The 119,447-nt window shown below is 39.7% G+C and overlaps 4 protein-coding genes across 7 annotated transcripts; 3 read left to right on the top strand and 1 right to left on the bottom strand.

Annotated features, from left to right (window-relative positions):
- Positions 1 to 10,253: 10,253 nt before the first annotated feature.
- LOC120733949 (ring-infected erythrocyte surface antigen-like) lies at positions 10,254 to 26,830 on the bottom strand. 3 transcript variants are annotated; one of them, XM_040032482.1, is made up of 6 exons: positions 26,686 to 26,830; positions 25,843 to 25,964; positions 21,155 to 21,203; positions 17,865 to 17,941; positions 12,500 to 12,591; positions 10,254 to 12,442 (listed from the first exon to the last, which is right to left on the bottom strand). In XM_040032482.1, exons 1-6 carry the CDS (start codon positions 26,694 to 26,696, stop codon positions 11,936 to 11,938), a joined length of 858 nt encoding a protein of 285 aa, XP_039888416.1. In that variant the 5' UTR covers positions 26,697 to 26,830; the 3' UTR covers positions 10,254 to 11,935. The 3 variants fall into 3 exon arrangements, with proteins under 3 accessions (XP_039888416.1, XP_039888415.1, XP_039888417.1); XM_040032481.1 differs by having other exon boundaries at positions 10,254 to 12,591; positions 26,686 to 26,828; XM_040032483.1 differs by lacking the exons at positions 17,865 to 17,941; positions 21,155 to 21,203 and having other exon boundaries at positions 10,254 to 12,591.
- A 760-nt stretch (positions 26,831 to 27,590) lies between these two features.
- rabep1 (rabaptin, RAB GTPase binding effector protein 1) lies at positions 27,591 to 69,521 on the top strand. Of its 2 annotated transcripts, XM_040032478.1 has the most exons (19): positions 27,591 to 27,743; positions 34,707 to 34,835; positions 35,108 to 35,311; positions 39,062 to 39,222; positions 40,676 to 40,795; positions 42,330 to 42,465; positions 44,794 to 44,972; positions 46,125 to 46,235; positions 47,751 to 48,212; positions 49,055 to 49,159; positions 49,270 to 49,386; positions 53,373 to 53,471; positions 56,085 to 56,225; positions 58,834 to 59,023; positions 59,151 to 59,162; positions 61,952 to 62,007; positions 65,430 to 65,528; positions 65,895 to 66,011; positions 68,218 to 69,521. In XM_040032478.1, exons 1-19 carry the CDS (start codon positions 27,698 to 27,700, stop codon positions 68,317 to 68,319), a joined length of 2,586 nt encoding a protein of 861 aa, XP_039888412.1. In that variant the 5' UTR covers positions 27,591 to 27,697; the 3' UTR covers positions 68,320 to 69,521. The 2 variants fall into 2 exon arrangements, with proteins under 2 accessions (XP_039888412.1, XP_039888413.1); XM_040032479.1 differs by lacking the exon at positions 59,151 to 59,162.
- Positions 69,522 to 76,672: 7,151 nt separating this feature from the next.
- Positions 76,673 to 102,235, top strand: mpzl1l (myelin protein zero-like 1 like). Its single transcript, XM_040032484.1, has 6 exons — positions 76,673 to 76,806; positions 84,015 to 84,196; positions 87,081 to 87,291; positions 90,170 to 90,299; positions 94,530 to 94,635; positions 97,101 to 102,235. The coding sequence occupies exons 1-6, from the start codon at positions 76,734 to 76,736 to the stop codon at positions 97,194 to 97,196; spliced, it is 798 nt and encodes a 265-aa protein (XP_039888418.1). The 5' UTR covers positions 76,673 to 76,733; the 3' UTR covers positions 97,197 to 102,235.
- A 210-nt stretch (positions 102,236 to 102,445) lies between these two features.
- lrrc32 (leucine rich repeat containing 32) lies at positions 102,446 to 117,742 on the top strand. The gene is made up of 3 exons (XM_040032480.1): positions 102,446 to 108,137; positions 109,736 to 109,829; positions 113,524 to 117,742. Exons 1-3 carry the CDS (start codon positions 108,094 to 108,096, stop codon positions 115,354 to 115,356), a joined length of 1,971 nt encoding a protein of 656 aa, XP_039888414.1. The 5' UTR covers positions 102,446 to 108,093; the 3' UTR covers positions 115,357 to 117,742.
- The last annotated feature ends 1,705 nt before the right edge of the window (positions 117,743 to 119,447 follow it).

Raw genomic sequence — 119,447 nt, forward strand, 5'->3', positions numbered from 1 at the left:
TTTACTCCATTCATGTTTCAGATCTATTATCAGCTCAGGTGTGGTTGCTCGGGTAAAATCCTTAATAGTATTTCAGCTCATTTTTGTTCGAGTGGTCTGAAAGAGAACTAGACTCCTGCACCTCTTGTGAGCTTTTAGGCTTTAGAGGATTTATCCATGACAGGAGACTCTGTGGAGCAGAATCCAGCAGCATAAAGAATATTAGAGGAAAAAGCTCAGATAAGACGGATTTATAGCAGTGGTGTTTCACCTGGGAGAGTGGGATGGATGTGGTTTGAATAGATTTCTGCCTGTTGCACCTTAAACTAGAGTTTGTTTACCAGAGTGTGCAGTCTCCCAAAGCCAAACACAGCACACCTGGCATGCACAGATACCGTAAAAAGCACACATTCAGAATACAATAAAATCAATACAACAACAATCAATTAACCCTTTAAATAATTGAAAGTAGAATCGTAATAAAATAATGAGGGCATTAAAGCTACACTTTGGCACACAGCCTGAATATCAGGCAGCTGAAGGCCACCTTATCACTTTGTTCCAAAAGACACAAGCACTGCATGTAGAAACATGGCCTCCTCCTCATTCATTTTAATGAACCCTCTGCATTGGAGCAGAGACAGAGCGCTGCAGACGCAAAGGGCTCTGTTAGAAAATAAAATGAAAAGCAGAGTGTTGCTGCAAAGAAAGCTGGCTCAAGTTTTGCAACATGAGAACATCCAGAAACACTTTATCTATCTAGTCCGCTCAGCACTTTGCCAAAAAACATTTTCACATTTAGAAGCATAAACCATTTCATTGGTTATTGATTAAACATTTTAATAATTTTCACTTGGTTGTGTTTCCCAGGAGCTGGTATACAGACTATATTAATATATACTTTTTAAATGTAAAACAACCTTTAACCTCAATTTGATATGATTTTCTTCCAAAATTGTGTCTTATTTATCTGTGTGAAACTTGCGTGTTTAGCTCTGATTTAACTTCCGTTTCAGACCTTTCAACATAAAAGCTGCTCGTTTATGGACGACAATGACAAACTTCATATAAAATACAAACACGTCTATGACCAGATCATTAAACTTGGGTTTCATATATTTAATCAGATCTATTTATGATTTATAAATCTATGTCAAAGCTTTTAGTAAAGGATTTATATCACACTACAGATTAGATGTGAGCAGATGAATTTTTAACGTCACAGCTATAACATCTGCTTTGAAAGGACAAGTGAAAAATAAATAATATCAACTTAAAACAGGGTGATAAAGATATCAAATGTATCTGTAGATTAGAAATTAAAATTATTTACAAATACTACACATTAATAAACACTAATACCTATATGGGAGTTTATAGCATGCAAAAGCAGTGTTAGTCCAGGTGTTTTAAATAATTGTAGTTGTAAGATTCTAAAACAAAATATGATTTTACAGGAAAGACTTGCATCTTGCATTTGGCCTTTATACAGAAGCTTTTTTTCTGCATTTGTTTTACTCCCTTCATAAACTGTTTGTGCCACCACATCCTTTAAGATCCTGTAAACATCTGAGACAACAAGTGAGCAGTGACTGATGTCTGAGATATCAGCGTCTGTGTGTTGTTTGTGGTTTCATTGCAGATAAACTTGTTTCGTGGTTTCAGCTGCATAAAAACTTGAAGGTTAAACAAGGTTAAAATTACTTACTCTTTAAAAAAAAACATGAAGCCCAAAAAGTAAGTCCGCGTTTTTTGGTAATTACTGTAATCACTGTCTTATAGACATTTTAATTTGTTGCTTTAATAACTGTGTGTAAACCGTTTAGTAGTGCGTTATAGATCATTTGTGAGTCACTTTTAAAGCGAGGCTTTAAATCATCAGGAAGAGCTGACTGTTTGATCTAAAAATGCTTTTCAACCTTTAAGGGACCAAACCCTTTACTTACTAAAATCACAAACCAGGGTCGTTTGAGGTTAAAGTAAGTACTTCACCCAGGAAGTACAAAGCCCTACGATAGGCTGTTACACGCATGTTAAGCTTCAGGGTACTGTATATTGAAATAAACAGCCTATCAGAGGGCTATGTGCTTCCTGAAAGGCTAGAAAAATGCTATGCTCACCACTGCCCCTAGAGGCTGAAGAAAAATGGTGCATGTGATTAGTGCAGCACAGGCATGGTGAGTGAGGCTATCAAGAAGCTCTTTGTACCTCTGCAAGCTCGTGGAAAATAAAGGTCTTTCAATACTTTTACAAACCTATCCTTAGTGCCTGGATTGTGATGTTTTAAGATACTTGTTTTACAGTACTCTGCAAAGTCTGGAGCTATCTCTCATTTCCCTAATTTCTTCATATTTTGCTAGGAGAGTTCAGTGATTCATTGAAACATCTGCAAACATACATAGAATAAATTTCTTAATGCAAAAATAGAGTTTTTACAATTCTAATGTGCTTTAAAGTCAATATTTGATATGTCCACCTTTATTCTGCAGCACAGTCTGAACTCTCATAGTCACGTAGTGTTCAGGAATAGTTCTCCAGGCTTCTTGAAAGACATTAAAAGCTCTTCTTTGTATATTGGCTGCCTTTGTTCTGTTCTCTGTCAAAATGATCCCACACTGCTTCAATAATGTTGAGGTCTGGGCTCCGGGGATGCCAGTCAATGCTGAAAAATAGAGTCGATGCCACTCAGAAGCTTTCCAGATCCACAGTAGATCAAAATCGGATGGTACTTTTCCGTATTCATATTTCCATCAATACTGACGAGCTGTCCAACGGCACTGTCTGAAATCCAGCCCTAAACCTTGACAGAGCCTCTTCCTTGTTTTCCAGATGTTTTCCAGTAGTTTAGGTCTGTTAGCCATGACAAAACAGGAGAAATTACAACAAAATTGAAGAGTCACAGCTGAACCCAGCACTCCTGACAGCTACGGTAGCTGGCTGCCACTCTTTGCATGGTGAGTTTCACTATCTTCCTTTTGGATAAAGTTTTGTGGTCCCAAAGTAGAGAACAACAAACTTTAAATAGAGTTTTGTTCCAGCAGCGATCAGTCAAATAAAGAAATCATAGTTGTGCGGCATAATGCTATGTGGCCTCTCTGTTATTTTATTTAATTATGTGTTTTCAGTCTATTGTATCATGTTTATCTTATTGAAAATGTGCATGTGTGGATGGATGACCCTCTGCTGCAGACCAAATCTACCTGGCTGGCTCATCATCGTCAAGCTCTCCTGAATAGATGCACTGATTATGATCCTTCTGAGAGAAACAATAACTGCTTTCTGTCTGTGGCGGCCTTGTCTTCGACACATTTTCTTAAAACCACAAAAAAAAAAAAAGAGCATGAGCTTTGTCCACTGAAACCAAAGTTTATGCGTAAAACCGCTGTTTGGCAACAAATGGCGCAACAGTCAGCAAAAGTGGTGACGCTAAGCTTGCTGCAGCCAACTGTAATGTCAGAAAGCAAAGTGAAACCAAACCAAACTCATTTCCTGACTCATCAAAATCAAAGTGCTGTCAGAGTGGTCAAACTGAGGGCTTTTCTGGGGGGGTTACATCAAAATTGCATAAAATGCAAAGAATAAGACAGTGAATAAGAACTCAGCGTAAAGAAAACTGCATTTAAACCTGTTGTTTGAGGTACTGTGTCAAAATAAAAGCACTCATGACTGCTGCTGGCATTTTACGACTTGTGATATTTAATCAAAATAAAAATGCTCACTGATCAGGGTTCATGTAGCATGTTGCAGAGGTATCTGGGTGACATTAAACCACTTAACATGAGTACATGATTCATAGTGTACTCAAACTATGAATCATGCCCCTCCAATGAGTCACAAGAGGAATCTGAGGGGTCCTAATATGCAAGAAAGAAGAAAATATATGAAAAATACATAGATTCAGTTAATTGTGTGATCATTTATAAAGGTTCTCATATAAATCGTACTTGTTATTAATCTCTGTCTCTCTTCCACAGCATGTCTTTTATCCTGTCTTCCTTCTCTCACCCCAACCGATCACAGCAGATGGCCCCGCCCCTCCCTGAGCCTGGTTCTGCCGGAGGTTTCTTCCTGTTAAAAGGGAGTTTTTCCTTCCCACTGTCGCCGAAGTGCTTGGTCATAGGGGGTCATATGATTGTTGGGTTTTTTCTCTGTATGTATTATTGTAGGGTCTACCTTACAATATAAAGCACCTTGAGGCAACTGTTGTTGTGATTTGGCGCTGTATAAATAAAATTGAATTGAATTGAACTGAATAAAAAAATAAAAAAGGCTAATTACCTTCAGCTGACCAAGTCCTTTATAATTCCAACCAAGTAACTTTGTCATTGGAGTCTCATCATTGAGCTTTAGAAGTGTGTTTATTGTGTGTTTAATTAGCTCACAGCTGTGTTGCAAAGGCCTGTTAGAGGCCTGCTAAATTCTATGATTCTGCTTTACTTTTCATCTACATAGAGACAGAACATAAAAGGAGAGGGGTTGGAGAAGAGCAAGCAAACTAATTGGACCTCCTATTAAATCCTGAGAATATGTTACAGTTCCTTGAGTCCAGCTAAAGTTCCTTCACCTGCTGACAAACACCTGTGGGTTCAAAAAACACTTCGGGGACAGTTTTTGCTTTGTGTTTGGTGTGAACTGAACATAATACATCATCGAAAGAACAGACTGGAAAACTGTCTGCATGAGGAAACTCGTCGCAAAAGGTGCTGAATCCTTATTATGAACTTATTTTCTGTAAAGTATAATAAATTGCATTTACATTAATATATGAATCGGTATGGTGCAAGAGTCATATAAACATATTCATTCCTTGCATTGGAAAAATTAAACAAAAGCTAAGGGTCACAATAATTAAAGAATTTAATTCAGTGATGAAACGATACTGTACTGTCCAAAAGTGTTGAGCCATCCCTCATTTCTTTATGTTTTGCTATGGAAAGTAGATGCAATGCTTACTTTAAATATGCAAATGCATATAAATGTTGAGGTCTGGGCTTTTGGGGAGGCCAATCCAGAACTGGTAGTGTTTCATTGTAGGTTTTTCTTTCCAGGTATGTTTTTACTGCTTTGACAGTGTGTTTGGAACTGCTGCCATGCAGTAATATAAAGTCTTTTGCGATTCGATGGTTGCTCAAAATTTGTTGCTCATTTTTGACAAGATCGCCATCACCAGTGGTTGAACGGAATGACAGAGCCTCCACCGTGCTTTACAGAAGGCTGTAGACATTCACTGTTGTAGCTCTCTCCTCCTCTGTACTTACTGATGATGCTTATATTGAAATATTTCAAATTTGGGTTCAAGACTTCTGCATAGAACTGTGTGTTTTATTTTGCCTGACTCACTGCACCATCTTGTGGAACAAACTGGTATTACTGGAAAGTACAGCTTGGCTTTAGCTCACCTTCAGTGAATGTCTCTCAACACAGTGCAAAGATATTTTGGACGCGCAGCCACAGATGTCATTTGTTCACAGTCTGTTGAGAGCTTTAGTTAAATTTGCAAAGTTTCAAACTGCTTTAAGCTCAGACCGTGGACGGAGAGATGAACTACGCCTTCGGTGAGATGACCTGACTCTCACTGTGTCCCCTGTTCCTGTGCTTTGTACAGAAAATAGCCAAATTGTGTAATAGTGGCTTGTTTTGCTCATAATAACACCCCAAATCACACAAACACTGAAGTAATCATGGCACACATCACTGATTTTAACTTAAGTGCTAAAAATCTGAGCTTGAACAAAAGTTGTGTGCAAATTATTCATTTAAATAAACAGGAAAGCAAAATAGGGCAAAAAGCTACAAAACAAAGTAAACTTCCACCTTGTGCTACATTCCTTTAAAACGATGTAAAGCTATGCTGTTTCCAGGTCCTGACGTCTGGCTTTCACACTTCCCTCCTGCTGATCCTGATTTTCATGTCATTAGCTGAGGTCTGAGTCCTGCAGCCAGTGGATGCTCTCCAAGGACTCTATAAGCTGACTGAAGCTACACTTCAGGGCCTTTGGCCATTTTTTTTATGGTTGTCAGAGTATCAGTGTTTAACCTTAGCTTTGCTTGCCTGCTTTTCGTTCAGCTTATGTTTCTGGCTAGCTTGATTTTCATTGTTAACCTGATTGATTTGTGCTTTTTTGCCTTCTGTTACTGTAACCTGGGGAAGTTTATAGGGAATTGAGGTGTAGGCTTGTAATCTTTCTGTTAATCAGTTCTTATGTGAAATGAGGTGAAATGGAGGACCCAATGTGCAGACTCCAGGAGGCAAACGTGAACTCAAACTCAGCTTTATTCCTGGATGAGAGGCCGAACAGAAAACTAAACAAACTGAAAATAGCAATAACAAACTGGCATGCAGCTGGCACGAACACACAGTGTGGGGTGATGGTGATCCCAACACAGACAAAGGAAAACACAGGGCTTAAATATACAGAGGGAGCAATCAGGGAATGAGAGACAGGAGGGAAACACAGCTGGGATAAATCAGGGCTGAGGAGACCAAGGAAGCAAAACCAGAGACTTTAACATAAGACGCAGACCTTCAAAGTAAAACAGGAAACATGACACAGACGCCGACTTGACACAGGGAGACAGCAGACAGGGGAGACAGCAACTATGGATCACAGACAGAAAACCAGAAGACTAAAAGTCTAACAAAACCCACACAGACAACCTACACTTAGAATAATACAATAACCCATAAGACAAAGAAAGCTAGAATATAATGAAATAAACATAATCAAAGAACCAAAAACACAGAACACTGGGTTGACGACCCAGGCACCCTAACACAAATCAAATCAAAATGTATTTCTATAGCACATTTTAAAAACAACAGTGTTGACCAAAGTGCTTCACAATCAGCCAAAAAGAGAATGAAAAGATAAAACAAACCATTAACAAACAAAACAGACCAACAAACAACACAGGTAACAAACATTAAAAAAAACCAAGCCGGATGATAGTCAAACCAGTTTTATTCAAAAGTCAAAGTTAAAAAGTGAGTTTTAAGACGTGATTGAAAAGACTGAATAGACTCGGAAGTACAAATATCAACAGGAAGGTTATTCCAGAGTCTGCATTTGCAAAGGCACGATCACCTCTGGACTTCAGCCGAGACCACGACTAGAAGATCTTAGTGCTTTTTTGGGGTTATACAAATAGAGGAGTTCAGTTAGATAGCTAGGTGCCAAGTTTAAAATTTTAAAAGCAAGAAAGAGGATTTTAAAATCAATGTGATATTTGACAGGGAGCTGATGCAAGTTAGCTAAAACTGGAGTGATGTGATCATACATTCTAGTACCAGTTAAAAGGTGTGCAGCAGCGTATTGCTGCAAACAACAGAGAGAAGAGTGGTTGAGGCCCAAGTAGAGAGAGTTGCAGTAGTCCAGTCTAGTGGTGATAAATGCATGAATAAGTTTTTCAAGGTCATTCCTCTGAATGACTTTGAAAAACTTAAAAATCTTGGCAATAAAGCTTTTTAAACAGACCCAAACAGCCTCCTCGTGTTCCCACATCTAGTTTTATGTTACTTCCCTCAGCCCTATATCTTTTTGGGTTGTAAGGAAATTATATTTACAGTCAATTAGGTGCTAAGACAAACCTCCCCACAGGGGGCAGTGTGGCTACAGGAGGAGAGGCATACACTAGAATGTCTACAGACTTTCTTCAGTAATCAGCAGGCATTAGTTATCCAAAAGTCTGGGTTAAAGGGAACCAGCATGCACAGTATGACACCATCTGTAAAAGTAACTCTAATTAAACTAACAGTTTCACTTTGACGTTGATCATTTGTCTGTTACTTTTATTTTGTTGATGCCAGTTAAAATGCCACCACTGCTGCTGTTTCCCTGTGCTGTATAACTCTAAACCAACAATAGCTCAGTATTGTCATCTTTTTTTCATCAAAACTTCTTTGCAGGGTTTTTTTTTGGTCTTCAAATGTATTTATTTCATGTTCAAGTGAGTATTTAAAGCAGCAAACCACAGCATGTGTGTAACAGTGTGGCTTACCATTTTGGTTATTTTAAATAGTTTTTTGATAAAACTGAAGCTTCGTAGCACAAAATAATGATAAAAATCAGGCTATAAATAGACAATTACAAACTTTTAGGGAAACATATTCAGCCACTATTAGATTGCCATATATTTGTTGGTTATAAGAAATATACAGAGCATAATAAAACAAATGGTAATATTATCATAGAACGATAAATCGTGAAGTATTTTAGTATGTTACATGACTCTAAAGTGACAAAATGATCAAATTATAACAGAGAAAGGCTTTTCCGTTATATAGACAATTACCCACAATACTACTCACCGAAAAAGGCTCAGTCATTACAGATCATATCGGATATAACATTGAGTCCATTTTGTACAATTTAGTCATTCTAAGTTTTAGAAAGGAGGATTACTCAGGGCATTGGCTGACAGGTTTGTTAGTCAGTGAGGGTTCAGTTTAAAAGTTAGAGCCACAGCTTGCTCGGTCGTCACATCCAGTTTCAAAACAGCAAGATTACAAAGTCAAAAACACCTGAGATTTCATAATGGGCCTTGACAGACCAGACCCCACGCAGAAGGTGGTTGAGACCACAAAGTTTTTAAAGGAGTGTTTATGAAGCAGTTCTCGAGGCAGGAATGTGTGCAAAGAAGTGACATTTATTAACAAAAATCTTATTAACAAATGACAATGAATTAAAGACAAAAGGCAACCTCAGAACAATCTACCACTTCCTCTCATTGTTTCTCATGTCTCTCCAGCCTCACCTGCACCTCTTGCCACCTGCACAGGTAAAGAAGCTGGTAACTTCCTAATCTGTGATGAGTCACCCAAAATATGTGACATCGGGGGTTAGGTGTGGACATGATGTGGACATCGGGTCAGCTGGAGGCGCAGTCGAAAGATTGTAGCGGTCCCAGATCAGATGTACACACTGGAACTCTTTCCCATGTTGCTTGTCTGTGTTTATTGTGTTATGGTGTGTTGATACCTGTGCATTCCTGTATTATCCTTTTGTGTTGCACATTTCAATATTTTTTTTTCCTCGCTACCTGTCCTGACCTGTCTCCCCAATGTGATGTTTGTATTGTATGTATGGTCGGCAAGGTCTGTCATCTCGGTTGTGGGCAAAAGACCTGCAACTGACAAATAAAGGCTATCTCATCTCATCATCATCTCATATAAATACACATAAGGTTATAACCCTGGTTCCTGCTGACATACAGCTTAAATATGGGTAGGTATTACACAGTCATGTGGGACTCTAAGCAGTCCTGTGAGATACTGAGTAAATCTTTACTGCTTCCACATGAATCAAATGGTAAATGGAGTTATACAGCACGTTTCTACTGTAACTGGGCACTCAAAGTGCTTTTTTTGCTACCTCATTCACCCAATCACACACATGCTTTTTCTGTACCCAAACACCTTGTCTAACATTCACACACTCACATCCCATTGGATGTATCAGGGGAAACTCCAGTTAATAGACAGCCAAGAGAGTGAGCACCTCTACAAAAGCAGACGATTTGGCAGTTTGTTGATCTGGAGCATTTAGATACGTGTTAACATAACGCCATGATATTCCCAGAAGTAAACGTCCCAGGAAATTCAGCCAGGGTCACATGGTGCAATGCTCAATGAAACCGCAAAAACCCAGTGCCAGATCTCGGGCGACAGATAGCATGTTAAATGTTGAAGTTCATGACAGTACATTACTGTAACAGCATATTTACAGGTCTACCTAAAAAATCAGTCAGACAACTACAGCTCATTCAGAACTCTGCTGCTCGAGTCCTCACTAAGACCAAAAAAGTGGACCACATCAGTCCAGCTCTGAGGTCTTTACACTGGCTGCCTGTCCATCAGAGGATAGACTTTAAAGTTCTGATGCTGGTCTATAAAGCTCTGAATTGTTTAGGACCAAAATACATCAGTGACCTCCTGACCCAGTATGAACCTTCCAGATCCCTCAGGTCATCTGGATCCTGTTTTTTATCAGTTCCCAGAGTCAGAACCAGACACGGAGAAGCTGCATTCAGCTTTTATGCTCCATATATCTGGAACAAACTCCCAGAAAGCCTCAGATCAGCTGAAACACTCAGTTTATTTAAATCCAGGTTGAAGACTCACCTGTTCTCAGCTGCATTTGAATAAAGCACCAAATCCGCACTGTTTTACTTTTAAACTTAAATTTCAAAACTTACATTTTAACTACTGATTTTATCTACTGTTCCTTTTTTTTCTCATTTTAAATCATGCTTTTTATTTGTTTTTGTTTTTTAATGTCTCTGTAAAGCACTTTGAACTGCCTTGCTGTTGAATTGTGCTATATAAATAAACTTGCCTTGCCTTGCCTACAGTTTGAAAAAGACTGAACAAGTATGGTTTGTTCAAAAAGTTGCCAGAAGAAAGTCTCTTCTGTCTAAAAATAAACATGGTGGCATGGATTAGGGTTACAAAGTTTCAAGAACAATGTCCTTGCAAATGTAAGGACATTGTGCAAAAGTACATCTGGCAAAAGCCAACACACTATAGTAACTGTGAAGCACGGTGGTGGAGGGATGATGATTTGGGCTTGTTTCACAGTCACAGGACACCTTTCAGTCTCCCATGAACTCCTCTGTGTGCCAAAGAATTTTCCAAAGTATTCTAGAGTCAAATGTGAGGCCATCTGTCCAGCAGTTAAAGCGTGGCCCAAATTCGCTGACTCAGCAGAACAATGATCCCAAACACAGCAGTAAATCTACAACATCATGGTGAATAAAAGAAAAGAATTAAAGTGCAGACCTGACCCCGACTGAAATGCTGTGGCGCATCCTCAAGAGAGCTGTACGTAAACAAAAGACGTGAAGCAACGTTTTTTCACAACCATGACAAAGTCATACACAAAACAGTTACTCTGAGTTATTGCTGCTGAAGGTGAATCTATAAGCTACTGAATCACAAATCAATCCTTAGTTTTTCACAGGACTGTATAGATACTGTGCATACATATAACCAACCACTGTAATCACTGCCCCTGTGCCCCACTCACTCACTGCTCGGGATCTGATCATGCAAACATGTCATCACTGCCCACTTATTAACCACTCAAACGGACCAACTGATATACAAAAGTAAACAAACCCACCATATGATCGATAGTCAGACGCCTCACTGATAATGTTTGGGATCTGGACAGGGGGAGACCCCCTTTACACTGATATTTAGTTTAGAAAAGAAGCAAAAAAAACCCAAAAAATTACATATTAATCTTATATCAATGTTCATGTGTATAAATAAATCAACAAACACATAAAGAAAGAAAAACATCTCAGGCTGTTGCAGTTACAGACTTTCAGATTTCATGTCTTATGTTTAGTTTGAATCAAATTTGAAGCTCCAATAGTTTTTTGTGTTTCATACAGCAAAAACCTTACTTACACTGTTGATCTAGTTGATTCAGCTCATTAAAAAAGTACCAAATCTCGCCAAACTGAGCATAACGAAAGCCTCCAGCAACATAGTCTGTTCCTTCTCAAAAAGCATGGGAATGATCTACACATGATATATGCAAAAGCTTCATGTTTAAAACTAAAGAGTTTCTTCTGACATTTAAGTCAGAAGAAGACAAAGAAATATAGTTTGATTGCTTTCATGTGTAGTTTGCAAATCCAGATATCATCCTAATCTGGGACCCTGTGCAAGTCACTGCTTGTTAATGTATTCAGTAAAAAAAAAAAAACGATTCCAACATTCAGATGAAAAACTGAATTTTTTCGATATATTAAAAAGAATCACCGTCTTAAAGATCAAACCAGTTGTCTCGACACCACTCGGCAGATTTCAGTGTCTTCAGTACTTCAATTATTTTCTTTTTTTCAATGAATGTTATTAAAAAAATACAAAAAGACAAGAGAAATCTTCAGTAAGGATAATCTCTGCTCAGCAGAATTCAAAACTGTCTCCATCTCGTTGTGTCGGGTTTTATCCCACATCATCATAGTCCTCCTCATCCTCTTCTTCACCCCCGATGTCATCATAGTCTTCCGTGGAGGTGTTGTCTCCTGCTTGATCTTCGTCGTCCATCTTCACATAGTCCGGCTGGTTGTCCATGCTCTCCACATAGTCGTTCTCCTCAGCCAGGTTCTCATAGCTTTGGGCCTCCAAAACACTACCGCTCATGCTGTTGACGACTGGAGGAGGAGGAAACATTATGTCTCCCTCCATCTTGATGTAGTCAGCCTGGAGTTCTGTGCTCTCCTCATAGTCGTGGATGCTTTCCTCGTGGTTGCTTACATTCTGCTCACAGTTGCCATCCTCGTAGTCGTGGATGCTCTGGCTCTCCTCAGCCAGGTTCTCGTAGCTTTGGGCCTCCAAAACACTACCGCTCATGCTGTTGACGACTGGAGGAGGAGGAAACACGATGTCTCCCTCCATCTTGATGTAGTCAGCCTGGAGTTCTGTGCTCTCCTCGTAGTCGTGGATGCTTTCCTCGTGGTTGCTTACATTCTCCTCACAGTTGCCATCCTCGTAGTCGTGGATGCTTTCCTCGTGGTTGCTTACATTCTGCTCACAGTTGCCATCCTCGTAGTCGTGGATGCTCTGGCTCTCCTCAGCCAGGTTCTCGTAGCTTTGGGCTTCTGAAAACACAAATTCCATATTTAAGGTTAATTTTATTGTTGCAGTGCATATAGGTAGCTGGTCAGTAGAAGATTGTTACAGATAGATTTGGCACTTGGCAACAGTGGGGAGGAAGAACGTCCCTTTAACAGGAAGAGACCCTCAACAGAAAAATACTCAGGGAGGGGCTGTGGGAAGCAATGGGGGTGAGGGGAAAGAGAAGACAGAAAAGAAGAGCACAGAGAGACCAAAAACAAGGAAAGAAAAAGAATAAAAGTTACCCTGCAGTGATGGCAGAAGAAACACAACGGGGTGGAGAAGAGATGGTCAGTGCATTGTTGCACATCTCCCAGCAGCCTGAGGCTATACCTAAGGCCCCAGTCACACTGGGAAAAATATGCTATTCCTCAGTGATTGCTGGGTGGTTGCTGGAGGTTGCTGACAGTCGCTGTAAAATTGTTAGCTTCAGCCCTAGTCATGCAGGCCTAGACTGGACTGGTCAGTGACTCATTGGAAACTAGAGGTCACAAGGGGGAAAAGTATGTTACCAAACCAGCTGATGAGTAGTTTCTGGAAGATACTAAGTGGAATTATTTGCAAAGAGTTATACAGTGGTGCATTGGAAACCTCCCACCAGCAAGCTACCACAGTTGCATGGAAGACCTGCATGCAAATACGCATAAACTCCTCACCAAACAGTAGTAAAATGTTGAAAAGCACAATAAATACTGAAAACAAAGACTATTAGCCTTCAAGGTAAAATTATTTATTGCTGCAGTAAATATAGCTACAACTTTCAGCAACCAACCTCCAATCAGGAAATACGTATTTTCCCCTAGCAACCAGAGGATACCAACTGGTCTCCAGGCCTGTGTGAGTGACGACTAAGGGATGGTTTAGGGACACCTGATTCAGCTCTAACTGTAAACTTTATCAAAAAGGAAAGTTTTAAGCCAAGCAGGGAGCTGCATCCACAGGAGAGGGAGCCTGATAGCTCAGGACTTTGACTCCCATTCTATTTTTAAAGACTTGAGTAACCAAAAGTATCACTGCAGTCTGAGAGTGAAATGCTCTGTTTGGATAATATGATATTTAAGATATGTTTATTTTGTACTATGCATATGGGAAGAAGAATTTAAATTCAGTTCTGGATTAAACAGGGAACCAGTGAGTCAGTCTTTGTCTGATCGATCGTGTTAGAAGTTAGTTACTAGATGAGTTTAACATGGCAGTGCAGCAGTAAGAACTCGCCTGAAGATGGCATGATTAAACCTTCATGCCTCAGATTGAATATTTAGAAAACTTACAGTGTTGCTATGAAGGCAAATATTTATGTTGAATGTAAAACAAACAAACAAACAAAATGACCATGTAGTTGAATATTCAGGGGTTATCTCGGATCACAGTCTTAGATTTCAAAAGCACATCAAGAATATGAGCAAATAAACTAAAATACAAGACTACTTTTGGACATATTAAAAACTCACTGAGGAAGCTACGTGGGTTTAATGTAATGAGGCTTTCTTATCTCTCATGCTGGCAAGTGAGACACTTTTGAAAGCATTTCGATAATTTGATAAAGAAGGTTTAAAGCAGGAAACTCCAAAGGTCCTTGGACGCTGGGACTTGCAAACATGGACAGTATAACTGAGGCTTACGAGTAAGAAGAAGGGATTATTCAAGATGTGCTCAGTGGCTAACAATCACACATGTACCGTTCCAGAATCAGATCAGATATCCAGGCGCTGTTGTCCCTGCATAATCATTATTAATATTAGTCTAGGATCAACAATCCAATCGACCAATCATGATGTCAAAGCTTTGTAAAGTAGGGTTAATGTTGTTGTTGTTTTAATAATAAAAAATAAATAAATTGTTGTCTACATAGATCTTTCTTCTGGAGCAAACAGTAAGGATTTATTCATTTATACATTATAATGAATATATTACAAAGTTTAGCTTGCTGTTAGCTTGCTTGTGATACCTTTCAATTGCATTAGCTAACTTCTTGGTTAATGCAAACTGAGTTTTCCAAACAGTTGACCAGTCTATGGCAGTGTTGGACCAACATTTATTATAATAATGCAGGAAAACCACTAACACAAAGATATCAGATCATACATAAAATCCAATTTCAACACTCCTTTATCAACCAATAACTGCCAGAGTGACTACATCCATTTTATCTACTACCTATGGTTTTATTTAGTGAAGCCCTTCTGGTTGAATATGAACAAAGCTGGGCAAAGTTACTGACAGCCTCAGCAAAATGTTTGACTAGTTTGTTTGGTTTTGTGGCTAAAAACCAAAACTATGAGTTTCCATCGACTCCTTATGGAAGCTTGTTTCCACCACTGGAAAAAACAAAACAGAACATAACATAGATTTTTGGGTTTTAATCTTGAAATTTAGGCTCACTAAACAAAATAACCTCAACTTCTGACTTGCTAATGCCAAAAAAGGACTTTTTCAGTGGTGGAAACAAGCTTGCATAAAACATTAACTAAGCTAGTAAAGTCTGTCGCGATGAATGCTTTATCATCAAGGTAAGGAAGCTCCACTAAGTTGATTCTGTTCATCTGAATGCAGCATCTTCAATCCCAGTACTATGGGCAGGAACATGGGTGCACCATGGATTCCTTAGTTTCGCTCAGTGTAGCTAACTTGTAAATGGAAAAAGTAGAAAATAGGGCTCTGTTATTCTCTCCTGGAACACCACTGAGCCATTAGTTCAGGTATGTGGACAACACCTGGCTGGAAACCAAACCTCAGCACATATCAGGATTCACTGATTTCATTAACTTGGTGGACAAACATATCAAGTTCTCCAGGGCAGAGTAAAAATATGACAGGCTAGTTTTCTTAGATGGTGATCTTTCCATCAGCAATGGGGGACATTTGAAAGTCTGTGTGTACCATAAACCAACAATACTGATCAGTATTTAAAGTTTGAGTCTCATCATCTACTGGAGGACAAACTGCGTGTCATCAGGATGTTACAACATCATCTTCACAGACTTAGCAACCAGAAAAACAGAAGGGTTCATCTTTCACCATCCTACACTGCTGTGATTGCAGTCTTTCCCTAACTCTCTGTGAATGGTACTGATGACCAATGATGAGCAACGGTAATGACGACTGGCATACCAACAGTAGCGGTTTTTGATACGGGCGACACGGGCGGTTTCCCGGGGCGGCATCGTGGTGGAGGGCGGCATCACGGGCATCGGCAAAAAAACCCAAAATTGCCTATCCCAGCTGTCATAGGGCGAGAGGCGGGGTACACCCTGGACAGGTCGCCAGTCTGTCGCAGGGCCAACACACACAAGGGACAGACAACCATTCGCACACACATTCACATCTAGTGGTAATTTATCCAATTAACCTATCCCCAAGCTGCATGTCTTTGGACGGTGGGAGGAAGCCGGAGTACCCGGAGGAAACCCACGCAAACACAGGGAGAACATGCAAACTCCACACAGAAAGACCCTGGCCTGATGGTGGAATTGAACTCAGGACCTTCTTGCTGTGCGGCAACAGTGCTAACCACCGTGCCACCGTGAGCATCTAATAACCAACTCGCAAAATAAAATAAAATAAAAACATACAACAAACACGAAAACACCAGACATTATGATACAGACTTATAATTTGCACCGATGTATTTTCGAAATTCTATATACGAAAAGTGAGCGCGAGAGCCCTCGGTGCGCCTGCTCGCTGCTGAAGTCAAAGTAAACTTTATTGTCATCTCCACTACATACAGTCCAGCATATAGAGAGACGAGACGACGAGGCTCCAGTTACAGCAGTGCAAGAAAACAAACAATAAATATAAGAAGAGTAAGAAAATAAATATACACTTTAGGACTCGGGGTAAAGGGATCAATAACAAGGGGAGTGTTCGCCCGGGGCACCAAACAGGCTAGGACCGCCACTGCATACCAATCATAATGAAACCGACCTCACAGCCCATCGTTAGTCAAAGGTGCTAGTTTTGTTCGTTATGAAAATTTTTATAAGGTTGGGGAAACCTGCAGTTAGCCAAGACTGAAGAAGTCACTCTTCTGCTGAAAACGCTGCATTCAGATCAACAGAATCAACTTTCTCAGCTTGTTTAAAGAGAAAACTCTCTGTTGACCCCTCAGTTTTTTTCTTAAGTGCAATTCTTGTTAATACTTTAATACTAGTAATACTTAAATATTACTACTTGTAAACTGCTGATGTCACATAAATGACCCGATGACTTATGGGACTGTATACGTGATGTTTATGTGTTCTAGGCTATAGTGCTATACGGCAGTTACAGTTATCCGGTGTTGATTAGCCATTTTTGTGTTAGTGTATAACATTACTGCAGCTGTATGTGTTCTGTGTTTTATGTGGTTAGCGGAGCACTGTGATCAAGACGGCTGTTTCTGTGCACCACCTCTTGCTGCTGTTGTGGGTGAAGGGGCATTCTTAATAAACAGCTGTGCTTCCTGTAGCTTAGCATTACAGCTAAGGCAGGCATAGCAAGTCATAATATAGAAGTTTTTCTCTCTTCCTTGCCTGAGCTTGCCATATTATTGATGTTTGTCAGCTGCTGGCTGGGCTAAACATCTTGAGGTTACTACTTGTTTTGTGAAGTTCACCAGTTTGACTTTACATTTTTAAAACTCATAAATGTTTTCTGTTATTCAATTCAGCTCAGTTCAATTTCACAGCAACAGCCGCCTGAAAGGGTTATCAAGAAGGTAAAGATGGTCCCTGATCGAACCCTTTATCAAAAAACAACGCTTTAACCCTTATCTTAAAGGTAGCGTCTCTCAAATCCAAACTGGGAGCTGAGGTCTTAAAGGTGAAGGCTCTGACTCCTATTCTACTTTTAATAAGTCTGAATTTAAAAATGAGAAGGAGCAGACTGCTGTGTATCCTTCCACAGTTTGTGGTACAGTTACAATTACATCAAGCCAAAAATATTCTTCGTTTTGGTCTGACTTGTAAAATAAGGAGCACTTTCCTTGTTTGGCCCAAATCCTTGACAAAACAGACATAAACACTTCTTAGTAAGTTTGAAACCTTAGCTTGGATCAGAATATGTGGTGCTGTCTTGGATCTGAATCTTGTGCATAAAACTGTCACTGCCATGTAAACTGGTGAACACGCGCTGCCCTTTAGTTTGTGGTTTATGGTCAAATGGCAGACTGGATGAGGCTTTAATTTCAAAGATCTGAAAGTGAGAGAAGGAAGTGTGGTTTCATAAGAGGAGGGGCAATCTGTAGGAGCCACTGAAAGGTATAATAAAGTCTTGCCTGCTATGAGAAACTGTGTCCGCGGAGGTAGAGGTGGAGTGCCCGTTTCAATGTTTCTCTGCTGGTATTTGTTGCTCCTGCAAATTTGCAGACAAGAGAAAATATCAAGCGAAAAAATCTACGTTAAAGAATGTAAAGTCTGCAATGATGTCTGAATCTGGATGTGAGCACACAGTAGTGTAAGGTCTGCAGAGCTTACTTTGGTACAACAGACATGTTTAAGCTACATGGTCCCTTAAATATATATATGGAGTATATGGAAAATATGGGGAAACATAAATGTTTAAATGCATCATTTGTTTAAATGAATATTGATTATGATAATAATAATATTAATATTAATAATGTATATGGGATGACTTGTATGGACTGAAATGTGGCAACAGAGAGAAAGCTGAGTAAATAACATAAAGAACTAGAAATTATAAATGAAACTCAAAACACAAAATGCCCAACACAGTCTGATGGTAGTTCATGAAGTCACAACTTTTAATTCCTGCTTTTGGACATGAACTTTCCACTGAACATGATTTTCCATCTGTCTGTGGAAAAGCCAGCTGCTGCTGCTTTAAAAGATCCTTCACGATTTGTGGTACAGTTGCTGTTAAAGAGCCAATAGAATTCTTTGTTTTGGACTTATTTGTGAATTAACAGCACTTTTCTGGTTTGGCCCAAATCTGATTTGTATCCATGTGAATAAAATTATACTTTTTTTTCACTTGCACAAATTTTGTAGGTTGGAGGGATAAGTAGCGGAGCAAGCCAATTGGCTGTGCACACTAGAGACCTAACTTTGAATACTGCATGTCACAGACTTTCACACTCATTTAATTTTTAAATCTATTATTAAGTGAAAAAACTATCCATTTTTAAATTTTAGCCATTAAAACTGCTGAGATTTAGCGCATAACTGTTTTTAACTTACTTATATAACCAACTTTCTTACCTTTGCCTATTAAACCTATTTGGTTAGGTTTAGAAAAGAATCAATGTTTGGGTTAAAATATAATGTTTAACACAATAGTACTTTTAAAGCTCTGGTTCCTTGTTTTTTTCACATTTTCTTGGTTTGGATACATGATGCAGACATGAATTATACTTTCTACTGAAATATATCAGTTACAAAGTCTTGCTGTCATTTTAAGTTTTGTGGTAAGAGTGAGCTGCTAGTTCAGTGTTACATTTGGTCACAAGTTTGTAACATTATCAACTGGTTACACTGCTGTGGTCGTAAAATATACAGACACACAGAGACTTTTTGGAAGCCTTGCAGAAAAAAGTTTCCAAATAGTACAACATAAATGTCATATACTGCATGTTATGCTAACACTCCTATGCTGATCAATATGTGGACTTCCAACTAATGCACAGTACACAGTGTAATAGTTACACATCCTCTAGGGTGAAAATAACAAAGTTTTACTGTTTAGAGTAAAATGTCAATCATATATATTAAATCGCTGTAATTTTCTGGATATTTATAATTGTGTTATTTGTATATATTACCGTTATTTCTTATATTTTGTAATTTAGTTCAATCTGCTACTGTTCTTATTGTCTTGGAGCAACTATAACCCCATAATTTCCTTGGGGTTTAATAAAGTATTCTGATTCTGACCTCTGGTTTTCTCCCTATATCTCCTGCCTCATGGCTCTATTGGGTGTCACCAGTGAGTCCTTTCCTGTGGACATGGACAGTGTAGCACAGTATGCCCACTGTCACCAATTTGGGTTTTAAAATGGATAGGGATTTTAGATTTGACAGTCAAGTCAGAGCAGCAGTGAAATCCAGCTTATTTCATCTGAGGCAACTGGTCAAAACCCATCCTGTCAAAAGATAAATTCAGAACAGTAATGTATGCTTTTATTACAACTGAGCTGGATTACTGTAACTCGTTGTACCTTGGTATTAGAGAGTCATCCTTGACATGAAAAATTACAGGTAACCATGGAAATCTGCTAGCAACCAAAACAATCACTGGGAGGTTTTTGGTTTCAGTGACATGTTTGCAATCAATTTCACCCAGTGACAGCCAGAAACCTCAAAGAACCACTGCTAACCGGTTGGAGAAGGCACACACTTCCCTAGCAACCGCTGACTGTATCATGTCTAGTATGACGGACAACTCTCAAGGAATGTTTGCATGTAAGCGCAATTGAAATCTATCAGTTACAAGCTCAATAAAAAAAAACCCCAAGAAATTCATCTCTATGAACACAAAAAGACTGTTTTTTTTTTTTTTTTTTGGGGGGGGGGGGGTCTTACATTACTGGCTTTTACAGTGCCGTGCTTGGAAAGTAACCAAACCACATAGAGATTTTTTTGCAACTTTGTAAAAATGTAACAGAACACCATAAATGTGACATATAAACTTTTAAAGTCTAAATGTAACATATGCTGACATATTTTGTAGCCCTATGGCAGCTGGGATAGGCTCTGCCCCCCGCGACCCTAACAAGGATAAGAGGAAGAGAATGTGTGGATGGTACTGCAGTGGGGAACTGGTTACTTTTTGTATGTTACTATTACGCTACATGAATGGTTACGCAGATGTCAGGGAACAGGGAAAATGATTTTGATACTATACTTGCCCAGCCAAGTTTTTTCATCCCCAAAAAAAACTACATTTATAATGTATCATATTTTTATACTGGTTACATCCTGGATGTGTCAGAACATCACAGCCCACAGAGTGAATGGTGGAAGTAGTTTAGCTAATACACTATTTTTAGCATGTTTGCTGTATGTATTATCATATTTGCTTGTGATTTTTTTTTTCCAAGGAATATTAAAACAGCTGTATTTCAGTAAGAACTCATGTCTGAAAGTTTGTTTTTGCTATAGACTGTATATATACTGTGTGGTTGTTACAAATGCAGCTTACAGTTAGCATTATAGCTAGCTATGCAGAGTCAATTTAAACACACAATATATAACAATCCAATTTGTGCTAATAAAGTTGGTTTAAAATTAGTTTTGCTTGTTGAAAACACCATCAGCTGTGTTGGGAATTTCATGATTCAGCACTGAAGCCCTTTTTCTGGTTAGTTTAGCTTAGCGTTGCAAATGAAAATGGGAGAAATAGCTCCCCGTTTGATAAAAACACTGCTTAATAATAAATACAATAAACATAGAAGCGACATAGACTTCTCACTGAAGCATAAGTCAGACAATAGCAATAAAAACAACAAGTCTGATTCTCTAAATGTAAACCTGCGCCTGTTTTTAGTACAGTACAATCCATTGTGTACATTCACTGTTATATGATAAGTATACATTTATGCATTACTCAGTTTTGAAGTTGAATTCGTTTTTCACAGTGTTGAGTATGTGTTGGCCTGTTGGGAGGGAAAAAAGAAAACACAGTTAATTCAAAGTCAATTAGGAAAAAAGATCAATATATTTGCACCTAAAGGCCATTTAAATGGATTTATTCACAGCTCAGCAAGAACATATTTGGATTGTGTTGCTACAAACAAAGGAGAAAAATAAATGCAAATATGATATAAGAGTATTTAAATAGGATAAAATGGGGAAAAAAGTACTTTTAAGTATGTTTAAAGCATCTAAACAAACCATATTTAAATGCATAAATGAATAAACAAACAGCTCTGCTGTTTTCAAACGCACAGTGTTCTTTTATCTCCACATGCTGTTACCTATGATTAGTGTTTGTGTTGTATTTTATTAGCTCTTTATACATGTGCATACCCTCAACCAGCACTAAGCCCCGCTTTGTGGTGATGCAGCCCAGTTTCCCCACAGGGATCATTAAAGTTTCATCTAAGCTAATCAGATCCAGAGGGCACCCCCTAATAATAGTAATTCATACAATTATAATAGTTGTTCTTCTGGCTTGCAACAAACCCTTAAAGTAAGTAGTTTAGCTTCTAGTGTGTCATGGTTTGGTTTCTCTTCCCTTTCCGGCTTATGATTTGTGGTGAACACGTGCATGTGTTGGTTTAGCAGTGAGTTTTTAAAAAAAGAGGTAGTTGAATTAAAAATGAAACTGGTGTCTGACGGTCATTTCAGTTTGCTCTAACTTATTTTGCACCTAAGGGTATAGTAAATAAGTGGAATGAACCAATCCTGTGTGTCAGGTGTCCAGATTTCTGTTTAATGATGCTGGTCGCCAACAGCTTGAAACCCATCAAGGGAAAAAACAACATGAAAGGATTCATAAAATAATGGAGGACATTTGATGCAAAGATGTCATTATTTTTTCTTCTTGTCAAGATAACATATACCTTCTATAAGATCTTATAACCACTCTGATCTGAAACCAGTAGTTTGTCTAGCTCTTTGACTACTGTCCATCTGTCCAAGATTTTCCCCAGCGTCAAACCCCCTGACACCTGTTTTTAGTGGAGCTAAATAAACATTTCATACACTCTAGTGGTTTCTGTTTAAAAACAAAAATTCTGTATGTTTCTGGTTTCATCATTTCTTTTTTGCAAAACATTTTGTAACGTCTCCTTTCCTGCTTCTGCTCAGTTCGTCCTGACTGTATCTGAATATATAGCCCTGTCCTTCCCCTTAGTCTTTGTTACAGGGAGGACTTGTTGGTTTCTGCCTGTACATTTTTTGTACTTTGTGTTAGACTTTTCAGCATGAATAAAGGTTTGCTGTTATTTGTGGAAGGTCCTGCCTTTGGATCTCTCGCCTCAACACTGATGCAATGCATTTCCAATGGCAAAGTCTCAACGCTGCCCTCATGTTCTGCGTGATTCTGGTGAGTCAAGCCTGAAGATGAGTGGCTTCAACTCTTAACTTCCACAAATCTGACCGCAGCTTTCTCTGGAAGGAGCTACGTTTTTCTGAACCGGGTGTTTATTCATAAAGCCTAAAAATCCCAGGCTTGCTTTACAGTCTGTACAGTACATGAGTCATGACCTGGATGAAGAAAAACCTTCCTTCACTGAGAAGCAACTTTATGAATGTCTCTGACATAACAGACAGGCACACAACATGACCTAATGTACAGAGTGTACATTTCAAACTCATTTTATTCTCACCCACAGGAGATGGTTGCAATGCCAGATCTTCAGAAATGAATTATTTAAAAAGAAAAAACAAGCCAGTCAAATAAAATAAAAATAAAAAAACAGTCAAATAAAACACCAAACCATGAGTGACTAAAAGGAACTAAAAAGAGGAAGGTGATTCAAAACGGCCAGTTGGTGGGCAGATTCTTATATGGAAGGAAGATTATTCCTAAGTCCAGGATAAATAACAGTAAAGCCCAGGTCACTGAGAGAGGTTCGTGGGCTCATAACCTCAGTTACCTGAGGGCATAATACAGAGGTGAGACCGTACAATACCATCACAGGACAAGCAGTATACTGTAAATATACTGCTTAAGCAGTATATTTACAGTAAAAAAACTGTAGCACTTTCTATTACAGCTCGGTAATGAAGGGATAATAGTAACAAGGGGGAAACAAGAGGGTTATAATGTGGTAATTTCTAAGTTATTACTATGCAATTAGCAAAGTAATAACTATGTAATATTCAAGTGATATCATGGTAGCAATAGTGATTACAGTTGAGTAATATTATCCTGAAATGTATGTAATAGTATAATAAGAGCCCCAAAACTCGGGGGTAATAATATAGAAATAGAGCTCGGTAATAAAGCGGTAATAGTAGGGTAACAAGGAAGAAAGAAGAACGTAACAATGTGGTAATTTCTACGTTATTACTAATGAATTACCCATGGTAGTTTCTGTGTAATAAGCAGGAAACAGAGCTGCAAAATGCCAAACCGCCTGTTTCCATTCAATAACACATTAATAACCTGTTAAAGCTAACTTAAAGAAGTGTGGTTATTACCTGGAAATATCTCAGGTAGTTTCCATGTAATAAGAAGGAAACAGAGCTGCAAAATGCAAACTGCTCGTTTCTATTTAATAACATAATAATTCCATAATATTAATTCCAGGTAACAATCAAACACATTTAATTAATAGGTTATTAACAGGTTATTGATGTGCTATTAAATAGATGCAGACAGTTTTGCATTTTGCAGCTCTGTTTTGTGCTTATTACACAGAAACTACCGCAGGTAAAGTGGTAATAATTTATAAATGATCACATTATTACATCATTGTCACTTCCTTTTTACCTTACTATTACCACTTTATTACCGAGCTCTATTTCCACATTGTTACCCACAGTTTTGGGGCCCTTATTATCCAATTACACAAATTTCCGTGTAATATTACTTGGATATTACATGGTTATTACTTTGGTAATTGCATAGCAATAACTTAGAGATTACCACATTATTACCCTCTCATTTCCCCCTTGTTACCCTACTATTACCCCTTTATTACCATGCTGTAATAGAAAGTGCTACCAAAAACACATTTAAAGTATCAGAAAAAAAATAGTGTATGCATTATTATACAGGGATTCCTGTAACTCCATATTTTTTTATTTTTGAACTACAGTAACTTTGCTCAAAATAATCTCATTCCGACCAGTCTTAGTTATTTCCTCTGTTTAAATAAGGCATTTTAACTCTTCTCTCTTTAAGTTATCCTACTTCTGATTGACTGCCCCTCTTAAACAGAAAGCACTGGTGTAGAGCTATGTGCCTTAGATGACCATATTAGGATGCATTATATGGACAAAAGTAGAGGGCTACCTACACGTTACACCTACAGGAGCTGTTCAGCCATGGACACCCCCCATGACATGGAGCTCTTGGGACACTCTGAAGAGGCTGCATCAGCAGGGCGTTGGTGAGTTTTAGACACCACACGCCTCAGCACTCAGTGACTACACTCTATAAATGTATGTGGTTTGCCACTTTGTGGCTGCATTGCTGAGGCTCTTAGATGGTGTCATACTTGCAATGATAAGACCTACAACTGATCATGCAGGGAAGAAATTTCACAGGTTGACATGTTGCAATGATGGCATCTTATTACTGTATCAGTCTTGAATTCAGTAAGTGCCATATAACGTTTCCTCTCACTGTCATCACATAGCATCTTAAGACTAGAAAGTGAGTTTAGCTCTATTCTGTTTTGTTCTGGCTTGTTCCAAATCACAAACTGAACTAAGCTCTAAGGTTGCTGAACGAACATATTTTAAAAACACTTTTTGTGCAAATAAAATTACTGGAAATGACACGAGTATGCAAAATATATTGAGGTGTTGTTTCCCAATCTTGCTTTACTTCTAGGAATTTTTTCTTTTTCTCTTTAAAAAAAATACTTTTAGTAAGTTTCATTTTGCTGTGCATATATAGTTAAATAATGTCATATGTGAACATCCAGACTCACGAGCAGAGTTAAGGCCACCACAGATTAAAGCCTCTCAAGCGATTTAACACTGCAGAATGGTGGGGTTCTGCACATGCTCACATCTGGAATTAGATCTTTCTACTTGTGACAGGGAAAAAAATTAAAAGCACATGCATCATTTTTAAGTGTTACCTTATGAGCTTTATCAGCAATTTAAAAAGAATAACAAGAAATTATTTAAGTTGTTTTAATACCGGTAAAAATCTTAACATACATGGCTTAAAATAGCAGTCATGCCTAAAAAAAGCAAATACGAATGACAAAAATACTGGACTGTTTGGCTACAGGGGGTACACAGTGTATACAGAAAAAAAGGCATCGGTTCTTGAACCACGCAACCAGTTTCAGTGTGTCCACACCTTAAAAAAGCTGTCTGACAGCTCACGCAACCAAATGGACAAACACCATTCCTGAAATGAACTTTTCTACACAAACTTACAGGAAAACACCTTCACGCACTCTCTAAAGCTCCCAAACACTTGTTGCATAATGTTTTGACATTTCGCTTATCGGGGTTTCAATTCAACATTTCTGCTATAAGAAGGGGAAGAGAATAAATCTGTGTGAGAACAGGAAAAAAGCGGTAAAAATGTATGTCGTTGATGTGCAGATGAAGGCTTGTTCAGTACTTAGTGGCAGGTGCGCTGCAGAGATTCAAACCTACCTCTTTTTCTTGATATGCACTTGCAGATGAACATGAAGATGATGCTGATCACCACAGACACGAAAACCATGCCAACGACCACCCATAACCATAGGTACTTGCGGATAAACGCCATGATCGCACTGTTTGAAGGATTTAAAAAAGAAACAAAAAAGTCTGAACACTTCACCACGAGAAGCACATCTGAGCCGCTGCTTTTCAGTATACACAGAGCTGGGGATCGGAAAGAAGGCCATTCAACCACTTCCTCTTTTCTCTGTGTTGACTAAGTCCTGGGGTTATTTTTGTATTAAGATTAGCATTCTGAGAATCAAACAGGCACCTCAATAACCTCCAGGGACTCTTCTGAGCCAACTGCACTGCCAACCATCAAAACGTCTCAGTTTTTGTTCTCACTTCAGACAACCTCAGCCAAAGTATCTGAGCTACTTAAAGCTGAAAGAGAAGGTCAGCTTTAAAGTGAATTGTTTACTCCAGCTGGACGGATGTATTTATGTGCCTTTATCGCTGTGAACGGAATGATATAAATACTCGTTCCCCCGTTTATCTTCATGCCCGGCATCCTCTCTACACAGCCGCTTCCTGCCAACTTCCAGTTACAAATACTGCTGATTCAGAATACAGCCATGCAAGATAAAGTGATATTCGGACATGAAAGCACATAACAGTTTACTGTCTGCTTTGACACGTGACGCCTTTCACTGCAGTTAGACCTGATAACCACTTTTTAAGTATTATCTCTAATTATGGATAAGAATCGAATGACTTTTATCACAGAAAAATGCAATTAAAGTGTTATTTCAATACATGTCAACTTCCAAATACTCCAAATAAGTGCCTTACCTTTCTTCCATATCTCTGGTTAAAGAAGGACGGCAGTTTCAGTAAACAGAAGGTGAAAGCGGATGGTGTCTAGATATGACAGGACTCATCATGTGCTGCATCTTTGCATGCCATCGTCTAATTTTCTTACCTAACCAAAGAAACATGAAGGCTGAGACTGGATTATCCCCACCCCCTGTCATGCACCAGTGACCAAATCATGTGGGTGTTTGTGTGAGGCTATAAGAAGAGTCAGACACGCATGACAAATTTACACATCTGTGTTAATACTTCAGTTGGAGAAAATTGTTTTTGTTTTATTTATTTGGTCGGAATAGAAATGTCATCACAGATGTTAGATTTTGATATTTTAAAGAGGTTCAAATTAACATTTTTAATACATATTCCTTAAACTACAAACATTGCCAGTGTCAGCACTGAACACTGGACTCTTGTGTAGGTCTCTCACATTTTCAGTTCCTCTTATAAATCATGACTTTACATCAGTTTATCATAGTGTAATCTTTAGGGAGGTGTTTTCCTGTGCAGCTGCACATTCACAATAATTGGGATTTATATCATCTGTTGATAAATATCTCTTTTGTTTTCTGTTAAGAATTAATTGTTGAAAGCGAGATTTAGTTTGGGGGGAAAAAAACAAGTCGATTTTATTTTAAAAAGGTGACACCGGAATTGGGAAACTAACGCTGTTTACTTATAGGAAAATGACTCTGTGCTTTCAAAATATTAGCACAAAACTGCTAAGTGGTGGACAGATATGAAAGTAACTTTCGAAATAAGTAGATATATGATTATTTTGTCTTGTATTTATTTCTATGTTGGTTTACATTACGAATAAACGCAGGCCTTTTGGAGAGTCCACAAGTGGTGATTTTATTTTGAAAGACAAACCAGAAGTCGCACCCTTTCGTCGCTAGCTTGACACTAGTTGTGATGTTAGCTTGTTTTCTTGGACGCTCCTAGCTCTGATCTCACCGCCCTGCTAATTGCCTCACGCCCCCCTCAGGAAACCATGGCCTCGGAGGCCTCGGGATCCCCTCAGTCGTCCCAACATGACGGTAAATTTCTTGTGTCTTTGGCGGTTTGTGGTGGGTGTGTTGAGGGGCTGGGAGCAGCGAAGCCAGCGACGGCCTCTGCATCACTGGCAACATTAGCTAGTTAGCATCCTCAATGCGACGTGTCACTGCCTCATGCTGGGCATTTAACATTGCGCAGTGGTTCACAAATTTGTGGAAACTTACTGAAGCTCTGTATAGCTGAACATGAGGTGCATGTGTGACACATCCAAGCTAACGTGGTTGTCTCTTTAGTAATGTTACACCTAGCTGGTTAGCTCCTAGCTCTGGCTAGTCTGACTAATTTGATCTAAAGGTCGGCTCTGGCCTCTGGCAGTCCGGCCCTGCACTGACAGGGTCAGTCATATGGGTCGCATCGGTGGCCGTGCTCGTGGTGTGCACGGGATACTGACAAATCCTGCAGGAGGCTTTCCCTTTGGTTATCAAGCCGAGGTCCAGGGACCCAGAGGCGGCATTGAGAGCATCTGGAGCTTCAGGAGCTGAACGTGGGGCTCCCACTTTCTACAAACTGTGTGAAGAATTCCAGTCCAGGTTTATGTTAAACAAAATAGACTGCGACAACGGTAATACATGCAAAACAATTTAAGCTTTATGCGTCCTCGGAGGTAATATTACAGACACTCTGTAGCTTGAGAGTCTGTCACAAATCCACACACACATTAGAGATTGAGGGATGGGAGCATCTCCTAGTGGTTACCTTTGTTTTTATGCCTTATAAATAGACCTGTACATAATGTTTTAAGATGGCACTTGGTGAGGTGTGTGGTAGGAGTGACAGATGGGTTCAAGGTGGGATTACATCAGGGATATGCTCTGAGCTGCTTCTGATGATGGACAGGCTGACAGATGAGGTCGGGCAGGATTTTCAATGGGACTGTGATGTTTGCCACAGATCAACATAGTGATCTGTAAGGAGAATAGGGTGCAGCCTGGAGAGGTGGAGGTATGCTCTGGAGAGAAAGGAATAGAAATTGTATGTGAATGAGAGGGAGACAGGTGTAACAATGAAAATGCAACAAGTAGAAATAGTGGCGGTCGAGGAGTTTACCTGGAATCAACAATCCAAAACAATGAGCAGTACACACGAGAGATTAAGATGAGAGTGCAACAAGGGTGGTGCCGACGGAGACGAGGGTGGGAGTGAATTTTGACAGAAGGATAAAAGCAAGAGCGAAGGGGAAGATTTACAAGATGACCGTGCTGACTGACAAAAAGAGATGTTTCATGGGTGTACTGAGGGAGGACATGAAGAGTGTTGGTGTAACAGAGCAGAGTACTAGGGGCTGGGTGAGATGGGGGCAGATGATCTCCTGTGACGACCCATAAATGTAGCCTCTGAAAAAAGGTGGCTCTTTTATTTATTATTTAATTTGGCACACATGCACCTCTACAAATAATGGGAAGGTCTTGCATATTCGCTGGCGTACAAGCACTTTGTGTTCAGCATCATCTGGTGTGATGCAAAATTGTGTTGTTGGTATTGCTTTGGTTGTGTTAATGACTTCTCAACAAAGCTGTTTTTTTTTTTTTCAATATTATTTTTTGGCATTTGACTTTAGGCAAAGAGAGAGAGAGAGAAAGACACGCAGCAAAGGGCTATGGTCACCTGCTCACCCACTGAGCTGCAGATACCTGTAGATTTTTGGAGAGCCAGGTGTTAGTAATGGTGCTGCTTTGAGCTGAGCAGTCATACACATGTCATTACTTCTTGACAATGGCACCTGTTGAGCAAAAGTTGCTGTGGGAGTGGGTTACAAAGGGTGGTGGTAAAATAGACTGAAAGAAACTGCTTCGTGGCGGTTTTATTTTTATCTTAATATATATTAAAAGCAGCCAGAGAAAAGACTGTGTCTGTTCAAAGTGCAAAGCGCTGCCTGCAGTGAGTAAAAGAGGAGGATTTTAATATTTGAAACAGTAATTAGTAACGGGCCTACCTTCATTCAGTCGTGAGGTTTGAGGGAATTACTTACTTCTGAAAATGCAGGGCCTGTTTAACTTGAAACTGGTATAAAATAGCTTTGACCGCCAATGTGGGTGCCTCGGATGACTTTAACTGGTTTACTAGTGTGGGTAAGATAATAGAAAGTTTTGTGGAAGTGTATCAGGGTTCGATATAATGGCTTAGTGGAATGGGAACAGTAAAAATGTACATTTGGCAAGTTGACTGGCCAATGACAGTGTTTCTACTCATCAGTTCACCTGTGAAGCAGACTGGCTCACTAATGATTAGTTTTTTTTCCCCACCAGAAAATATTTTCACATGAAATTAACATATAAACAGTCTGGATAGTTAAAATATGAATGGAAGCCCTGTTTTCTAACTGTATGCAAAGGGTGAGTCAAGGACAGATAGCATTTACTCAGTTTTGTTTTAAAGGTTTAGCAACTATTTTTTTTATTCTGATTTACCAAGTTCTAGAATTGTTTAAATATAATCATGTGACATCATATCATGTTTATTTGAGAGAAACAGCATAAATGCAGAAGCAGTGTGTGAAAAACTGAGTACACACCCTGATTCAGTAGCTTGCAGAACAACCTTTAGCAGCATTAACGTGAAGTAATTGTTTTTGGTATGACTGTATCAGTCTCTGATTGTGGTGTGGAGGATTTTTGGTCCACTCTCCTTTTCAATGTTGCGTCAGTCCATTGAGGTTGGAATTGAGGTGGCTGGAATTAATTCAATGCATTTCATTGTGAGGTCTGGACCGTTGCAGCACCTTGATTATTTTCTTTTTCAGCCATTCTCTTATAGACTTGCTGCTTTTTTGGGATCATTTTCCTGTTGCAGGAAAGTTAAGTCAAGTTTGAACTTTCAGCTAGATGCCATCACATCTGACTCTAGAATACAGAGAAGACTGGATTATCATGGTGGATTGCAAGCCCAAATCATCACCCCTCCATCACCATAATGTGGCGTGATGTGGCGCTGTTCATTGTGGTCAGACACCTCCACATTGATCTCGTATGTCCAAAGGACATTGTTTTTGCAGCTTTGCAAACCTAAGAACAGACTTTCTCCTGGCAACCCTTCTAAACAAGCCATACCTCTTCAGTCTTTTTCTAATTGTAGTGTTATGAATTAACATTTAACATGCTAACTGAGCCCTGTAGTCTGAGATGTATTTCTTGGGTGTTTTTGCAGTTTCTCTGAGAAATGCACCACCATTTGACGTTTGGTGAATTTGCTGGGACGTCCACTCCTTGGAATGTCATGGCATTAACACACACCTGAACACCACAGACCAGCAAACGGCCAAGTCTTTTATAGAAGTTGTCACACATGCTGCTGATCAATTAAACAACTGCATTTGATTAGCGGTACTTGGCTACTACTTACCCTGTTAAACTTGTGGAGCAGTAAGGACAAACTTAGGTTTTCACAGAACTGCTTAGAGTACTGTGAAAACTTAAGTTGTATGTCAGCAGGAACTAGGATTATAGCCTTATGTGTGTTTATATTTTGGGCTACTCAGCACAGGTTAGGAAGTTACCACCCTGTTTACCTGTGCTTATTTAGGAGGATGCAGGTGAGGCTGGAGCAGGGGTGGGCAATTCCAGGCCTCGAGGGCCGGTGTCCTGCAGGTTTTAGAGCTCACCTTGGGTCAACACACCTGAATCACATGATTAGTTTGTTACCAGGCCTCTGGAGAACTGCAGGAGCTAATTTAGCCATTTAAATCAGCTGTGTTGGTTCAAGGACACATCTAAAACCTGCAGGGACACCGGCCCTCGAGGCCTGGAGTTGCCCACCCCTGGGCTGGAGAGACATACGAAATAGATGAAGTGGTGGATTGCTGCAAGGCTGTCTTTTGACTTTATTTCAGCTTCCTGTAATGTGTTATTACATTTTTTGTTATTAAATGTCACTTTTTTCCAGTACCCCTGCATCAAGACTTGCTTCTTAAACACTCCTTCCTTTGCGGTGTCACATGATATCAACCACCTTCTGTGTGGGATCTGGTTATGAAGCCCTGATCATTTTTGCCTTTGCTTTCTTGGCATTTTGAACATGGATGTGACAAGCAAGGCGTGGACCTGACTGTGAAACTGTTGAAAATGAAACCGGACATCTCCACTTTAGTCGTATTAGCCTTGGACAGATTTCCAGAAGTCTTGTCGTTTGGTCAGATACAACTTTGCCGTTCTGCCATGTTTTTTTTTTCTTGGTGAGAAGACACTTTCTACTGGCAGCCCTTTCAATGAAGCCATATTTGGCCTGTTTTTTTTCTAATTATGTTATTATGAACTTTAACATTTAAGGTGCTAACTGAGGCCTGCTTCTGCATTTTTGGCTTACTTACTAACAAATAGATAGAGAAACGGTGTGATATGTCACATGCTGTTGTTAATCTCTTAGAATTTAAAGTGGGTGTGCTTCCTTTTTACAATAGTAATCTGTTGCCGGGCGTCGGTTTAACTTACCTTGTTCGGCAGATGATCTTATGCCGCTAGACTTGGTGTTTGAGTCCAACCCAGGGCGCTCTGCTGTGTGCCTTCCCTCACTCTGTCCCCACTTTTCTGTCTCAAACCGTCACTGTTTTATCAAGCAAAGGCAAAAACGCTGCTGTGAGGTTGAGCCTCTGTTATATTTGCATCATCATGAACTGGCTTTGCTGTTAAATTGGTTAATTACTGACTTTCTTTATGCGCTCTATCATGTGATCTTTGTGGCTTCCTGACGTGATCGGTTACACACCAGAGCAGTCAGCTTTTATTTTAATACCAAGAAGGAAAAGATGCAGAGCTTTTGAGCTGAGGTAAGTGTGAGAAAAGGAGATTGATATATGCTGTGCTTGAATACAACACAAACTTATGAATACGTGGCGATGGAGTTAGTGTTTCCTTTTGTTTGGCTGTCACATGATCATGGTGGAATTGAGCTGAACCATCCGGCTGCTCGTAAATGTTTCCGTTTGGCTGTCTGGCTTTAAGGATTTTATCTGTATCGCTGCGGTTTTAAATAAGAGATGAAGAAGTAGGAAAATGTAGGACCGTAGGAAAACCAGTGACTGGTTGTGTTTGCTGGCGGGAGGTTTTTATACTTCATTTTATGTGTCGCCTGACTGATATATTGGTGGGCGCAATTTATCAGCTGATATTAGTATTGACCTATTTATAATGGCTGGCTGAACAAACACGACAAAGGAGAGAGGAGAAAGGCCCTTTAACTCGGTTCTGCATCTCGATGTTGGATAGTTTGCCCACAAGAACAAGACTGCACTTTGCAACTTTACTGATGGCAGCATGTGTTTGTAACGCTTCAATATCCAGCTCATCTGAATTAAGCAGAGCAAGATTTTTAATCATGTCAATCATGAAAATCGTCCCAGCAGTTCAGTGGATGGCTAAAATATCTTGCACTGCACGTACCAGTGCTCGGTGAGGTGATGCCAACAATAAAAAAGCATTTGAAGATCTTGTCAAGTTTGAGTTAAAGTTTGATAATGGAGTAAAATATGTTATTCATTTGACGCTGAAGGTTTTGTGCTTTCGTAGATCCACTGTGCATTGTAGCACACATGTAATAAGATGTGCTGTTTTTAATTTAAATGTGGGTGTTTATCAAGATGGTTCATTAAATGCAAGTGTGTAAGTAATAAAGGTGAGTACTTATCGGTTTTATTATACTAGATATATTAAATGATAAAATGATGTGAAGATGTTTTTCATAGTTAATAAGAACCAGATTTATCTGAAAAACAGGGATGACACCACTCATTATTATTAGAAAGAACCAAGTTTTTGTTAACATTACATTCAAAATTTTCTAAATATTTTCTACATATACATTTTTTAAATACTTATTTGTCCACAGTATCGTGATAGTCCATATTCATAAAGCTATAGTTTTAGATCCTTACCCCCCAAAATAGTAAGTAGCTTTCTCCATATTGAAAATTTTAAAACGATACTACAAAACTTGTGACAGTAATGACCTGAAATATTTCATCATTTCATTTAAGAAGTGTATCTTTCCCCTGGATTTTTTTTTTTCAGTCAAATTGTTGATGGTCACGTGGAAAGTTAAAAAGGTTAAAAGGTTAAAAACAATCAGTAAATGTGATTGTTTATGAAATGTTTATAAATGACTAATGCAACATACATTATATTTATTTTTCCTCACACTTCTCTTATGAGCTTCTACATATGATATCTCTAGAAGTTATTTAAAATTATCTAAGAAAAAGCTTCCATTTAGCTGACTATTGACAGCCTTGTAAAAGAGGCCACTGGTGGACTTTACTCTGTTTTTAAAGGTGTCACGAGCTGAAACTTGCTGGTATAATAAAAGTTAAGTAACTGACCACATGAAACCACATGAGCTCTCTTATATTAATAAACGAATCTGCAAAAATCACTATTTAGAACTTTTGTTTAAAGTAAAAAGTAGTCTTAGTTCCCAAGTAGTTCAAGTTCCCAAATTTTGCAGATTTGCTACTTCGTAATAATAAATTATTTGTTAATGTTTTCATTTCTGTATCGCTATCCAGAGACATTTAGTCTGTACTGTTTTGTCACATTATTACATTAATGATCAGTAGATTAGATGGTACTGGATGTAATAACACATGTTTCAGCCTCATTACATTTAACATTTGCGTAACATTATGGCTGAACCATACAAGGAATTCAGTGATTTAATCGTTGTACTTATTGGTTTGATTATATTAGATATATTTAATCATAAAATTGAAAGTTGTCATAATTTCTAAGAACCACATTTATCCCAAAAGCATCAATAATAATTTGTATTCATATCATTTTAGGGCTTGTTAGCTTTTATTCACCCTCTGATTTGAGTCCTTAGCAATGAGATAAACGACGTAATGAGTGCACTGATTTTTGTGGATGTTTGCCCTTTGACTTGAATGATTTCTTTTCAGCTACATGTAATCAGCAGCTAATTTTGTTTTGTTTTTTTCCTCCTTCATTATCATTCAGCGGTGCTACAGCAGCGAGTGGCAGCTCTGGAGCAGGAGAGGGCCGAGTTCATCAAACTCAAGCAGCAGCTGGAGGTGGAGTTCAACCAGAAGCGGGCCAAGTTCAAAGAGCTTTACCTCTCCAAGGAAGGTGTGGATGGTCATAAAACTCTACACAATGTAAAGTGTCTTGTTGGACATAGCTGTGGAGCATCTTTGGCCTTTTAAACTGTCTGTTTGAATTGAACTCGTGCATGCTGAGGTGCAACACTGAAAGAGGTTCTTCTTTTAAAATATATAAACAATTTTTTTTCTGTAATAAACTGTGCTGAATAAGGAAAAAAGTCTGAAATACACAAGTGTCACATTGTGCATTTTTCCTCTCTCCTCCCATCATTCATTTCATGTCTCACCTCTCTCCAGAGGAGCTGAAGAGGCAGACAGCTGCACTGGAGGACGCCCATTCCGAGCTGAGCTCCGTCCAGACCCAGCTCTCTCAGGCCCGGGCTGAGATAGAGACCATCAAAGCTGTGGCCACCGTGTCGGAAAACACCAAACAGGAAGCCATCGACCAAGTCCGCAGCCAATGGCAGGAGGAGGTGGCCTCCCTGCAGGCCATAATGAAAGGTAAATGGAGCCTGACGCTATGTGAGCAGTGAAAACCTCTATTCCTAATATCATTGCTCTTTTGCTTATTATTTGGGAGGGTATTTACTTAGATTGATAACACTATGAATATATTCTCTAAAAGATTGTTTACATTTAAGTGGTGTGATCAAAACATTTCTGAAGGCAGGTCCAAAAAACAAAAACAAAAGCTCTACCTGATTTAAAGCTTGTTGATTTCACCTTCAAGGTCCCCTTCATGTCTGGTTGGCTTCCAGTGCAGCTTCTATTCATAGATCAATCCCTGGAAGTCCACTTGGCGCTGTGCAGCCTGGGATCAACTTATGTTTCAAAGTGACTCGGTCTCCCCCTATGACTCTGTGATTTTCAGTCAACAAGTCCACAGTTTGCAAACTACTTGTTCGTTCTTTAAAAACGTTCCTCAGGTTATGCTCTGTGACTTCATCCTCTAAGTTCAGATTGTCAACGTGGACTTCTACCACAAGTTCATGATTCACGTGTATGCCATGTTATGCTGGCTCAGACAAATCTTTTTTTGGCCATACTAAAACAATTTTTACTCACCAGCTGGACTAGAGGAACAGGTACAAGGCCACACACAAGGCTTCCACTGAGAGTATTAAAACCAGCGTCCCTGTTGTAAACCACCTGCAGGTTTTAGATATCACCCTGGGTCAACACACCTGAGTGTTTAGTTCATTACCAGGCCTCTGGAGAACTTCAAGACATGCTGAGGAAGTAATTTGGCCATTTAAATCAGCTGTGATTGGATCAAGGTCACATCTAAAACCTGCAGGACACCGGCCCTCGAGGCCTGGAGTTCCCCCACCCCTGTTCTAGAGCGTGATCTTTGGTGGTACATCAGACACCTTTTAGTCAGACTTTGACTTTGACATTTTACGATCATATCTCAAACAAATTAAAGTGAGCATATCTGCAACGTGCAGGGACCAACCTGTGCATGAGAGCTGTGCATGTAATAGGAATAAAGATTAATGTAGAATAACATGACCTGATTGTAGTGCAGTCACAGTGGGGTTATTAACCGCTGCTCCAGAATGAAAATTAGATGATATAATCAATGCTTAAACTCAGTCTCGATGTGCTGTTGGTCACAAGAAGCACTCCTAAGGTTTTGTGCAATATTTACATTTTGGTTTTAATCTTTGACACGACTTTTTTCTTTAGTTGTGAAGTAAATCTAATTGATTTAATCCAGTTTTCTTGTTTTTAGCACTTGTTGATTTTTACTGATTTAAAACATAAAACAATGTTGAAAGTTTTCATTATATGTATGTTGGAATAGATCTTTTAATACAATGTAATACTGATACATGTTTAACCTTTTTAACAGTTCATTTTCAGTAATTGTTACTGCTGCAGAAGTATCAAAATGTCATTAATAGTGAGGCAAGTTCCTATAATCCATTGTACACACCAAGAAAAAACATGTAATTTGAGGAACGTCTAGTTGTACTTCAATAGAGCTTTTAATTTAGCGCCTAGATGGATCCAATGTGAGATGCACTGAAAGTTTGTTTGATTTTAAAGTAAATTGAACCAGAACAGTACTATCAACATGCTGAAATAAGCTCCAGTAGATCCTCTGAATATTTGTGATTATGAATGAAGCTGTCCTGTGATTGTCTGTGCAGCAGTAAAGTGTGAATGAAAGCTGTTAACTGTGAAAACGGTGCATACTTATGCCCGTTGTGCTTAATGTAATTAAAGAGGGAGGGACCGAGGCTTCAGGTAGATAATGATCATTTGATTTGTAAAGGCATGAAGAGAGTGGTGTATAAAAGCTGCTAATTCACAAGCAGATTTTTATAACCAGTGGCCTTACTGATGCAACACGCAGAGGATTTGTGTCAACCCCTGGAACTGAACTAGGGACCTTTGCATTTGTAGATGAATATTTTAAACCACAACACTCCATCACTCTGGTTGTTCCAGGGTTTTTCCCATACTTTAACACGCTATACTGGGAAACTCATTTTCAAACTTTATTTGGAATAATTCTAATACACACAACCATAAATTTGGTGATCTTTCCTAATGTTACCCAAGCTGCCAGGGTTTCTATGAAACACAGACTACACACACACACACACACAATCCATACACTGCATACAATTTCAACTCATCTGTCGCCTCAGCCTGACTGAAGTGGTATGTGTGCAGCTCATCTGTACACAGGCAGACAAACCAGTTAGACTAGGCTTGCTGTCTCAGCTGTTTGTTCACTACATTAACTGTGAGGTCGCAGTGAAACACAAACAAATGTGAATAAGTAACTATTGATTAAAAAATATTTTTTATCTTTGTGCTGCCAGACAGCTCTCTCTGAGGGGGGACTGTTATACTGTTCAGTCTCCTTGGATTACAGCAGTAATTTAACATCTCAGCTCACTTAATTTGTTGCTCCACAGCTGATTTCCTTGATTTCTTATGCGTTTTTTGACATTTGAATCAATGAGGTAAAACCAGAAAGTTGTATTCTGGTTTTCGTTTTCTGTCAAGCGAAGTTCCACTTTTTGTAAAGGAGTCTGGTGGCCTTAAAAGTGGCTGTAAAAGTTACGTAGGCATAATCAGGTGTCATAGTAAGGTGTAACTGCCTCTGTTGATGTTCCTTGTGTCTTACTGAAGAACACCCCGGGTAGTCCTTACAAAAAAAATTCAACAAATATGATGACATTGCACCTCATAGAACCAAATTTGCACATCAGTAGTAAAAACCAATCAGAAATCTCCTCCTGTCTTTCATCATGTCATCATTGCTCTGCATTCACACTGGAAGCATGACCAGTCTGTGCACTAACAACTCCTGAAACTACAGGAAGTGATCTTCAGACAGTGTTGGGGATGCTACTCTAAGAAAAAGGATGTTATTTACACATATTTTGTTAATTTTTAGTGCGCTATTAACAAATTTAGAAAGGTTACACTTAAAACTTCTAATAACTGCAGTATTACAGACATTGTCATATAACAATCACTTAACAGTTGAGTCATTCCATATAAATTCAACCAAATATGAATATTGTATCTTCAGATTGAGACAATTTTTCTTTTACTCACTTATCTCAACTTCACAGTGAGAACTACCTGTGACGCTTGTGTGTAGTGTAGTGTCTTCATCTGCTGGCTCATACTCACACTGAGCCCTCTGATCCAGGCCAGTGTCAGATCAGAGGACTGTAGCGAAAAGATTTTTTCGGCATGGAGGAAATCTTGGCTAGATGATAAACTTTCTATTAAACATGTAGGTAAAAAGGAGATCATTCACGTGCTATCGCACAGTTGCTGCAGATTTGTCGGCTGCACATCCAGGATGTGAATGCCCACCGCATCCCAAAAGTCCTCTATTGGACTAGACCTGGTGACTGCAGAGGTCATTTGAGTACGGTGAACTCCCTGTCAGGTTCAAGAAACCAGTTTGAAATGAGTTGTACAAAACAAGGGTGTTATAGACTTTTTGTAAGTAAATTTTAACTAGTTTAAGACAGTAAACCAAGAAAATAGTTGAAAGATTAACTGATTTAAAAAAATAAACGCAACCCTAAAAATCTGTTGTCTACTCGTTTATCATGAATAACCATCACAAAAACATTTTGAAATGAAAATTATCCCCCACCCATATCAGAAATATTGTTCCTGTTTTTATGTATTCACGCTTGACTGCACGACTCGATGTGGATGTGCTATTGTTCGGTTTCATCGCCTGCTTCCTCTCCTCTCCCCGTGCAGACACGGTGTGTGAGTATGAGGTCCAGTTCCACCAACGCCTGGAGCAGGAGCGTGTCCAGTGGAACCAGTATCGCGAGGCGGTGGAGAGGGAGCTGGGCGAGCTGAGGCGCCGGCTCTCCGAGGGTCAGGAGGAGGAGAACCTGGAGGATGAAATGAAGAAAGTATGTCTGCTACGTGCATTTTTCAAAGTTTTGTCTACTCCCTTAATTTCTGCTAATATGGAATCTTAACTTTCTGAAGTTTGTTTGCTTCCTCTCAAGTCCCCCCCCCCCCCCCCCCCCAAAATAAATAAATAAAATAAATAAATAAAAAATACAAGATGGATACCAGAGAACAGAACGCAATGTCCCAGATGCTTCGGCCAGCTGGACTCCTTCCTGTGTCTTAAGCAATACTGAGTCTTGCAGGCCAGTTCCAAAATTCATATCAGAGCTTTCAAGTTTCACACTGCTCATGGCTGGGACTGTGTGTCATTTGTTGTCAGATGCATTTTTAACTGTGTTTCATTGCCAGGAAGAAAAGTTCATCCAAACGGTAACATTATTTTCACATGCTGCAGTTTTGACTGGCTGTCTTAAAGATCTGCCCATGCTTAGTAAAAATGGAGTGAGGACTGCTGGCCCTCTCCCTCACCCACGTTCTAAGAGACATCTTAATTAAGACAGGGAAACATTTTTAAGAAGAGCTCTGTAATCAAGATCTGTGCTGCTGTTGTGATTTAAAAGTTTTATTAAGCCATTTGTAGCTGCAGAGGAAGCTGTGAAATCTGATAAATATCTCCCAGTGATGTGAGTTCAGTCATTGAGGTGAAGAGTTGGTAATAATTCTTCATTTATTGTAACAAGGTTTTGGTTAATAGTGCAAATGAATGTTTTTCAAATCTCTTTTTTTAACATTAAAATATATGTTATCATATTTGTAATGTCCAAATTCATCAACAAATCTTTGTGACTTCAGAGGAACAACATCCCAACTTGGGAGTCGTGATCATCTGAGGAGCACATAGCTGCAGGAACATGCAAATCTTTGAATTGTTGATCATCTGGTTGGATCAGATTATTAATCAGATTATGGACACATTTGCTTTGAGCCCTTAAATGTCTAAAAGCTGAAGAGCTGAAAATAGCTAAAACTCAAGGAGCTGATTTATTGGAACAAATTAAAGCTAATTTTAAATGACCTGGAGGCAGGTATGTTTTCCTAAAATATTACTGTGTTCTTTAGCGTGATACAAATAAGCTGATGTTTTAGGCTTTATTTGCATTGAAGTTCACGAATTTAGGTGTTGTACTTTGTATTTCCTGTTGATTGGGTATTTTTTTCTATATTGTTTTGTGTATTTGTGTGTGTGTTAAGTGTCTGTGAAACTACTGTGGATTTGTACAGTCTTAGGAAACAGGTTCATGATTTACCAAATTGAACAAAAATGTATCAAAAATAACAACAAAAACTAAAAAAAATAATCATCCAGCCTCTCAACACTCCATCTCTGGTTCTTCTTTTATCATCTACATGTACAGATCTAACTAATGATCTGCTGTTTAAAGGAAATAATGTTTCCAGATGTTTCCATGTGTGCACATTTATAATTATCTTATGCAAATTATTTTGAAGGCCCAGGAGGATGCAGAGAAGCTGCGTTCCGTAGTGATGCCTATGGAGCACGAGATCGCAGCCCTGAAGGCCAAACTGGCCACAGCCGAGGAGAAGGTGAAGGAGTTGGAGGCCTCGAAGGTTAGTCAGCAAGAAATTGATGCTTTTGCGTTTTGTTTTTGTTTTTTGTTTTTATTTAAATAGGTTTCAGTCCCCCATAAAGGGGAGAATCACAAAAATTGTAATAAAGACATTAATAACTGTTTATTTTTAAGCTGTGAAATAATTTTTAAATAACTTTTGGGGGGGAAAAGCACAGACTTTGGTTTGGTAAGATAACGGATAATTGCTGCTTTAAGTAAACTCTGCATGTGCTTAGCTGGACATCTTATTAAGCACTCTGTAAGTGAATTTAATTTGAAATGGCTCATTATGTCATAAGCACAGCTTGCTTTTTAAACCAGTTTATCTTCAGTATTCAGTATTGAGAGTGTTCCTCACTGATTTCAATACTGGCCAGTTGATTAATCGATTGAGCGTTTTTGTTCTCACTAGTCGGCAATAGAAATACTCTGTGGTTAAAAGAATCATTCATAGTTTAAACCTGAGGCGTGAAAGACAGCTGTGCAAATCAGGGCGGTGCTGCAGTAAAGTGATGTAGGTCCTGAGTGGGTGTATGTCAGCTGTAACTGCTCGACCGGAGTGATGCATAACCTGCATCATCCGTAAAGCACAGATGTGTGGACGCTAATATACAAGGAAGGACGGCTACTGCTGCTGCTAGCACTGCTAATGTTGACTACCCTAGGCCAAACTATTATTATTTTTATATCAAAAACAGTCATGGACTGTGTGCGTGTGTGCTATCGTCTTAATGGCTCATTTTTACGTGGGCAGTGTTTGATCTCGTCTTTTCTCAGTGTTTTCAGACTAATTGATTTTGATTGGTGTTTTCTTTCGTTTTTACCTTGGAGGGTCCCTAATTTGCACTCACGTAGAAAGTGAGATTTTTATTTAGTATACAGTAGCAAAAAGAGAAATGAAATTGTACAGCACCTGTAATAAGTACTCAGCAGTCAAAGGTGTGAAAAAACCCCAGCAACTGCCAGTTGAAATTTTCATACACAGGCTGTGGTTGCTGTATGACTGCTGTACTCTTACTTATCACTGGCTCTGCAGTTTCCACTGAGTCTATGGAGTATTTCAGCTTCTTATGGTCGGACGATGTAATTCCAGTTTATTTGAGCCTGTGTTATCTCCCGTTGATGCAGCTGTTGTGTCTCTGTGGCTCATCCTAGCTTTACTCTTCTCACATCTGTCACAGAAATTCAGGGAACAGAAGTTACTGATTCAGGACAAATAAAGAAAAAAGAAAAATCCCTATAGCTTTCGAAAGTGTTTGAAAGGGGGGGTGAGAATGCTGAAAAACCAACACGTTTCTCACCCAGTTGAATGAATGAAGCTCCATATCTGCTGGATATGTCCGCTGACAACAGTAAGCTTCAGTTTGTAGATTTGAATTTGTTTTGACAAAATGGACTTTTTAGCTGATTTCTGGTGTTCAGCTAAAATTGTTGTAACCTTAGATTATTAGACTCTCAGCTCCTGTTTATATTCCAGGATTTTTTTATGTGATCTCAATCATATAAATTATTTTTCTCGTTGTCTTTCACAGGTCAAGGAGCTCAATCACGTTCTGGAGGCTGAGAAGTCGTGTCGTACGGACCTGGAGATGTATGTCGCTGTGCTGAACACGCAGAAGTCCGTCTTGCAGGAGGATGCGGAGAAACTACGGAAGGAGCTTCATGACGGTAATTTCATGTGGAAACTGCTTGATGAATTAAAAAAATTAGATGCTTTGGGAAGTCATATCATGCCAGCAGTCACACAACAGCTTATCTCAGAGGTCCTTGTATTGCTAAAGGCAGGGTGGCCCCCAGTCATTAAAATGTTCTGAAAACACTTTACTAATAAAAGGCTTTCAAAAATAGTTAATTATTTTAGATTAACTTTGGAAATGTGTTTTTTTTTCTTTCATGCCTATTTTTCTGCACGCAGTGCCGCTTTAGTCGCGACTGCATCGTTAAGACAAACGTGCTTTTCTGGAAACGAGCTAAACTCCAGCAGCAAAGCACCGAATCACGATTAACCTCTCTCAAAAACAGCGCTGAATGATTTAGTCTGCTGTAATTAGTGAGCGTGCAAGTCTGGACATATCAGCTGGACAACTTAAAGGTAATTCATGAAACCTGGTTAAAATTCTGACTGTCTTGTCAATGTTTTTTTATACTAAAACGTTAGCTGTTATTAAAATCATGGACATTCATTACGTTTGTTATTTCTGTGGACGCCTTTTGTCTCAGACTGCTTAATCTGGTGCAGAGAGCACACAGTGTTGGGAACTCCTATTTTGTTCGAAAAAAGGTGACACCAATGGCACCACATCCAAGATTCTGTTGATTGAGAGCTGTGACTGTGGCTCTTTGATACAGCACTTACGGCACTGCATTAGCACGTGTAAGGGGTACAATGGTCAAAAAGGGATAAACATGCGCGCCCTGGTTTAACGTGCTAAAAATATCCCCCACACCATTACACCACTAACAACCTCAACTGTTAATACAGGATGCATCCATGCCTCATGTTATTTCCTACAAATCCTGACCCAAACATCAAAATGTCGCAGCAGAAATCGAATCTCAACAGACCAGCCAACATTCTCCCATCTTCTGGGTCCAATTTAGGTGAGGCATGTAAATTTTAGCCTCAGGTTCCTCAGAGAGGCACGCAGTGGCGTCTTCTGCTGCTGTAGATCATCTGCTTCAAGGCTCCAGATTTATTGTGCATTCAGAGATGCATTTCTGCATACCTTGGTTGTAACGAGTGGTTATTTGAGTTACTGTTGCCTTCCTACCAACTTGAAGCAATCTGTTTTTTGTTTTTTCCCATATTTTTGCCCCGAGGACTATCACTCACTGGATATTCTCTGTTTTCTGTACAATTTTCTTTCAACCTAAATATGGTTGTGTGGGAAAAATCCCAGCAGATCAGCAGTTTCTCAAGTACTCAGAGCAGCCCATCTGGTTCAGAGTCACTTAAGCCAGCTTCCTTCCTTATTCTGATGCTCAGCTTCAACTTCAGCTGATCATCTTGACCATGTCCGCATGCCTACATGCATTTAATTACTACAGTGTGATTGGCTGATTGGATATTTTCATTAACAAACAGTTGAACAGGTGTACCTAATGAAGTGGCAAGTGAATATGAGTTGTTAAAAAGTCAAAAAAATACAAACTTCCCCAGTGCTCATGTTCAGCGAGCAGTCATGTTGATGACAGAGGTGACAAAACCACTCTCTTAATTTTTCCTCCTTTTACCGTAAAGAACAATATTCAAAAATGTTTATGAGTCATCCACTTTATAAAAAATGATAAATAGCCTGAGATGTCCCTAGAAAAATAAACCGCAGTAATATATTTCAGCTTTTCCACATTCAGTGACTCTGCTCTAAGTATGTGCACATTACAACTGAGAGATGGAGTGGAAAAGTGGAAAACCTTCCCATGCGGAGTTTTTGGATGACTCCAATAATTTATCTTATTCATAACTTCACTGCAACTTTCACACTTAGCAAGGCCATCCAGCTGGAAGGCCAACTCTGATCCTCTTATAGGCCGGTTCTGGCCCCTGGACTGCTTGTTAGACAACCCTGATTTAGTGCTTGCAGTACAACGATGGAAACCCTGAACATGAAGAAGCAGAAAGGTTTTCTAGCCAGGCTGCTCGTTGTTGTTGCTTGAGAGTTATGATTATTCTCTGGTTAAAGCTGGTGCTTGGAAATGCTTGCAGAGCAAACTGTGTTGTAGCTTAAAGGTGTTCCTTTGTTTGCTTTTCACATTAATAAACGTTCACAAGCTCCTTTTACCATTGTGTTCATTTTGAACTGATGCCAGTTTGCATTTCCATTGCAAATTTGGTCTTAAATTTGATTTAAAACGCCAGTAAAAGGGTTTTAAATGTTTTGTATATGACTTCTGTATAGCTGCAGACTCCATGGAGGACGTGTGTGTGTGTGTTCATGTTTAGTGTGCAGCTCCAACTTTGTCTTTCGCCTTTCTCTCTGCTGTTTATGACCTCAGTCTGTCACAAGCTGGAGTTGGAGCGGCAGCAGCACAACCAGCTGAAGCACACATGGCAGCGAGCCAACGACCAATTCCTGGAGTCTCACCGCCTCCTTATGAGGGACATGCAGAGGATCGAGAGCGTGCTGTCATCAGAACAGCTCCGCCAGGTGGAGGAGATGAAGAAGAAAGACCAGGTACATAACATAACCTAACAACAGTGTCTCTGCAGATAGTTTAAAGAGGCTTGGCTTTCCACTTGGGAAGCATAATCGTCTTTGCAGTGGTTAGAGTTAATAGAATTATTGGGTTTATCTCCTGTGGAAGTGGGGAAACGCCAAACAGGCCAGAGAAAGTTGCCAAGAACAAGAGTGTTCACAAACTGTAGCTCAGAGGACTGAAAAAAAGCCCAAATCACAACCTTTTAAAGGAGGTCTTTTATGTGTTTCCTTATTTTCTGTTAAATATATACATTTATAAATCTGCATGCTGATGTTAAGCATGGCCAACATTTCAAATAATGAGGCTCAGATTGCTCTAAACACTCAGTTTCAGGCAGTTTGTTTCAGAGAGAAGATAAACTGAGCGCCTGCACCAAATACCAGTACTACATCATGCAAAGCTACTCCAGTAATTAAAACATGGAACTGGGAGTGATCATAACAGTCCATCTTTAATAGTTTCGGGCAGTTTGGGTGGATGCTGATGTAAGGTTTTGAGGATGCTCTTGGTCAGGACCTGGCTCCGACTTGCAGCTTCCACGTTTAAAATCAAGCGTCTGTTAAATGTCTCACCTCACTCTGTGCCCTTTGTCACTAAAGCAGGAATAGTCCAGATAGATCTAGAACCAGTTGCATGTGTTTCAACTAGAAAAATGGCTTTGGTGACAAAAACGTTACGCGGGCACGACGCCACAAAGCTGCTGAGCCAACACTGTTGCGAGTTGCCGTAGGAACAAATTCACCATCGTGTCTCAGATTCTGTCCACCATGACGCACGAAAGCAGAAGTGGTTGTGCGCCATCACGGGCACCGTGTTGTTGAAAAAGAGGTAGTGGAGTCCACACTTTGGTAAAACTGAGCTGCTTTTGGCACCACATAAAAGACTAGCTGCGTACCGGGCTGTGGTGGTCATGTGTAGCACACTATAGGAATTAAGACTGTGCTAAGGAAACAAATATATCCTTATAACAATAAAATGTGATGATGATGTCAGTAAAACTCAGTATTATTTTATTTATTAAGGTAGAATCTAAGATTTTAAAGGAGTGTCTATTTAAGTGTCCACTGAGTGGGAATTTAATCGATGTAAAACAAAACGTGACCAAACATTTTGTCTCTCCATCCAAGGAGGATGACGAAAAGGAGCGCCTGAGTCAAGTGAAGGACCTGCAGGAGGACAACGGAGGAGACAACACCGAGCCTTTGGAGGACTTATTCCTCGGCCTCAGCGTCGAGGAGGTAAGAGCAGAGAGTAATCTGATACGTCCCCACTGAGCAGTCTGTAATCGGATCAGTCTGTAATATATTCGCTTTGAGCCATCTTCACATTCAAGTACCAGGTTATGTGTTGTGTCTCTATCGTTCCTAAATTGGGGAGAAATGGCAGCAATATCTTCTGAGAAATATACATTTATGATTCAGTTTAATCTCAGTGTAAATATTTGATCTGATTGCACGATTTCAGTCATCCCCGTTTCTGAAAAACATGTTTACTGAGACATGCTGTAAGTCTTGTTGTAACGATGTCATGGTTTTATGCCTTCGGCCTACATCAGCTGTGCAGACACTGGAATAAGTTTGAATTTGGATTTCGTTTTGCAGTTTTCGAGAGTTGTGATATATAGTTGATCTGCTTTTGGAGAGAATCTGTTGGACGTCAGAAATTTATGATCACTGTTTAAAGTTTGAGCAGCTTGAGTTCGTTTTCCAAAGACCTGTCAGATTGTCGGGAAACTTGTCTTCGCGTTAGTAACGTTTTACACATTGCAGCCTGGCTGATCTTGAAGAAAACGGTATTAACTTTGCAGCAGAATCAGGACAGAATCGTGATAAAAATCAGCATCTGAGCCATCTTTATATTGTTGGAGCTGTCGGTGGATAAAGTGCCAGTTGACTGGTCCGTGTTGTAAGGCCGCTCAAAAATCAGACTTTAAAAATCATGATGTTTTCAATAGTCTCATGTTTTTCCAACATGATTATTTATTTACTTCCCAAACTGCTCAGCATGTGAAATGCCACATTGCTGCTGTTCAAGGAACTTAATTTTTTTTGGTTTATTTTTCATTTGTAAAGCCGAACACAAATTTCGGAACAGGAAATGCTGGCAAAAACAAACAAAAGAGGAAGATCACACCTCTGATCATCAGGTTTCTCACTTCATCTTGCACTGGGAAACTAAACCAGTAAAACCAAACCCTCACCCCCTTAAAAAGTGAATAATTAATAAGCAGCAAAGCTACAGAAGAAAAATGATTATAGCTTTATATGCACGCGAGTGATCGTCCAATGCCAACTCTCATTAAGAACGAACCAGAGAAGGAAAGCAGGTTAATAACAATGATAGAAAATGACCAGATGCTGAATATGTGGCAGACTTGGGCACATGTAACAATGAACTTTAAAAATGGCAACATTTTTACAGGGGATTTCCTTGAACTTGAGTTATTATTCAAATGAAAATAAATAAATAAATGTGGATCAAAAGAGGTGGAGGCAGGCGGGGATCATGTTGTTTTTGCTAGCCAGCAGCCACCATGTGGAAAGGTCTTTGGGTGCGGATGCGGGCACTGAGAGGCCCACGCTGTGAGAGACTCGGGAGACTAACACATTAACCACTGGCGTGTTACTGTAAATTATATATTTAAAAGGTGAATTAAAAAATATTGTCTGCCCAGCTTCATCCCACTTATTAAATAAATCTGATACTATGAAAGATTTTTTCCTGAGGATGCCTTTTTCCTCTTTTTCCTCCAGCCCCATGTGAACCACAGCGCCCACGGCTCTATGCACTCCTTAGACACTGATGTGGTGACGGGCAGCCCCATGGACCCTTACAAGGACAACTTGCGGCGAGTTCAGTCCACAGACAGCCTCGGTTCCTCGCTGTCCATCCAGCAGGGTCTTGGCGGCCAGAACCACAAGGCCAAATCAGCAGGCCACTTGGACGAGTCGGACTTTGGGCCCTTGGTTGGGGCCGACAGCGGGGTGACAGACAGTAGTTTTGGAGAGACTGCTTCAATCAGCTCAATCAAGCTGCCGACAAGTCACTTCCTGCTGACTAAAGACCAGGAGAAGGCGATCAAAGCCATGACCCCGGAGCAGGAGGAGACGGCGTCGCTGCTGTCCAGCATCTCTCACGCCCCAGACTCCGCTTACTTACCGCCTGCCGGCTACCGGCTCGTCAGTGACAGCGAGTGGAACCTGCTACAGCAAGAGGTGCTTCACCAAGGCTTTACAACAGCTTTAATGGTCTGAACACTGCAGGGGTCAAAGGTGGTTCAAAGGGTTTAATGGTTATGACTGGACGTAACATTTTTACAGCGCAAAAGGTTTTTACTTCGCTTTAGGATCTTTACTTCCTGACTAGTTCTTCTTTGTACCTCGACATTAGAGCAGCACATGCACGTTGTAGTGCAATTTTGAGTGTTTCTCATTTTTATTTACCAGCATTTAGAAAAGAAAACACATTTTCCTCCTTTTTCTTCAAATTTTTCCCCAAAGTTGGGAAAGCTTAAAGTGGCTTAAAGTAAAATGATGGTGATAAAGAAATAAAATAAACGCTAAACACAGTGAACATGGCTGACTAAATGTAGTAATAAAACAAGAACAGCAAATATCAGATGAGTAGTGTGGCCATGTCACCTGCTTGATATATTTTTAATGGTCTTAATTAAGTTTTTTAGTCTGTTGTGGCTCAATAGTGCAGTCGTTTACACAGCCGCCTAACGAGTGAAAGATCCCTGGCAGATCCCTTTGGGCATTGAAGGCCATGTGGTGTAAAAATCTGCCAAGTCATACATGAAAGCTACCAGCCGTGAAGCAACCCCTCGTGAATAAGGGAGTAGCTGAAAACAGCTTCCGACTGAAGCATCCTGACGGATATCAGGAGATCAGCCTCCTCCACTTAGCGCTTTCCCTCTGCGAAATCTGCAAGACTCATTTTTTTCATGTTTTCAGTCATAACAAAGTCTTAATTTGTTACATCCTAGAGCTGAGCATCGTTATTGAGTATTAAGTAGTTTTTTTATCACATGGGTTTCTTGTTTATCTGTCGCCAGTTGAAAAATGCTGGCAGGAAGCTCGGACGAAGGTGCGACATGTGCTCAAACTATGAGAAGCAGCTTCAGGCCATCCAAGGACAGGAGGCCGAGACGAGAGATCAGGTTCGGGTTTTTCTTTTTCATGCCATTGCTTTTTAATCACATCAAGCAGATATTTAAGGTTTGACTTGTAATGTTCATCAGAGGGGTTCTCAATTCTTACTGTCCTACAGGTGAAGAAGCTGCAGGTGATGCTACGTCAGGCCAACGATCAGCTGGAGAGGACGATGACTGAGAAGCAGAATTTGGAAGATTCAGTCAAAGCAGGAAACGAGGAAACCGCTGCTAAGGTCAGGACCACGTGTTCTCTTGGTTCTGATGTCCGTGTGGATTTAAAGACTTTAAACCCCCACTTTCTATTCCAGTGTGTCATACTCAAGTCAGAGTTGATGACATTAGAATAATTACTGTAGAAAAATCATTCGTTTGGAGTCTAATGGGATTTATTTGAGTTGCTTTTAGCTATGTTTGTTCATTCGTTGGATAAATTTGGTGTGAGGTCTGGCGGATTATTTCTCAGAGACAAAGCCATCGGAGCAGAGATTTGGCCAGTTTCCACATTTACCACATATGCAAATAAACATAATAAAATATTCATGCCTTAACCGCTGACGTACGCGTTACTTTCATTGGATTTCCATCCAGCCATCGTCTTGGAGGCTATCCCAGCTGCCATACTCAAGAAAAATCTAAAACAGCTCAAGCAAGTTCTTCAGTTTAGTTGTCCCAGCATGGCACTGGTGCTGTGCCGAGCTTTGTAAACACACGTCGACATGCGGTGGCTGTGTGAGGTCAGCTGGAGGCAGTGCCAAAAACATAACTTTAGATTAAGTCATAATAGATTAAGAATTTCTTTCTAGCAAAAACTTCCCACTGCACAGTCTGTCTGAGCTTATTGGTAGCGTTTTTCCACACTTCTTCCTCTTTGTGGTGAACAACACTTTTAATCTCTTTCCTGTTCAAGCCAACTTTTCAGCCAGTCAGCACTCAGCGTACACGTAGCTGCTGTTTGTTTTGTTTTTTTGTCTTTTTGAGACTTCAAAGATGACACGACGCACGCTCAATGAAGGGTAGCCATCTAGAGGGGTGAGGGGAAAGAGAAGAGAGCGTTGTGTGCTCTGCTGCACATCCAGTAAGTGGTGCAGAGGGTTGTCAGATCCACTCATTATCCACAGGCTTTCACCATAGCCACAGATGACGTCTGCTTCATCGCTCAAATTAACATCGCTGTCCACCCGAAAAAAGCCCTGAAGCCAGGTACAGTCACATGCTTGTCCAGGAAGTGTGAGTTTAGCAACATCTCCATGAAACACATCAGACATGCTGACAGTGTTAGCTCTCCATCCGTCTTACTGTAAAAGGACCCATTTTCTCAGCTAACAATGGCTGGAACAGTTTATCTTCTTATCTCCTACTCTTGGCTTTTCCCCGATATCTCCTCCGGAGCAACTCGGGAAGTATTCAGTAGGATCAAATCACAACAGCAGTCACTTTTAGACACTTTGTATTATCAGGTAAACACCATTGGAACCACAAGTAAACCTGCAATGTGAGAGCAAAGGGCTCTACTCAGAATAGTGGGAGAAAGAAAATGCATAAAAAATAAAGCAAATTATTAAATTAAAATTATGGATCTACTAAATAAATACGTATTAATATAAGTTAATAATATCTTCAGAAAGCAACTTTTGGAAACAGGAACTCGCTGAAGTAATTAAAAACTAGTGAACCTGATTTAGGTGATTATTATAGGAAAGACGAAAGGTCTACTGTGAACAAGGCAACTGGTGGCCTTTGGTGAAGCTAGTTATTCAAATTATTTAGTGTCACCACCAAAAATGTTGTTACTGTGTAATTATTAAGGCCGTCTTCCTCGGTGTAGTGCATTGGCTCAGTGGAAAGGAAGTTTAGTACTTCCGAACAGTAGTGTGTTGATACATGTGAAGGTGCTGACATCCTGTGTGATAAAATGGGCACCATCTGTGTGCAGGTGGTGCAGCTTTGCATCAGCACTGCTTTGATGTTTAGATGACTTGCCACAGCGGGAGGAGAAATAACCGGCAATGAAACGGTGAAACACAGTTTTTAACAGTTTAACACCGTGCACCTGCTCAATCCAGGGCACCCATACTCACTGTTGCTGTCGCTGTAGTTGATTAATATTCATTCACAGATCCACAGAAAGTCAGTTTCATACATGTTTGTCTGTTCATGTACAAGATCCAAAAAAGTCCTAAATTTAACTTCTGTATACCTGTAGACGCCCCGTTGACCAAATAAATCTTATACATCTGTACGTCTATATGCCCAGTCCCATCAGCTCTCTCATCTGTTACCAGGGCAACAGCAGCATGGCCAGCAGTTGTGAGCCTGAAGCTTTTAGCCTCTTTATTCAATCCTGTGAGTGCGATGACGAGAAGAACCACAACTGCATCTTTGATTTTACGACACTGAGGTGGTGGTTTACAGGTGGTTTGCAGAGCTGGCAGTTACATCTCTTAACACTTATTGCTGTCTGTATAATTTTCTTGGGTAATTTAACAGACATTACAATTATAGGGGAAATTTTTGGTATGAATCTATTGGGCCCTGAGGAACACCTCAGTTGGTCAGTGATTGACTAATTTTTTTTCTGCGAATAGTCGCCTCATGGTGCTGTATATTAAACAAACTCTGGGTTGTCTTTGTAGAGCCTACGATGTAACCAACGTAAGGGGGCCGACATTGTTACCGGCGTTTATGCTTGTGCTGTTGCATTATATATTAATTACCCAGTGGTTACTGGCCTTTTTTTGCCCCTCTCAGTAAGCGAGAGCCCGGCCACCTGTAAGAGGAATCTTATCCACTATCTGATTCCTTCAGTATCCATTGCTTGTGGCTACAGGTGTAACTGAATCAACTGACATCTTCGCCTTTATTCTGCTCTCTCTTCACCACAACACATCTTCATCAATGCTACACCCATCATTCTGCTGCTTACCTGCTCCATCCCTCCCTCACTTGTGAGGAACACCCTGGGGGATACTTAAACTCCTCCAGTTAAAGCAGCAGCTCATCCTTTTCCCTATTCTGCCTGAGAATCATCACTGATCACATGATTGGGTAGCCTCTGCATCGAACTATGTCTGCATGCATCTAAAGAGGCGTTCTCACACATTTGAATTAAATAAGTGATAGATATGGCTTAACACTTGTTATATCGAGTGCATTTCCTTTGTTTACTTAAAACTGCAGCGTCACTGTGAACGGCACGTTTTCCAACTTTCATCCCTGCTTAATGAGTAATAACAGCCCTGCAGATATTCTGCATATTGTGGCCTCACAAACACGTTGACTGAACTCATTTCTACACTTAGATTTTCCACCCGTGTTACCAGTTAGGCTCTGTAGAAATGCAGCATCCAGTATGTCCAAAACGTTTACACATCACTAGATGTCACTGGTTCAGACAAATATTTTCGCACTTTAAGAAAACATGAGAGCGGTAATGTAGAAAAGCTTTCCCAGAATCTGCTTCATTACTTAACTGTCTCTGCCCAAATGAGAAAAGGGAAGCTTTTAAGTGTCGAGTGGAGCGGATGTGATCGCCCTTCATTGTTAATATCCTCGAACACACTGTTGTTGCTAACTTGCCCACAGATGATGTGTGATAATGGATTCTTTCTTATCTAACGCTGCTGCTCTGCACACCCCAGGGTGCAGCTCAGGCCTCCAGCAAATCAGTTCAACAAACTGTGCAGTCATGCTCTCTGCACACTCATATGCACTTTTCAGAGAGTCATGAAAATGCACTGTCTGCCTTCAGTATGGAGGTGTTTTATTGGGTTTACTTAAAAAAAAATGCAGTTTGTAGGAAAGGCAGTTCTCTTGCAGAAAGTAATGGAGAAATATACTTTTTTTTTTTCTTTGTTCTTTGAGATCTGATTGCATTTGTGCAGCCATCCTGCAGCGTACCTGAGAGCGGCATGTTGCTTCTGTGTTGCCCCTACATGAACCTCATTATTTTCTTGTTGCAGAACGTGTCACATTGACCACCAACTTAAAAAAATAAAAATAAAGTGTGTGAATGCATTTTGTCACTTCTAAAACCAGAAGTTAATTTAGTGCAGCACTGCCCACAGCTGGCTCGAACTAGTGTACTAGTTCCTGAACCTATGATCTCACTATTTCAAGTAATTTGTGCCCTGTGCAGAACTATTGCATGTCTGTGTAACTGTGGCCTGCTTGCTTTTGTCTTATTGATGGGTTGTTGTTTTTTTGTGCATGTGTGTTGTAGGTATCTGGCCTCATGCAGAGAGTCCAGGAATCAGAAACACTGCTCAACACACTACAGCAAGCCTTCAGTGACGCTAAGAGGAACACACAGGAACAGATGGTGAGCAGCATATTCATTTGTGAGCTCTGTATCGCCTGTTCCTGCCAGCTGTGTCTGGATCTTAATATCAGCTCTGGCAAGTCTGCACATATTTAAATAAATGCTCAGATAACAGACTCTCGGTCACTTATTCGACGTGTTGCCAGACTGAATTGCACCTCAGAGGCACTAATGATTGGATTTGCATTTTTCTGCCTCTACAGAAGTAACTTCACTGTTCCTCCCACACTACAAATATTTGCTGATGTGACAGAGCTTGTGGCTAAAGAATATTTTGCTTCAGTGTCAAAAAGTTGCTCCTGTCTGCAGCAAAAGTGCACAGCTGAAGAAAATGTTATTTGCATTACTAAGTAAAATTAAAGAGTGTTAAGTCAGCACTGAATCCTAAGAAGACCCAATATTTGTCCAATTAAAAACAGTGCTAAGCTCCAAAATATTTGATTTAAAACAGTCAAAAACACAAAAATATTAAAAGTTTTAGTGTTTTTGAAGTACAGCACAACATTTATCAGTTAAACTAACCAGTTAACTACCCGATGGCTTATTTAATAACCAGTTTAATCTTGAATGATTAAGAAATGTCAGCACATGAATATTATGTATTCAAGGTGTTAATTGGTCACAATTGAGCAGGCTTTTATTGGATATTTGTCCAACGTGACATCCAAAAGGTTGGATCAGATATAGGTGACAATCTGCCGCAAGCAGCAACAGTTTGGTGGTATTTCACATCCGCTGCACCAGCAGCTTTTATTTGTGTATTTGCAGCATTTTTTTTACTTTACTGCAAACTGTGGTCACAGTGAACTCACAAGACTGAAAACAATTACGCTTTTTCCTTTCTGGTTACATTGGTTCTGTGTATTGCTTGCTGGGAACCTTTTACGACACTTAGGTAACAAACATGTTGTCGTTGTCTTGGTTAACATGATTTATTTTCTGCTCTCTCTGTCAGCTCCACGTGCCGGCGTGTGTGTGTGTGAGGATGTGCAGGACACTGAGACGCTGGTGTGACTGTAAATAACAGCAGTGTGTAGAATCCCGGTGAAATTAGCACTTGCAAAGCATAACGAGCGCAATGAGCTTGTACTGTGGCAAAGCATCCATCTGACCCTCCACAGTTCACAAGAATCGCTGCTCCTCCTACAGCATCAATCAGATTTTAGAGACCTTGGCACAAATGATCACCCAAACTGTGCTCAAGATAGAATTAATTGTTGACAATACAGCCAACCAGTGACAAAAAGCCTTACCACTGTCTCTCTGCATTTCCCACCTTACAATAACCAGTGAATTATGATGGATCCTGGGCCCGTTGTCATTTATTACTGCACTTTATTCTCTCTAATAAAACCCAACTCAATAAATTTACATTATTTGATGTATTTATGGTTGATTTTATTTTATGAAGAATTGCTGAGTCTCAGACTGGTGTCGCTTTAAACATTAAGACTGACTGAGTCCATGTCAGCAGATAAAATTGAATCAGTGCGTATTTCTTAGTATAATATCTTTTAATGAACTGAATCCGGATGTTAATTACAGTCTTGTTAGTTTCTTCTTTCGTTGCCCTCATAAACGCACCGTGTGTGGAGCGGAGATGACAAGAGACACAAGAAAGTAAAGTGAAATATTGTGCGAGGTGCTGACAGCATGTTATGTTACTGTCAGCGCTCTAAAAGCTTCCTGCAAGTGTTACATGAACGTGATGAGAGTGTGAGAGAAAGCATTGTCTCATCCGAGCCTGTCACTCACGTTGATTCACTTTGACCACAGTTTGCAGTTAATTAAAAAAAAACATACAAAGAAAAAGTGTAGCAGGCGTAAAATATCTCCACACTGATGTCTAGTTGTTGTTAGCTCTCTGCTCTGTTAGCCCACGGTCAATGATTTCTAGGTCGGGATCAGACGCATATCCGATCCACATATTGGAGCATTATATTCACAAGTGGAAACCCTGAAAAGTCATTAAATCAGCCCGATGTTTTCCCACATTGCTTTTTTTTTTGTAAGTAAATTTGAATAAACATGCAACATCAGTTGTCGTCCCTACCTCACATATTTGCAGTCGAGATGCAGTTATTTAGTCTTCTATAAAGGAAATTTAAATACATCTGTCCGAATCTACATATCAGCTCATGTACAGAGGTTTTGCAAAAAATCTCTGTGTCAATATGTGGAGTGCATTTCTAAGCAAGGTACATTTCTTCTCCGAGCTTATTGTCCAAAAGGAAAAGCAGGAAGCACCTGAAACAGAAGCATTCTCAATAATGAATGTGCCTCTGCAAGCTGCATCAGCACAGGCATCAAAGTAACTTGAAAGACTTTGCAAACAGTCTTGTCTTCGACTGATGAGAGGCATCCCCTTTGCTTCTGGTGGCTTTGATGTGCAGAAGTCGTAGCGTCATAAATTAATTTATAGAGCTACACCTAGCTGAATATTAGCTCTGCAGGGAGATTTAGGTGGAGGTGGCTCTAAAAGCAGACACTGGCCTGTGAGTCACTCTTCACATGTGTTCATGGGCTGATGGTTTTATATGGCAGGAGGCGCCATAAAAAAAAAAAAAGTGACACATGACGAGAGGATTTATTCTTTGTGCTTGTTTGTTTCAGGCGGTGCTGCTGAAGTCCAGGGAGCAGGTGGCAGATGAGCTAAGTCGACTACAGAGAGATAACGAGAGTCTGCAGGGGAAGCACAGGCTGCATTTAGAACTGCAGCAGCAAGAAGACTTCCAAATGCCCACTACTGTTCAAGTACGTGCAGCCTCAGCTCCATCCATAACACTTCAGTGGTACTTATTGAAATGTGTCTGAAAGGAGGCGTCCAAAGACCAGTTTAAAGTCTAGATTTGTAGTTTTGTTTACTCTGAATAAACGAGATCACTACCATCACCTACCATCATGAGCTCTGGGTGATGACTGAAAAATGGGGTTGCAGATGCAAGCAGGGGAAATGAGTTTAGTTTGAAGGGTGGCTGAACTCTCCCTTAGAGATGAGGCGAGGAACCGGGCATTCAAGAGGGAATAGAGCCGGATGCCTGGATGCCTCATCGTGAGGTGTTTCGGGCATGTCCTACTGGGAGAGGACCCTGGAGGGCAACCCAGGATTTGCTAGAAGATTAGAAGAGGAGGCCGGGATGAGGGAAGTCTGCACTTGTGCTTAGATGGAACAACCTTATCACCTGCTCCCATTTGCTGCTGGTTTGCTGAAGACAGTTTCTGTGCAAGGAAAAGTATTGGGTTGAAATCTGAAGAGTCCAGATAGCTCGGTGAATGTTAGTTCGACTGCACTTATTAAACCAAAAGACTAAATAATTAAAACAATCCCCTCCAAAAAATCACCTTGTAAAAATCTGAGCCTGTCTTCGATAGCCCCATATGCAAGCCTTTCTGTTAAGTGCTTTTAGTGGACGGTGCTTCTTAGTACATCAGCAGGTTGGATGATGCTGCTTGATGTTCAAATCTAAACTTTGTGCCAGGTTTTAAGAAGACAGACTTCCTTGTATAAAGTTCCTCCACATTTACGCCGGGTTTCTCCAACTTTTAAGTAAATCATCTCCACCCAGCCTGAGCTGGTAAAGAATACAGATGATGCAGGGTTTAAATATAAAAGCACCTTCACAGCCTGCTGCTCTCGGTCAGTAGAGTCAACTGTTCATTTAAAAGCTGTCGCAGCGTGAGCAGCTCTGTCCGCTCTGTCCGCTCTCACGCCACAGACAGCGATAAAAGTGACGCAGACTGATCCCTGCAGTGAAGCGCTCGGCTAATTGCTTCAGTGGTAACACCTCTGTGGCTCCACCAGCTCATATTCAGTGATTAACAGCAGTGCTGCTTACTTTGAGCTGATCTGATGAGGTGGGAAAAAAGTCTGCTGCACACATAAATCTATTATACGTCCGTGGGCTGCCCTCCCGCCTCAAACACACATCTCCTCCCACACTGTTACTCTCAGCCTCACGCTGAGTTACTCTTCAGCATTACAAAAGAGAGCGGACTCATGTTTTAGCGGAGGCTGATGATCTTGTGACATTCGCAACATGTTGGTGGTTAAAACGTAATCGTTTAAATCTGCTTTGTGAGAGCCAGAACTCCTCCAGTTATAGTAGGTGGGCATTCTTTTTCAGCTACTGTTGGATACCAGAAATCATGTTAATGTGATGGGCAATTCATTCAGTGGTTTTCCACTTCTAAATGTGCTTCTAAGCATTCATCATGATGCGAGCAGAGGCAGATTCATGCATTCAAAAGCCTCGTGGATATCCATTACTGCAATCGTTAATTTGCACTAACTACTAGTTGGATTCAGAGTCGCATCGTTTAAATATAAACGTGTCTTATCTCGTAAAAAACCTCCACAATCAGAAACATCTGTAGCACCATCCAGTCAAAAACCATTAACGGAGGGGGGCTGGGAGGAGTGACCCAATAACTGAGTGGTTTTTGAGCGCATACCCCATCAGCGCCACATCAGCTGAGTCTCCTTTTTTGACAGCTGGACGTCTAGACCGCTGCTCTGAGTCATTTAACTGCCCGTTCTCTCTCCCAGCTGTCACATAACTTGCAAATGTAAACAGTCTTAGACGTCAAGCGATGGCTTATGACCATGTACAGGTATCTGTTTTAATCATTCGTGTGTGCTTGGATAAATTTGTGTTCTACAGGTGTTGTTTCGGGTACCTGTCAAATGAGAAATATGATCCAAGAAGTTCAGTAATTTCTCAGAAACCAAAACAGGCCACAGCAGTTTATAGTACTCCAAAAGAGGTTTATAAAACTTGTCATGGTGAAATAGAGTCCTTTCAAACACAATAACTCACCAAAGTATGGTAGAAATACAGTGTTCGGGTTACAAATTGGCCCCCTGGAGAGTATGCCTCTGTCTGGCTACTACTGAGTAACTCCATATAAAATCAACCAAATATAAAAACAAGTTCCCATCTAACCCAATCAGAATTGGCCCACTTTTTATACACAATAACTTTAGTTTAAGCGAAGCCATGCAGTTGGTTTCCTTCATCCTACATATATCATGTTTTACGTACATAAGAGTGACTGGAATTTTATTTTTTCCAGCATTTTAAGCTCTCGTAACTTAATTTATACAGACGATAGCCATATTTAATATAAAGGCCGAATCAATATTGCAGAGCGTATATATATTATATTTTTAACAGCAAACTGCACTAATTTAATGTCTGTGACATGAATGGAAGTACGTTCTGGTACCCTGGATATTTAAGGCTTTCTGATCATTTCCTGCAGAACAGTCGCATCACATCAGAAGAAAATGTTGTGTATACGACGGAGGTGACGGGGATGTCCACATTGGTGGTTGTAAAGTTATTCGTTGATTCTTCTTCAGGAGCTCCAGGGCCTGGTGCTGCGGTTGCGTGAGGACATGGTGGCGTTACGGACGTCGGCCGATCACATGGAGGAGAAGCTGAAGGCTGAGATCTTATTTCTGAAGGAGCAGATCCAGGCGGAGCAGTGCCTGAAGGAGAACCTGGAGGACACTCTGCAGCTGGAGATCGAGGGATGTAAGGAGGAAATAGGTGAGACTCTGAACGATCAACTTGTGTTTAAATCATTGATCAGCTATAGGGTGTGTATTTGTGTTTTAACTGCTACCTTTTTAAACGATCTTCCGTTTCTTTTTGTTTTTCCCCATTTGTCATTCAGACATCCTGGAAGGTATGATCAGCAGTTTGAACAAGCTCACTTTAGCTGCCTGCATGTGTGTGCGTTGATGACTTAGTTTGCAGACTAATGATGCAGTCAGCATTTAACATGATGCTTTCCCCTCACATGTTTTTAATGTAGTTTTCACAGGCCTAGAGACCAGTTAGCCTCTTTGTAGCAACCTCCAGTCCCCCGACTGGTTGGCAAGTGGTTGATATAGGTTGGTGATTGTGCTGGGTGGTGTACCAAAAAAACTTACAACGGAAAACATCCACCTTCACGTAAAATTTGTGCCTGACCAAACAAAACATTTAAGAAGATGCAGCTTTTATTTTGAAGGCAAATACTCTCTGCTTAAGGTTTGCGTCACACTTCTCACAATTTCACCACCGCTTGACAAGTAGTTTGCAAAGGTTTGCAGACAAGTCTGCATTTCATTCTATGCAAACTCCTTGTCACCACAACCAAAGCATTTGCAAGGAGGTTTTTGGTGGAGCACCGTGCACGTCCACCGTGCACGTCCTATAGCAACTGCCAACAACCTCCTGCAACCACTTGCAACTGGTCTGAGGATACTAATTTTTCCCTTGGGATTTATGGTTGGTAGATGGTTGCTGACAGGTCTGCAGGCCTGTGTGACTGAGGCCTTATCTGTTTTGTTAAGCTATTTGAAAAATGTACTTTGCTGTGTGTTGTCCTTGCGCACCGCCTAGTTTACTGAAACTAGGATGTCTAACCTTCAAGTGTTGTGCAACAAGTTCAATAATCTAGAAGGAATTTAAGTCAATTCAAAAGTCCCACAGGCTGTTTTGGCATTCAATTAAAAAAGTAACAAAAAACATCCAAAACGGACAAAAATCAAATCGTTCACTCAACTCTGGGAGTGTTCATTTAACATTCGCCCATAGTAAAAAACCAAAAACAACAGGTATTCAATAAATAAAACCAGTAATTAAACTTAAGCTTCACTGGCCTAGTGTTAATTTACCGGTGTTTCGACTGCGCGACTGCGGCTCCGCATTTTCATTATTATAATAAACAAACAAAGTAACCGATTCGCCATCAAGTGGAGGCACAACACTGAATGAATCGGCCGGGTTATTTCACACTGTCAAGCAATATGGCGTCAGTAATTAGTCAACTTCTGACAAGCACGCCAACCACAGAGACCGCAGCAGCCGTGACGCAGGGAAGATGCAGCAGATTGACCCGGAAGTTATGCAAAGTTCATTCCCGCCACAATAAATGGATTTCAGAAAGTGGGGTCGGATGTTACCTTGGTTACACTTAACGCCCACTCACACCTTGTGTCAGTTGATCTCAACAAGTCACATAACAGGGTGAGGCGAGATCTCACAATGGTTTCACCCGAAACCTCTGCTGATAATGCCTCACTCCCTGTTTTTCCCACACCTTGGCTCATGTGATGAGGCACATGATAAATCAACGACCCTCTCAAGGGACGACTCCCACTAGGGCTGTAGTGGTGAGACAAGTTTGTTGTGTTTCCACCTTTCAAGAGAAACCATTTTCTTCCTACAAAAACCGTTCACAGAGATAAAGCAGCTCTTTTTGGGAGTCACCGTTGGGAGCTGAGGGGCTCTTCTCCCTCTCAGATGTGTCTGTGCTTGTTTTGTTGTTGCACTAGGGAATGTAAACACCTTGTGTTGCTATATCTTTCATTTTACAAGATAACGCATTAGAAGTTATACATGTTATCATGAACGGGATTTCTACTTGCAGCCATAGCATTGTGATGATTTGCAGTGAGTCATAACTAACAGACCTTGAGCAAAGACAAGAGTTATCATGAGGTATGTGCTGTGACAGGCTGTGGACAAACCTGCTGCTTTTCCTTTCATTTGATTTAATTTCGTAATCCTTTACTCTGTATGCAGTTTCAGGGAATACCTCCCTTTTAAACCAGCCAACTACAGGATAAATATCTGGTAGAGCTGTCTGCACAAACTCCATAAACATAAAGAGTGTATAAAGTCACGGCTTTAGAATATCTTTCATAGATGAAGGAAACGGTGCAGGAATGATAAGCACATTTAAAAAAAAAACAATCATAAGTTGAGTAAAGTTTGACTTATCTGACTGTTGTTTCCCTTAATGTGCCTTATAATCTGGTGCACCTTATGGTCCGAAAAATACGGTACATTTATATGACAGCTGCTTTTTCCCCCCAAGTGTGTTTTAATGGATCCTTTATCCCTTGTCATGCTTAAGTTCAGAGGTTAAGGAGATATTTAACATCTGATTTAATGCTTTAGAGCAAGAGACCCAGTAATATTCATGTTATTTTGTTTGCATTAGCAGCTGGTTCATGTACACATTATGAAAGGGCTCGTCGTTAATTCATTTTCTGATGACTGATAAAACTAAATGTCCTGTTTTAGTTGTAAAACCGAACTGTTTGCATTGCGCTGCTTTAGACTTCTCTCTCTGGGAGATTTTGACTGAAGAAAGTACACACTCTTTACAACGTGCCAGGAGGTTTATCTCTATTTAAACACAAGTGTTTCCACTTGATGGATGATTTTTGGTGCCGGTTCTGTTGTCAGTGGCCAGTGAGTCAGTGTAGTCATTAACAGCTGGAGTGTTTCATGCTTGTGCTGTTTGTTTCTTTTAGTTGTGCGCTCATTTGAGCTCAACACACACAGCAGCTCCGGGCAAAGCAGCTTTGTTGCATTATTCATAACTTTCAGGGGATCTCGTAATAATTCCTGAGAGAATATCCGGGCTTTGAGATTCAGATGAGCGCCGTGTGATCCTCTAATGATGTCTTCTTCCCACAGCGTCTTTCTCCAGTTTGAAGACGGAGCTGGAGCGAATAAAAGCGGAGAAGGAACAGGTACGTCTTCTGTGAAATTGTCATGCAGTGAAGGAAAAAGATTTGGATAATGTGCTTCAAATAATGCTAAAAATCAAAATACTAATGTAGATGTGGGAGAAATGCACAGGTTTTTATTTTTTTCATGTACCTGCAACTCTTTTAATCTAACCTGTGTGTGGACAGAGAAGGTCATTCTCCTCATCCTGATAAATAAATCTGCACTGATCAATACTTGGATCAAATGACTATGATATAGAAGGGGGCACCAGCCTCTTCGCTGTTTGACTCATACTCACCAAACTCAACGTTATTTCCAGTTTTACTGGAGTAACTTGTGTAGTGAAAAAACTGTGAGAAACTCTCTTTTAACTGACCTTCCTGTTTGAGTATCTCAAACAGGAAGTAAACACAAGGGGAGCTATTAATGAGGATTGTAAGTTAAACCTCGTCACCAAAATGTAAAGAAACATTTGGTCAGTCTTCTTTTAAATAAAAAATATTAACTGATTTTAACGTTTTTAATGCAAAAGCAAAATTATGACTTAAAGAAAAGCAAATCTGTGATCCCTGAAATGGCTTTTTTGTCATTCTTAATGGTTTTTCTTAAATGTTTCTATTTATTTGTAGTCGTTGCTGTTACTGTTATTATTTATTATTATTGCTGTCATTGTTTTTGTTGTTAAGGTCTTCTAACCCTAACCAAGGTCAAGGTTGCAAATTAGCTGTTGCTAAGTACATAGGACTTCTAGTATCAGTTGCATTTTGTTTAACTGCAGCAATGTAACTGTGTATCGTCACTGTTGTATAAACAAGTACGTTTTAAAAAATAGAAAGGTATAAAATAGGTATTTAGGGGTTTTACACTATGAAGTCATTCGGCCTGGGTGCTGTGACCAAGAAGGATTAGCAGAGGTGAACGTTGTCTTCAGATTCTGTAGATAACTCGGATTCTGCAGCGTGGCGTGCAGACTGAGGAAATCTGCTTCACTCTGTGGACTCGTGGGATTAAAATTAATGCCTTAGTTTACTGCAGTTAACCAATCTGAGCAAACGTTAGCTGAATTTTTTGCATCTTGTCACTCAAGATTGAGATATGGTTGAGAGATGGTCTTTCCCTTTTCTTCTTCTTTCTCGTTTCTTTGTATTTTGCTTCCATGGAGACTTCCATTGAATTATTTTTCAAGGGATTTTGCACAATCGTTTTTTTGGGCTTTCTGAAGGTTTTTCAAAATTTTTGTTGGATATTAGCTGCTTTTTCACCCACTTTTTGTCCTGTCTTTGCACCTGATCATTTTCAAAGGAATGATTTGATTCATTAAAAAATCAAATCAAAAAAGTATAAAAAATTTAATTTAAACTAAATCAACGGATGAATGAGTGTTGTGTGCACAGACAACTTCACAGAGATCCAGTTTTACTCTGTCTTCAAGCCTTTTGTTGCAAGGAGCTTTTCACAAATTTGTTTCCATTTCATATTTTCTTTGAAAAATGCCAAAGATAACAGTTTGACAGGCATAAAATGGTACTTTTTGTAAACTTGGCATATCTCAGGATTGTCTGCAGTGTGTACTTTAAAATATTTAAGGAAAGTGGACAAATGGAGCACAAGAGAGGAAGTGACAGGCCAAAAAAAACAACCTCCACAGCATGTCTTATATCTGAAAGTCATATCCAAATCCAGCAAAGACCTTAACACAGGACCTGAGATGCATTTGAGACAGAGGAATACTAAATTACACAAGAACTGGACTAAGAATCAGTGACGAGGTTTTATATGCAGTAAGTTTCTGTGGCCAGTCTAAAAAAAGATGGAGGCTCTTGCATAGAAAAAAAGGAAGACAACATTCGAAGAAGAGCTTTAAATGTCCTTCAAGAAGCCTAAAGAAAGACACCCGAAGACTAGTTACAGAAATTAAGACAGTTGAAGCTATGTTGAAGAATAATGGTGGTCGCACCAAGTATTGACTTTGAAGCTATCAGAAAGTTAGAATGTCCCTTATGTACTGTATTTACTGTATTTACATGGTATGTTTGCACCTATTTCTCATTTTCCCAGCAAACTATAAAGAAATAAGGGGTGGCTCAAGACTTTTGGACATCGCTGTATATCAAAAGAAAATACTTTACAGTAATTCATATTTCAAAAGATTTCCAGATGGTGAGAATCGGCTTTGACCGATTAGTCCACTCAGATCGTACACAGGGGGGAAACCCTGCAGATATGGTCTATAACAGGGGTGGGCAATTCCAGACCTCGAGGGCCGGTTTCCTGCAGGTTTTAGATCTCACCTTGGGTCACCACACCTGAATCACATGATTAGTTTGTTACCAGGCCTCTGGAGAACTTCAGGACATGTTGAGGAGCTAATTTAGCCATTTAAATCAGCGGTGTTGGTTCAAGGAGACATCTAAAACCTGCAGGGACACCGGCCCTCGAGGCCTGGAGTTGCCCACCCCTGGTCTATAATCTTGCAAATGGGGTGACACAACAAAGAGAGGTTAGCAGCAAACTGGTGTTGCTTTCCCCGTGAGACAAAACAAACTTAGCTGAGAAATAACACACACAGACGGAAGATAAATATTTGTTTTGGGTCCCTTTTTTAAGAAGGAGCGCTTCCTGTAATAAGATTGCTTCCAGGAATTGTTGTTTGAACTGTTGTTTGAGTTGCTCTTTCCAAGCGAAACACATATTCTCAAACATCAAAGAAGCACTCTCTTAAAAAGAAAAGAAAAAAGGCTTTTTTTCTCCAGGCACGGTCATGTTTAAATCAAAAAATCTGCACAGCAGCTTTTTTCTACCAATGTTAGGCCAATAGAAATCCCCTAAAGCAGGGGTGGGGGAACTCCAGGCCTCAAGGGCCGGTGTCCTGCAGGTTTTAGATCTCACCCTGAGTCAACACACCTGAATCAAATGATTAGTTCATTATCAGGCCTCTATAGAACTTCAAGACATGTTGAGGAGCTAATTTAGCCATTTAAATCAGCTGTGTTGGATCAAGGAAACAGCTAAAACCTGCAGGACACCGGCCCTTGAGGCCTGGAGTTCCCCACCCCTGCCCTAAAGAGACCAAAAAAGCCTCAACACATAAAGCCACTAATCTACCCAGCAAATGTCTTTGTACTTTCCCACTGAGACACTCAAGTCCTGTAGGTGGCACATTATTTTGCATTTATTGAAATTATCATTTGTTCAGTCATTGCAATTATTGCACATGTAGGACTTTTTTGAGATAAAGAGCTATAAAGTTTACGTACTTAATAAAATGCAGTGCTATGATATGGTCAGATGTCATTTACAGTGGGCAAAAATCCATGAACAAAGCCTTTAAACCGTATTATTAATTTTACCACTGCTCATAGAATCTGCCTTGATCTTTTATCAACATGTCTGCATCTCATTTATTTGTCGACTGATTATTTGCGTTACATCGTTTTTGTAGCTGGAGAGCAGTTTGGCCGAGAAGACTGAGACACTGAGGAGCCTCCAGGGCCTGAGGATCAGCCTGGAGCAGCAGCTCAAAGAGCTCACCACTGCAAAGGTCCGTGTTTGGCACGCACATTTATCTGCTGATCCACCACAACCACCCCTGTCCAAAAAGTCACTTTAACTCGATCAGTAACATCATCATCGTCATCTAACCCGGCTGTTGTGGGATTTTATACAGTTTATCGGGATCCGACAGGTTATGCAGCATCTGATCCACCGAGCAGCTCATATTTCCGTAAAATCCCAATCTCGTGTCACGACAGCAGTTTATGAGGCCCAGTCTGTTTGATATAAAATAAAGCACCCGTAAAAATATTCAGCAGATGTTTTGTGATGTTTCTGTTTCACTTTAGCATTTTATTTTAAATACTGAGACTGTAGCTTTTCTGAACGAACCTGTGTGCGCATGTCCTTGTAGAGTGCACTTGAAAGTCAAGTCCTCGACGAGAAAGACAAAGCCCAGCGGCTGCAGACCGAGCTGGACGTCAGCGAGCAGGTTCAGAAGGACTTTGTGAAACTTTCTCAGACCCTTCAGGTAAGCAGCGACCGTCTGTTTAACCTCCACCAGGTCAACAACGAGCCAGTTAGAGTTGTTCAGCTTATATTCAACCAAACAGAAGAACCGTGAAGCCAAAAATTTCTGAGTTTATTTGTTGACTTCAGGTTCTTTGTTTGTGCATATAAATAACATCTGTAAACTTCTGACCACAACTTTATGTATATGTATTGGAAGCTTCTCAGTCGACTATAACAGGTAAAAATCAGAGGAGAAATATATGGAGCGCGTCCATTTATTAATAAAAACTGTCTTAAAAACAAAAACACAGAAATAAAACACAACAAGCCAGTAAATATACCAAACCATTATGAAAATGTATCACAAACAGTGAATACTGTCTTTAATTTTAATGCAGGATGTTTAGATTTTATTTGAAAATATTGTAGTTAAGAAGTTTACCCGATTTACATCTAATTTTTTTTTTACCAGCAAATATTCTGACAATCTTCAGAGCCCCCAAAAGGTCATGACGGGGAATGTTTTCATGGTTGTTGCAGACCCCTCCTGTGTTTTACCTCATGTGTACAGTTGGTGGGTTTATACACTACCTGCCTGAAATGTAGCTTGGTGTGAATCTGTGGTGTTCTGAACGTGTTTCTGCTGAGTAAACTGTGGTTTGTCTGTAGCACATGTATTACAAACACACCACAGGACCTCATGAGCGCAGTAGCTTCAGTACAGCTTCTGATGCTGCATGTAGTCGGCGTGTCACAGCCCGAGTCATGACAAACAAAGCAGCCACAGCGGCGGGGACAGCTGTCATCATCTGGCTGCAGTCACAATCAGATCTGCAGTCAGTCCCGGCTGTGGTCAGCCACAGAGCTCGAGAGTTAGCTGCTCGACGTATCTTTCTAAACACAGCGGTGCAGGCTTGAGCCGGTGCAGCCACAACTGAGGGAGCAGTGACTGTAGCTGTGGTCGCAACCAGCGGTCTATTGCACGCTACAAGACACTGCAGTATCACAACTGTAACACCGCTGTAAATATTCCAAATGCTTGCCTTCCAGCTGTTGTCCCAGGCCAGATGCTGAGTGAGTTATGAAAGTAGCACAACATTTAAAAGAAGCATGTTTAAGGGCGCTACAGGAGGGATGGAAAAACTAAAAGTCAAAATAAATAAAACACATGCAGGGCAAAGCTTTAGATGGCCGAGGTGACCAAAGTGTAAAACCATAAAATGACTTTGCATTATGAAGGAGAAGGGACACAGCTGCTTTTAACCGGGTTTTAAGATTACATGCAAAGAAATGGAAAGTGTCACTGTGTTATATATTTAACCCTCAAGCAACCGAGCTGTTTTAGTCATTTTTTATCATTTTTATTTAAAAAAACAAAACACAAGCTTCAGTCACAGTCTTCATCTGTTAGTTTTAACAATGCAAATATTTTTGTTTCGGTAAAACTAAGAGGGGAAAAAAATGTTTTAGTGACGTCACTGTCAATTTAACAGCAAACTATAGAAGAACTGGTGACTTTGTAACACTTTGGACAACACATTACTTACTCAAAGACACAAAATATTGAGTTTACTCAAATATACACTCACCAGCTACTTTACTCTTCTTTTGATTTATTTGTCAGTTACATTTTAAAGGCTTAAATAGAGTTTTTTTTAATCTTTAATAAACACATTATTTCACTTTAGCTGCTGTTCATGTTTAAAAATGACAACTTGCAGCACTTCTGTAGGCCTCAGTGCAAGTCTACCTTAGACCATTTCTCTCTCCCCTCTGTCCTGTCTGCTGCGTCCTCTGTCCTGTCCAATAAAAGGATGTAACTAAATACATCAAGCTCCACCACAAAGGGATTACTTGTTCATAAATGATCCACGCCAAAGACCTTCACAGAATTGCATTAATTTATGTTCTGAGATCTGAGAGGCTATGCAAGGTACTAACCCTTATAAAATAAACACATGAACCATATATATGTGAATAAAGGGTCACAAAACTAATAAACTTTGTACAAAAATAACATATAATGAAGAAAACAAAATTAAAAAGTACTAAAATTAGAAAGAAGAAAGAAATGGGGAGGGGAATTTTTTTTTAAAAAATAACTTTTCTGCATTTTTTATGTGGAGAACTCCCTTCAGATGATATTTGATTATTAAAGCATTAAAGTGCTGTATGAGAAATCCTCCCGTGTCAGAGAATTAATCGCCGTTTGTCCGTGTCCTCAGGTACAGCTGGAGCGGATACGACAGGCGGACTCCTTGGATCGAATCAAAGTAATCCTCAATGACACCAACTTGACTGACATCAATCAGCTTCCAGACACATGATACCACTGAAGGACAACTGCCTTCACTTTCATTTCCCCTTCTTTCTATTTCACCGACCCAGTAACATATTACCCGACCCTTCCTCTTCTTCTTCCTCCTCCTCCTCCTCCCCCATAACCACCTTGGAAGAGTTTGGAGGGACATGGACAGACGTGGCATGAGGAGCTCATGGCCTCTTGTGTACATTAGAAGTCTCTGAACACACCACAGATAGAATAATGAAGAAGAACACTACTAAAAAAATAAAATGTAAATAAATAAATGTGGACGGAGGGAGCGGGCGGAGGTGCTTCTCCCTGTGGGTTCTGTCTGTCTCGTTTCTACTGTAGATACGACTGTCTGTATTAGCTCGACCAAAAAAAGGTTTGTCGTCCTCTGAAGCACTTTTCATCTGCGACTTCTCTTTCCAGGTAAATAGAAAATAATTGGATGCATAAATTTTCCTCCGTCTGTTCTCAAAGCGGTTGATAATGGCTTCCTTTCTCCTCTTGCTTGTGCTTTCCGTGTTTTGTTTTGGGGTTTTTTTTTTTTTTCCTTTTTCCTCCAGTTTTCTTGCTCTTTGTTTTTTTTCTCTTTGTGACATTTCAACCCTCTTCTGGTCATTTTTAACTCTGTGACAGCAGCACGATGAAGGATGGAAAATACTTGCACATAATTTAACTGGGATAAGAAAATAAGGAACGTAACAAAATGCGAGCAATACCCTTCATGTCTTCAGCACCCTCTGCTGTGTTTTTGCTCTGTTTGTTGCTCTTTAGTGTCTCGCAGAAACCTTTTTTTTTTTTTTTTTTTTTTTTTTTAAAGCTGCAGAAATACAGTGAAGAAACATTAGTCACGTTCAAACTTGTGTTTCTCAACATGTTTAAAAAAATTAAAAGAAGAAACACTAGTTAATCCAGGTCATGTCAGGTAAACGGATGTTTAGGTGATGAGGGAAATTACAGAATTAAAACTGCAAAGTAATGGCTTTTAACACACACTTTGTTCCTGGTATTCTTTTCTTTTTTTGACTTTCCTTGATGTATATCTGAAGATTTTAATTTATCGCGGGCTTTTTGAAGGTGTGATGGATGGATGGCACGCAGACATGTTGTCCCCACGACGAGTGATTTTTCTAAAGTGTAAAGAAACGGTTCATTCATCACTACGAGGATTCTGTTGTCTCTGAAGCTACTAATTAAATTAAATCACCTTTAAGTGTCGGGGTCTTTCTCTCTAAGGACTTCAGCGCACCAGAGGCTAACCATCAGTGGCCTGTGGTTCATGTGTAATTGGGTAAAAAAAACAAAACAAGAATAACTAAATGAAGGTGCTGCAGTTGTTCATGGAGAACACCAAACCAGTCAGTAAAAGTCACTTCAGCTGGTTCTACACGACCAAAATTGTATAAATGCTAGCACTAGCTGCCACATCTACAAAGGAAAAAAAAAAACTGCAGTCTTTATAATGGCCAGCAGGGGGCGACTTGGTCTCTAGGTAAAAATGTGTTTCCACACCAGTTGGCAAGTAGTTGTTGGAGGTTGCTACTTGTTGCAAATGATGAAGTTTAAATGACGACTATTTGCAGATAAGCCGGTGTTAATCCATGCAAACTACTGCGTCCACGGCAATCTGCTAGCGACCAAAGCAATCGCAAGGAAGTTCTTTTTTTTGTTTTTTGTTTTTTTTAAGATCAATTTCAGGCTAGCAACTGCCTGCAATCTCCAGCAACCATTTTCCAACAGGTTGCAGAGCACCCAGTGTTTAGCAGGGCGTCACCCACTGGTCTCTAAGCCTGCATGACTGGGCCTAGAGAGACCGCCACCAACCTTCTGCAATCACTCGGCAACCTGTTGTGGAAGCCTTTTCTTTAGCAACTGGTGGTTGTTACATTATCAGTCTCTAGGCCTGCGTGAACCTGAGGCCTAATGTTGAAATCAATGGAAAAATAAACGTTCAGTCCCTTTCATCTCAGTAAACACTTTCCTGATGAGTTTACAGTTTCACTCACTAGTTTTTTGTAAATTATGGTCCCCATCAGATTAAAAAAGGACTTGAGCACACAGCCTCTCAGTCAGTATACTCTCCAACCAATGAACTCTTGTTTCTAAATGCTCAGACTCAGACAAACCTTATTCAACACTTCTGAGTATCTGACATTCAAATGTGCTTAATGTCACAGTTCTGCTGTGAAAAGCTGAGAACAAACACTTGGATTTATTTACAAAGTTCACAGCCCACCATTAGTAGCAGATTTAAAGGTTACCTCTACTCTGCCCGAGTAGGATAGCTTTGCATGACTGGATGATTAAAATAATACTTGTTCGACTTAAACAGTGCCTATCTGCATTTGTTTGAAATGAGATCTTTTAGTGCCACTGTTTCTTCAGATTTGCTGCCAGCTTTGAGCAGCAGGTGGGTGAGGCTGACCATGACATAAGACCGAGCCAAGACAAGACGAATCTGCCAGAAACGGTGTGTTTAGAGCTTGTAAATATGTGTTTAATATGAGCATCCATCATTATAACAGTACGAGAGAAAATAAAAGCGTAATAGGTCCCCTTTAGATATGAGAGTATGGTTCAAAAACGGTCTGGTTGTCATGCATGCATCTCTTCTCTTTTTAAAGTCTGTGTCTTGTTGCCGTTTGTGCTTTTCACACACGGGTATATTTGCTAACACTTTCTGACAGCTGCTGCTGGAAGACATTCATCGTGTTGCTTTCATGAAAACTGACAGAAGTCGGCGAGAAGTCGAGTGACAGTTCGCTTCACTGTAAAAGAGTGTCATGTTGATTTTTTTGACATGAACGACAAACTGCGAGCACTTCAACTGCCTTTCAGGAGCAAACTGCCAGAAACTGTGCACCGCCGCTTCCAAATTTAAACTACGTCCCTTCTGTTTTCTCTTTGAAAGCGACCTGGAGGGACATCCACAAACACCTCTCATCTCAGACACATTCCACAAAATTTGTAATGTGACCCAAACTGTTGATTTACTACTGACAGTCAGAGGTTTTTGGACAAGTGGGTATATTTCGTAGCTGGTCTCCATGCTCTTTGGACACCTTTACAAGAACTCCAGCTGTGCATTTTCTTCTGCTAATCCAATATATGGTGATTGGGTGGAGGAAAGATGGGGTACAACATGGCCACGTCACCAGTTTATAGCACAGACTGTCACCGACAGCCAGTTAGCCAGTTCAAAATCACCAATTAATCCAACATAAATGTCTTTGGACCCATGTAGGCATAGAGCGAACATCCAAACTCCACACAGAAAGGCCTCCGCTGGCTGGTGGATTCAAACTTAGGACCACCCTGATGTGAGACAGCAGTGCTAACCACTACATCAATGTGCCGCCCACACGGCACACTGCTCTGTTCACTTATAAAGCAATTCACTCACCTCAGTCCAGGCTCTGAGTGTGCAGTGTGCAGCTACATCACTGTTAGTCTCTTTCTATTTATGAGGTTCCAACCAGGGCTATTATAGTTGACTAGTACACTAAAACCAGGTGTGAGACAACATTTTAACTCACTGAAGTAAAAGTAGTTCTAGCATGAGACTTTACTAAAGCTGCTCAAATTTGTCAACAAGCATCAGAAGGCTTTGGTTCATGTGTTTTCTGTCACAACAGGGATTTTCATGCTGTGATGGACGTCACCTGTCCAGATCCAGGTGTACCCCCGCCTCTTGCTTTATGACAGCTGAGATAGACTCCGTGGTGAGCCTGAACTGGATAAGCTCTTACACGGATGGATGAATGGAGGTGGATGTGTTCCCGTCACGAGGAGTTTTATTCTAGACTTCTTAAATCTCGACCCTTAGAAATACAACCAACAATCATAAAGAAAACTAAAATTACCAACTTTATTTAAAAAGCACTTTAAAAACAGCCACAGGAAAAAAATGAATTAATACACTAAAAACTCTGAAAACACCAAGAAAAACAACTATAATCAAAACAGAGTTTCAAAAATGGACAACTGTGCAAAGGCGATCTATTCCATAAACGAGGGGCAGCAATCAAGAATGCTCTGTACCCCAGCTGAGCTTGCGCTTAGATTTCTGTATAGGTTGGAGGAACTGGTCATATGACCTGAGGGCTTGAAAAAGTACAACAAGGAAAGACCAATTAAGGATTTAAAACAAAGTACAAGAACTTTTCAGAGTGAGAGAAGAGAAAAGTGTGAGAAAAGTCCAATCTTGAAAGCCACAGAAAGTAAGATAAAGCTTTTACATAAAAATGTAGAAGCTTTGGTTCAAACCTGTTTTGTTTTGCATGCCCCGGATTGTCGTATAGGCCGGATTAGAAGGTGATAAAGCTGTCAGATGTCACACAGTTGACTGCAGATTCTTTTTCATCGTTTTTAATCCAGACTTTTTGATCATAAGAAGTTGCTAATCAGGAGCTATTAGTGCTCTGATCTGTAAAACAGTGCTGCTCTTTATCTTCAAGCCTCTTTCAAAATAAAAAAATGCAGCATGTGAGTCAGAAGACGTGTGTCTAAGTCTGCATTTGTGTCTTGAATATGGCTAAAACTGAAAATGTGGAAAAACTGGTTTTCTCAGATGACTCAAAGGAGACTTTTTACTTACTTTACTGGCACAGAAAATGAATGCACAACTTCAACTACATATTATTTTTTAAAGATGCAAATGATTTTCCCGGAGCTGGCTCGCTGTGATGTTCTGGACTGGTATGAAAAGGCTGGACGCAAAGCTTCACGTTCATGGAAACTATGATGCAGGACAGCTTTTCTTCCATTGTAAAAGAAGTAAAGGTGTCGAAAGAGTACTCGCAGAGCACGCAGAAGCAGCTTTGGTTGGTTTGAGGAAATATTGATGACTTTTTTTGTATTTTCCAGCCTGCATGTCAAACATTTCCTCACGTTTCGTTGGGTCTGTGAGGGTTAAGGAAAGCCCTGAGCTGAGGCCTGTGAGAGATGAATGCACTGAGTTTACAAAGTGAATTCTGGACATAATTTCCTCTGAAAGCTTTATTGTGTTTGAATTTTATTTATGAAGACCAAATAACGCCTTGTCTATAACAATTATTATATTATAGTCTCATATGATGTTAATGTGGGATGATTCTCAGCTGGTCATCACAGATTGGACTTTTATTTATTAAATCTAATGTCAAAAAAAGAAAAGGATATATAAGTAAATGTTTAAATGAAATTGGTGTAAAAGCTTTCACTGCCTACTGCTACCTTGTTTTTAGTGTAAATAATAACTAATTACTCAAAGTGCACTTTAATTTTGAATTTTTACTGTTAAATTTAATGATGCTTAATTAAAAAAATTGGATTTTGGGTCATTTTTGTAACCAGTTTTTACAGCAGCTGTATAACATTTTTACAAACTAAACAAGTGATGACTCATATACGATGACAGAGGTTTTATTCTTGCACTTTTCTCTCAATTAGCCACTAAAAACTGACTCAAGTGCACAGTTTGAGCTTTTATTTTCTTGTTATTTTCCTGGAGAACGAGAAAAAGGAGACGAGGCTTTGCACCCGAAACATTAAATCTCAGTTTACTTTCATTTAAGTTAAATCACGGTCTCTCCCTGCAGAAAACAATCGGAAAATCCTCTCATAACCACGTGGATCCAGAGGGGGAAGTGAGATTTCATACTTGCATATATGAGAAAAATAAATGGGAAATAAATAAATGAAAATAGAGAAGGCAGAAAAGTCCCTTAATTCTTTAAAGGTCTGGCATCAGAGCTTTGATAAACATCTAGTTTTACATCGTTACATCCACCCAGTTATTTACAGTAGGTACAACGTTTGTCATCAATGTTTTAGTAAGCTGAAATAAAATACTGTCCACTTTGTTAGGTACACCTGTTGAAGTGCTAGTTAGCGCAAATATTTAATCAGCCAATCCCACGGCAGGAAGTCAGTGCATGTAGGCATGTACACGACCTACCGAGCATCAGAATGAGGAAGAAAGGTGATTCAAGTGACAGACTGGCTGGTCTGAGTACTTCATTGATTGCTACAAAACCATTTGTAGGGTTTACAGAGACTGATTCGAGAAAGAGAAAATATCCAGCATCCAGTGTGACTGCTTCAAGCTAATAGGAAGGCAACAGTAACTCAAATAACCACTTGTTAAAACTGTGGTATGCAGAAGAGCATCTCTGCAGGCTGAATCTTGAAGCAGATGGGCTACGGCAGCAGAAGACCACGCCGGGTGCCACTACTGTCCGCTAAGAACAGGAAATTGGAACTACAGGTCACACGGGCTCACCAAAATTAGATCACAGAAGATTCTTGAGAAACATTGCATGATCTGATGAGGCTCAATTTCTGCTGCAACATTTGGATGGATGGGTCAGAATTTGGCATGTATCTGACCCAATCAATCCCTTTACGACCACAGTGCACCCTTCTTCTGATAGTTGCTTTCAGCAAGACAAAGCACTGTCACAAAGCTCAAATCACCTTAAACTAGTTTCTTGAACATAACACTGAGTTTTGTGTATTCAAACAGCCTCCGCAGCCATCAGCTCTCAATCTGTTGGAGCACCTCTGGGATGTGGTGAAACAGAAGATTCACGTCATGGATGTGCAGCAAGTTCAAGGTTCAAGGTTCAAGGTTCTTTATTTGTCACATGCATAGTTATACAAGTATAACACACAGTGAAATGTAGGCAGTGTGATGTCATCATGTCAATATGATGAGGAATGTGTCCGGCACCTTCTTGAATCTGTGCCATAAGAAATTAAGGCAGCCATGAGAGCAAAATGAGGTTTAACTTGGCAAGCTGTAACTAATAAAGTGTCCCATCGCCTGCTGTCATAGGGTGAAGCGTTACTGGTCTGTTGGAGTGCTAACACAGAGAGGCAGACAAGTATTCACACCTACCATGAGATTAACATGATAATGATAATTAATTATCACTAACATGATAATTAACCTGACATGCACGTCTTTAGACTGTGGCAGGAAGCCCAGAGAGAGCTCACTCCGACACAGGAAGAATGGTGGATGCAAATCCACCATTAAAGACCCCAAATGACTCGTAGATTCAAACCCAGCCCCTTCCTGCTGCGCAGGTCTGGTCAACTCTCCTGAAATCTAATCATTCTTACTGGTATACTAATAATATTGGTTTCCAGTGACTCAGCATGTGTGGACAATGCCAAAAGATAAGACGGTGGTTCGTATTTGGAGAGGCGCAGATCCTCCAGTGCTCAGGTTTAAAGTTATCATACCGTGCCTTCATATCTTTTCCACACAGGTGATTTTTTTTTTTTTCCTTAGATATCTTGCCATCATTCATCTTCTATTAGACGCCTTCCTTCATTTTACCTCCATACTTTTATGCATTATGTTGCATTCAGGCCCTAGAGAAAGGATTCCTTTTTTTAGTATGTATTTATGAGCAGATGGAGCTCTTCACTTCATCACGCCATCACAGGAGGGATTGTAATAAAATGTAGTAGTTTTTTTTTTTCTAAGCAAACTACTGCAGACAGATTTTATAAAGATGATTACCGATCAGATATTTGAGCTGTTAGAGATTCAGGATTTTACCCTTTCTGCTTCAGCGTGTGCAGACTGTGCTCCATCACGTCACCGATCCTGCCGACTTCAGTACAACATCGAGTGCTTTCTGCACAGCACCAAAAACACCACCATTATCAGTTACAGACTGTAGCTCCTAGGCCATCCTCAGTACAGCATAACTATCAGCTGACGGTCATCTCACTGCTTTACAAGCATCACAATTACACATGCACCACATCATCAGATTAAACACCACCTGATCCACCCTTGTCTTTCGGCCCTTCCTTTTCGGTACGTCTAGCCTCCCAGAACTTCTATTTGCTTTCTTCATATTTCTGACTAGCCCATACTCCTGCTGAATCCTTTTCTGTACTTCCTCGTTCCACCACCAAGACTTCTACCCTTTCGTCCTCTTTCCAGACAATGCACCAAATACCTTCTTGACAATTTCCCAGTCATCTGATAACTCTTCAGAGTTCATCTCAACCTTTCCCAGAACTCTGTGCAACATTCTTCCTTCTTTAACTTCTGTTATTTAATTTTCACTTCCTTTTCTAGCTTCATTCTCCCCTGACTCCCCTGTGTGCCCCTCCCTCCGCCCTTATATACTACCCTCTGTTCTTCAGTTTAGTTTGGTTTCATTGAAGAGAAAAAGGTTTAAAATATAGCTGATACTGTTAGCCTCAGGCAGAAAGCGCTCACTTTTATTCATGAAATCCTCCTTTTGTTTGCTGTCTGTTGGTAGAAGTTATGTGTAGTTCGTCTGGTCGTTCTATAGGGGGCAGCAGCAGCCGCACCCATATTTGTTTGTACCCGCAGCGAAGAAGAAGAAACCACTAGGACAGTGGAGGGTGGAGGAAAAAAAAAAAAAAAGCGGAGCAACTACTCCTGTTTACAACCACATAATGGAGTCCAAATGGCCAAATACGATTCGCGAGCGTATATTATTTACTGGATTTACGCTTTGTGTTGTTTTGGGTGAGTGTTGAAGTCCCGCTTGGGTTAAATTTCCATTTGTAAACGTTTGAGTTCATTATTTTAGGTGGGATCTCAGGTTAGCAGGCTAGCAGCTTTTACACCTCTATTCCCAATCCTTTAAGAGTTAACACGCCTTTCTTCAGCCTCGTAAGCGAGAAACTATCTTTAACACTGCCCGGATTATTTTTTTTTTTTACTGGGATATGGGTTAGAGACTCCACCGTGTGTGAGAGACAGTGTTACAGAAAATGCAATCTGTTAAATTCACTAAAACCTGAATGGAGATTGGCACAGGATGGTGGCTGCCGCCCCTGGCCGCGTCGTCCTGCGGAAGGTGAAGGTGGGTTCAGGCGTGGAAAGTAGCGATGCTAACCAGCTGTTTAGCTGAAATAAGAGTCCCTGGGTGTTTTAAGACCCATGCCGATTTGATTTAAATGTTCTAGTAAGGCAGGAGATATTTAAAAGTGTGCGCTGTCTTACATGTAACCAAAATTTAAAGTAAAGCCGTTTAAACGCTGATTTCTGAATAGAGCTTTTGTTAGGCGTGTGTCTCAGCGGTATTTACGTGTCACCTGTGAAATGTCGTCTACTAATAGAGCTACCAATCAATTCTTATTTTATTTACATAATCGAACAGCACACTAAGGCTGTTTTTAATCTGCATGCAGGTGGACTAGCACAGCATCCAGCCCCCGCGATAACCTCTCATTTCGTCGTTTGCTAACCGTATTTTGACCCAGATAACGAAGTATGTTGGGTACTAAACACTGTGTACTTAATGGTACACGTAGCATCACAACGGCAGGGACATGATTTTTGCGCGCAGTTTCGCTTTGGATTGCCAGATTTGCGTCACTATTTTTTTTTTTTTTAATGTTTTTTTTTTGGCAGGAAGCACAATAGTGGCTTCGTGTTGTAACTACGTGTTACTGCAGCTGCCTGCAAGTTGGTGAGAGGCACGGACTGAAATGACCAGGGGCCCTCTATCTATTCAGGCACAGGGTATATGTGCCCTCGCAAAGCACACAGTTTTGTCGTATAGTAATATTAAAAGCTGTGAACTACAGCACGAACTTGCATTCATTACTTTGGCTAAGCCGTTTTGTGCTATACATTTAGCAGCTCAAAATGTGCATCTTAAGAAGGAAAACATACACCTTAATCTAATTTATCTGTAGTTAATTTTTTAAAACCTTTTTAACATCCTGAACATTGGAAAAATTATATTTGCATACAATTTGAGTAGTTTTAACAGTATGTGTTAGGAAAGTGTTGACTGTAATCCACAATTTAGTGTGTATACTTCATCCAGGTCTGAATGTGAAAGTATCAGTTTTTCTCTCAAGATAGTTCTTATTTGGAAAAAGCAAGACCAAACAGTGTGGAGCTGAGAGGGATGTTGTTTGGGGTTTAACTGATTTAAGAAAATGCACCGTCCAACATTTCACATGACGAGACAGTTTAAAACAAGTTTTTATGATCAGCAGGTTTCATGGGAATTTAGATCTGTGATGTGGGTGTAGTAAAACTAAATAAATGTGAAAAGCATATAAATGAGAAATGACATAAGACCTACAATTGAACCTTATGGTGTACCATAAGTTGCATATTCTTATTAGATAGTTTTTTGGGGGGATTTTTTCTAAGAGATAAAAATGAAACCAAGTGGTTTGTCCCTGATCCCAACCCATCTATTAAAATCCTAGAATCTGTTGTATTGAAAACTGCTCTTATGTCTAAAAAGATATAGTGGCCTTTTATGTTGTTTAAAAGAAGGTGTTTGGTTACCTCGAGGAACCTCTTTTCTGTGCTGTGTAGAGCTCAAAAACCCTATTGAAATTTCTCCAAACTGCCATTTAGGCACACAAATGCTAAAGTGGGTTGAAACCACTGTTTCTCAAACTTTTGATGAAGGATGAAGAACTGAAGGATTGTATCTAACAGTTAACATCACTGAGACAGCACCTAGGGTTTTAGGATCACCAGGTCTCACGGATATATCCTAATGTTGTTGGTGTTGCATTGAAAGAAGATGTAATAAGAATAAGTAAATGTGGCAGTGAAACTTAATAAAAGTGACCAGCTGGAAGCATAAAAACAGAAAACACCATAGGACCTAAAATCGAACCTTGTGGTACACCACAGTTAATGTGAGCTGCAGATGTGTGAAGCTTTTCAAAAGAACTGAATCTCTGTAATTTGTGATTAAAGTTAAGAAATTGGTCCGAAGTTATTAAGAACTGAAGGATTAAGATTTAGTTTGTTTAAAAGATGCTCGACCACACTATATTGAAAAAGCAATGTATAAAGAGCGGTTAATAATCGATAAAACAATGATTTAATAAGGTTTGTGAAGAAAAATGTTGAACATGTCTCTGCCATCTAATATTTAAAAAGGCAGAAACAGTTTAAAACGGCAGCTTTTAGGATGACTAGGTCAAAGTATGTCTTTAATGCTGGTGTACAACTGAAAGAAGAAGTTCTAGGTTCACAAATAGAAAATTACACCACCTAAAAATTGAACCTTGTGGTAAAGCACAGAAAGTATGAAGTGCAGATTATGGAGAGCAACCTTTTTTTAAAAAGATAAATTCTAAACTCAAACACTAGCAGGTTATCTTCTGCATAATCCAGCTGTTTTTTTTTCTTATTTTTTTCCGTAGTTTAGTTTATTTTTTTCACTTCAAATTACATTTAAATCATCGTTAGATCACTCGGCTTTTACAGGCTCAACATGATCTGGCATTTTAGAAAGGATGTGCATGAAATTGCAAATTAGCCGACTCAGCAGTTGACAGTCACTTTATTTGATTTTGGACAGGATGTTTCTGTGAAGTGAGATTAAGAGCAGAAATCACAAACAGTTTTGCCAACCTTAAAAACAACTTTTAAAACTGTTTCCTGAAATTTGAAGACGGAAAACAGTGTTCTGCTTTGAATCACAGATATCATCTGACAAATACTTCCTTTCGTTTTATAAATTATTGTGAGATTGCCTCAGCAGTGTGCTGACTATATGCTGCTCTAAGAGTTGCTTTTGCTTTTGTTTTTGAAGCACGGTGTTTCCCCGAGTCTAAATCTGAGACTTGGATCTAATGTCTGCAAGAGGCCGAGGCTACTTATTGCTCTGTTGCTTTTATACCTTGGCCTGCTAGCTCTTCTGATTACAAGATGTGGAAGTCAGGTATCTCTGTTTGCTAATACTTGTGTGGCTCGATTTGTATATTCATAGTTGTATCAAAACCTTTCAAGGTGGCAAAAAGGTGAATGTACTGCCAAACATTTCCTACTCATAGCTGCTATGGTAAGGTTATTAATCATCAAGCTGTGCAGTCAGTGTTTGACATTTATCACACAGCCTTTTAAAGAACATTTGTTGCATTTATTTGTCTCCAATGTGTCCAGTATTGCACTGCAGTCTTGTTTCTACAATTTATAGTGTAAAAAATGGTTCTGATTTGGTGTTGAAGGTTGTGCAGTTAGTCAGGGTCACATTTGGGTATCTATTTTCTCAGCTATAAGAACAACCAGATTGAGTATCACATTATCTGATGCAGGTTGCCATGTTAACTTGAATTTAACAGCCCTGGAGGACGGGGCTGTGGCCCCCCCACACCCTCTAGCAGATTATTACATGAAGGAACCTTTTAAAAAAACAAAAAACAAGCGCGTCCATGCTCACAGGTGTACACACGGGTGATCACACCCACAAACTACACCCTTTTTGGCTCCTACCTCAAAGCACACTGTGTTCTGTTGATCTTATGTGCTGCACAATAATGTTTAACATTTAGTATTTACTGTCATATTCCCATATATCATTGTGATGTTGTTTATTCTATTACTCTTGTTCTCTTCTGCTTGCTTTCTTTTTTCTTTCTCAGCAGGTGATCCAGGTGATTGATATATGCATTTTTTTTTTCTCTGCCCGTTCTGTTGGTTTTTGTCTTTTGCCCTTCTCCCCCGTCCCTCTTCTCAGCTGTTTCTCTTTCCCTCTTTCTTTCTCCCCTTCTTTCCCCCAGTCAAGTCTGTCCCGTATTCAGTAAGTGAAAATAAAATAAACAATAAAAGGTGAATCAAATGGACCATTACGGCAAGGCTGGAATGGTCAGTTTGGTAAAGTAAATCCGTTGGGCATCTTTCTTTGCCTTTAGACAACAATTCTGATGGCAAAAGAGCCAAACGGGACAGGCCAAAAAAAAAACCAAAAACTTGAATTTAACAGATAATCTAATCTGGTCTGAGCAGTTTAGGTTTAAAATTGGCACCAGGTGCGACATTTTCACTAAATCATTGTAATAATTATGATCACAGTAAAAAGTGCTTTCATTAGCTCTGTGTTCATCGCTCTCTAAGAAGTCATACAGGCCTAGAGAACAGTTGGCAATAATCTGGCAACCAACCATTTGCTTGGGAAAAATGTGTGTTCTGCAATTGGTTGCTGGAGGTTGAAATCAATCACAAAGCAGGTGTTGCAACAGAAATTTCCCTGTGGTTGCACCTGGTCGCTAGCAGATTGCCACAGTCACCGACAGGTCGATGAGTTACACGCAAGTCATCAACTTGTGTGCAAATATTCGTCAGCTACTAGCCGAGCGCTAGTATGACTTGAGAAAGTGCAATCCAAAGCCGGAAATGGTGAACATTGACTTAAAAAACCAGAAAAACAAAGTAGTGCCTTATTGCCGTAGTCATTTCAAAAGATGGAACTTTTTGCCATGTAGTTTCACTATGTCTCAGAGGGTATTCTTGGCGAGTGTTTGCAGACAAGTCTGCATACCAACCACTCACCTGCTGGTTGGTTATACCTTTTGGAGCTGGCATTGCACCTTTTTTTTTTTTTTTTAGGGGCGGTTAATGTGCTGTGTTACGCTGCGGCCACTGCAGCTAGGTTGAAGACACAAGTGTACGATTGTGTTGGTTTTTATTGTATTCCAGTACAAGAGCTTAGAGATGTACATATATACAGAGGGAGATGTTACAACTGTGGAAAAACCTTGCAAAAGAATACTCGGCAAAGTCTCGCGGACCTACGTTTACACCAGAAAATCTCTGAAAATTAATCAGCCTTTTTGTAGCATGTTTATGGCTAAAAGTCTGAAACTTCAGTCTCTTTATTTGCAGCTTCAGTGCTGCGTTTTACAGTTTAAAAAATATTCTTTATATGTCTTTGTCTTATATCTTTATCTTTGTTCCTTTGATAATGTCTAAATGAAGCAGGCTCTGTCACAAGAGTCATGTGACTCTTGTGACAGAGCCTGAAGCAGGAAGCCTGGTTTAGCAGAGACGGCTGATAATCACCATTGTGATACCTTTTAGGTTGTTTCTGAGCAGAGAAAGCCCGTGTTGCTCAGTTGTACGTCTCTCTTTACACTATGCACAACATCAAACACCAAGTTGCCTTTGATGCAGCCATAAATATGGGAATTGAGGATTCTGGATAAATGAGCAGAGCTGTAAAACCATCCGTCTGTTTTTCCGGTTACGTTAAAATAGTTTGAGTAATCTTACAGGTGGCTGGATAAGATACCTCTTTCCACGTCTCTCACAAACTGAAGTTTGTGAGAGACAGATTTTAGCCTGACACGGACTAAACTCTGTGTCAGGCTTGTCTCGCTGCCTGTGACCTCACTTCAGTTGTTTATTTAGTGCTCTGACTCATACATATGTGTTTTCCCACACAGAGGCCAGCTAAGAGCAAGCAAGAAGTACTAAAACAACATCCAGCTCTACAGGACAAGCGTGAGGAAGTTTAGAAGGGTTCAAAGATCAGTGGCATGAATGTGTTAGACCGTAATTTATGATTTTGGGGCATGCTCACAGTAATCGTTACTACCACTGCAGGGTTTGGACAAAATCTTTTTAATTAGGGACACTTGAATATTTTAATTCAGTGAAATTAAAATTTAATAGGGATACATGTTTCTTTTTCTTATGTGTATGTGTTGTGCCCTTTGTGTTGGGGGAAGCAAAAGAAATCTTAATTTTAAAAAAACCCAAACCCTTCAGCTCAGCACAGTTTAATTCAGGTTTAAGAATTTAAGAATATTGACTGATACAGACGTTTGGCTGACGAAGTTGTCCGCCCTGTTTGATCGATGGTGCCATCTGCGCTAATGCCAATCTAAGTTTTTACATATATATGTGTCATGATGTCAAAGAAGTTATTTTAACAACTTCAAACAAAGCAAAATATTTTACAAACTGTGAAAGAAAACATTTCCTGCTAGAAGTGGTAACAACACTTATTTCACTACTTGAGGCAAAAACACCATTTAAGTAAAACCAGGCCGCAAAGGATGAGAAAGCTAAAATGCACGACTCAGCTGAGCACTCCCTAGCTGGACTCCAAATGACAGGAAAAGCAAACAGAGGATTAAAATTACTGATGCAGATGGTAACGAGAATAAGAATAATAATGATTAAAAAAAACCTTGGGATAGTTTTAGCAGTATTGCTGCTCTATAATGTTTCTGGTGAATGATGAAAAATGCCTCTTGTTTTGTTTACCTTAATAAAGGATGCTTTCTGCAAGCGACAGTTACGGAGTTCCTAACCTAAAAACTAAAAAAATATGATGTAATTCTAAGGTGCATTGACCACACTAACTCGTGCAGGTGAAGGAGGCACAGAGGAAATTGGAAACATGATTCAGAGTTACATTAAAGAGATTGAAGACCTTCGGGCAAAACTCCTGGAGAGCGAGGCTATCAGTGAGAATTTGAGGAAGAATCTGTCCCGTGCCTCCAACCGTCAGTCGTTCTATGGAGGGTCCAGCTCCTTTTCCTCCACTCTTCTGGCCCCCGAGAAGGAGACTGCTGACATTATCGAACTCGCTAAGAAAGATCTGGAGAAACTGAAGAAACGAGAAAAGAAGAAGAAGAAAAGCGTCAACAAAGAAGAAGTTCCTGACAATGAGCAAGACAGATTTTGTCCCTTTTTATTAATACTGTGGGACTGCACCAAGCTTCCGATTATTAACTGATGATTAACAAGGCTATTATAGTTAACTAAAACTAAACCTAAAAATTACTTATGAAAAAAAATAATTAAAACTAACTAAAAACCATTTTGGGATCTTGGAAGACTAACTACAAAATAAACCAATAGCCTTTCTGGATTGTATACCTGCTGGCCGTGGTGTTGGTTTAACCCCGAACCCTTGCTGCTTTGTGTGCTTACACTTGTTGTTTTGTGTTCACAAACAGTCACAAGACCCACGTCTGCGATCGAGATACACGCTGATCCTGAGGTGATAGTACAGAACGGTACCACGGGGATTCTTCGATGCACCTTTAGGTCCAGCGAAGTGGTCAGCTCGGCCACCACGGTGACCTGGAACTTTCAGTCGAGTCATCCCGACAGTCAGTACTACAAATCTCCATACGTGGTAAGTCCCCGCTGGTTGTGTCAGCTCTGGGAAGATTTCCCACAGTTTTTAAGGATGTTTTCCTGCGATTGTTTTATCTGTCGTGACACAAGAAGAACGGATTCGGCTGTTCCCTGAGGGATGGGTGAGAGCACATTGTTATGATTTGGTTTCAGTAGGCTTTCAGTTTAAGCGCCAGCCTTTTTTTTTTTTTTTTTTTTTTTTTTTTTTTTTCTAAAAATATATCAGGTACAGTTATACTCTCTCCATGTACTGTCTTTACATATCTACATATTTGTTTTTATCGAATTTTTCCATTTGCTTTCATCTGTTTATGTTCTGCTGCTATCTTGCTTGAGCATCGTAATTGGATCCCGTGGTATGCTTTCATTTTTCTCTTTAGTTCTTATAGCACTTTGTCGACTTAAATCTCTTTGTAGACTTTAGTTTTCAGCTACATATTTTTCCTACAGTGTTATTTGCTACTGCTGAGAATTGACTTGTGGTGAGTAGCTTGAACTTATTAGTGTATATTCCTCTAAAACTCTTAAGCAGCTAAAAAAAAAGAAAAGAAAGAGGGACGTTTGTGTGGATCATGTCCTATCTACAAAGGCGTTTTGTTTACAGTCCAGTCAGGCTGGGCGGGGCCTGTCTGTCTGCTGTGATCTGACTCATGCATATATAATGACATAGCTGAAGGGCCTTTAATTTGCAGAGCAGTCATGGCAGAACACATACACGCAGTCTACACTTGGAGCATGTTGTAACATCGAGCTGTGTATCTTAAAACATCAATCTCTCTGACGTTTCAGACCCATCATTTGCAGAATAAATACTTCTCTTCCTACAGAAATGATGCTTGTCCAAAAAAAAAAACACCAAAAAGCTAAGATAAGGGAAAGCTGCTCAGTGAAGGAAAAAGGCTGTGCAGCAGTAATGTTGAAAAAAAAAGGTCTTTCTAGTACCTCAGATATTCTGTGATTAATCCAAATGTCAAAATTGTCCAACATACTAAGCAACTGTTGTCATTAGAGATGGCAGGATACCAAAAATTTGTAGTTGGTGCATGCGTTTCAAATTCTACGCATTTCAGTACAAAAAAAAAAACTAATCAAGAGTGACCTACTTTCCCTGTAAACATCTGCAGGGCCGTCTTTAAGCTGCCTAGACAGGTTTGAGATGTTCCCTCCTTTTGTTTAAGACATTGTGCAGTGAAAGAGGTTCAAAGTTGGCTTGAGACCCAAACTTGACATTAGTGAGCAGCTAGGAAAACAAAGGGGACATGCAGGAAACGGTCCAGGGCGTCAACCAATAAGATTTTAAATTTAATTAGGCTGCATTAGTTTTGGCTTTCGGTGATTTATAAAAACAAAATTGCTGGGATAACATGATCATTTTCTTGCTTTCATTTTGACTACAAAGGAGAGCCTTTAATCATCGACTTCCATCCAGAGAAGAAGTTGTCAATCAGTACTGTCTAATGTTGCATTACTAACCTTTAAAAAATCTGAAATGAGCTGCAAGACAAATTGAAGCTACAGCTACAGTAAAACAGCTTTCACCATTACTGATTGGTACAAATAATTACATTACAAGTTATTTAGTAGTTTAATGTTGGATTTTAATGCTATTTTTTGTTGCATCTATGTTTATAGAACTACAAGAATGAAACTGGTTTACTGCTTTAATTATTACTAATAAAATTGAATAATTGTTAGCATATTTAATCCTTTATAGTTTGATAACAATATGAAAGCCACTTCAAGTTCTGTCTGTTTTTCTACAAAAGAATCAAATTATCTGACACCAACTTTGAGAGAATTCTTTATTTATTTATTGTTGTGTTAATTTTTGAAGGTAAAGAAAAAACCTCAGCCATAATAAAGAAAAGGAAAACTGCAAAACAAAATTTGGGATTGCAGTAAAGAAGAAAATCTAGTTGAGTTGTGGCAAAAAAAGCCTTGTTTTTGTATGATGTGTCATGTCATCGTGACTGAGCCAAGGCCAAAGGCCAGAGAAACAAATGACAGAGGAAAAACTCCCGTCTATGTTATAATCGTAGTAGCAGCAGCAGCAGTCATACAATTCACATACATGATGCTTGATGTCCTGTCAGTTCCACGTAGCACAGTGTGGCTGCAGTGAAGACTGTTCAGTGTGTAGGTGTCTTATGGCAGCTGTTGTTCCTGTATACAGGAATAATAGTCACAGCCAGGAAACCAGTTTGTTTGACCTCTTTGTTTACTAAATTATGGAAATATTTATCTATTAATTTATCTATGTCAAATATAAGAACAATATTGCTGCAGTGTCTGCAGTGTCCAAAAAAAGTCATTTTATTTAGCACATATGAACACCTTAGATGTTGACCAAAGTGCTGGACGATGAGTAAAACCCAATACAAAAAATAAAAGGACAAAAAAAGAATAAAAATTATAATTTTAATAAATACAAATAGAGTACAAATATAAAACGATGGTAAGAAAGCAGTAAATATTAGAGATTTTTGTTCAAGTAATTGTCAAAAGAATGTATTATTATTGTTTTTAGTACCTGGAGATTTGTTTTTTGTTTTTTAATTATTGTACACTTTATTGCATTTTGTCTACATGTCTGTTCTTTTACTTAATCTGGCATTACTGTACTTTTATACATTTTATTTAATAGTAAAAGTCCATGTTACAGTATTGCTTGGTCTGTTTTTGCTATTCGAAAACAAGTACATTTAATCGCATTGAGGGGAGAAAAATGTGGGATTGTTTGATCAATAAAATCAGGTCATTTTAGCCCGTTGCTCGGTGGTTGCTAGAGAACACGGCTGATCTAGATGAGAACCTTCAGGGGTCGGAGATGTCCCCATTTATACATGAGTACATTTTCACCAGCATTTCCTTCCTTTTTGTAGATTTTCTACTTTACAAGTGGGAGAGGATTCCCAGGGCCAGAGGAGTTCAAAGACCGCGTGCAGTTTATCGGGGACATCAACAAGAGGGACGTCTCGATACAGCTGAGCCCAACTTATTTCAGCGACAACGGCACGTTTTTCTGTGACGTGAAGAACCCCCCAGATGTGAGGGGGACGCAGGCTCGAACCGAGCTCAGGGTCGTGCTGAAAGGTGAGTTTTTGTCAGATTTACATCGAAATTAATGCACCAGAGTTAAATGCTGGAAATGTAGAAAATTAATAAAAAGAAAAATCAGTGACAGGTTGAGTTAGTGTGGCTGGGAAAGATGTCTTTCTAAATGCCTCCTGCTACTCTGCGGCCTTGAACAGACACTCGTCAGTTGTTTTCACCCACTCAGCAGGGCTCTGCTCACACACATGCTGATTGGATGGTGAGAAAACACAGTGTAGCACAGCGTGAGCCTCTGCGCACTATCGCTTGTGTTTCCAGGCAAAGAGGAGACTTTTCTTTTTCACTAGCCGATCAAACATGATGGACTGGATCGTGGCCATCTTAACCACAGTGTGTCGATTGCACCACCTGTAACAAGTTAAATCCTGGACTACTTAATGGTTTATCTGGGAATGCTGTTGCGACATGCTTTTGTACTACTTGCAGTTCAAACCAGATTAACTGCAAACTTTCTTTGAATCTCCTGTTAGGCATCTGTAAACATTAGATCCATATCGCCCAAATTCAAAAGATAAATGAAAGACTGTCAAGAATAAAAGTGCTACTCTGCCTGCTGGCACTAAACAGCACACAGTGACGTATTTAGCTGCAAAAATGCTTTTCTTTTTTCTTATGTGCTCACATTTATTCCCTCGCATGCCCTAAAAAAATCCCTTATTACATGTTAAAATTGAGCATTATGTTACAGTTTTGCGTGTTCATATTAGATATTATGATTAATTTTTAAAAAAAAAAACAACGGAGAAACAATGTTTGGTGACAAGCTCGTTAGAGATTTATTGATGCCATCCTGTTACAGGAAAAGGACGTTACCTTTGGTCTTTCATGAGAGCAGGTTTCCACTTGCATTGGCATTTTTGTGCATTGCAAAAAGGGGCACACACATACTGTTTTTATATGCTGTGTGAGTGATGGACTAAACCCGTTCACTATGTCCCTCGACAGATATTTGTGTTATTCTCTCTCATATTCCTGATCAGACTGATTTGTAAAGTTGCAATTGCCAATCAGGAATGAAAAATGCAATAATTTTCTGGCTTTACCCCATAATTCACCGGGTTTTTGAAGCCCTTCACGCAACTTTAAATCACACCAGGAGTATTTTAGCCTCTAGTCTGCATTGCGCCTTTTATGGACTGCTCAAATCACAGAATTTTGACCACAAGAACTGTGATTTCATCACCGAGTGGGTGTGACCACTCTGTTCCCTGCCAGAGAGATAGTATTTGGGTAACTGGGCAACAAACATTATCCATATATCCCCGAAAGCAGCAACAGGTCCACGGCCTGATTGTCTGCTCTGTCTAATAAACTGCATGTACCTCAGCATGTCTCTGAATCTTGTTCTGACTAGGTCTGTCAGCCAGGGTTCACATTGTAGTAATCTGAGGTGGAAAATTGCACTAAAATAAAAGCCTTTAATGTTGCATATACAATTTTCCATTATCTTTGGCACATCAATGGGCCAAATCCTGTAAAAGAAAAACAAAAGGAAAAGAAAAGAAACTATAAAAAGTTGTAGGAGAAGTAGATCAGACGTACATTTTTATGATTAAAATGATCACAACGGTACATTTACATACATAGCTGAGGTAATAAATGACTCCATTTGATCAGTTAAAGGTGAAATTCATTAAAGGTACAAAATAAACACATCAAATAGCATCAGTTAATGAGAAAAGACTAATAAATGCAAGCTATTCAAGCACATATGGCAAATCACTGCACAACCAGTGTTTGTGTTCACTCAGCTGAAGACCACATGTGCATGTGATGGCTTGTCTGCTTTACATGTGGCTGCACCTTTTCGCAGGTTGAGGTTTTTCTTTGTACCAAACATCTGTATCTAGGAAGCAATAAAGAGTCTAAATAGAGCATGTGTGTTGTACTCGACTATGTTTTAGCCGCAGTTTCTTTTGGCTCTCACAATGAGCTGCCTTGGTATTGTTCCAGCTTTTGTTGCTCAGCTTTCAGTGATACGCCTAGCTGTGTTCTTGGTTTCCAGGCCCGGGGGTTCAAGTTTTGTGCTTTATTTATGGTAGCATAACTGTATTTATACATGATGAAGGAACCGAGTCAGCCTTGTGCTCACAATCTTATTTTTGTATTCTGAAATCTACGTTTTACTTTGAAATTATTATTTGCACAATTCTGTTTATCTTCACACGCTTTGGCTCTAACAAAGAGCTGCCTTAGTGTGGTTCCAGCTTTTAATACTACTGGATACTCAGGTTTAAGCACCACTCCCATCTGTGATGTTAATTTCCAGGAATGGGGTTTAAAAGTGTTTTATTTATAGTAGCGTAGCTTTATTTACAGTGAGTGGGTGATGTGGGTCTTTCACATGAAGTCTAATTTGTTTTAGTTTGGAGGACATTCTGAAATCCATTATCAAACTAAGTAAGATGAAACTCTTTTTGTTGTGTTTGTGTGTGTAATATCCGTACATTTCACAATGTTGGGCAGTTTTGTCATAATCTGTGAGTAATTAGTCCAACATTTTTGGAAACTCTGGACCACTTTAAAACATTACAAAATAGTCTGTTAGTTGACTCAAGACTTTTGCACGGTCCCGCAGAGCTGTTGGCCCTGCGCGTCGAAAGAAGCCAGTTGAGATGTTTCGGGTATTTGGTTAGGATGGCTCCTGGGTGCCTCCCAAGCATGCCCAACTGGGAGGAGACCCTGGGATAGACCCAGTACCTGCTAGTGAGATGCCCTGAGAAAGCCTCAGAATCCCCCAGGATGAAATGTTAGGTGTGGCTGGGAATGTCTGGAATATCATGGATGGGTGGACTGATCCTGAATGTTCTTCATTGTGTGTGTTTTGTTTTTGTTTTTTTTGTTTGTTTTTCCCCAGAGTCTTATTCGCAGAACAACACCACGCTTATAGTTGCAGGAGTTTGTGGTGCTTTATTGGTGCTTGTGCTGATTGCTGTGGCGGCCTGCATTGTCATGAGGGTACTTCACAACCGCCATGATTACGAAGGGTAAGTGAGCCGTTCAACTTTACGCTGTTCCAGATTACCGATGACCTAAACTACAGTGAAGCTGCAAAATTTTCAAAAGTTTAAAAACTATATTCAGAACCTAAAAGTAGCTTCACTCTCAACGCCAACGTTATGCAGTTATAAGCTGAACGCACATTTAATAAATGTAACACATATGTACACGTGATAAAACAACTATTTGGTGATGCACTCATATATATCCAGACATAGTCGCAGTCAAACTCTTGTTAGTTTATTTATTTTTGTTCTTAGCAGCTTTAAGCTCCATATTTATATTATAGATATAAAAATATAAAGATACATCATAAAGAGGAATAAAGTTTTTGAAGTTGGTAAATACTGAATACTACAATTATATGATTTACACCTTTTATATCTGTACTAGTAGTTTCACTATAAGTGTGACACTATCATTATATTTAAGTATGAAATATTGATCTTGTGTGAGCGATGCACACGTGATAATGATGTACATTTTTCTGACTCGCCAATTCTACTAAGATTTTTTTTTCAGTAAAATTAATTAATTTCGTTCTCAATGTGACTCAGTTACTGCAATTACTTTTATCAGTTTTCTACAGAAAGTAGTTAATAGTGAATTTTGTGTGTTATTTAGTTATTTAGTTATCGTTATAAACCCGGATCCATGCAGGGTCTGCAGGTGTTCATAAATACAGTTTAGACAGTATTAAAGTTTAACATTTCTAAAAGATTTGAGAATATTTTGTCTTGTGTGCCGCAGACAGTGGTTTCACCTGTAAAATCCTTTATATCTACAGCTGTATGAGATGTTTTAAATCCATAAAGTAAGTGCTTCATCCGCACATCCTGTAACAATAATGATAAACAGCAAGTGGTATTTTAATTGATAGCTAGCAACGAGAATATGTTAACGTTAATCTCCTGTGAATACAGAAAAATACCCCCACTGACTGACTGAATTATAACTGAATTATAATTGGGTTGTTTTCTTTGGTTATTTGTGTCTGTTGATAGTAACTTTACCTGATTTGTTTGATGTTTAATGCTCACATTATGTATTCATTATACTGATGTGAAAATAATACTTGATGCTGTTAAAATGAAAGGTAAGTTAAACAGATGATACTGGTTTCCTGAATCATTGTTTTGTTTTCAGTAATATTTCACTTGAGAGGTTTTTTTTTTTTTTTTTTTGCCCCGTTAGACCCTCTGTATAGCTCTAACACTTTACAGTATCTGGTGTTTGGTGGGTACTAATTATTAACACGTTTGTTTTTAAAAAAAGTGTCCACTCCAGACTTTGCATGCCTGAGGTATTTTTGACCACGTCTACCTCGCATGCCATAGAAACTCTTTCTTCATCTGAGGTATAAACAAAAGAGCCACAAATCTGAGAGATGTCCCTCTTGTCCATCAGGAAGGTGTCAATGAGAGGCCAGGTCTGATATGCTGTCTTTTGAGAATTGGCCCACATTTTTAAAAGGTTTGAACACTAAAGGTTGCAAAGCAGAAGCTGCACTCGCCGAGAGGTCTCTCTTGTCAATGCAGCTGCAAATTTCTTGTTGATAGTTTTGTGCTCAACCTTGAAATTTGTGGAGCCATGCCAGTGCTAATGCTTTGTGTGGAAACAGTTCTACTTCAGGCACCAGCACTTGCTTCTGACTGAGTAAGAAAGAAAAATCTGGCACCTTCTGCTTGGCTGCTGAGTGGGTTGAGCCTGTGAGCTGAGCTAACGGGGATCTGTGGGGTGGCTGTTTTCACTGGTGCCAGTCATTTTTTTCCCCTCCATTAAATTGTATTAACACCACTAACTTCACAGCAACACCTTCTACAAGCATGTTGAGCTTGTTGCCATTTAATCTACACATTGTCGTTTAATGCATTTATATGTAATTAAGTAACCTGGTTACAGTCAATGTCTCTTTTAGGCAGATTTACTGTCTTTAGAACAGTTTAATGTTTAATGTAGAGCCATTAACCTGCTATGATACCTACACTAACCTATCCGATCATCCTGACCCTCATTTACATGGAATAAAGAATACTTTTAATTAATTACCGATGTACGTAACATATATTAGCTGAGAAGATAAAACTTTAATTCTTTAATTCACTTTTTTGACTATTTTATAAATAGGACAAGCTAGAGGCAGCCTAGTCTCCAGGCCGATGGAAACCATTTAAACATGTAACCAGGTTATTTAACTGTGTAGAACTTTTATCCATCGTTTGCCACTAACATACAAAACTAAACGGTGTCTTTCTCATCTACTTCAGTGAGACTAACCCATCGTCAGCTTTTTTCCCCCTCATGAAACATGTTTATTTGACAACAGTATTTACAGATTTTTATTTATTTATTTTTTGGCAGTGTTCAGTCATCTTAATGGGCTGAAATATTGGCCTCTCATTGTTCATTTAGCATTCATGTTGTTATTTTCAGGTAAACTGCCTCTCTCCCCTGTTGCCTTTACTAGAGTTGCACTGATTGGCTGCTTGACTTAAAAGATTTACAACCCTTAGACTGAGAAATTAAATTGGATCAAATAAGCATTGATTCAAGCACAAACGGATTGGCATTTTATTGTTTTGTCTGTTTTATATGTTATAAAATAAAATTAAAATTGAATATTTGTTGAGAGGTTTGCTTGAGCTACTGATTAAAATCAAAAATATTTGGTTTACTCTTCATACTGAGGGAGAAATAATAAAACTTAGTATAAACATTTAGATTTATAATCTTTTGTTGATGTATTAACTGATCAATCAGTCTTTGCTTTTATGCGATTAACTGTCATTAATTAAGATATCATTACAATAGAAGAGCATCTAATGACTGGTTATGTTATATGTTTGCACTAACTTTTTGTAAAAGTATTATTAATTACTAATATTTATCCATAATTTAGATGAGTATATACTCCAAATCAAGTAATTCACATGCGGTACAGTAAGATAAACAATGGAGAATGTTAATAAACCTTATTGGGTTAATTTCCATTGTTGTACTTCTGCTCTACAGTATTAAAACAGTTGAATCCGTGGCTGTATTTGTTGCCCTGCTCATTACATTACATTCAGCAATACTGGTAGTTTTAGTGTTGAATGTTGGAAAATAGTAAATATTTGTACAGTTTTCTAGAGCCAAAGCACAGACCTTCAGATTTCTAGAAAACAGTTTTAATTAGTTAAATAAAAAATTAATTTTATTGAGCCAAGAACCTAATCCGTAAGCCCTCAAGTGGAATAAATTCAGTATCAGAGAAATCACCAGGCTTCACATTCAGATTATAAACCACATATTACAAATGATAATGTAATATAAGATCTCCCACATGGTCACACTGGGGAAAACTGGTCGGAGACGTGCAGTGACCCAAATTATTGCAGCTGTGTGCAGTGAACTTGCAGTCCCGTTGACCTCCTGGAAAGAGATTTGCAAAGACACTAGTTGGACTCATCAGTGCAAACTTACTTTGCTTGATTGCGATGGGTTGGCAAGCGGTCTGCATTTATAAATTAGATGACAGTAATTTGCAAACCTTTGCTAATCTGCCTGAAAGCAACTGCAGTCCGCTTGAGTCGGATCACAATTGTTTGGAGACCAGTTCTCCTACAGATGAGCTGTGCAGTTGGCTTGCGACTGTAATTGTCCCAACTGCTTGCAGCTGGTTCAATGCAATCACTAAGCAACTACGAATATTTTTGTAGTCAAATTTTCAGTCCTGTTTTTTCATACTAGTGTGACTGAGCCACAATTATTACCTTGTTGTTGTTGTTGTTGTTGTTGTTGTTGTTGTAAAAAAAATTCAAAACCAAAAAGGGAAAAAATGCAACTGTCACACAGATAAAACTAAAACAGCTAAACTGTTATGGGTGGAGATGGAGATAAGGTTTATCTATAAAATTAAAGAAGCTAAATTATATTACACTATGAATTAAGTACAAAATTATAAACTGTAACCTTTGTGCTAAAGAATCGGTCATAAAAATATTCATCAAAATATCTTAATTTGGATTTTATTTGATTGCAAATGTGCTTCCAAAATTGCACACCCACCAATCTGATATGGTCTAAATCCCATCTGTGCACCTCCAGTCGGCGCTCAGCTGCAGCATTTCATGTTCTCATGTCTCATGATTTTGTTTTTGTCTTGTCCATTATTTGTGTTCGTCTCACTTTGACTGTGCACCAATGATTGCTCGACTCCGTTACACCTAAACTAGCTGTACGTCCTTGGAAAGCGTGAACTCTCAGGCTCCGCAGCCTCGAAAGAAGGTGGAGTCCAGAGTGGAGGGCTCCAGATCTACCAGTCCCTCGGGTCCGCTACAGGTATGAGTTGGGGGACGAAGGGAAGGAGCAAAAAAACCAGTGGCTGCCTCTGTTTTACTGGAAGGTGGTCACATTTATGTGGACAACGTATCCAAATACAACTGAAAATAACTTTTTATCCATCCGTAATATTTAGTTCTGATTTTATATGCATTTCATTTGGTACGTAATCTTATTTTCAGTTGTTTCCATTCATGTTTTTTATTGTTTGGCCAAAAAAACAACCTAAAAAAGGGACCCTCAAAGCGCTTTACAATACCACTATTCATTCACTCTCACATTCACACACTGCTGGTGGAGGCAAGCTACAGTTGTAGCCACAGCTGCCCTGGGGCAGACTGACAGAAGCGAGGCTGCCATATCGCGCCATCGGCCCTTCTGGCCATCACCAGTAGGCAACGGGTGAAGTGTCTTGCCCAAGGACACAACGACCGAGACTGTCTGAACCGGCAACCTTCCGATTACAAGACGAACACCTAACTCTTGAGCCACGATTGCCCCAAATGCTATTGTTAGTTTACTTTTTTAGACATGAACAGTTATTTATCAGGTGTTGCATTTCTTGTGTTTAGCTAATAGACTGAAATTTTCTCATGTGTGTTCTCCCTTTATTGATATTTCTCAGATTTATCAGCTGAATAATTGATCTGTTTTAGCAAATCAAACAGTCAACTCGCCCTGAGAAATCTTCAGTGGGCTGTCTTAATACGACAGAGAGCAGAACCAATCTTCAAACCTGCGAGTGAATTTTGCTTGAAATGAAACAAAACAACAAATTGGATTTGATTTCTAAAGTGCGAGTGAAAGGCGGCAGAATAATTTAACAAAAACTGAAAAATGTAGATAAAATGGAAAAAAGGTGAAGGACAGTTATTTACAGACTATAGAGTCCCCCCACCCAGTGGTCACAGTGAGAATTTATTTATTTATTTTTAATCTTAGGGCAGATTTTGACTATTTATTGTTTTTAGTGAAGTGTTTCCTCTAAATAATACATGAAGGCGGAAAATATTTTTTAGTTTCTGCTATATTTAAATGTGAAATCTCCTTTCATCAAAATCACTTATCCATGATAATAAGTAATATTAGAAAAATGAGTGTCAAGCACAACTTTTACATTCGTCTTAAGGCCAGCATGTCATCGGTTTTATCCTGATCAGCCAACCAACACTCAACAATTTTAGGTTCACTGTCCAAAAAAAAAAAATCTTTTTTTCTCAGTAATAGTTATGTTTGTTATTATTATTTTTTATTTTTCTTTTAAAAAGAAGACTAGACTATCCCACACAGACACGGGACTGCTGTTCAGTTTTCGAGTCTCTTAAAGCGTGGGGTGTTTTTGGTTTTGTTTTGGGGTTTTTTCCCTTTAAATTGATGTTTTGATAACTTTTGCTCTACTTTGCAGTACTTTTTTAACCCTCACAATAACGTTTGCATTTCCTGTGACCCGTGCAGAGCCGTTTTTATGATACAGTATCGTGTATTGTGCAGCACACGTTCCCAACTTGCGGCTGCGCGGGCACCGGTCTGCACCATTTATATTTGGAAAGAGAAACAGAGGAGCTGGTTCACCAGCTTTCTCACTGAAAGACGCTGTCACTGTAATTATGACTGCACCCACGGGATGACACAGCTGTCTCTGCGGCTGTAGTCACGGCTGTCGCACTCTCACTACACTGTACTGTATAGTCTGCGTGCAGTGATGATCCCGTGGCAGTCCTGCACTTTTGTGGCGTATTGGTCACGCTTCTCTTTAGGAAGCACCCAAGGCTCTAAATCTCAATCACGGCAAGTCTGAACGATTACCACGGCCAGCTGTAGCTTGCCCCTTAAAATCATCTTAAATGCAGTAAGATGAGATAAAATATTCAGCATCTATCCCAGAAGTTTGGAAACTATTGTATCACAGCTAAAGCCTATCAACCGAATACAGGTATCAAAACATGAGGTGCTAAAGAGTTCCTCTTCCTGTCTTTGTGAGACACATGTTAAATACTTGTATATCGAGTGACACTCCATATTTTGGCAGTGTAATGTTACTATTATCATTATTACTGTATAACCAGTGCCAAAGCTGTTAATAGGAGTGGGAAGGAAATGTGGAAAAAACTAATGTAAGGCACTTTTCAGAGGCCCTGTAATTGCTAAGTAATTATCCAAATATGGACTAATTATCTAAGCCTTTTTATCTGTGTGTGTGTGTGTGTTGCCCTTACATCTCCACAGCTAAGCACTAATTAAGTCAAACTATAAGAAGCTGTTGTCTCCCAATCAGAAGCTCCATTTAAAAAAACAAACAAACAAACAAAAAAAACCACCTAGGTTTCTGACTTTGGGCTTCTTTAATCACCCATGTGCGTAAAGTGATATAAAGGTTGCCGTTTATTATTTGCTTCTTTCTGTATCTACTTGTGTCATTGGCTGACTGTGTTTCTTTCCTGCTCTGCATCTCATTTGTCCTCCAGGGCCCGGTGATATACGCCCAGTTGGATCACTCAGGCAGCAAAAACTCCTTCCATAAGATGGAGCCCGTGGTCTATGCTGACATTCGTAAAAACTGAAGAGGAACCGGGGACCAAATAAAGAAAAAAAAAAAGTAAACAAAAATCCAGTAAAATATGAGACCTCTCTATCAGCTGCTCTTGGGAAGGGTGGGGATATCTCAACAGGGACACAAGTGGTGCAGTTTCTCTCTCTCTCTCTCTCTATTTCTCTCTCTTTAAAATTTTGTCCTCTGAAAGCATGATGATATTATACGATAAAGTAATGTCTCCATGTGCTTTGTTGTAAAAACAAAAGAGAAAAAAAAGCTATGAAAACACTCAAAGTCGATGTTCCACCACTCCGTTACATCAAAACTGTTCTCCAAAAAAAACCAGGGGCACACATAAAAACGAGAAAGCCTTCGGTTATCATTCCAAGTATTATTCGTTTGTTTTGTTTTTGTTCTTGTAGCTTTGTGCCCCCCCGTCCCCCCCATTAAAGGTTTAGCAGGCTGTTGCACCAACTCAACAGTCCTACTTAAGATGCTCACACCTGAACCGAGTGAGCCCCGTTTAATAAAACGAAGCGAAACAAAAAACATTGGTGCGTTACACTGTTTCTTCCAGAGAGAAGATGACGTTATAAAGCAGATATTTGAACGATACTCTCACTGTTTGTCTTACATCGCCTTCTCATTCATTGATCGCTTCTGCCGAAACTTTGGTGCTTTTTATTGGCCGGTGAGACTGGTCTGAAACTGTACAAACAGCAACATCAGTAAAGATCAAAGAAAATCTACCAACGTCAAAACCTCAAGTTACATCTTTTTGTTAGAAACGGCAGACTGTAGTCGTCACAAAGTCGCACCTGTGCTCTCGTCTGATCCAAACTGTGCCGCATTTAGATCAATGTAAAGAGATGTAGTGTGGTCCAATGTGTGCTCACAGTGTTAAAAGTCCCATTAATGAGCCGGGCAGACGCTCCACCGTTTTATCCTCCTTTGTTTACGGGCTTCTGATCTCTGCGCGTCTCTGTCATCCTGAAAACCCGATTGGTTCATCAACAAGTCAGAGTTCAGACTGGGCAAGTTTTTCCTGTTCTGATGGGTCACTGTGTCACATTACATGATTATAGAGTCATAAAATCTTTCTACACCTGAGACGATGACGGCACTGAGAAGGAGGTGCTTGTAATTTCCAGGGTAGAAAAAAAAAAGTAAACACGTGGAGTCAACTGAAGTTGTGTGTATGACACACTATGACTCACTCCTTCAGATAAAATTTGTAACTTCTGTTCACAGAGAACAGCTTGTGCAGCGCTTTTGGACAAATTTCATACTTTTTTTAAACTCCCATCTAAACGAGGAAAGAACCCCCGCATTCAGTGATCACTGGAATATTAAAAATAACGTAATTTGTAGAATTAAAGCACAAATTTTACAAAATGTGAAACTTCAAGCTGCTCAGTCCTGATAGCTAACACAATGATCATCCCAGGGGAAGAAAAAAGAAAGTACATTTACCGATATTGTTTCTATGATAAAGAGTAAATATGTCTCCCAGCATAGTGCTGGTAATGCACAGCGTCAGTTTTTGTCAGTTATGCCACACTGCATGAGATAAAATGACCAAAGTTTGTGCAATGTGTCATCTCAGATTAGAAAGTAATTAGGGGTAATATGTGTTGTCTGAACTCAAACCCAGTCAAATTAAAAAGGAAAAACACTACTTTGAGTAAAAGGATTAAATCTTTAACAGCAGAAGAATAACTTCTGACTGAAACGGCAACATTTTTTTCTCCTGGTGGAAGTTGAGACGTCCTGTAGTGTGAGTGAGCGGTGACCCTTAAAGCGGACTCGACCTGTACTGTAACGTCTGTCTCACTGCCTTCATATCATCGACTTCGCTAACAGCTGGTGCAACAGTCTGCCGAAGCCACGGCTCCCTCTCCATCGTCTGGCTCTTCCATAGTGATGTTGTTCTGTAGAGGCGAGTGATGTAGATTTGTTTTGTTTTGTTTTTTTACACCGCCTTCGGTAACTTTGCATGCAGATATAATGACATCTAAAGAATAACTTTGGTACTGCTCGGCTGGTTTATTTAATTTTTAAGAGCAGAAGCAGCCGTCTGACGTTGGTGTTACTGTGAATGCTTCACTTCTCTGTAAACTCCCGGCATGTCGTTGTGGTACCGGTAAAGACGCCGCATTTAGATTTTCACCTCAGTGGAAAATTCCGTATGTTTAAGTTTCAGTTGCTGTCACTTTTTTTTTATTTTTCATTGTCCCAGTTTGTGTACATATAAACACATGGACAATGCAACCCAGGTAGATTTATGCGATTTCTTTGTTTTTATTAAAGAGCCATGGGCAGTTTATTTCTTTATGTTGAAATATGCATGTTAGGTTCAATTGAGGTGAAAGATCTCCTTCCTATGAAAACTGGGCGATGTTATTTTGTGCAACAATACACACATTTGCATGCAATTTACTAACATAACACACATTATTATGAGACTATCCGTCCTCTTTTTCTTATTTATGCATAATATAAAGCTCTTTGTCAAACTAATGGGCCAAATATCTAATGCCAACACTTTCCGATTTCAGATGCTTTAAATACATTCCAAAACTTTTGTTTTCTTCCAAAAAGCCAAATTTATGTTGTAATTTCTTTGGTTTTTGTTAACGTGAATATTTGTGTTGCCATCTTGATTCCTTCAGCTTCGTCTTGTGATTCCAAATGCAGTAAAAACTCCATGCTGACCAGTGTTTGTATATATTTCTTGCTCCTCGTGTAAGATATAGTGCTGTTATACTGTAACTCATTCCAGTGTGGTATGGCTGTGGATGTCTTTCCTGAGAATGGAAGCGGTTTGCTCGAGAAAGTTGGTGGCATGCTTTGTTTTTCTTACTTAAGTCTTAATTATTTGTCACCAGACACTCTGACATGTGCATAGAGCGCCTGCAAGAAGTGTCGCAACACCAGCCGGTTTAAAGGGCTCCTGCTTAAGTTTCTTCAGCCAACAGTCTGAGCAGAAAACACTAATAAATGTGGCTTGATTTAAAAAAAGCCTTTAAGTCCATGTTTGTTTGGTGCAGAGGTATCCTGCAGAGTAGTTTGGGTAGGCTTCACATTTGCTCTTAAAGCCTAAATCCTTCAAGCCTCCTTTAGATGTTGAGATCCAGAGGAGTTAATCAAGTACGATACTTTTCATTTTATACTGATGAAGGGTCTGTATCTCCTCTGTCTTTTTGCAAAGCCAGAAATTTATCAGCAAGGCTGTAAAGCTCATCAAACGCCTGAGACTAAAATGTGTAAGAGAAACCCAACTTTATTGACCTGCTGGGGCCAGTAAATAAAGTTCATTTATTGGAAATGGAGAAGAAATGTTTCCTGTCAGTGTAACTGTCGTTTAATCAGGGTAAAGGCAGCACTTTGATGTAGAAAATGAGAGGCTCTGCAGAAACGTGGACCTGCGAGGAAGGCTGCCGGTACTGACGATGATTAATCACACTCAGTCACATAGAACCTGACTTGTAAAAATTTATATTCCCCAACTGGTTGGAGAGTGGTTGCCAGGTGCTGCACCACAGCTGATTGCTTTGGGTGCTATTAGATTGCATGGAAGACACCAACTTGCCTGTAACGCTCACTAAGTATTAGTGCAACTAGTGTTTGTCTTCAAAGTAAAAGTTGTGCTTTACTTTTGAAAAGTAAGGCACAACTTTTACTTTGAAGGTGAGCCTTCTCCGTTTTCAGTTTCCGTTGCGCTCGTCAGCTTCTGCACCACTTGGCGCGTACTTGTCGAGCATGTGTAGACAGTTTGGTGTTTTCTGTGCAGGCTACCGTTGACCACAGCAACCTGTGAGGTTTTTGGTGCAGCGCCATGTGGCTTTCTGCCACCACCCACAGCCAATGAACAGCCAGTTGGAGATTACCTATTTTTCCCTATTGGCCAGTGATTACCGGGGGTTACTGACTGGTTGTCGGCTTGTCTGCCCTTTGGAATGTGATAAATAATTTTAAAAGGCTGTTGAAAATGTACATACAATTGTGTGGACTGGATTTAACTTCATCTGTTAGATTTGTGCCTAATTGTGAATGTTTTCTTTGACTTTTGAAAACTAGTGAAGTAGTCCGGTTAGTTACCGGGGAAACCCCCGGGTAAAAACAGCCTAACTCAGGCCGACAACCAAGCCTGTTTTCAGGACAGATTTGACAACTGTGGTGAAAGAGGGTTTCCACAAGGAAGGAAGTGTTTGTTAGACCTCTTCAGATGTTTCCGTGTCTGCGCTGACACATAAAAGGGAAATTACTCACATGTTTTGTATATTTATCCCAAATTTGTGAAATCCTCTGACACAGCAGTAAAACTTAATGGGTCATAACCAACTTCAGGCTGAAGAAATCCAGGCTTTGGCCGCTTTGACCCGACTGTGGTTGTGACATCACAGCCAGCAAGCACCGCGATGTCTTCCATCTTTTCCTCTCTGTTTCCTTTTTTTCTGTTTTTGGGTTGTTTTTTAAAAACACTCTTGTTTGCAGCATGCATTCCAAACCAAAACGAAACATCCGTGTACAAACCGTCAGCTGCTGGTCGCTTTGCTCCTAATTGTGACTCGTTGCAGTGTTTAGTGCCGTTGTAGAAATCGTGATGTAAACTATAAATTATGAAAGATTTCCGATGTGACGGAGCTCGGGCGGTGGCGGCGTTTGGTGTTCTGATTGGACGCGGGTCTTAAAGTGCGTGCTCGGTGTTTATCGATGGTAAATAGTTGTGTGTTATTTGAGAATCGTTTGGTATGTTATGTTGTAAAATCTGCACTATGTCTGGCATAACAAAGACAACAAAATGCCCTGTGATTATTATTATTATTATTATTGTTATTTTCATTCGTCTCTGAATGACTTTGGCCTCTGTTTGTTTACCGTCTTTAAAACTGGAATGTTGTACATTTAGTGCCTTTTACATTTCATCAGCTAACTTGAACATCTGCTCAAAATAGAAATAAGATTCATTTATTTTCCTTTTATTGTATGTATTTTTTTATACACATAATATCGCCTCTGTATCCACTGTTCAAATTTTATATAAAACTTATTCCTGGCCAACTATCCATGTGTTTCTGTTTATTATTATATTATACTCACAAAACTGTTAGATTTCTCTTCCATTACTTTTTTCCCCATGAATATTATGTATGTTGGTTAGTTTTAAACTACTGTGTGTAAATATTGTGCAAAAGTCTTGTCTCATTTCTTCATGTTTTGCTTCCATGAAGCCAGACTTTAATATTTTTAAAGTGGTCTTGAGCAATAGTTCACATACCTTTGTGAATTTCTTTGGACATTGGCTTCTTTTTCACTCATTTTCAGTCCAGTCCTTGCACCTGACCATTTTCACAGGAATGTTTTTTGTTTTTAAGCCACTTAAAACTAATCCGAGTCAGTCAAACTGGCTGAGGTATGGCCCATGTTGGGCCCATTACACAAGAACTGGACTGAAAATCAATAACAGGCTTGATGGGGTCATGAATGTAAATGTGTTTTTTGGTTGAAATTGCAAAAGATTACAGAGGAGGTCAGAAGAGTGAGTGCCTACAGTAGAAGCCGGCATATATTGGCTATATACTGATACATTAGGTTAAATGAGAATTTAAAAACTGACGAAGAGAGGTGAGAAACGTCTTTAACCACATTATGAGTGTTGATTTTGCAGTTTGTCCACCAGAGGGCGCTCTGCGACTGTACTGTTGGCAGCGTTTCATAGAGATCAGGCAACCAAAACCCAAAGAACAGCTTTGAATGCCCTTCAGGAAGCCTGGAGACTATTCCCGAAGACTACTTAAAGACATTACAATAAAGCATGGCTCAAAGAGTTCAGGCTGTGCTGAAGAATAAAGGCTCATACAACTTCAGAGCTGTACAAACTCTGTTTTTGTCTTGTATACTGTTTGTCTATGTGTCACTAAATTACTGCACATTCATAACATTACTAAAACATAAAGGAGGGGTATCTCAAGACTTTTGCACAGTACTATACAAAGTTTAATGCTTTTACAATGGACGGAGCCTCCAGGTCTGCTCTGTTGCTGGTGCTGGACCTGATGGTCCACTTCCCAGGAGGTGGTCTGGTTCCAGAACCAGAACTTATTCCATGAAAAAGCAGGAAACATGAGGGTGCTGCTGAACAAAGAACAGCGAGTGTCTCAGTGTAAATCTGACAGATGTAGAAGCAGTTGATGGGACATAAAAGAAAAAAAATAGAAATTAGAAAAACTAATTTCTACTTCTGGTGTGTGTGAGATACATCAGACTATTTTCCGCCTTTAAGTTGCCAATCTTTAGTTTTATTTTGTGTACCAAAAAGAAAAGGGGTCACATTTTTATAATTACCAAGATAATTTAAATTTAAACTTTGTTTTCTCTGAGCAAATAAACAGAGGTGGAAATGTCTGATCTTCTACTTCAAGTCACAAATTCAAAGTAAATGTTGATGTGGATATATGGCTATTACGTAGTACTTTATTATATTTCTAGAGACAAATGCGTTAAAATTTCACTGTTTAAGTCTAGTTTACACCGTGTTTTGTTTATTACAGCTTTGGCTGTGAGGTCGTTTTGTGCGCATAGAGTCAAATTTTCACATAGGTGTGCTTTCTTTCCATGACCAGCAGGAGGCAGAGTGGTCCTTCCCTTACCTTCAGGTACACCTTACCTGAGCCGTCCATAATCTTAGCTTTTCTTAAGCACCCTTCACCTGCAGGAATAACATCCCTCTGATCTCACTGTTTTTCCAGGAAACAAATATCTGAGAAATAAAGGGGGGAAAAAACCACCCCACACACCCGCGAGTAATGGCGACCTTTTTTTTTTCTGAAATGGAAACAAAAAGTCCGGGAATCCCGGTGAATATATATAAGGGGACAATCCCCCAGGGAGATCTGTGACACACACTCACATTGTGTATTTGTGTGTAAACATGACACCTGATAAAACATGGCAAAGAGTGAAAGGATAGTTAATCTGAAACTTAACCTGCACATGAACGGCAGACAGCAGACCAGGTAAGGCTCCTTCTTACGTGACACCTGTTTGCTAACGCGCGCCTGTGTTCGTGCAGCTTTACGCTGTTTTTAAAAACTCACGGTTAAGACGATAAAACTTGTGCATTAGTATAGACCAGCTGTTATCCGCGTGAAGCATCGAAAACAGCAGGAGCTCGGCAGCTTTTCAACACAGCTTTTCATATTTGCGTCCAACAAATTCAGAGATGGAGATCACAGTTTTCGCCACATACGACGAGTTTTTCTTCTTCGACGCTTTAAAGCGGCTGCTGTCACCACATGTACCGGTACAGTAGGAGATGCTTTTATTAAACAGGCTTCAGATCCTTCTTTCTACTTTTGGTTCAGGGTGATGTCCTAAACCTGTTTGTGAGGGGCAGCCAATCAGAAGAAAGCTGGCTGAGGGGTCAGCTGCACTGTGAATCATGCAAAGCTACTGTGTTGGAGCCCCTCAGTGGAAAGGCTGGGTCTGAATATGAGTGCAATGAGTCCACTTTAAGTGATTTTTTTTGCCCATATCATTTCTGTAGGGCAAATGTATGTATAATATACATGCAGAACATTAACCTGATGCACCATTTCACCCTGTGGTTTGTAAATATTTCTTAATAAGTGTTAGTAGTTATGAATAAATCAGAGTCCACCTGCCAGAGAGGCGATATGCTAAAAATCAAATTAAACAAGGAGGAGTGTTTGTGTATTTTCACACTGTAGATTTACTCCAAAAAGCCACTTTTACGCTTTCACCCACTCTACATTTTACACGGAAATATACATTTATATACAGTAAACCTCTAAACTGCAGATCTAACTTAAGAACAAATTCCAATATTTACACAAACGATCCAAACTAATGGTCCGCTTGCACCTGCTGAGTATTTCTGGAGCTTTCAGCCACATAACTCACATAATGAGCCCACGTGAGCTGCTGGAGATCTAAACAGAGCGCTTGTTTTTTAAGTTTATAACGTGCCGGGTTTAGAGAGTGTTACATGATGCTGTTCTGTCAGGTGCATCCTGCAGCTCGCCATTACCTGTAAGGTATCCATTGGTGTTTGTGCATTTAAGAGATGCTTGAAGTCTACAGGAGGTGGTTGGAAAATGGGAAGGACCACGTTGTCCCAGATTAAGAGCCAGGGGATCCTTGTTTTCCTCCTGTTAGTACCGGCTTTGTTTGGCACTTTATTTTTTCCCTCACACTTTGCTCTCACTTCCTCTCACTGGTTAGGTTTCCATATAAAAACTACTTGGTTAACGAGAGGGAAAGATCGTGGTGTGAACCAAAAACACCCTTAAGAAGAATAATCTGCTGACTGGCTTGTGCCGTAACCCAGCACGCGTGTGTGTGGTGCTAATATTTGGTGTGAGCCATTAAACCTGCAGCAGGTGTTCAGTTTGAAAGGTTATTTCAGGTGCAAGCCTCGTTTGGAGGCATCCACGGGTCTTTAGTGGGTTTAGGTTGTCTGTTGATCTAATCCTAGACCGGCTCCATGAAGTCCGGGTCACAGCTCTCTGTGTGAGGTGGGATTTGTTCTTTTTTTTTGGATGAAGATTGCTCCAGGCTGGATGTTTGGGAACGCTGCGGTGCGTGTGTTAGCTGTCCAAACTTTTGGGAATGCTTTACAGGCTTAAAAGCTGCACACGCACCAGTCCACACAGCTGAAATGTGCGTCTGATGAAGCAGGAGAGGAAAGCCAATTCAGGAGGTGCTGAATCCAGAAATCGTGCTTCTCGACAAGGTCAGGGAAGAGAAAAGGTTACGAAACACATCCTGAACACATGCAAGCAACGTATTCATGATAGATGTGATTGTAGTGATAAGAAAAGCGTGAAAGTGTCGGACCACATAATGAGTGGACAGTGGCTTCTCTCTCAGAACAGAAAGTGAAGGCTCTCAGCTGCAGGTGTACCACAAGAAGTCATTTACAATTCAAAAAACTAAAGAAAATTCCGCCATGTTAATTCAGGTTAAAAACTGCACCTAAATATTTACATAAGGGGGGGAAAGCAAAAGCAAAACCAGAGAATTTAATGGTGACATCTTTATTCGACTCTTTTTGATGGCGAGCTCATCTTGTGTCGCGTCTTTAGCGGGAAAGAACCAAAACTGAGCTCAGACGCCACAAAGTAAAGCTGATACTGAAGAATCAGACTCAGCAGGCAAATCATCAGGAACTCGGAAAAACTAAGTAAGTCACCTAAGGCTTGTTGATGGTTCGAGGTGTGGGTCACAATCTGGGTTTTACACATCAACACAGTTTTAAGTAACTCTCAGGGCACGGGGCGTGAGATCCCACGTGTAAGAGGAAAGGTCGAGACTAAAGACAAGCGATCCCCCCAAAAAGCCCAGAGAGCCGAGGAGAGAGTTCCCCTCGCTCTGCAGGTCGATGGTCTTGTTTCTTTGGTTCAGTTGGTCAGATTCAACAGATTTCTATTTGTGCACGATAACTTCAGTAAATGTAACAAAGCCTTTCAAAATGTAACCTTCATCCTGTAAAAGATTTTCAAAATTTCAGGCCCTCTGGGTAAATTTCTTTCCAGCGTAACGACACGAGAAACGCTCCGCAATCAGGTCAATTTCACACACCTCCAAAGTGCCACAATCTGACACTAAAATCTAGTTTTTATTCAGCGTTATTTTTGTTCTAAGTCTGTGATGATGCAGAAACAGAAACCAGCTACTCTGCATACGCGATCTGTTTTCTGATAATTCACTGGAGAAAACTTCAGAAGGTGGGTGAAGATTTAGAGAGTTATGCCACCACCTGGTTAGAATTAATTACAGCATATGAAGGATGTCCTCTTTACCTCCCCTTTAATAATAGAATTATCCTTTAGCTGCTTTCAGTTTCTAATATGATTATATTTATGTTTGTGGTTGTGAAACAGATAAACAGCATTAGGATCCTCAATACTTTATAACAGATTCATATTTGTTTGATTAAATGTGGAGTTTAAACACTTAACTTACACAAAAGCCAACGGATTAAGAAACACCTGCTTATATAAACTCGGAGATAGAACGCTTACAAATCCCTTTATAAATTGCATTTTTTCCAATATTCGCGTCCTAAAACAGACTGTAGTTTAGAAACAGTCTGATTTTATTTGTTAAAAAATAGCATTTCTGCTTCACATGCAGCGCAATCTATCGCTGAAAATCTCCACCGATGCAGTCAGAGCTCGAGAGCCCTTTATGGAGGCGAGAGTTTTACTCATGCTTTTTTCCAGCCTGTCTAGACACGCAGACATTCGTACAGTCATTTAAAACTGATTGTCTGTATGTATAAACTGGTCTTATTCATTATAATTAGAGCGATGTTTGTTTACAGTAGGGCAGACCAGAGAAAAGCCACATGACAAGTCTGACTTACTCCCACAGTCATAAAAAGGATGTGTGATTTCTCAGCGCACCCACACGTCTCTGCGAACGGTATCAATAAGAGCTGCTGACGTAGAAGCATCAAAAACAGCTCAACTTGTTTAAAAAAATAAAGAAAACATCCATAAAAGGCTGCTTTCCAGAGATTTCAAAGAACGGAAAAGTATTCGGCAGAGCTGAGGCTTAAATGCCTCAGATTCCAAATGGAGTCTGGTGCCTGTGAGAACGTTCAAACTATTCCTCGAGACATCCAATTTTAGGATTAATAGATGGCATTTTTTTTTTGTGAGGTTGGGGAGAGAGGTTAGGGTTGAGTCTCCTTGAAGTTACAGCTCAAAACTAGAATTCCCAACCCCCCCTTATATGGCATTTCCCCGAGAACAGTGGGAGGGGGGAAAGAGGCCAAGCCATGCAGGATATTCTCACAGGATGTGAGGATGGCCGGACAGCAGCCGGCAGCCGTGGGGAGAGGAGCGTCGAGCTGAAAGGAGCGATCGACCTGTGTGGGAGGGTGTGAAATCGACATGGTCAGGAGGCTTGTGAAGATTAATCATCAGCTGAAAGCGAGGTAAAAGTTCATATTGTTGGGCTGTTGCTGCAGAGGTTTTTGGAAGGTTCTCGGGGTCTCGGTGACGTTTGTGTACTTGCTTACAGTTGTAGAGGTGGACGGAGTACAAATACTCATTTTGTAGTAAAAGTCCTGCGTGTAAACTCTAAAACAGAAGAAAAAGTGCACAAGTTTTACCAGCTACTAACTCAGCTGTGTTGCTTGCATGGGTAACAGGTCTAAACAGCTTTCAAATACTTTTAAATCAGCGTTATGAGGACTTTAAAGGCTGGAAAAGGCTGATTTTCTCTCTTCACTGAGATGAAGTTGCCGTGTACCGACACGTGGACTTGAACTCTACGTGCTAAAATATTATTTTGTGTAATAGAATCTTTAAAAAAGTTGTGATTCTGCCAAAATAAAAGCCTCCTGGTTCACATTTATGCAGTAAACTCCACCACTGCAGCACTGTTACTACTACTACTATCTGCAAAATGTACAAAACTTCCTCTTTTATAGGCGCTCTGGCGTTTCTGAAACTAGGGGTCACAAGCTCTATAATAAGGTGGACTTTTTCCTCACCTTAGTTAATACATCCTACATTACATAATGTCTGATGGCCTCTTTAGTGCCTCAGATGTTTATATAAGTGAAACCATGTGAGGAATTTTGAGGGGAAACATTTCTTTGGTGGATCTGAAATCTGAAGATGTCCCCCTGCCAAACAATGCTCTGTATCTCTTTCATGGTATTAGTGGGATAGTTTAAACAAATGCAGTGAAATTTCCCCGTGGTGGGGCTGGAAGTAGAATGGGAATTAAAATGGGAGGAAGAATAAAAAAAAGGTTGAATGGGAACATTTAAAAGTCCGAAAGTGTGGATCTTTTTTGGCTGCAGATTAACGGCTGTGGTGTTTAACCAGACTGTAAACATTTCCTTTTTTTCTATGAGATAAACCTTAAAGTCTATTCGACTTTCATCAAAGCCCTGCAGCTCTGCGATCCGCCTTAAAATCGGCGCAAAAGGCTGATTCATTCAATTTTTTAAAGGTTTCTCTAACGCTAAATGAAGGATGATTGCGTGCTCCAAGCATCACATGAGAGCACTGTGATGAATTAAATTAGAGCAAACTGCCTCCGTGTTTGTCACTCATGACTTTAAACCATTCTTAGCCTCAAACTGCAAACCTTTTGTTTCCCCCTGTAAGTTTCCATATGCATATCAGCTTATCAACCCGTCCGGGGCACAGCGTGTCTGCCCTATAAGGTGACATAATGTATTGTTTTGTTTCTAAGTAACCTATCAGGAAACAGTGAAGCGCTATAAGCGTGACTCACTCGCCTCAAACAGTCGCTAATTTTTTAAAAACAATAACAGTACAAAGAGTTAATGGAAACCCTTTTTTTTGGCTTAGTCATTCTTTATGCTAGAAAGAAAAAAAAAACGGCATTCAGATTAAATGCAACAAAAAGCCCCTGTTTTCATTGCATAAAAAAAAGCAACAAAACGCCTTCATAGGTCACACACTGTTACTCCTTCCCTTTTTAGTTACATATACAGCATCCTTCCCACATTCATGTGTTGCTCACTTGTGTGATCTGGACTGTCTGTGCCTGCAGCACCATGGATGTCCTCCAGCTGTTCTTCCTGCTGTTGGTCAGCTGCGTGGCGGCATCCGCGTACCCTCCCCAGCAACCCCCTCCATGCCGAGTTGTAAGTAAACAGAGACACGCACGTCTGGTCTTTTCTCTGTTTTGTTTTAACGGCATCTCTTCTCTGTTTTTTGTTCACTTACATTTTACATGGTATGTGTGCTTTCTCTGTTCATTCACATCAACTACAGGCAGTTTATTTTATAATTATTTGCAAGTTTAGACCTGAAGAGAGTTTGTTCACGAGTTGCCAGCTTTAATAACTGGGCATTAAAATGTTATTTGTCTTCAGTGGAAGTCATGCTGATAGAGGGTTGGGGGTTTTTTTAAGCATAGAGGACATGTGTCACCCAGCTTTGCCATTGTGTACAGTGCTGTGATTTCTTTTTCATGGTATTTCTGGTGATTGATCTTGCAGAAATATTGCTGTAATCAAATGAAATGAAATGAAAAAGAAAAATGCATCACTTCCAGTAAGCTACAGTACTCGCTTTTCTTAGGAAAGAGCCGGAAATACATAAATAAAGCCTTTATGGGTTAAAGGTTGGATCACGTAGCAATCGGTCAGAGTCATTAGTGTCAGGCTCAGATGTGTTAGCTAAAAATAGCCAGATAGTGAAAGCGAAAGGTGCGTCACCTACATTTGATGTGGTCATCAGTGGTTCTATAAATACCCAGATATCACCGAACTTCTCTGTTGAAATCGGAACGGTTTTCAGAGCATCACACTTTCTGAATGAAGTAAAAAAAATAAAAGCAGCACAAAGACACTACTGATGACATATAAGGATATGCCACAAATCACACTTTGTACACTTGAGTCTAAGACATTACAAAAAGGCTCTGTAGTTCCCTGAAGTAGCTGGTTAGTGTCGCTCTTACAAAATGTTACTGAGACAGCAGCAAATATTGCATTTGTTAAAGACTATTTTGGGCTGCGGAGTAATACCTATTTGCTTCACTGGTTGGTATACTTTTGGAATTAGAATAAACTAGTCCTCCATGGTATTAATCATTTGTTCCCTCTAAACTGGGGATGTCTCATGGGCCATGCACTTATGTGGGCTTAACTTAAGTGGGCTGGACAAGCGACGCCCCCCACTTCTGTCAGTGTAAAGAAGTTTAATTACACAGTTGATTCCTTAGATTTCTCGATATAAGTAAAAGAAGCGCAAATCAAAAGTATGTCCTAATTTTTTACCACATGATAAAGAAATGTTGCTGCAGTAATTGAAATCCATCAGCATGACTTATAAACTATAAAAAACATGTAAAACTACAGAAAAAGTATATATATGTGTACAATCCATTGGAAAAAAAAAAGATATGTGAAGAAACTATATCTTTTCTATCATTTTTTAAAATATATGACCTAATTACTTTGGTCTAATGTGAATGGCAGTTATCAATAAAGATCCAAGTCCACAATTTATGCCCTCCTTCATGTTTTTAAAAGCCATCCAATGGGGCTGGATTAGAGTCTTTGCCAGGCTGATTCTGGCCCCCTGGCCTTATGTTTGACACCCCTGCTCTAAGAATTGCTGAAACTACATATAGGTGTGTTTCCACTGTAAAATGAAGAGCTGCTTTTGAGTGTGAGACCACTTTCAAGGTTTTGGTACCAAACCTACTTGGTTAGGTTTAGAAAAGGTGATGCTTTTGATTAAAATCCAGAGTTCAGTCTTAAGAACTCATCATTCGCTTCATTATAAGCTCTTACAAAATCAAAACATTGTAATAAAGGTTTGTGAACAAATGTAGTTTTTATTCTGGAGGACTATCACAAACCGAGGTTCTCATTCTGGACGGTCACATGATGCTGTTTAGAGTCTCCACGATGATGAAGGTGTTTTTTAACCATCGATACTGTTACACAGTAACTGCAGCAATAATGTCCCGAGAAGTATATAAAACGCTCTGTTTAAGAGATCAACAAAGTAGGTTAGAGGGATAGCGATGGCATAAATCTCATGTTTACCAGCCAGGAAACCACAGTTTACAACCTGCTAGGGTTTTTTTCTCAATACAGACTGTTTACTTTTTTTAAGAGGGGCATTTCAGATCTTTATTAGACAGGACCATGAAGAGTAGGCTGGAAAATGGCGAGAGGGGGAGGGTGAAGCATAGCAAATGGTCCGGAGCGGATTTAAACCAAGTCTGCTGCAGTAAGGCCCTCAGAGAGTCACCTGCTTAACCACACTGCATCCTCCAGTCGGTTCGTTGGGTTTAGGCTCTGAAAACTGCTTGGTTTAGAAAAACATTGTGGTTAGGGTTACAATAAACCCATCACCAACAATAAAGCCTCGGCATGAAAAATGACTAGTGCTGTGTACAGCCAAGAAAGCACACTACAAAACTGCGGCACACCAGCGGCTTTGATAAACAAACTCTGTATTTTGTACACTGGGAATGAAATTATGAATGTGGTCACAGTTTCTGGACAACAGTGGAGATCTGTGGTGTGGATAAGATACAGTCTTGTTCGTAAATCAGCTGTTAATCAACCGTAAGGAAAAACAAGAGCGGGGGGGAAAAATCCCCGTGTTTGGATGTCCATAGATGCTTTTGTGATTAAAAAACATTGTGTAGTTTTCTCAGTCTGACTTTGTGAAACCAGATAGGTATCTTCCAGCAATAAAGTCTTTCTTGAAAGCATATTTTGGCCTTGTTACAGCAAGTATTTATAAGAGAACTGAAAGTGGTGAGGTGACCGATAATGAGGGGATAGAGAGATGGGAAATGGAATGAAACTTGAGGTCAAGGGCACCCCCCCCCCTCCTTGGCTTAATGGTTGTGCGACTTTTGTGTCCAGTTTGGTGACATTGTTGCACTAAACACTCTCACTCTCATTTACTGTCATCTCTGAACTGTGAGCCATTAAATAAACCACTAGCAGACCGTAAAACAAAGATCACCTAATTGGGGATGTTGCACTTTATGGTGTTCTAGCCTCAGCTAGTTGAGCACGACTTTAGCAGTTTCTCCACTTTGTTCCCATTATTTACACAAGTATTAGTCATTTTTTTTACAGCTACTCTGACTAAATGTGCCGTAAACCGCCTCACGCGTGACTCAGATAATGTGGAGTTAAAGTCTGACTTAGTCTGACATAAGCAGTTGCGTGCCACACGAGCAGTATTGCTAATGAGACGCAAAGTCACGTAGGAAACATACGTCTTTTTTCAATGATAAAACTTTTCTCCAAGTGTGACTGATTTGTTCCTGAGCAGATACGAGATGTTCTGCCATCCAGTTCTTATTTGTTTACAGACAGCTTGCAATCAACAAGGAATGCCCCTTTCACGATACCACAAATACGCCAAGAAGCTAAATGTACTCTGCCTTAGAGAGTAAGCAGAGAGGGAGACAGTTTTATGAGCTGTTTTTGGACATGGGGGTTTGTGGCCATATGGTTTCAATTATAAACTGCACTTAATACCTCAAACGTCTAACAGGGACGAAAGAAGAAGTAAAGGTGTGAGGTGTGTTTTCTTCTTGGTTTAGGAACTTTTTGATTTCTTTTTCTTTTGGTTGGCTTTTTTTAATCAATTCAAAGAGAAATAATCATAGTTTAAACACTTAAAAAAAAAAATACAACACTGGGTTGTCTTGCTGCCAAGAACATGCCTTGGGCCTTGATACACCGACTCATAAATCGACCCTCCACATCCACATGTGGTCTGTGTTGTGTCATGATCAGTCAACCTGGCTGTATGCCGAGATAATCAGACTCGTGTGTTTGTCTTTGTTCGTAGGTCCAGATGGATGTGTTTTGCAGCGATCTGAGCCTTAGAAGTGCGCCACTCAACCTTCCCGATGTCGTCCAAATGCTGGACCTTTCACGAAACCAGGTGCAGAATCTCACCCAGGAAACTTTAGCATACCACACCAACCTCCGGCATCTGAATCTCCACTCCAATAAGATCCACTTCATCCAGCCCAGGCTCTTCGAAGACATGAATGATCTGAAAATCCTGGATCTGTCCAAGAATCATTTGAATGTTTTTGCCCACTCCAAAACAAACATCGGACCTCTTAAAGCTGTGGAGTCACTGGATCTGTCAAACAACGGCCTGTACACGGGGATGTCAGACTATTTCTTGGCTGACTCTCCCAGGCTGGTGAACCTTTCTCTGAACAGCAATAGCATCACTGAAGTAGCAAAAGATACCTTCAGTGGATCCTTGTCCCTGAGGAAAATCAGCCTCCACAATAATATCATCTTGAAAATTGAAGATGGAGCTTTTGACATTTTATCTCATTTGACCGAACTTGATTTGTCCAAGAATTCAATAAGGTGCATCGACGACTTCAATCTCGACAAATTAAAAGTGTTTAATCTCAGCCAAAACAGCCTGGAGTCATTCCAAAGCGCGCAATCAGACACTCCATATGAACTTGTCACTTTTGACCTGAGTCAAAACAAAATGCTCTTCTTTCCCCGTCTCCCGAAAAACAACTGCCTTAAATATCTGGACCTTTCGAAAAATCAAATCCAAAACATTAAATTCATGGGAAACATAACGTTTAATTGCCTCAGATACCTGGACATGAGTTACAATCAACTCAAAAAAATGCCTGAAGAGTATTTTTCCATGATGGGATCACTGGAGGTCCTAAATGTGAGTAATAACTGCATTACCTCATTTTCTATTACTGATGTAGGCCTTCTACAGAGAGTTAAGGTCATCAATCTGAGCTATAATCCACTGCAGACTCTGACATTTGGAGAAAACACTGTGCAGTCGCTGGAAGAACTCTTCTTACAAGGAAACGACCTCACAACCCTGGACTATCAAATATTTCAGAGACTCGCCAACATCAAATACCTGCATCTCCAGCAGAACAACCTGCAAGTCTGTGACTCTGAGCCAACAGACCAAAACCACAAGGATCCTCAAAGTTGTGTGTCCTTTTTATCTGTTCCAAAATTGGAGGCTTTGTACCTCTCTGAAAACAACCTGAGGAGTCTGCCTGCGAACATGTTTGCCAACACCCCATTGAAGGTCTTGGATTTGTCCCTGAATCCAGGCTTGGACATGCACAAAGACTCTCTTTCTGGTCTAGAGCACTCCCTGGTTCACCTTTCCATGAGGAAAAACAACATTTCCATTCTAAAAGCAGACTTGTCCTTACTGAGGAGCCTCAAATACGTCGATCTGTCCACCAACCAGTTGACCACTCTACCGACGTGGAGCAAAGAGTCCTCCATTGAGTCCCTAAATTTGCAGAACAACCACCTGGTGACACTGGAGTACAGCACCATCCTTGCTTTGAAGCACTCTCTAAAGACTCTTTACATGGGCTCCAATCCTCTGAGCTGCTGCAGCAACCTCAGATTCATCATCATGGTGCAGCAGTCCGCCGTGGTCATTCCTGACATTGAAACGGTGACCTGCGTTCACGAGGACTACTCTGAGCCGGTCAGCATCAAGAAGGTGACCCAGACAATGTGCCATGGACCACCCGTCCAGAACTATGTTATTACAGTTATAGTGATATTGTTACTTGTGATGATCGTGTTCGTGCTCTTGGTTAAATGTTGCCACTCAAGGAGGCGGAAACATAACAGAGGTTTTAGGGCATAATGAATGAAGGTTGGCCACAGAAAGCCATGAAGGAATTTAGGAAACAGCTGAAGGTTTCAGTCAGACACAGCTGAAAATGTGAATGTAACTTCTGTGGGGCAAACCAAAGTCTCCTGAAGGAACAATGTGAGGCTTTGAGTTGTTTGTACCACTACAAAAAGCTACCGTTGATCACTGGGACATCTATCAACAAGCAAGCATTCCTCAGTATCTTCCCAAATGAAGAAAAAAAGAGATTTTAAGGACCTTATGGTGTGCTGAGACACCAAACAAGGCAGTGTGACAATGCAAAGTCAAATGAAAACTACAAAACTGAGCATTTCAAGAGTGATGGCAACTCATAAAAAAGCCTTTTCAGTGACTTGATAACAAGTAAAGACTGCACAGAGCAGATACACTTGGTGCATTGGACGTTAAGCAGCTGTGTCTGCTTGCAGGACAAAGTGGAAACTTGTTTTGCTTTCTGTCTAAACACAACTTTATGGCTAACCCAGTTGTAGAGCCATGACCGCACATTATCTTACTGAATGTAAAATGAAGAATTAACACTAAAAACACTTCCACAAAAGCGTGGCATCAACAAGCGTGCCTGAAATGCAGCAATAAAAGTTATTATAAGTGTTTGGCCTTTTGGAAAATACACTTTGATTTCAGTGTGAAACTTTGCCTTTTTTAGTCACTCATTGGTTTGTGGCATTTGCCTTGTGGATGTTAGCTCTGACAAACAGGAAACCTAAATTTGGCTATCAAAAAACAAGCTTGCCAAAGGAAATGCGCTTCAGTACAAATAAACACAGGCTACACCCACACTTTTAAACCTGTGCTTTTTAAAACTGGGATTTTTATTTTTGGAAAAACATCTTCATTCATATCAAAATGTAAAAAATGATCCATGTTGGGGAAATCAAGCCAAAGAGTGCTAAAGAAATGAATAAAACACAGAAATGGGCTGCATTTTTGCGCTTCCAGCATTTTTTTGTAATGTTTTTTTTTTTAAGGTTAGATTTCTAAAAAGGGAACTTAAAGAAAAGATTTAGCCATTCTAATCTAAGCAAATATCCCCACTTGCTAGCAACTTCTAAGTGTTGCTAGCAAGCTGTCGGCGAAATTACTCATTATCCCACCGAACACGGCAGCTCAGTGTAGCGAAACTTAAGTTTGTTCATGAATTAATGTTAACCTTTTACTTTTGGAGACTACGTTTGCTCTTAAAAATTAAAATTAAAATGTGGCACTCACCTTCATTAACAAAACGTACTTCCGATGACCAGAGCTAATTTCTGTTATAATTTTTGCCTGAAGAGAAGTCCACTGGGTTTTAGTGTAGCGAACCAAGGCAATGCTACAAAAAAAAGCATCATCCCTACGGATGGATTATCCCAGAGGAATAAAATAAACACCTAACATATATTTTTAATCTCATTTTTTTGTGCGTACGCTGGCTTGTTTCCGGCTCATTCCACGCCTTAACTTCATACTGAAGTTGACCTTCTCATTTAAATCACAACAAGAAAGCAAAGTTGTGTATTTTTCCCAAAGCGTCACTCACACTCATTTAAGGGTAGAATGAAGGTTTGTTGAAGATGGATCAGTGACTGAGACGGTGAAAGATGAAACGGGGCGAGGGAGCATCGGATCTCAGACAGATGTCTTCACTCAGACATGTTGGAATTTTCCTTTAAGCTAAAAATAAAGACGAGAACACTACTAAAGGTCATGAAACAAGAGGCTCTTTATTCGTGAAGTAGGATTAGATGAAGGTTGTTTTTTTTTGTTGTTGTGTTTTTTAAGAAATCCAAGCCGTCACTTTAACCTTTATTTATAGTTTGCACTTTAAACTTCCTCTTGTATGTGTGACTGTATCTGATTTTATAACACTATAAGACCTTAATAATGCTACATAGAGCAGAACATATGATGACATAAGTTATTTTTCTTCTGTTTGTTTATATATATATATTAAAAAAAACTATAAAAACAAAGCTGGAAATATTCCATAGTATGTTTTCCATACTGATACCAGGCCCATGGTGCTCCACCTGTTAATTTGACTGATATGAATAATGTGTTGGCATAACATGAGTGTTTGTGTTGTTTTTACCACATTAATATTATATAAAATGGTAAATCTAGCGCTGTGCTGTTGTGGGCTACACTGGGATTCACAGTTTCATGTGATTTTTACTGTGTTTAATCCTAAAAAGCAAATTATTATTGATGTTATTAGCAAAAACCAAAGTTAAATATTTTTTCTTATCATGCCATGTATTTTTGTGAAGTGTAAGTTTTTATTTTTTTTAGTAAATGAAGGACAATTTCTTAATGTGTGTGTGTTATTTGTTATTTTAACATCAACTCAAATATTGTTATTAAAGATTACACTCTCTGTGTAGTTATGATTTGTTTTTTTAATATACAGCACCAAATGACAACAACAATCACCTCAAGGCGCTTTATATTGTAACGTATAACACTCTCAGAAATGTATCCTAAAGATCCTACAAATATAGCCAAGAGTGTTTCCAGGGCTTTTTAAGTAGAGGTTGAACAAGTATTTTGGATACACAGACCTCTACTTAAAGTCTGCCCCTTAAGTGCATTGTTAGCTTTCTTTTTGGTGTATTTTTTGGGTACATGTTGCTCTACAGCTGCAACTGTGCCATTTTTTTTATTAACAGTCCAAACTTACATGTGTGCTGGTGGATTCAAATTTGTGAAGACCTGAAACTGACATTTGGGTCGTTTGAGTTATACAATACAATACAACTTTATTTATATAAATAAATTAGTTTTCAATCGCAGTTTAAAAGATTGAATAGATTCAGATGCGTGACTGTCAGTTGGAAGATTTTTCCAGAGGTTGACTGCAGCACTAGCAAAGGCACGGTCACCTCTGGTCCCTAGACCCTAGGTTGCACCAAGAGCAGTTGGCCCGATGATCTTAGGGCTCTCCTAGGGGTATACAGGCTGTGGAGTTCAGTTAAGTAGCTAGGTGCAATATTGTTTACGATTTAAAAAGTAAGCAATAACATTTTAAAATCAATACGATATTTAATGGGGAGCCAATGTAGGTCAGCAAGAGCCGGAGTGATCGATACCCTTTAGTTCCAGTTAAGAGGCGTGCTGCAGCATTTTGAACAAGTTGCAATCTATGAAGAAGGGCAGATTGGAGGCCCAGGTTAAGGGAGTTGCAGTAATCTAATCTAAAATTAACAAAGGCATGGATATCCTTACACGATATGTAAGGCTTAGCCTTAGAAATTTGACGTAGTTGATAAAAGCTAGATTGTACTACGGAGGACACTTGTTTATCAAGTTTAAAAGAACTATCCAGAAAAACACCTCAGTTGCTTACTGTATCAGTGAGGGAATAAGCAAGGGGCCCGTAAGTATCGACTAGTTGTCCCTGAGGAGCGTGGCTATCAAAGACAATGAGTTTGAGACATATGTGCAAAGCTGGCAACTCGTTTCTCTGTAGCAAACAGTGCTTGACTGGAATTGTACCTTGGCCTTTGTTATTTCTTTAATTTAGGATTTTTAAAAACGCTGTATTTTAAAATGACAGTAATTCTAGAGGCAGGACTCACACTTGTTTGCAGAGTTAATACTTGACAGTTAAAAAATGTCTTTCCTTGCGCGGTTTTACTTTATGAGTGGGGTAAAAGCTCAACATTTTTGTCTTCACTATTTTACTGCTTTAAAACCTGATGTTGTGGGTGAGGGGAGGACCTTACTATGAAACCGCACGCTCACTGCTAACAATGTGATGTCACAAGTGGCTCGCCAGTAGGCGCACTCAAGATAAACCCCCCTTGTGACCATTAAAATGACCAAAACAAAGTTCCTATTTCATGAGTGATTGAGTTAATCAACTCCGCCATACTGGATGTGATACAACCACTGGTTCCTATGGAAAAATGTGTATTCCCCAGTTGGTTAGCAGTGGTTCCTGAAGGTTTCAACCTGCTGGGGAATACTCATATTTCCCTCAAGACAGGTGGCTGCCCACTGCTTCGGGGAGTCTTTGAGCCTTTGTGGTTTGTTTTATTCTCTTGATCCTACAGTTTCGCCATGATTGTCACACGTCCAAA

The sequence above is a fragment of the Simochromis diagramma genome, unplaced genomic scaffold, assembly GCF_900408965.1.
Source record: "Simochromis diagramma unplaced genomic scaffold, fSimDia1.1 OVJJ01000216.1, whole genome shotgun sequence".
NCBI lineage: Eukaryota > Metazoa > Chordata > Actinopteri > Cichliformes > Cichlidae > Simochromis > Simochromis diagramma.

Excerpts from the sequence above, each read along its gene's own strand:
- LOC120733949 (XM_040032481.1), bottom strand. Across the intron at positions 17,942-21,154 it reads GAATTCAACTTCAAAACTGA|GAGCAACAAATACCAGCAGA; the intron begins GTAATGCATAAA and ends GCAAATTTGCAG. Across the intron at positions 12,592-17,864 it reads GACACAGTTTCTCATAGCAG|AAGCCCAAAGCTACGAGAAC; the intron begins GCAAGACTTTAT and ends TTGTGTTTTCAG.
- rabep1 (XM_040032478.1), top strand. The coding sequence starts at position 27,698 with ATGGCCTCGGAGGCCTCGGGATCCCCTCAGTCGTCCCAACATGACG. Across the intron at positions 34,836-35,107 it reads GCTTTACCTCTCCAAGGAAG|AGGAGCTGAAGAGGCAGACA; the intron begins GTGTGGATGGTC and ends ACCTCTCTCCAG. Across the intron at positions 44,973-46,124 it reads AGATGAAGAAGAAAGACCAG|GAGGATGACGAAAAGGAGCG; the intron begins GTACATAACATA and ends TCTCCATCCAAG.
- mpzl1l (XM_040032484.1), top strand. The coding sequence starts at position 76,734 with ATGGAGTCCAAATGGCCAAATACGATTCGCGAGCGTATATTATTTACT. Across the intron at positions 84,197-87,080 it reads ACTACAAATCTCCATACGTG|ATTTTCTACTTTACAAGTGG; the intron begins GTAAGTCCCCGC and ends TCCTTTTTGTAG. Across the intron at positions 87,292-90,169 it reads GCTCAGGGTCGTGCTGAAAG|AGTCTTATTCGCAGAACAAC; the intron begins GTGAGTTTTTGT and ends GTTTTTCCCCAG.
- lrrc32 (XM_040032480.1), top strand. The coding sequence starts at position 108,094 with ATGGTCAGGAGGCTTGTGAAGATTAATCATCAGCTGAAAGCGAG. Across the intron at positions 108,138-109,735 it reads AATCATCAGCTGAAAGCGAG|CACCATGGATGTCCTCCAGC; the intron begins GTAAAAGTTCAT and ends CTGTGCCTGCAG. Across the intron at positions 109,830-113,523 it reads AACCCCCTCCATGCCGAGTT|GTCCAGATGGATGTGTTTTG; the intron begins GTAAGTAAACAG and ends CTTTGTTCGTAG.